Below are 115,176 nucleotides of genomic sequence, written 5' to 3'. Positions count from 1 at the left end.
CTTCCCGGAGGAATCCCTGCTGTAATTACTAGGGTTATCCATACAGATTCCTGATTGAAATCATTAAGAAATACTGAACGACAGTCAGTGCCGTAGCGTGCGGTTGGCCAGGTTGGCACCCGCCAAGGGCGCCAGCCTTAAGGGGGCGCCAACACGCGTGACACAAATGATAAAGTTTGAAAATACATATTGAATTCAAACACAATCTCTATGAATCACAATATGGATCCTGAAAGAAATTTTCATGAAATACTGAGCATGAATCTAACATAGTATTTGACTGGATTCAACCAAAAAATTGTCGAGATTCTCAAATAATCATGGTCTTCTATATAAACTATGTGTGGTTATGATAGAACGCTTTGCGGTTCACCGACACTTTTGAACTTTTTAAACCATCTTGATGACATATTCAATCCAGGGTGTGGTTTTCTAAGAATTTAACTCCGGCCAAATCCGCACAGCATTCTGCGAATTATTCTTCCCAAATCAGTGGTACATTTTTAATAACACTTAAAAATATTGTACGCTAGCTGATAGCCATTTGATTTTACAAAAAAATGGAATCAGTAGGATTGATATACTCATTTTTGGTTTTCAGAAAGCTATAGATGACGTATCCCATTCCTTGAAAATTCATTTAAAATTACTTTTTTAAATGATACTTTATGAAAATGTCTTGGCCAAGACAACGTGAATTGAAAAAAAAATTTTTTAGCACTAATTTTTTTTTTATGAAAAATGATTTTTTTTATTTACGTTTTTAACACTTCAGTAGTCGTGCTGTTGTATTTTGTACAACACTGTTAAGAAAAGCTCGCAAGCCTTATACGGCAGCAGTGTGGTGAAAAGTGTAACACATAAGCGTATGGCTTTGGTTTTTTTTCAAGGTTGTACTATTAGTGTCATATGATATAAATATCGGATAAAGAAGCTTTTATTTTTTTTAATCAATATTTTTAAAATGTTTAGAAGAATTTTTCTTCAAATAAACATTTTACTAAAATTGGCACCAAAAAATTGTTAGAACACCGATTTTTCATATTTGTTTTTTATTATATAAATTGTAATATTCTTGGGAATTTTTCAAATAACATTTAGGATAAATAGCAAAATATAGCATAGACTAAAAACACTCCAATTATTGCACATCCATAAGGAATACACGGGTTGTTCAATAATTGGCACGTTTTTAGTCTGTGCAATAGTTGGCAATCTGCCCTAATAGATAAAAGAATTTGCGTTTTGTCCTGCAGGAATTAACTCAATAATCAAATATGTTCTAAATTTCTAGCATCCTACGATTCTTTTCTAATGAATTCTAATGATATAGTTCACGTTAACTCTCACCATGTTAAATGGATGTGTACAGTTTTGATTGAGAGGCGCTTAAATGGAAGTTCGCCAAGGGCGCCATGAACCCACGCTACGGCTCTGACGACAGTTTGATGGAATCCTAAGAAATCAATGGAAGTATCTCTGTAGAAATTACTTCTTTAATTCTTTAACATGTCTTCAACGGTAACCTCGATCAAAATCCCAACGATGATAAAATCACTAAATGAACTGTTGGTGGATTTTCTTGAATAAATTTATAAAGAATCTTTTGATGAATGGAATGGAATGGAATTTTTATGAACTCATGAAAGTATCTTGAACGAAATTCACAGATAAATTCCTTAAGATGATTATAATACGAGAGAACCTAACAGCGCTCCGTGATAAAAATTTTATCGATTGGTCACCACCAGCAAGCAAGCAATAGATCAAAAGTTCAAGACTTTTCAAACCTTAAGATGGTCGTTAAAGAATCAATAAAGGTTTAGAAAGCGCACAGCTCCAAAACCGATACTTTTACTTACAAACCATTCGTTTGCCTCACAAAAAAGGCGATTGTAGTCTTATTATCCATAATATGTCAATAACACAGCACTTTTGAAAGATAAATTGTTACCAATGAGATTAAAAAATGTGGGAAATTCAAAACATAGTGTAAACAACTCGGGAGTTTCACCTGTTAACATCTATCTATTTATTTATTTATTAATTTTATATTATAATTGAATAAGTTCAAATATTGCATGGACACATAAGTTCTGACCCATGATATGAGTCGATTTGATCCATAATAAGGATCATCATCTATGGGACGGACAACGTTTCGGATTTCTATAGAATGCATTATCGAAAATAACTGTATTCAGCAGTGCCAAGGACGTAATTTTATTTTATACAGCGACAATATGTCTTTTATTAAAAATTTATTCTGACGTCGGGCACATTATGTGCATACCATGACCAAAAAAAATCGATGAATAAGTTGACAGTATTTCCGAAGCATGTGTGATTCATTCTTGCTCATCTGAATTTGCCTATCATCTGTTGGATCAATTGCTCACTTTGGCGCTTTGGTGATGATGGTGCTAACTTACTGTTTGTTTTCAAGTGAATACTTGAATCATCGTTATCGATCTGCAGTAAGTGTAAGTGGATGGGAAAGGAAAAGATGAACAATGCTGTTGATTTCTATCCAAACATGGATCAGTAGATTTTTATGCAATTGACTCTCTTATATGAAAGATTGATGTTTCGTAATTCTGATCTGTAAATAAATACGAACCTTTTCTTTGCCTAAATTGCCATTTTCGCATTCGTAGATCGTGTGGTAGGTACGATGATACTCTATGCCCAGGGAAGTCAAGGAAATTTCAATTATGAAAAGATCCTGGACCGACCGGCAATCGAACCCAGACAACTTCAGCATGGCTTTGTTTTGTAGCCGCGGACTCTAACCACTAGGCTAAGGAAGGCTCCTTATAAGATTACGTTTCTCTAATTGTGGAAGTAAAGGGCATTGCAATACCAAAATGTGAAGTAAAATTCGAATTCCGACAGGATCAGCAAAAAGAAATTAAAAAACCTTTTTCTCAATTAGGAAACAAAAAAAAATGATAACCTTTTTTTTTCAATTGGACCCTGACTCTAAGCCCTTTTGAAAACTATCAAAAGTTATCAATAAAAACCTCAGAAGCAAATTCTCGCCTTGAAAGAGATAAACAAATTATTACTAACTAATTGCAAAAAAGCTTAAAAACTTGCTATGCAGTTTAAAAACGCTCTCAATTTTCATTTGGGACTTATTAGTCTAATTGAAAATCAAGTTACTCAGGATTTCGAAAGCATTCTAAAGCAAGAGAAAGTTATCGAAAATTCCTAGGAGACTGATTTGGAAGAAGTGAGAACTATTATTAAAAAATCAAAAATATGAAAGCCCCTGGCGATGATGGAATTTTCTACATCCTCATCAAGAAACTTCAAAGAACAGTTCGAATTCCGACATGGACATTCGACCATTCATCAACTTTTACGTGTAACAAATTTGATTTGATTTGATTGAAAAAAGCTTTAATTGTCCAACATACATTCACAGACAAACAGACGTAACACTTAGAACAACTCTCGAACAAGATCATAGTCACAAGCACATGTACGCCCAATGCTAAAATCGGTATGTTTGGCCGTTGGGCCAACAGATGGCGGTAGTGTATAAACGTCAAATACGAACAAAAACGATGCGAGCGCTGCGGGTGGTGGATTGACTACCTACTATGTTTCTGAATCGACCGTTATGAAGGTGGTCGATGGAAAATGATGAGAGTGTGACGTCTGTTTGTCTGTGATACATTGTTAGAATAATCCAAAGTTATCTGTCAATTCGTACATTTCAGGGTAATTATCAGAACGCCAAGTCTGAAAGACTTCCTGTAACAGCTGGTGTTCCTCAAGGCAGCATTTTGTGTCCAATATTGTACAATATTTTCACATCTGACTTACCCGAGTCGAAAATCTTTGTTTGTGGATGACATAGGCCTCTCCGCCAAAGGACGAAGCCTGCGTGTCATTTGTAGTAGATTGCAAAAAAGTTTAGATATTTTTTCTCATACTTGCGAATCACATTGAGGATATTCAAGCCAAATGTAACAAATATATAAGATGTCTATCCACTTATTAACAGAAAATCAAAACTTTGTCTTGAGAACAAGCTTTTTGTTTGAATATCAAATTTTCAGGCCAGCCATGTTGTATGCTGTACAGTTCTGGATTAGCTGCTCTAATACCAGAAAGAAAGCTCCGTAGAGGATTCAAAATAATATTTTGAAAATTATTCTGAAGCTTTCTTCCTTTCTTCATTGTATAATACTAATAAGTAACATAGAATATCAAATGTTGAAACTTTGGAACAAATGTCGATTAAAATTATTAATAATTTTATACAAAAACCGTTGCAACCTTCTATTGTCACGATTAATGCATTATATATTTAGGTTAAGTTTACGGAAAATGAAATGTTGTATGATGTTAACAAATGTTAGTAAAAGCTTTATTTATTTTTTTACAAAATTAGGATGACAGTATTGTCATACACAGAACACCTAGATATACGAAATGTAATATTTGAAATAATACTAACAAAGAAATACAAAATAGAAAGTTTTGATTTTTGATGTCGGCACCCAGTACTGTAAAGACTAATGTATAATATCTATCGATTGCCAAGACTCCCCTACACCTTTTCATCTGCACACGAACATGATCCTCTGCCTGGAGACACGTGAGTAATTAAGGGTATAAAGACAAAGAAGACGAACATAAAGTATTTTCTTCTGCTTTCAAACGTTCTCGCTGGAGATCATGATCATGAACGGCATGCTTGTGGCGTTGCTCAGATTCAGCTAACGGCGTGATTGGAGCACTTTATTTCATTGAACCGGTTGTGAATGACTTAGGCGCAGATATAATGTTGAAGGGAAATACACAAGAAATGAGTGAGAAAAGAGTGATATCAAACGAGCATTAATGTAAATGGTATTCAAACATCCTTTCTTTTGTCGAAAATATGATTGACCTTTTTTGTTTAGCTCAAAGCACACTTTTTACGAAATTATGAATAACCGCAAAGTAAAAATAACAGCGGACATTTAGAATACACCTAAGTTTCATAATTAATTCGTAGAAATCCAATGTCCTGTTGAATAAACAGTTGTATTTCGAGGTAAAGATGCATAACCTTTTCGGGACGAAGCAGCACAAAATTTAACCAAAAAGGTGGAAAATCATTCGTCCCGAAAGGGATAAGCGCCAAAACTAGACCGCTGAGCTTAGCTTATTACAAGCATTCAATTCATCTCTTATTTTGAATTTTAACACTTCACTAAAGAAAATACTAAAAATCACTGGTAAGGCGAGCATATACCGTTAAACTCTAATATGTTGTTAATGAAAAAAAAAAACTTATTCACTCATTAAGAGCCAGTTCGCAAGAGCCGCCCATCTTGTATCGATGTTCTTCGATCAGGCTGGAATTTTCAGGAATCGTTCTTCTATGTAAAAGAAGATGTTTTGTAAAATATTAGATTTTTATATTAGGGGGAAGTGGGACAAAATGACCCCCAATGATTTCATGTCACTAAACAAGCAAAATCACAATAACTGATATAACTTTAGTAAAAGTGCACGGATTATTTTGAAATTTGGCATGAAAAGTCTACGCTAAATAATCTTTAAGATAAGCATGGTATGCGAATTTTGAAACTACTTCAAATCGAGAAAAACAAGTTTTTCATAAAAATTTTAGTGATTTTCAAATCGATTTTTTTCTAGCCAACCGAACTAGGTCAAAAAACTAAATATGATTTTTTGTAGGGCAACTCATGGGCTTTCATTTGAGGTATAATCCAGATATGCCATTTCACAAATTTTTGAAAAAAAAAAAAAATTTCGGGGTGGTTTTTGAACTTGAACCATTTTGTGAGTACCGCAACCCTTTTGCCCAGAGAGGTTGTATTGATGGTTTCCGATCGAGCTCAAATTTACAGGAGTTGTTTTCTTATGTAAAAGAAGATATTTCGCAAAATTTCAGATTTTTATATTAGGGGGAAGTGGTACAAAATAAACACTAATAGTTTATTTATTTTTATATACAAAATCAATTAAACTGCTTATAGCTATAGTAAAAAAGGACGAATTTGTATAAAATTTGGCAAATAAACACGTACTATAAACTTCAAAATGAACAAGGCATTTTGATTTAAAAATATCAAATTTATAGAAATATTTAAAAATATATTTTATAAATCGAAAAAACAACTTTTTTTTTTAATTTGACTGAACTAGGTCAGAAAACTAAATATGAAGTTTTGTAGGGCAACTCAAGAGCTTTCATTCGTGGTGTACCGTGGTGAATCAAAGTTCAGACGGTATTGCTGTTTGCATTTGAGGTTCAAATATTGACTAAATGTCTTCCAAATGCGGTAACACGAACCAATCAAAGGACTCCTAGCAACAGTTATCTAAATCACCGCTGACCTAGAAAAACCTATCTTTGACATCGCATTTCGCGTGGAAAATCTTAGCGCGTTTGGTGTTCCCGCATTTGATATTTGCGTTTCAAACGCACACAGCAATACCAATAACCGGACACTTTGATAATATATACCAATAAAATGCATAGTTGAAGGTTAATATGTTTATTTTAATTATTTCCTTGTAATAAACATGATTGATCATTTTACACGCATTTATAATTCAGTTATCATTAACAATTAATTGAAAAAAAAAAACACAAAAAAGTAGTGACTTCTTTTCTCCGTGGTGAACTTATATTAGTGATAGTGTCGACGAATACAACCACAACGTTTATACAACTGTATTGAATGAACAATATGATTTATATATAGTTATTGTAACATAATAATATACAAAGTTATAGTTTAAAAGTTTAGTGACACTATATTGCAAAAATATATTGTAAATACAGTTCGAAATAGTAAAAAGAGGCTGTCTGGAATTGGAGCCAAATGTTTTCAAATCCGGACATTGTATTGGAATCGTATGTTTCGATGGCGTGAGTGCACACTTTTCAAAAAAACTGAAATAATACTTTGAACTTCATCAACATATGAGTAATATGTAATAAGAACAATACGGATTTATTGAACCAATCAGTGATGATTGCAGTTTAAATCACAAACAAACACTTTTGTATTTTTAAACGAATACAGAACACAAGCATTCTACTAGTTATTCGAGGCGTGATATAATTAGTTGATTTTGAAAAGCTTTGCATGGTTCAATTTTACAATTTCATGTTAAAACATAGTTGTTCGGATTTTGATTCATAAGTGTCCGGATTTATGATTTGCTACATTTTGCGTTGAATTGTTTGCACTTAATCAGGTAACGAAGTTACAACGAGCACAATTTAAAGCTTGTCAACTATCTCATAATAATCTATAGTTTTTCAAGATGTGTTCATTACTATTCAAAAGGAAGCCCATTTGGCAGAACTATACTTTTCATAAGGGAAAAGTGAGTCAAAATGACCTCCTTCAAGAGTGGCGGCGCCAAGCTGCTCTTCGGTTGGTAGGGCCACTTCCAACAGCTGCGCGTATTCTTGGGCTACTTCTGAGTCCCGTAACCGCTCGATGTTAAGGCTTAGTAGGCCGTCATTCGTTTTGGCAACAATGATGACTTTTCAGCTTGCATTTCAAAGTGATAATACTCAGTCTTGATAGTTTATATTGACTTGAAAAAGTATCACTATACGCGCTAACATGCAGAAAGTATGCTGAAACTTTTTCATCAGTGTCAGTGCAAAACCAACTGATTTTCTTTGATTCCAAATCGTGAGATGAATTGGCAACAATCATCAACGACGGTAACAATTTTCAATGACGGCCTACTTCGCCTTAAGGCGAAGTAGCCCGTCATTCGTTTTGGCATCAATGATGACTTTGCTGCGTGCACTTTCAAAGTGATAAATCTAATTCTTTATAGTTTATATTGACTTGAAAAAATATCACTTTACGCGCCAACATACATAAAGTATGCTAATAGTTTTTCAGATGTGTCAGTGCAAAACCAACAAATTTTCTTTGATTCGAAATCGTGAGATAAATTAGCAACAAACATCAACGGTGCGTACAAATTTCAATGACGGCCTACTTCGCCTTAAGCCGCGGCGTTCGGCTTCGACGCGAGTTTGTCACTGTCGAAAGTACAGCAACTAGGTAGTGATCCGAATCTATATTCGCACTGCGGTATGTGCGAACATTGGTAATGTCAGAGAAGAATTTTCCGTCGATTAGAACGTGGTCGATTTGGTTCTCGGGTGATCTCCAGGTGGTCTTATGGATATCTTTGCGGGGGAAGAAGGTGCTTCGGACTACCATACTTTTATATCCTGTAAATAAAGAATAAAATAATATGTTAATCAGTCCACAGTCCGGGAAGTCTCTTTTCTGTCCCAACTGCAGCCAGTACTTATAGCTCAGAAATACCGTAGGTACGAACAGATGAAATGTACCAAGTCAAAAGGTAGATCAATTAATATCACTTGAGATAGGTAGATGTGACACATACCACGAGAGGCTGCAAACTTGACGCATCGTTGGCCGCTGTCGTTAGATACAGCGTGCAGACTGTTCCACCCGATCACCGGTCTGTACATCTCCTCTCGGCCTTCGTCATAGATTATCTTTTCGCAACCTGCGAAACCAAGTGAATTGCAGTTCCATGTTCCAAGTTTCCAATCGTAATCCTTATTTCGTCGCGTGGGTCTTTGCCGATTGTTCCAGGTCGTATTATCTCCTATGTTATTCATAATAAGGTTTTTTACGGGTGGCTTATTGGGCCTATGCCAACACTCCTGTCTTGCCGGAGCGCCATCGTGCCAGCTCTGTTTAACGTCCCAACTAAACACTAGGACGATCGCGCTGATGGAGCTACCACCTTGGATTTAGCTGTGCGCGATTCAGCATTTCTTGCTCAGCCGCTGGATACCAGAACAGACGCTGTTTGAGCCGCACCTCCTGGTGAACAGACGCTCGAGACGTACCTCCTCAATCTAGCTGATGTCAGAAGGACAACAGTGCCCAGGCTGCACTACCAGCTAAGTACGCAACCCTTAGCTGGCGTTTGACCCGTGGAAGCGTGAAGTAGGAACTTGTGAGGACCAGAGCTGTGTTGAACGCTCCTTCCTAGTTGTCGACTCACCGTTTTGCAGCCCTTTTTTAACCTAGTTCGGTTGACAAAAAATAAGTTGATTTTTTTAAATTTACAAAAACACAGTTTTTTTCCAATTTGAAACATTTTTTTATCCAAATACCATGTTTATTTTGAAGTTCATATAACGTAAAGTAAACATGACAAATTTCATACAAACTCGTACATTTTTACTATAGCTATAAGCAGTTTAATTGATTTTGTATTAAAAAATAAATAAGTTTTTATTTTGTACCACTTCCCTCTAATATGAAAATCTGAAATTTTGCGAAGTAACTTCCTTTATATAGGAAAACAACTCCTATAAATTTCAACTCGATCGGAGAACAGCAATACAACCTCTCTAGGCAAGGGGGTTGTGGTACTCGTAAAATGGTTCAAGTTCAAGCACTAGGGTACCAGTACCAATGGTTGTAATGTACCAGTAGATTGGACTATGGAATAAAACGTACATTTTTGGATAAAAACGACATGTGCTATTTTTGGTGGATAGTCGATTTACCAAATTTCAGTTTCAATATAATAAAATATCAAAAAGTCATATAAATAATTAGGTTTATGCAAAAAATGTGCTCCCTTACATCAGTAGTTGCCATCGTGTTCCAGTAGTAGATGGAAGCAGTTTTTAAAATGGATGTATAAAAATGAAGAACAGTTCCAGAGATGATCTTTACGCTTCATTCGAAAGATATTGCCGTTCCGAGTGAAAAATGTTAAATCTGTGCAAAAAATTACCATTTGAAAATAAAAATAGTTTTATCACTCTTTTTATATTTTTCGCATATAGTAGAGGTTGAAATCTTTCTGTTGACGCCAAAAGGTCTCTGTTAAGGATTTTCGTTATTTTGTTATGATTTTTTATAGCTTAGGTGGTCCACTAATGGCACAGGCTCCCTACCCCGAAAAAACATTTTTTTTTCGAAAATTTGTGAAACGGCATATTTGGATTACACTCCAAATGAAAGCCCATGATATGCCCTACAAAACGTCATTTTTAGTTTTTTGACCTAGTTCTGTTGGCTAGAAAATAATCGATTTGAAAATCACTAAAATTTTTATGAAAAACTTGTTTTTCTCGATTTGAAGTAGTTTCAAAATTCGCATACCATGCTTATCTTAAAGATTATATAGCGTAGAGTTTTCATGCCGAATTTCAACATAATACGTTTTACTAAAGTTATATAAGTTTTTGTGATTTTTCTTGTTTAGTGACATGAAATCACTGGGGGTCATTTTGTCCCACTTCCCCCTAATATAAAAATCTAATATTTTGCAAAACATCTTCTTTGAGCTTTGGCTTCAATTCATCTTCACCTTAACCCTTCTACCGGCAGCTTCATTGTTTACCACTACAAAAATATTCAAATCGCCATAACTTTTTGGTTTCTTGATATTTTTGCACCATTTTTCCACAAGACCTCAAAAAACTCTTCTAGTTTAAGAATCCGTGTCGATATTAATCTTTAGTGATCTAGTTTTGAAGATATTCCGATGTTCCTTGGGGGACCGACATTCTCCATATGAAATGTCTTTGACGGTCATTTTGTTTTTGGTCAATTTATCAAAAATATGTAATGTGTACTATACAATGCCAGGTAATAAGGAGCTACTCTGAGAGAATCATACAAATCGGTTCAGTATTCTTGTAGAAATCTGAAAATTAAGATATGAGGTTTATTAGAGTTTTCAAGATCTTTATTTGTCCTGCGTGGTACCAGAAACATAAATGCTTATTACTCAAAGAAAGCTGCACCAAATTGCTTCAATTTTTCACAACATTCTCGCATTAATGTATCATTTCGAGGAGTGAATATCCGAATACGATAAAAATTCTGTAGCCTGAGAAAATTACATGGGTTATGGCTACGCGTACCCCAAGGAATTTTGGAATATCTTCGAATCCAGCTGTCCAATGATCGATATCGACACATATTTTAAAACAAGACAAGTTTTTTGAAAGCTTGTGAAAAAATGGTGCAAATATATCAAGAAACTATAAAGTTATCGCGATTTGATTATTTTTTTAGCGGTAAAAACTGAAACTGCCTGTAAAGGGGTTAAGTATCATCAGTGCACTAGATTCCGCTCATTTAAGGGAAGTTATGTGTTCAAATGTTTATTATAAAATAACTATTGTGTCGATCAATACTATTTCTTGTCACAATGTAGCTCCAAATATAGGTAATCAGCGGCAAAACTTTCATAAAATATTATTTAATTGCATTTGTTACTGCATCTAAGTGTTCCTATTTCCGCTCACGGTAAACAGGTGACGAACTTACTAAAAAATGCATTATTTTGAATTTAGTTATTTATCCTGATATTTTTTATGGTCAAACCATAATAACTACTGCAATAAAGAAGACTGTATACTAAAATCAACATTTCTTTAAAATTCTGTTCAATTTTTTGCATGAGCGGTTATTGGAACACACAAAAATACCTAGTGATCCAATAACCGCTCATGAGGTCTTGTGTTTTCAATATAAAGAATTATTTTATCAAATGAAAATAATGTCAGACGACTTCATTTGAAAGTTGTTAATATTGCTAGAGTATATCCGTGCGAAAAATGTTGGTTAAAAATCAATTTTTACACTTATGATCGGAAATAGGGGCATGAGCGGATACTGGTGCACTGATGGTAATCTATTGAGAAACCCTAAACCATTTCTACAACTTTGAATATTTTAAAAACCTTTTGAATTTTGTTTACCTCAAGTTTTCAATCAGTAGTTTTAAGCTTATGTACTTACTTAATATTCATTAAAACACCATATTTAGGTTCTTTAACAATATGTACGCTTAACAACTTGTTAACGAACTGCTCCAACATGAGCCCTGTATTTGTCTGGCAGCAGGCTCAACACCTCATATCCAAGAGAGAAGATCCGGCATCGCATTGCATCGCTGGAAACGAGAGAATGAGGAAAAATATACGTCAAACATTAATGCAGGGCTGCCCAACGCACAAACCGCGGCTTCAATTTGTGTGGCCTGCGAAAAGTATCAGGCCCTTTGGTTCAACTTTAAACTTATATATCAGCTTGAGGATTCTCTAAATTATTTAATCGAGCCTTCTAAATTTACAACACATAACTAAGAATTCAAAAATCTAACTTCAATATTTGAAAACATTAAATAAGCACTCTATTTCTGAGTGATAAAACTTTCTCCTATGACTTTCCTTACAATTTGATAGATAAGACTGAAATTATACCAAGTTTAAACAAAAGATGTTGTGAAAAGGTCGATTTGATCAGAAACAATCCCATTGAAGCATGGAATTTTTATCCAACGCTGAGCGTGCAATTTTCATAATTATTGGAGGGATTTGTGCAAAGCTCTGGGGAGAATTCTCATAAAATCTTGGGAAGCATTTTTACAGATTCTTGAACATGAATTACACGAAAAACTTGGGCAGTATTTACACAATATGTTGAAAATGAGTTTGTGATTTTTTTAGCAGAATTTCCTAGAATTCATTTATGCTCATGCTCATGCTCATGCTCATTTTTAGCAGAATTTCCTAGAATCCAATGCGATTTTTTTTTCAGTATATTAAAAAAGAAATTTGTCGAATCCTGGATAACAATCTCATAATTTCAATTCTAACTCGCAAAACATTTTTAATGGAATCCAAGGCATAAAATTCTTCACAGGTTTTGAAACAATCCTGGAAAGGAATTTCAAAACAATTTGGACACGATTCTCATAGAATCTTGGGTAAGCTTTTAAGATAATACTAGGTGGGATTGTGACACAATCCTATGCAGACGTTTGACAGAACTCTAAGCAGGATTCTCACAGAATTAAGGGGGGATTCATAAAAAAAACATGACTGAATTCTGACAAAGTAACAACACAGATACCTGATAAGCACAGAATGCTGGGATAAGTTTTTTACAGAATCTTATGCAGGATGCACAGCATTTTTTTTCTTTTCTCCAAAATATACATTTTTACTGACCTAGTTTCATTTGATTTCACAAAAACTTTGAAATTTGACCTCCGATATTCTTTTCTCAGGGATTTGATCCGCGGTTCAAAACGGTTGGGCTTGCCTGCATTAAAGCTACCAGCAGAGGCGCGAGCGTGAGTAGCTAGCACTTCCACTCGGCCAACTCTGGAAGAAACCTCGCACCCGCGCATCTTCATTTCTCGGTACGCCAACGAGCGCTGCGGTTGCCCTGGGCTGTTCGACGTCTCTTCTCGGCCGACGGCCTTTCTTCTTTGGAGCTCTGTCCGCGCGTGTGGTAGGTGTTCCAACTTTTACCAGTTATGCTACTGGTGCCGTTACGATCAAGTCGCAGGAAAATGTCGCGCTAATGTTCCGTTTTCCCCGAGTGATGTAACTGTGGTTTTTAGAGTTGGCAAAAAGTTTGTTAAAAACTTCTGCAAAGTGCTTGTGCAAACCATTGATAAGTGATTAAGAAAATCATTGTTCTGAAATCCGGTTTTGTCTACTTTCTTGAAGCGTATTAAGTAAGTGCAAGTGTGCTTCCTGCTTTCAATCATCGATAAGGTTGTAAATCGTGAATGATATCATCATCACTGTGTCATTAGCGGTGGAATCCTTTGAAGAAAATGTCATTTGTGAAATCAAAATGTCGAAACATGCAAAAGTGAAACGAGAAGATATCAACAACACTGGATCTAAGAAATGAGGTTGATAACGGTTTTTTCGTCATCGGTGTTAAGTTGAAAGAGAAACGTTGAAATAGCGTGACTAGAGCAGCTTTTGAATCGATCTGCTCCTATATCGGGAACGTGTGTAAGAACAACGAAAAAAATGGAATATTTCGATAGCGTAGGCCATGAATGGATTGTGCTCCGAACAGTGAAAAGCAGGCCATGAATGTATTCTAACCAGAGAGAAGATTCGGATTATCGTGGAGTGCTGTATGCAAATGATCACTCGATCTTCATTCAACAGATGGAAAGTGGATCAGCCCCGTGGTGGTTGTGCTAAACTGGCTTGCTTAGATGAACATGCAGATGTGGCGACGTGGCCGTTCATGACCTTGACTTTGAAAGTTACGCTTCCAGCACCGTTTCTGGATGAGTTTGGAGAAAATATGGCTACCAACCGGTTTTTTATCAGTGGAATCGCATTATGGGTGTAGGGATCCTCAACAAAAACGAATAAAACCACGATCAATTATGTAAAGTGGCATACATTCTCCTATCTTCTGCAACCCATTGATCGTGGATATTAGTTTTTAATGTCACCAATCGGCGTTTTGGAACTCGTTTTGAATCTTGACCATCTTTTGCAATACGTCGTTGGAACGATGTATCATTTTGATGTTGAAATAATTTATTCAAATCGCGACACGATAATGAGACCATTGATACATCTTTGGCCTGGTTACTGCTGTAGTTAAATCGCTGTAAGAGTTTAAGTTCTATTAATCAAGCTGAATATCCTAGTACCTAGTCAATTTAAAATAATTATATACAAAAGTTTTGTGTGAATCAATAGGAAGAAAAATGTATTAGTTTGCAAACACGTAAAATAAAATATAATTTTGTTTTTTTTTTTTTTATGAAAATGGAATACATGTGTTCAAAAAAGATTGTCAAAACTTGTCATCCGCAAATAAAGGTTTTTGACATTCCAGAGATAACTCAGACAAATCAGATATTTTCATATCATGTTGAACAATATTGGTCGCAGAATGTTGCCTTAAGGAATACCAGCTCTTACAGGCACTCTTCCAGAGTTTTGATGATTAACCTGAAGTGTACGATTTGACAGATAACTTCGAATTATTCTGACAATGTCGGAAAATTAAAGTTTTGAAATTTATAATAAAAGCCATATCTATAGAATGCTTCTTCTATGCAAGAATAGTTAAATAACTTTTAGGTTTGTTCAAACGCATAAAATTTGTTACACGTAAAAGTTGTTCAGTGGTCGAATGTCCATGTCAGAATCCGAACTGATCAGTGGCAACAAATGAATTTTCGTTGAGGTGGACCAACATTCTTTTCAAAAACAATAGGCCTATCTGTCAAGATAAGCATCATATAAGAGTTTAAACGTATTTGCTCGCCTTACTAGCGATTTTTAGTATTTTAATTTTTCTTTTGCGAAAGGGAAGTGAAGTGTTAAAGTTCAATTAGTAGTTTCTTGCTTACTCTCTGGAAGTTTCTTGGTGAAGATGTAAAACATTCCTTCATCGCCAGGGGCTTTCATATTTTTTATTTCTTTTTATAAAAGTTCTCGCTTCTTCCAAATCAGTCCTTCAGGAATTTTCAAAAACGTTCTCTTGATTGAGAATACTTTCGTAGTCCTAAGTAACTTGTGTTCAATTGGACTAGTGAATTAAATTGATTTAATTGATGAATTTTTGTCAAATTTTACATTGTGCTAAAATGTACTTCTTTTCCTCAAGATGTCTGAGAAGAAGTTCGCGATCTTTGATAGTTTCCGTCAAAACGCGTCAGTCTTGTTTCTTTGCTATTTGGAAGGAAACCTTGATTCCCATAATGGGGTTCAAGATCTCTTGTCTAAATTCTCCAACCTTAATTGATTTATATGAATCGCTCCTGATTTATTAATTCATGAGACGTGGGGTTAGTGTGTACGAACCCTGCATGTATTGTTCTACAGAACAATGTTGCGGAATGCAGGAACACAAAGCAACACTAAACCTGTGCTAGATAGATAAATAACCTTTGCGTTTAATACCTCACCAAAGTGCCGCTTTAATGACTAAACGTACCCATCTATGACTAAGTAGCGGAGGCATCGTCGTCCTTGAGCATACCTTAATAACATGGTGCGTTGTTGTAGTCGAAGTCGCGAGCGTTAGATACAAATAGCAACGATAACGCATGTCTCGTTCCGCAAGTTTCGTTATCAATGATCGCTCATTTTGCATCTATAGAAGCATCACGGAAATCGATATGCAAGCAGCCACATGAAGCTAATGAAATGTTTTAGCAACAATAAAACATAGTCTATGGGGCTATCTATTAATTACGTAAGATAATTTTGGCGTTTATTCGACTACCCTCATCCCAAGATTTTTTGTATGAAAATTAAAAATAATTTATATGGTGCGTAAGAAATCTCAAACCCTTCCCCCTATATGCAATTAAAGGAAACAAATCTATGGGATATAGTTTACTTTATGAGAATAAACGTTCATGAAAAGCAGCAAATGTTGACCTCCAAAATTCTCAAAAACGACATGATAAAGCTCTTACACTGATGAGGCTTGTGGAAGAAGGCATGCGAAATCTTTCAGATCTATTTCAAAGGTAGATTGTCTGAATAACCGAAGGTTCTCGAAGATTTTCAAAGAATTGTAAATAAAACTACTGTTTATATGGCCCGAGACGAATTTGCATAGACTACTGGATTAATTGTCCAGAACGTCGCGTCTTGGATGTGCCTCTTTTAAAGTTTCAATGAAATGCATACCCCTGAAAAGATTATAGTAGCATTCCCAAGTAACAATGATAGCGGAATAAAAGCTTATTCAGCTAAAATGTTGTTTGTATAGCCTCTTTTCAGCTGAATAAACTGTTTTTCAGCTACCAATGTTACCTGGATTGCTGATTCATTTATTTCTTCATAAGTTTTTAAAACATTTGTCCAATATTTCAAAGGAAATGTTCAATCAATCTCGTTAATGGTATTTATTAGTCATATTTGGTTGACTTAAAAACGAGGGGCAATAGCAAAGTATATGAAAAAAAAACATTGATAATCAAGAATTTATCGATTATTTTTGCCTTTAATCACCCCGAAACCCGGACGCCATTACCCCGAATGCAAAACGTATTAAACGAGTTTGGCTTAACGATGTATTTTCAAATCTAAGGAGATTAACTTTCACGTTACCGACCTCCGACAAGGCATTTTCAAATAGTTGCCATTTCGTCTATTTCCATCCAATTTTTTTGAAACCACCGTCAGTTTATTTTAAAAAGCTTTCAGTAATCTGTCATAAATGGACAATGCTGCATTCGGAACCATACCGGAGATATCCCGTGTTGTACTGGGTCACGAGGGTGCCAAATTTGGGAAACGGAAAATCAATTCATTATGAACTGATTTGGCTACTCCAGGGCAATATAATTTAAATTGGGTCCTAAAATGTTAGATAAAATCTTGTTTTTATTCAACAACACGAAAGAGCATGTTACTTCAACTACTTTAGCAATTTTTCCCGCTCAAATAACGGCTATATCAATATAGTATATCATGTTTAAACATTAATTTTAAAATTGGGTCCATAAATGAACCTTGACACTTGAGATCATGTTTGACGTTCGCTTAGTCGACAAAAACACCACAGGGGTTTTAGTTTTAACACTGGGGTTGTTCCTATCTGACATTTCGGAAGGGACACTGAAAACAAAATTCACCCAAAATTTGAGTTAAAGCCAAGGGGTGTGACAAAATCTAAAAAAACATAAAAAAATGTTTTTCGGACTTAAACCAACGGAAAACATTGGAAAATTGAGTAAACATGTGTTTTTGGCCTAAACTTAAGCGTTTGGCACTAAAATCGGGACAGGGCTTTAGGACCCTATTGAGGCGTAACAGAGTCTTGGTAACATTCTAGCCAAACAAAGTTCTTGTGGATTCCTTGTTAGTTTTAACTAGTTTCACAGTGCATTCCTGGCGTATTCATGAAGATCTGTATGACAGATTTTCCAAAAATCGTAGAAAACATCAGTTTGGAAAGATCCTGCCTATGACTGCATCAGTGAAGAAAACCACATCAGTTTGTATGCTTTTTATTTATTTCAATACTTCACAGAATTTTAATTATTCTTTACCCGTAACACATCATGTCTTGTGCATATAACGGCAAAGTTTCAAAATAGTTTTCGGAGAAACCTGTTCCTTGTGCTCTCGAGTGGCCAGATCTGTTGGTAGCGAGGTCATTCTTCATTTATTGACATTTTTTTTCCTTCAAATAACGAAAATGTCATAAAACAGGCCTTCCTGGAACCTGTACGTGATGCTCAGGAGAGGCAACGCAGGGTGTATTCTTCATTTATTGACATGTTCTGTCGAATTAATGGAGATTGAGACGTTGTACAATAGGTTTTGGACATGAAACTGAAATGTCCCCTAAGAGGCCTAGGCGGAACCAGAACCAGGTGCTTAGGAGTGACCCAATTAGTAGATACCTAATTCATTCTTCATTAATTGACATATTCTTTTGAATTCACGAAGATTGACACGTTACACGGTTTGTTTTGGATATAAAACAGAAATATCCCCAAGGAGGTCCTGGCGGAACCTGTGCTTGGAGCTATGGAGTTGCCGCATTAGATGTTGATAAGTTGATTCTTCTTTTATTGACATGTTTTTTTTACAATTCACAAAGATTGAGACGTCGCGCGGTATGTTTTGGTCAAAAAGCAGAAATACCCCCAAAGAAGCCCTCGTGGAACCTGTGTCAGAAGCTCAGGAGTGGCCAAATCTTTTATTACCGTGTTATTATTCATTCATTGACAAGTTCTTTGAAATTCATGAAGATTAAGATGGCAATCGATCATTATCTCACGCTTTTACAAAGAAAAATTCAGTGTTGTAACTTAAATAAATAAAAAAATAATCACATTTTCCGAATTTGGCACCCTCGTGACCCCAGTACAACCCAGAATATCTCCGGCATAATTCCGAATTTAGCACTGCCAATTTATGACAAATAACTGATACCTTTTTAAAGTAAACTGATGGGTGGTTTCAAAAAATCGAATGCCTTGTCGGGGGTCGGTAACGTAAATGTTTAAAAGGAGCTTACTTTTCAGCAAACAACTTTGGCATACTAAGTTTTGTTTGGATTTGTCCTCTAATTTTGGTAAGAATCACACAGTCACACTGCAATGCGCTGAAAGAACAGACTATTTTGAAAAGGGAGAATTTATTATGATAAGCATAGCAATAATATGCGTAAAATTCGGATGTTGTAAAATCTCCGTTTGGACGTTGCTACACACTTCCTTCACTAATATTTTTTCGATTTCGGACTACTAGCATTAGGATCAGGGTTGGGAAAAAATCTGAAACTCACTCTACAGTAGCCAAACAAAACCAATTACAGTCAGCGAAGCCAGTGAAACTCACGCCCATCGCTGCTATTCTATTCTATTCTATTCTAAGCGCTTGCACAGCCAATATTGAAGAGCATCCTGGAAATACTGGAATTTCTTCTAGTATTTTCTTGTCAGCATTAATATTTGCAGCATATCGATGATATGATACAAATATTAAAATGGCCAGGCCCACTGTGCAGACTTGGGTTTGAAGATAACTCAAATGTTCACAACTATCAGATTATCCACTTATGAATAATATGATGGACGTAAGTATTTGAATTGTTTTAAGGAAGAAACGGGGACAACCGTACCAACCGTCTCATTTCAGGGAAAAAGTTTAAATCGTTGGGAGTGGCGTTGCTAAGAATGTTAATGCACACTCCATTGGGTGCTCTTCTTTCAGGGATGGGACACAGGTATTTCTCCCTTATGTCCTGGCTCGGAAGCCTAGGTTAAAGCGCCATTACTCGCTCTCTGAAACGAGAAGAAATTATTAAGGTTAATTCCCTTACCCCCTTTTTATTTTACAAACCGTATCGTATCAAAGCACATAGTTATTCACAAATCGTAATAGAATTCAGATTAGTACTCCGTCATAATATGTTATGACTAAATCAACTGATTGACTCTGAGTCAGCATGGACCATGCTTGTTGATGACTTCAGAAAAATATGCAACAGTTGATATTATTATTATTATATTTGACATGATTATATTTGCTCAAGCATCTGAATTGAAATTGATGTAAAAAATCAGAGTTCATACAACCCTTTGCATGTCATTACGAGACTTGAAAACACTGACTATTTATCAGCGAGCAAACCTTTTATTAGAGTACAAATATGAAAGATCTCACCGAATCCAAAGCAATAAAATGGCTGCGTTCGATCTAGCATCACAAACATCAGGTATTCGGGGGACCAATCGACTTGATGTTTTCAATAGTTACTTCCAGGTTTACATTAGTTTTTCACTTTTGAATCTTGATGATTTCACATGGCAATGAGCGACGTTCGAGCGTTCAAATAACAAAAGCGTCGACGATTCGAAGCACGAGCATAAAATTCTGTTTAACATATTACGTTTTTCTTTGATGTAGATTACCAACACGCACTTCACAACAAAACATACAATTTCAGCTTTGTAATTCATAATTTTCAATGAGATTTCAATAATTCCATGCACAGCGTAAAAAAAAAATCTGCAAACTCACGACGGTCCTGAGTCGTAGTTCACTCTGCACTTTTAATCAACTCGCGACATAAAACAAATACGGCTAGATTAGTAAAGTTATACACCTGTACCAGCCATTTCGCGTTTGCACCAGCCATAATGAAAATTTACACGAAGCGAAAAAATTGCGACCGAAAACTTCAAACACGTCAGCTCGCGCCGAAGCCATCTATTAATTTAATTTTCTCAAAAATAAAACACTTTTATCACTTTACAAAGAATATTTACAATCGGAATGACACCATCAGCCGAATATATTTTTCACCAGCTGAATCAAAAATTTGAGAAACCGAAATAAACGTGACAGAAAATTCGAAACTCACGCCCATCGCTGCTGTAGGCAAAAAGCCTTGAAAATTGCAAAACTCCCGTTGCTAAGGGCACCCAAAATTACTGTAGAAAAATGTTCTATTTCCCGCTGCATTTCCCGCATTCAGAGCCTTCAATGACACTAACAATTTAGAAAATTCATTCACCCAGCATAGACTACTTGATGAGATTCACGTTTTTGTTCTACTGTAGTGGAAAGAGCCACGTGATTTTCGCGAAATTCAAGCCTACTACTATTACCGTTCCCAGCACTGATTAGGATCTTCCAAAAGATTTTGTTTTTTTTAACGATGGCAATAGAAGATCTTCCTGATATTATCGCTGTAAGTATTGTTCTATGGAACCCGCTCTTTACCATTCAAAGAACAAGCATTCCAATTTAAAATATTTAAATTATTATTTATTGGATTCATTAGAGAAACATAACCCGACCAGACGGAAGAACCAAGATTATAACAGAATGTGTTCCCCTGATATGATTTTTTTATATCACCAGTTGTTATAAAACATGTACCGTTAGTAGTTAAAATAACAAAAAATCTAACAAAATTTGCACCAAATTAAACTAAAATATAACAAACCCTGTTACAATTATATCAAAATTATTACAGAATGTGTTGCAAGGATGTTACAAAATAACAAAATTATTGCAAACTGTGTTACTGTTTATGACATCGGATGTTATTTGCAACAAACTTATAAATGCGATGTCAAAAATATAACAAATTTTGTTATACATTTTTTCCTAAAATTATAACAAGTTGAGAACAAAGCCATCTTGATAACACCATTTTTTCAACTTCTGTTATTTTTAACAGCTGCTGATAGAAATGTGTTATGATCTTGTTATTTGGTTCTGGTCGGGAATCCAATAAAAATTTGATTAGTCAATTTTACACCAACTTGGTCTGCTTCAGTCATAGTGGTGGCTTTGAACATTGCATCAATCATTAGATTCAATTGTTCAGTTAGAAAATTAAAATCAGAGGCAGACATATCACTTGAAGTGGGAACATTTGATGATTTTCCGTTAGAACTTTCGGGTAGATGAAGAGGCGGAATAGATGTTACCTGTGGCGGCAGGGTTTTTTCCATTTGATTTGAAACAAGTGGAATGGGTACTCATAGTACGAATAGGGGAGGAGTTCAAATTACCTGCTACGATATCTGCAAAGGATTTTCCGTGGGTAGATACATTCGAAATTAAAAAACTTTGAACGGCTACCCGACGGATTGAAATTAGTTTGTGAATGAACATGATTATGATCTTCCTGATGGGTATGATTTTTAATCAAGCGATCGTTAACTGAAAAATGAGCAATGTTCGATACTCTACCAGGCAAATTCCGGAAACGACCGTTATCGTAACGGATATTATCTTTCATCTGCCTGGCACGAGCTTCGACGACTCTCCTTCGCGAAGGGCAAGCCAAAAAATTGGACTTATGATTACCCCCGCAATTCGAGCATATAAACTTGGTGGTATCTTCCTTCACTGGACAGACGTCCTTAGCGTGAGAAGTACCTCCGCAAATCATGCATTTAGCATCCATGCGGCAATTTTTTGTACCATGACCATGACTTTTGGCAGCGAAGGCACTGAGTGGGGTTTTGGTAATTTCCTCCAGGTTTCTGGAAATGTTCCCATGTCACACGGACGACGAACATAAGCCTTGCTTTTTCTAAAGCTTAAATATTATTTAGATATTTTTTTTTGTTAAAGTGAACTAAATAATATTCTTGAGAAAGCCCTTTCCGAACAAAGCCAGATTGGGTTCTCTTTTTCATAATGATTACTTGGACTGGGGAAAATCCAAGTAAATCATTAATTCCATTTTTTATCTCTTCACTGACTCATAGTCATCCTGAGAGACCTTTCAAGACGACTTTGAACAAACCTTCAGTTTTGTCGTCATAAGTAAAAAAAAAATGTGCTTCTTCTCTTCAAGATGTTTGAGAAGAAGTTCCCGATCTTTAAGAGTTTCCGGCAAAACGCGACAGTCTCCTTTCTTCGCGATTTGGAAGGAGACCTTGATTTCCCTAATAGAGTTCAAGATCTCCTGCCTAAATCCCTCAAATTCGGAAAACCATGATAGGCGGTACTCTTTGCTTCCTCACTTGAATCAAAGATCCTGGGCTAGAGACTGCTTCGATTTGGTGTTCGGAAAATTTGTCTAGAGCATCGAACTGATTGCTCATTTCGATACAATTATCAACATTATTCATTTCATCCTTGGAGAAAGTTCGCATTCCGGAGAAAGGTCCTTTCTACCATTCTTCCCACGTTTAGTGACAGTTTCAAATCCCTCGTTTTTGGAAGTAAGTTGTGAATTCAGAGATTCACCATTCCTTTTGTTTGTAGTTGCAATCATGTTTAGTGAATAAACGAAAGAAGAACGCCAGGTCCAACGAAAAATCGAAGGCACGGGTCCAAACTAGGATCGTTAAGGGATCAATAGTAGAAAAGATAGTACTGAAAAGTACCGTTTTTAATTTTAGCACTGAAAAGTACTGTTTTATTGCTTTAGGTAGTTTTTAAAGAAAAACTTCCAAGAGCAGAGAGAATTCGTGTACGCACAGCACGAAGGTACGATGCGCACTGTTGTTGTGGTTGATTCAAGACAATGAAGAAATGACGAAGGCATAAAAGTGGTGAGCAGTTCCATGAGAAACCTGACTGTTCTAATATAAGAAGATAAAAGAAGGGAAATTTCAGATTAAATTAATAGCAGAATTAACTTCAATGAATGTCTTAAGGATATCCTGCTTTAAAAACATAGCTGTTCCATATGAAACTATTAGTGACTCCAATCCAACGAAATCTTGAAAGAACAGCTTATTTAATAGAAAATGGCAAATTTCTGGTAAAATGCTTACAGCTATGACGCGAATAATTACTGTAACAAAATGATGCTTTGGCTCAACCTATATTCATAATAAATATTTTTGTCAAAGATGTAGAATAACAAATAAATAAGAAAGAGAGATATTTGTTAACACTCCGGCGGCTGTGACCCAAAATCAGTAGGAACGGTATATTCAACTCGCTATATCTCAGTGAGTTTTCATTCGATTTCTAATCTTTTTTCACGTATCAATTTTCCCAGGTATCAAGATTACTGCAAAATGTTGAGAACTCAAATTTGTACAGTATTATAATCTTGAGAACTGAAAAACCCGAGGCAAGTCTTAAAAAAATGCTGTTTTTTGATAATAACTTTCTTTTTATCGCGAAAATCTATACATATTTTTTGCTTAAAATGAGCACAATCTCATAAGACATTAAAAATTGAAAACTTTTTGGTAATATATTTTAAAAAGAACCACACAATCTTCACAAATTTACGTATAATACAGATAAAATGCTTATTTTGTTTGAAACTTGAAATTTATCGCGATGACCAATACATATTATCACCTTTAAATGTACATATGTATATAGTGAACAACTTTCCAGAACAATGTTGTAAATTTAACATTCAAGAAACTACAAAATTTTCACTAAAATGCGTATAATACAGAAAAAATACTTATTTTGTTTGTAACTTGAAATTTCTCGAGATGACCAATACACATTAACACTTTCAAATGTACATATGTATATAAAGAACCACTTTGCAGAACAATGTTGTAAGTTTAACATTTAAGAAACTACAAAATTTTCCCAAAACTACGTATAATACAGAGAAAATACTCATTTTTGTTTGTAACTTGAAATTTCTCGAGATGACCAATACATATTATCACCTTCAAATGTACATATGTATTTAGTGAACAACATTTCAGAACAATGTTGTAAGTTAAATTTCCAAGAAACTACAAAATTTTCACTAAAATACGTATAATACAAAGAAAATACTTATTTTGTTTGTAACTTGGAATTTCTCGAGATGACCAATACACATTAACACTTTCAAATGTACATATGTATATGAAGAACCACTTTGCAGAACAATGTTGTAAATTTAACATTTAAGAAACTACAAAATTTTCCCAAAACTACGTATAATACAGAGAAAATACTCATTTTTGTTAGTAACTTGAAATTTCTCGAGATGACCAATACATATTATCACCTTCAAATGTACATATGTATTTAGTGAACAACATTTCAGAACAATGTTGTAAGTTAAATTTCCAAGAAACTACAAAATTTTCACTAAAATACGTATAATACAGAGAAAATACTTATTTTGTTTGTAACTTGGAATTTCTCGAGATGACCAATACACATTAACACTTTCAAATGTACATATGTATATGAAGAACCACTTTGCAGAACAATGTTGTAAATTTAACATTTAAGAAACTACAAAATTTTCCCAAAACTACGTATAATACAGAGAAAATACTCATTTTTGTTAGTAACTTGAAATTTCTCGAGATGACCAGTACATATCATCACCTTCAAATGTACATATGGTTTTAGTGAGCAACTTTCCAGGACAATGTTGTAAATTTAACATTCAAGCAACCACAAAATTTTCACTAAAATACGTATAATACAAAGAAAATACTCATTTTTGTTTGTAACTTGAAATTTCTCGAGATGACCAATACATATTATCACCTTCAAATGTACATATGTATTTAGTGAACAACATTTCAGAACAATGTTGTAAGTTAAATTTCCAAGAAACTACAAAATTTTCACTAAAATACGTATAATACAGAGAAAATACTTATTTTGTTTGTAACTTGGAATTTCTCGAGATGACCAATACACATTAACACTTTCAAATGTACATATGTATATGAAGAACCACTTTGCAGAACAATGTTGTAAATTTAACATTTAAGAAACTACAAAATTTTCCCAAAACTACGTATAATACAGAGAAAATACTCATTTTTGTTAGTAACTTGAAATTTCTCGAGATGACCAATACATATTATCACCTTCAAATGTACATATGTATTTAGTGAACAACATTTCAGAACAATGTTGTAAGTTAAATTTCCAAGAAACTACAAAATTTTCACTAAAATACGTATAATACAGAGAAAATACTTATTTTGTTTGTAACTTGGAATTTCTCGAGATGACCAATACACATTAACACTTTCAAATGTACATATGTATATGAAGAACCACTTTGCAGAACAATGTTGTAAATTTAACATTTAAGAAACTACAAAATTTTCCCAAAACTACGTATAATACAGAGAAAATACTCATTTTTGTTAGTAACTTGAAATTTCTCGAGATGACCAGTACATATCATCACCTTCAAATGTACATATGGTTTTAGTGAGCAACTTTCCAGGACAATGTTGTAAATTTAACATTCAAGCAACCACAAAATTTTCACTAAAATACGTATAATACAAAGAAAATACTCATTTTTGTTTGTAACTTGAAATTTCTCGAGATGACCAATACATATTATCACCTTCAAATGTACATATGTATTTAGTGAACAACATTTCAGAACAATGTTGTAAGTTAAATTTCCAAGAAACTACAAAATTTTCACTAAAATACTTATAATACAGAGAAAATACTTATTTTGTTTGTAACTTGGAATTTCTCGAGATGACCAATACACATTAACACTTTCAAATGTACATATGTATATGAAGAACCACTTTGCAGAACAATGTTGTAAATTTAACATTTAAGAAACTACAAAATTTTCCCAAAACTACGTATAATACAGAGAAAATACTCATTTTTGTTAGTAACTTGAAATTTCTCGAGATGACCAATACATATTATCACCTTCAAATGTACATATGTATTTAGTGAACAACATTTCAGAACAATGTTGTAAGTTAAATTTCCAAGAAACTACAAAATTTTCACTAAAATACGTATAATACAGAGAAAATACTTATTTTGTTTGTAACTTGGAATTTCTCGAGATGACCAATACACATTAACACTTTCAAATGTACATATGTATATGAAGAACCACTTTGCAGAACAATGTTGTAAATTTAACATTTAAGAAACTACAAAATTTTCCCAAAACTACGTATAATACAGAGAAAATACTCATTTTTGTTAGTAACTTGAAATTTCTCGAGATGACCAGTACATATCATCACCTTCAAATGTACATATGGTTTTAGTGAGCAACTTTCCAGGACAATGTTGTAAATTTAACATTCAAGCAACCACAAAATTTTCACTAAAATACGTATAATACAAAGAAAATACTCATTTTTGTTTGTAACTTGAAATTTCTCGAGATGACCAATACATATTATCACCTTCAAATGTACATATGTATTTAGTGAGCAACTTTCCAGGACAATGTTGTAAATTTAACATTCAAGAAGTTACAAAATTTTCACTAAAATACGTATAATACAGAAAAAATACTTATTTTGTTTGTAACTTGAAATTTCTCGGGATGACCAATAGATATTATGACTTTCAAATGTACATATGTATTTAATGAACAATATTCAAGAACAATTATGTAAGTTTGAAACTCAAGAAACTACAAAATTTTCCCAAAACTACGTATAATACAGAGAAAATACTTATTTTTGTTTGTAACTTGAAATTTCTCGAGATGACCAATACATATTATCACCTTCAAATGTACATATGTATTTAGTGAACAACTTTTCAGAACAATGTTGTAAGTTGAATTTCCAAGAAACTACAAAATTTTCACTAAAATACGTATAATACAGAGAAAATACTTATATTGTTTGTAACTTGAAATTTCTCGAGATGACCAATACACATTAACACTTTGAAATGTACATATGTATATGAAGAACCACTTTGCAGAACAATGTTGTAAATTTAACATTTAAGAAACTACAAAATTTTCCCAAAACTACGTATAATACAGAGAAAATACTCATTTTTGTTAGTAACTTGAAATTTCTCGAGATGACCCATACATATTATCACCTTCAAATGTACATATGTATTTAGTGAGCAACTTTCCAGGACAATGTTGTAAATTTAACATTCAAGAAACTACAAAATTTTCACTAAAATACGTATAATACAGAAAAAATACTTATTTTGTTTGTAACTTGAAATTTCTCGGGATGACCAATACATACTATCACCTTCAAATGTACATATGTATTTAATGAACAACATTCAAGAACAATAATGTAAGTTTGAAACTCAAGAAACTACACAATTTTCCCAAAACTACGTATAATACAGAGAAAATACTCATTTTTGTTTGTAACTTGAAATTTCTCGAGATGACCAATACATATTATCACCTTCAAATGTACATATGGTTTTGGTGAGATACTTTCCAGCACAATGTTGTAAGTTTAGCATTCAAGATACTTCATTTTTTTTCTCAAAAATTCGTACAATACAAAAAAAACATACTCAGTTTTGTTTGTTAACATGCCTCATTTTTGTTTTGTTTACATGAAATTTCTCGCAATGACCTCCACATATTATCAAATTTTAATGTACATATGTAATAAGTGTATGTATTTAGCGTCATCAAGTTACTAAATATTGAGCAAGGGAGTAATGACTTGAATTTGTATTGATCATCGCGAGAAATTACAAGTTATAAACAAAACAATTTTTTTTTCTCTGTATAATACGTAGTCTTGAAAAAATATTGTATGTTTTTGAAAGTTATACACACAACATATGTATCGGTCTCCAAAAAAAAAATGTTTCGTTCCAGAGTATATTTTTCTGTATTTTACGTATGGATGTTGCAGTTTCTTGGAAGTTAAAATAATACCAATGTTATTTAAAGTCTTTTACTACATACCAGTGTATTTTTGGAAAGTTTTTATCACACGCCAATATATATTTGAAGGTGATATTATGTATTGATTATCGCAAGATATTTTAAATTAAAATTAAAATTCAAAATTTTAAGTCATAAGGAAGAAAAGTATATTTATATTATAGGTAGATATTAATGATAATATTGTAGTTTTATGATAGGTAAATTGACAACATTGTTTGAACAATTGTTCACTAAATACATATGGAGTTAATTATATGTATTGGTTATCGCGATAAATTTCAAGTTACTGTAAAGAAGAGTATTTTTCCTGTTTCGTACGTATTTATGAAAAAATATAGTAGTTTCTTGAGAATTAAACTAACAACATTGCTCTAGAAAGGTTTTCTCTACCCAGACAACCTGGAATCGCATGAAAGTTCACGTTACAACTCGTTTATTCATACTTATTACGTCAAACTCGCAAAACACCGTGGATAAACTCGTCAATTTGATGAGCTTCCTCGCATAAAACACTTCTTTTCTGAGTTCATTTGTACATTTTGTTTCGTCCCGTACACTCGTACAAAATAAGTCGAATCAATCCGTAGCAGCTGTCAAATCAAGATTTGTTATCATAAGTTAAGTCGCATAAGATCACAGGTTTGTTCGGTAGAATATTTCTATACTTGCATTGTATGTTATTATTTATCACATAATATATGCACGCATATCGCCTTCACTTTTGTACGTAGAAGGCCTTTTCGCGACATCTTATAAGTGAAATTTTGCACAAAAAGCCTTCAGGTGATTTCATTATACGTACATTTTGGTTGTCTGGGTAAAAACATTTGAAAATATAAAGTTGATGATATGTATTGGTTAGTGTGAGAAATTTCAAGTTACAAGCCAGGGAGAGTTTTTTTTCTGTATTATACGTATTCCTGAAAAAAAATCTTCAGGGTTTAACTTGCAGCATTATTTATAAAAGTTCACTAAATGCGTAAGACCTTTCTCTATAAATTTCTCTATAAATTATGATCTCGCTTTGAAAGCCATTGGTAACCAAATGAGTAGCTTGCAATTACTGAGCAATCAAATAGATTTACACGCTATTCAATAATGTTACGATGAAGAGAAGATCATCCTCTATCTCTCAGTAGTAATAGTTGCTCATTCATTTGCTTAGAAACAAGGAGCTACACACTCGATTACCATTGATTTTTGGGGCGAGATCACAAGTCTACGAGATTTTAAGGTTATAACATGCATTGGTCAAGAAATTGGGCTAGAAATTTGAAGCTACAAATAAAAAGGAGATTTTTTCGATATAAAACGTATTTTCTAAGGAAATAAACTAAAAACATTGTTCAGAAAAGATGTTCACTAAAAGCATATACACATTTAAATGTGATTGTTATTGTGAAAAATACAAGTAATAAACAATATGAGTACTTTTTTTCTGTATATCACGTATTTTTGAAAAACACATTGTATTTTCTTGATAATTACACTCAGAACATTGTTTTGGAAAGATTCAAATCGAGAAATTTCAAGTTACAAACAAAACAAATATTTTTTGTAATATTAAACGTACATGTACATATGAAAGTGATAATATGTATTGGTCATCGCGAGAAATTTCAAGTTACAATAAAAAAAATATCTTCTGTATTATACATAGTTTTGGGAAAATTTTGTAGTTTTTTCGAATGTTAAACTTACAACATTGTTTTGCGAAAGTTGTTCACTTAAAACATATGTACATTTGAAGTTGATAACATGATTGATCGTCACGAGAAATTTCAAACAATATTAGTATTTTTTTGTTTTATTCCTATTTTTATGATTTTTTTAGTTTCTTGAAAGTTAAACTTACAACAATTTTTTGGAAAGTTGTTCGCTAAATAAATATGCACATTTGAAAGTGATAATATGTAAAGGTCATCTCGGACATTTTCAAGTTACAAAAAAAATGAGTATTTTTTCTGTATTATACATGTTTTTGGGAAAATTTTGTAGTTTCTTGAATGTTAAATTTACAACATTGTTCTGGAAAGCTGCTCACTAAATATAAATATACGTTTAAAAGTGACATCGCGGAAAATTCCAAGTTACAAACAAAATAAGAATTTTTTCTCTATTATACGTATTTTTGGGAAAATTTTGTAGTTTCTTGAATGTTCAACTTACAACATTGTTCTGGAAAGTTAATCACTTAATATAAATGTACATTTAAATAATGATGATGATGGTGATAATATTTATAGGAAATAGCGGGAAATTTCAAGTTACAAACAATATCAGTATCTTTTCTGTGTTATACGCATTTTTGGGAAAATTTTGTAGTTTCTTGAATGTTAAATTTACATTATTGTCCTGGAAAGTTGTTCACTAAATACATGTTTACATTTGAAAGTAATAATATTTATAGGAAATAGCGGGAAATTTCAAGTAACAAACAAAATCAGTATTTTTTCTGTGTTATACGTATTTGTGGGAAAATTTTGTAGTTTCTTGAAAATTAAATTTACAACATTGTTCTGAAAATTTGTTCACAAAACACATATGAACATTCAAATTTGAAAATATGTACTGGTCATCGCGAGAAATTTCAAGTTACAACCAATATTAGTATTTTTTTTTAATTGTATGCATTTTAGTGAAAATGTTGTAGTTTCTTGAATGTTAAATTTACAACATTGTTCTGGAAAGTTACTCATAAAACACATATGTACATTTGAAGGTGATAATACCGTATGGCCCATAAAAAATGCGAAAACCGTCATATCATGTTTTATGGTAGTTTTTACATGGAAAATGTGAATAAACATAAATATTATTCATTACGTGTATTACTCAATCTATTTAGACTCAATTTTTCGCTTTAGACCTGATTTTTATTTGTTACTTTCACCTTACCAGAGAGGAATTGGAAACATCCCTTTAAATTTTATCATGCGGACGTCGAGTTCAATATCTGTGTGGTGAAAGCTTCTAAAACATCAACGATGGTGTGAGATATTTCACAGGCCTTGTCTCCAGCATACGCCCATATCAAATGATAGAATTGGTTCATACATGGGTCAATGGAGATTTGAACATATTTTCGAAAAAAACGGCTCATTTTGAAGAGTTTTAGTTGAATTTTCATATAAGTGTGATAAGCGGCTTGCTCAAAAACTATGAGCTAGTATTGATATGAGTTGTCTCTAACCGAAGGAACAAGTTTCATCCTCAAAAATCTGTTAAAGGCCTCCTTATTTATTTTTTATTCAACTTTAACAAAAAATAAAGGCATATCAAACCTATAAGACGCAAATGCCCTCAAAACTATGACTCTAGCAAAATATTTTATTGTGATCATGAATAACACGTTCTCTAAGAACTCCTCCATGCTCTGAAACCAAATAAACTCAAATTTTCAACAATTAAGTGTGATTTTCGAAGGTATAAAGTTTATCACCAGAGTATACGACAATCAGACGCTGTTTCTAGCTTTAGGCGGACAAAACCTTTGAACTTCTTTGTTTTATTACATTATTTAAAACAGGAAGAAAAATATGACAACAATTGTCCTGGATAGCGGAGTTATGTCAGAATAAACTACAATAATCAGATATTACAATCACTAGCAAAAACAATGAAAATAACGCTTGTGGATACTAAATTCACGTTCAAACAATTTTCGCATTTTTTTATGGGCCATACTGTATGTATTGGTCATCTCGATAAATTTCAAGTTACAAACAAAAATGAGTATTTTCTCTGTATTATACGAAATTTTGGGAAAATTGAGTAGTTTCTTGAGTTTTAAACTTACATAATTGTTCTTGAATGTTCTTCATTGAGTACATATGTACATTTGAAGGTGATAATATGTATTATACGTTTTTAAGTGAAAATGTTGTGGTTTCTTGAATGTTAAATTTAAAACATTGTTCTGGAAAGCTGCTCACTAAATAAAAATGTACGTTTAAAGGTGACATCGCGGAAAATTCCAAGTTACAAACAAAATAAGAATTTTTTCTCTATTATACGTATTTTTGGGAAAATTTTGTAGTTTCTTGAAACTTCAACTTACAACATTGTTCTGGAAAGTTGATCACTTAATAAAAATGTACATTTAAAGGTGATATTTGTTTAGGAAATAGCGGGAAATTTCAAGTATCAAACTATATCAGTACTTTTTCTGTGTTATACGTATTTTTGGGAAAGTTTTGTAGTTTCTTGAATGTTAAATTTACAACATTTTTCTGGAAAGTTGTTCACTATATACATATGTACATTTGAATGCGATAATTTGTATTGTTCATCTCTAGAAATTTCAAGTTACAAACAAAAATGTGTATTTTCTTTGTATTATACGTATTTTTGAGAAAATTTTGTAGTTTCTTGAAAGTTAAATTTACAATATTGTTCTGGAAAGTTGTTCACTAACTACATATGAACATTTGAAGGTGAAAATATGTATTGGTCATCGCGATAAATTTCAAGTTACAACCAATATTAGTATTTTTTCAGTATTATACGTATTTTATTGAAAATGTCGTGGTTTCTTGAATGTTAAATTTAAAACATTGTTCTGAAAAACTGCTCACTAAATAAAAATGTACGTTTAAAGGAAACATAGCGGGAAATTTCAAGTTACAAATAAAATAAGTATTTTTTTCTGTAAGGACTGTTCATTTTATAAAGTGGACACCTTGTGCATGCTGTATCTATTTAATTTATCAATGAAATTTCAATCGGTTTTCTGCACATTTTTCGACTAGTATTGTACAATGTTGTGATAATAAAAAAATTTCAAAGTAATTAAATTTCACACGAGTATAGAACAACGATCAGAACGGTCGATTTTTGGAGGTTGTCAAAATCAATGATTGTTAGAAATTAGCTGGAAAATTCGACAATTTATATTTTTTATTTTCAAAAAAGGCTTGTCCTTCGAAAGCATCATCAATGAGAAACCTGATGGAAAAAATCAAGTAATTTTTGGAGCAACAATTTAACAGATATAATAAAACCATTTTCCCCTTATATTTTTTAGAGAAAAATATTTTAAATTTGAAGAGAATTGATTTGAGTAGAATTTTTTAGTTAAAAGTACGTTCTGACGGAAGCGCTAATATAGTATTAATATGAAAAATAACTTACGCCTTCATAAAGTTACTTATTTAGTCCCCACGTCATATTTAAAGCACAATAGAAACACAATTGCTTTATTCTTAGAATACATTTAAAATTACATTGACAATCATCAAAATTGGCAACACTGCTGTAATAAAATTGATTTTATTTTCCACATATTATTTGCATAACATGTTATTCTGAGATTATCAATTAAAATATACTGAGAAAACCGTTTACAATTTGCTGTAGATCAATAAATATGCGCACATGATTTTAAAAGTATGAGACATTTTCGTAAAACTACCATAAACAGTCAAATTTATACTTAAGACTGTGGTTTAAAATCACGATTTAGCTCTCGTTTTTACAAATAAAGTGTCCTTAGTAATCCAAACTAGTTTTTAATACGCTTTTTACTTTTCTCTTTTGCTAGGAATGACAGGATGGTGTATCAGCAAATTTGGTCATAAATGGTTAAATCACTAAAGTAACCTTATGTCAGAGAATGGTGGAATATAATTGATTTTTTTAAAGTTATACCTTCAGTAGAATAGTAAAGGATACAAACATATAATTTGTTCATAAAAATTAGGATTTTTGTTTTGCGAAATATAATGTTAAACTTTGACGAACAGCTTTTCTTAGAAGTTTTTGGAAAAACTATTTAGCTCTTCAACCAAAAGCATTTTCTCAGATCTTATATTTTCATAGCATTGTAGAATAATAGCTGACCGATGTACCGAAAACTGATTACGATTTTATCAATAAATAAAAAAGATAAAGCATAAAAAAAAGTTACCACTTTATAAATGAACAGTCCTTATTATACGTAGTTTTGGGAAAATTTTGTAGTTCCTTGAAAGTTAAACTTTCAACATTGTTCTGGAAAGTTGTTCACCAAAAACATTTTTACATTTGAAAGTGGTAATATGTATAGATCATCGCGAGAAATTTCAAGTTACAAACAAAATAAGATTTTTTTCTGTATTATACGTATTTTTGGGAAAATTTTGTAGCTTCTTGAATGTTAAGTTTACAACATTGCTCTGGAAAGTTGTTCACTAAATACATATGTACATTTGAAGGTGATAATATGTATTGATCGTCTCGAGATATTTCAAGTTACAAACAAAAATGAGTATTTTCTTTGTATTATACGTATTTTAGTGAAAATTTTGTAGTTTCTTGAATGTTAAATTTACAACATTGTTCTGGAAAGTTGTTCACTAAATACATACGTACATTTGAAGGTGATAGTATGTATTGGTCATCTCGAGAAATTTCAAGTTACAAACCAGAATGAGTATTTTCTCTGTATTATACGTAGTTTTGGGAAAATTTTGTTGTTCCTTGAAAGTTAAACTTTCAACGTTGTTCTGGAAAGTTGTTCACCAAAAACATTTTTACATTTTAAGGTAGTAATATGTATAGATCATCGCGAGAAATTTCGAGTTACAAACAAAATAAGATTTTTTTCTGTATTATACGTATTTTTGGGAAAATTTTGTAGCTTCTTGAATGTTAAGTTTACAACATTGCTCTGGAAAGTTGTTCACTAAATACATACGTACATTTGAAGGTGATAGTATGTATTGGTCATCCCGAGATATTTCAAGTTACAAACCAGAATGTGTATTTTCTCTGTATTATACGTAGTTTTGGGAAAATTTTGTAGTTCCTTGAAAGTTAAACTTTCAACATTGTTCTGGAAAGTTGTTCACCAAAAACATTTTTACATTTTAAGGTAGTAATATGTATAGATCATCGCGAGAAATTTCGAGTTACAAACAAAATAAGATTTTTTTCTGTATTATACGTATTTTTGGGAAAATTTTGTAGCTTCTTGAATGTTAAGTTTACAACATTGCTCTGGAAAGTTGTTCACTAAATACATATGTACATTTGAAGGTGATAATATGTATTGGTCGTCTCGAGATATTTCAAGTTACAAACAAAAATGAGTATTTTCTTTGTATTATACGTATTTTAGTGAAAATTTTGTAGTTTCTTGAATGTTAAATTTACAACATTGTTCTGGAAAGTTGTTCACTAAATACATACGTACATTTGAAGGTGATAGTATGTATTGGTCATCTCGAGAAATTTCAAGTTACAAACCAGAATGAGTATTTTCTCTGTATTATACGTAGTTTTGGGAAAATTTTGTAGTTCCTTGAAAGTTAAACTGTCAACATTGTTCTGGAAAGTTGTTCACCAAAACCATGTTTACATTTGAAGGTCGTAATATGTATAGATCATCTCTAGAAATTTCAAGATACAAACAAAAATGAGTATTTTCTCTGTATTATACGTATTTTAGTGAAAATTTTGTAGCTTCTTGAATGTTAAATTTACAAGATTGTTCTGAAAAGTTGCTCACTAAATACATATGTACATTTGAAGGTGATAATATGTATGGATCATCGCGAGAAATTTCAAGTTACAATAAGAATGAGTATTTTTTCTGTATTATACGTATTTTAGTGAAAATTTTGTAGTTTCTTAAATGTTAAATTTACAACCTTGCTCTGGAAAATTGTTCACTAAATACATATATACATTTGAAGGTGATAATATGTATTGGTCATCTCTAGAAATTTCAAGTTACAAACAAAAATGAGTATTTTCTCTGTATTATACGTATTTTAGTGAAAATTTTGTAGTTTCTTGAATGTTAAATTTACAAGATTGTTCTAGAAAGTTGTTCACTAAATACATACGTACATTTGAAGGTGATAGTATGTATTGGTCATCTCGAGAAATTTCAAGTTACAAACCAGAATGAGTATTTTCTCTGTATTATACGTAGTTTTGGGAAAATTTTGTAGTTCCTTGAAAGTTAAACTTTCAACGTTGTTCTGGAAAGTTGTTCACCAAAAACATTTTTACATTTTAAGGTAGTAATATGTATAGATCATCGCGAGAAATTTCGAGTTACAAACAAAATAAGATTTTTTTCTGTATTATACGTATTTTTGGGAAAATTTTGTAGCTTCTTGAATGTTAAGTTTACAACATTGTTCTGGAAAGTTGTTCACTAAATACATATGTACATTTGAAGGTGATAATATGTATTGGTCGTCTCGAGATATTTCAAGTTACAAACAAAAATGAGTATTTTCTTTGTATTATACGTATTTTAGTGAAAATTTTGTAGTTTCTTGAATGTTAAATTTACAACATTGTTCTGGAAAGTTGTTCACTAAATACATACGTACATTTGAAGGTGATAGTATGTATTGGTCATCTCGAGAAATTTCAAGTTACAAACCAGAATGAGTATTTTCTCTGTATTATACGTAGTTTTGGGAAAATTTTGTAGTTCCTTGAAAGTTAAACTGTCAACATTGTTCTGGAAAGTTGTTCACCAAAACCATGTTTACATTTGAAGGTCGTAATATGTATAGATCATCTCTAGAAATTTCAAGTTACAAACAAAAATGAGTATTTTCTCTGTATTATACGTATTTTAGTGAAAATTTTGTAGTTTCTTGAATGTTAAATTTACAAGATTGTTCTGAAAAGTTGCTCACTAAATACATATGTACATTTGAAGGTGATAATATGTATGGATCATCGCGAGAAATTTCAAGTTACAATAAGAATGAGTATTTTTTCTGTATTATACGTATTTTAGTGAAAATTTTGTAGTTTCTTAAATGTTAAATTTTCAACTTTGCTCTGGAAAATTGTTCACTAAATACATATGTACATTTGAAGGTGATAATATGTATTGGTCATCTCTAGAAATTTCAAGTTACAAACAAAAATGAGTATTTTCTCTGTATTATACGTAGTTTTGGGAAAATTTTGTAGTTCCTTGAAAGTTAAACTGTCAACATTGTTCTGGAAAGTTGTTCACCAAAACCATGTTTACATTTGAAGGTCGTAATATGTATAGATCATCGCGAGAAATTTCAAGTTACAAACAATATAAGTATTTTTTCTGTATTATACGTATTTTTGGAAAAATTTTGTAGTTTCTTGAATGTTAAGTTTACAACATTGTTCTGAAAAGTTGCTCACTAAATACATATGTACATTTGAAGGTGATAATATGTATGGATCATCGCGAGAAATTTCAAGTTACAATAAGAATGAGTATTTTTTCTGTATTATACGTATTTTAGTGAAAAATTTGTAGTTTCTTAAATGTTAAATTTACAACCTTGCTCTGGAAAATTGTTCACTAAATACATATGTACATTTGAAGGTGATAATATGTATTGGTCATCTCTAGAAATTTCAAGTTACAAACAAAAATGAGTATTTTCTCTGTATTATACGTATTTTAGTGAAAATTTTGTAGTTTCTTGAATGTTAAATTTACAACATTGTTCTGGAAAGTTGTTCACTAAATACATACGTACATTTGAAGGTGATAGTATGTATTGGTCATCTCGAGAAATTTCAAGTTACAAACCAGAATGAGTATTTTCTCTGTATTATACGTAGTTTTGGGAAAATTTTGTAGTTCCTTGAAAGTTAAACTGTCAACATTGTTCTGGAAAGTTGTTCACCAAAACCATGTTTACATTTGAAGGTCGTAATATGTATAGATCATCTCTAGAAATTTCAAGTTACAAACAAAAATGAGTATTTTCTCTGTATTATACGTATTATACGTTAATTTGTGAAGATTCTGTGGTTCTTTTTAAGATATATTACCAAAAAGTTTTCAGTTTTTAATGTCTTATGAGATTGTGCTCATTTTAAGTAAAAAATATGTTTAGATCTTCGCGATAAAAAGATAGTTATTATCAAAAAACAGCATTTTTTTAAGACTTGCCTCGGGTTTTTCAGTTCTCAAGATTATAATATTGTACAAATTTGAGTTCTCAACATTTTGCAGTAATCTTGATACCTGGGAAAATTGATACGTGAAAAAAGATTAGAAATCGAATGAAAACTCACTGAGATATAGCGAGTTGAAAATACCGTTCCTACTAATTTTGGGTCACAGCACTTCGTGTAAGTGAAAGTAGTCATAGCTGTCGGAGTGTTAAAAACAAAATTAAAGTATAAACACCACCAAGGAGTCCAAATGCCGGTGAGCATGCAGCTGTTCAGCCAGACTATGTATATTGAGGGTTATGGGTTCGAATTCACCCGGTGGCGGAGGACATTTCATTGATAATTTCCTTGACTTCCCTGGGCACAGAGGCACATGTACAAGAATGGTAAATTGTCAAGAAAAGCTCTCAGTCAATGAGAGGCTTATTTTATTAAAAGCCTATTCACAAATTTCATAACGCCAAACGGGATGGGTGATTGTCTTCAAAATGTAACATTTCATACAAAATTTGTAGAATTTAAATACAAAAAGTGTTACGGGCGCAGGTCGTTAGGCCGTATGCCGTTAGGCCGAAAGGGTCGTGAGACCAAAATAAAATTTGATCATTTACTACTTTTTTACGTGCAAATCTTGCTCGAATGCGATCCAAATGCGGTAACACAAACTAATCAAAGGACACTTAGCAACCACGATCCATATCACCGCCAACCTAGCAAAGAAAAACAATTTTTGACTTCGCCTTCCTTGTTGAAAATCTTACCGCATTCGGTGTTCCCGCATTTGATATTTGCATTTCAAACGCACACAACAATAGCGCTAAAAGTGCAGCTATTCAGCAAGACCAAGCTGAGGGTTGTTGTTTCGCATCCCACCGTTTGAGAAACTCACAGAGTATCTTCGTGCTTTCCACAAGATATACGAATGGAAAAAATAGTCCATTGGCCAAGAAAGCTCTCAGTTTATAACTATGGAAGCGATCATAAGAACACTAAGCTGAAAAGTTGGCTTTGCCCTATTTGGGATGTAACGTAACAACAAAAAAGAAAAACGGGGGTTCAAAATAAGGGCTTTGGTGTCCACGTGGCCCATAGGAAATTGTAACTAACAGCGAAAAAATCACCTTGATTTCGCCAGGTGCGTCCCACTTGGGTTCAAATTGGGTACCACTTCTAGTACTGCCTTTGCTGCCCATAACTGCATATTTGTCACATTCGACATTTTTGACAATTTCGAGTTAACACCGGGGAGAGTCATCAAATGATAAACACTTTCGATCAGCTTACTGAAATCTGTGAGATTGTACTAGAAAATTCGAAAAAAATGCCAAGCTGTTTTGTCACATTGGTAGGTAATTGGGTCTTAAAATGTCAAATGAATTATTGTTTTTATCTTATAATACGAAAGAGCATGTTCTTGCAACTACTTTAGCAATTTTTACAGCTCAAATAACGGCTATAACATATTTAAACAATAATTTAAAAAACGGTTCCAATTATGAACCTTGACACTTTTGATCATGTTTGGTATTCACTTTGTCGACAAAAATGCCACAGGGCTTTTAATTTTAACATTGGGGTTGTTCCAATCTGACATTTCGGAAGGGACACGGAAAACAAAATATACCCATAAATTTGAGTTTAAGAGTTTAATCTCAAAAATCGAAAAAAATGTGCTTTGGACTTAAACCAACGAAAATTATTTAAAAATTGAGTTAACATGTATTTCTGGCCTACACTTAAGCTTTTGGTACTAAAATTGGGACAGGGATTTACTGCCCATAACTGCATATTTGTAACATTCGACAAAAGTAGGCATTGAGTAAATGAAACACCAAGTGTGCATTTTATGGCAGTACGGGAAGAAACTAATATTTCGAAAAAATACCAGGAACTCAAAAGTGCTTATTTGAGGCTGAAAATGTGTACAGCTCATGTCGTACAGTAGGTGAATAGTCAGAAAATAATTCTGATGGAAATTTCCTTGCTACTACATTACGAGGCTCATGCATAATGTCAATGTGACTGTTATGCGGTTACAATTACCAATGTGACAAAACAACTTGGTATTTTTTTCGAATTTTCTAGAACAAAATCACAGATTTCAATAAGTTGTTCGAAAGTATACATCATTTGATGACTCTCCAAGGTATTAACTCGAAATTGTCAAAAATGTCGAATGTGACTGATATGCAGTTATGGGCAGTTTAGGACCCTATTGTAACCGCATAACAGTCACATTGAGATTATACATGAGCCTCGTAATGTAGTAGTAATGAAATTTCTATCAGAATTATTTTCTGACTATTTAACCAATATGCTATATATGCTGTATACAATTTCAGCTTGAAATAGTCTCTCTTGAGCTCGTGGTAATTTTTAGAAGTTTTAGTTTCTTCCCATACTGCCATTAAATGCACACTTAATGTTCCATTTACTCAATGCCTACTTTTGTCGAATGTTACAAATATGCAGTTATGGTCAGTTTGGTCCCTTGATACTGCAAAAGGTACCCAAGTTTGACAGATCGCAGTATACTTTTCACGGCATTCTAGATATTGCTCTAGTACCTTATGTGCCATAAAGTTTTGGACAACTGCAAGCGACATGAAAGTCATTATTTCGTCTTTGATTTCGCTGTTCATTGGCATAGATACTTCGCTTACCCACCATAAGTATGGAATCGCATCACCTAGTATTGCAACACCCCAGTTGAATATTGCAGCACCCCCCAAAAAGCTTAGCATCACCTAAACACTATTATTTTTATGATGTAATATCTCGGTATCCTGACTTTCTACAAAGTTGCGGAAGCCTTATGGTGTTCATTAGTTTAAATTTCTTCTGTAATTTTGCCACTACGTGTAATTTGGTCATGTTTAAGAAGGCTCTAGCTCATGATCCCGACTACCTACGGCAAAGTTGTTCAGAAACTAGAGAGGAATATCCAGCGCTGGCTCAAATTCCTCTCTAGCTTCTGAACAACTTTGCCGTAGACACGAACTTCCTAAGTGGTCGGTATCATGAGCTAGAGCCTTCTTAAACATGGCCAAATTACACGCCACGTAGCGGCACGTGGCGCTAGTGTGCATGCAAGTTGGTCATATTCTACCAGTTTCTTGCTCATGATCCTGGCCACCTAGAAAGTTCGTGTCTTCAGCAAAGTTGTTTAGAAGCTTGAAAGGAATTTGAAGCAGCTCTGTTTGGTTAGCTATTTTGCCGCTGCATGGCGCTAGTGTGCACGTAAATTTATTCATATTCTAGAAGGCTCTAGCTAATGATCCTGACCACCTAGAGAGTTCTTGTGTTTAGCAAAGATGTTTAAAAGATTGGAAACAATTTGAGCAGCTTTGTTTGGTTCGTGTCTTCAGCAAAATTGTTCTGATTAATTTTGCTGACTAAACGAACTAATTTATGTGATCAGAACCATAAGCTAGAGTTTTTTAGAATATGGCCAATTGCAATGCACACTAGGGGAAAAATTGTTAACTGAAAATATGTCCAAAATTGATTTCAAGTTTTCAAACTATTTTGCTGAAGATACGAACTTTATAGGTGGCAAGGTTCATGGGCTAAAGCCTTTTAGAATATGACTAGCACCACGTAGCGGCAGAACTGTTAGTTAAACAGTGATGTCTAAAATTACTTTCAAGTTTCTGATCAACTTTGCTGAAGACACGAACTTTCTATCTGGACAGGATTATGAAATAGACTCTACTGGAATATGACCAAATTTACATGCACACTAGCTCCATGTAGTGGCAAAATTGCCAACCAAACAATGTTGCCTCAAATATCTTCCAAGCTTCTGAACAACTATGCTTAAGACACGAACTTTCTAGATGGCCGGGATCATGAGCTATAGCCTTCTAGAATATGTCCAAATTTACATGCACAATAGCGCCACGTAGCGACAAAATTGCTTACTAAGCAGTATTACCGCAAACTGCTTTCAAGCTTCTGAATAACTTTGCTGAAGACACAAACCTTCTAGCTGACCAGGATCAAAAGCTAGAGCCTTCTAAAACATATTTACATGCACGCTAGCGCCATGTAGCGGCGAAATTGCTAACCAAACAGTGGCGCTTCAAATTGCTTTCAAGCTTCTTAACAACTTTGCTGAATACACAAACTTTCTACACGGAGACGGAATTCAACTCAATTTTGGGTTGTTTCGACGCAATTTCATTGTTGAGCCCAATAACTCAATTTTGGCTAAATTTCCAAGGTCCCCACTAGGTAGTTTGGCTTTAATTCCATTAGAAAAATATACTCAATTTTGGGTTGATTTAACGCAAAATTGAGTTCTTTCGACCCAAACATAAGAAAAGTTGCATTTACCCAAATTTGGCTTATTGGGCCAAAGTACCCCCATTGGGTAGATGCAGCTCTCTCTATTTTTGACAACATTCGTGTGGGAGAAAGAGAAAACCGAGAGATTTTGGGTTGAAAGTATAATCGATATACTTAATTTTGGGTAAAGTAAACTCAAAAATTAGGTACAGTGGGATTCCGTTTTTGGCATGCTCCGTTTTTGGCATGCTCCGATTTTGGCACCCCCCGATTTTGGCAACAAAATGGATCCGTTTTTGGCAACATTTTTCAATACCATTAAAATTTGTAATGTTTTGTAAATATTATCGTGCCTGTTGCTTTAATCATTTGAATAGCATGTCAAACTCCACACCAATTACATTCCAGAGCTCCATTTTCGTCGATATTTTCCCAAATCTCACCAACTACTAAGGACTCGGGTACGCGCTTATTTACTTCAGAATGGTCATTGGTCGTACATTGACAACGTTTCATGAGACCAATAATCTCCACCAGTATCTCAACTAAAGACCAATCTTTTTTCTTAGGCATTCATATCGAGTGACCAGCCCACTTCAGTCTGCCAGTAGGTGATACAATAAAAAACAATTTTCTTCAGATTTGAAACAGCTTGTTTGAACAAAGCACCAGCACCGATATAAGAGCAACAAAAAATCTATGACTCACACAGAATTATAATCATAAATCTTGTCTCATCTTCTTGGCTCACTGTCTTAATTATTATGCATTTACATACATTGCGCATTTAAAAACACACCGCAATAATAGATACAAATATGTACTGCAAAATGTCGTGTATCATAACTTTTAATAAATTTCTTTAAATAACATGACAAATGCGAATGCGGTGCAAACTACAATTTATTCATAATAATATCATTGAAGCGTGCGATAACTACGGTGGTATTGTTGTATATATTGATCTTTCTGTGTCAACTATTTAAAGCTACGTTTCCTCTTTTCTATAAGCTCTGTAAGGCGTTAGATTTGTTGAGAGACGATCCAGAATTCTGTACAAGATTGTTAACACTGCGGAACACGTTTTTGTCTCAAGCACCAAAATACCGCTATTTCACTTTTATTTAGGGTTGCTGAATCCATTACCGTTATCAAAAATATCATAGCACGTCTAGTTTTTGAGATATTGGTTGTTGTAAATGCAAAAAATGACTATTTTAGTCAACTTGCATGAAAGTTTGCCAGCTTGTAAGGCAATTTATTTGCTTAATGTTTCACAGAATTCAAACTTTGTGTGAGTAATAATATTTATCGGCAAAGTTTAAAATATTTTCGATGCGGAAAATTTATTTTTTGATGGCTTATAAAAGTATTGTCTTTTTCCATATAAGAGAAGCGAAGAATTTTGTATGAAGACAGCAAACATGTCGAAAAAATCGGTTTAATCGAAATTTAATCGCGCAATTCTATCCAAATTTAATCTAAAATGAAAATTCAAGTGCAAAATAGCATGCTTAGTGGATTAGATCACAACAAATTTTGACAAATTATACTTTAAATTTTATGTGAACATCGATAAAATCAGTGTTTTATACAACTTTGGCGACCTGTAGCTAAAAATTGTTACGTGCTGGAACATATCATAAAATGGCATCAGATTCAGCAACCCCAAATCTACTCGAGACACATAATTTGATCCTTGAAACACGCAAAAATGTCATTTTTGTTACGCTGTGTAATCAAAGATACGGGTCTCAACAACATCAAAATGTTCCTTACGAGCTGAGTCTATAAGTTTCCTAACTGTACCCTGGAGAATCCTTAAGGAATTCTTGGTTCTTGTGGGACTTTTCAGAAATTTTATCGAAATCATGAGGATATCTGCAGATTCCAAGTGGACACTGAGTGCTTCTTGAGGGATCCAAGAATTTATCTAAAATCTGGTAATTCCTAACAAACTCTAGGGCGTCCTGTAAATTTTAAGCGGGATAATGTGAATTTCTAGTAGTATTTTTAAAATTTATGTCAAAAGCTTGGGGAGTTCGAAAGGTTCCCAGGGGAATTTGAGGTGCGCTTGTAGTATTATAATAAACTTTAAATGTTTTTTTCATCGGAGACTTGAGAATTTTCAGCAACATCGCAGCGGAATTCCAAGATGTTAACTCCTTGCAAAATCCTTAGCAAGATCCTGAGAACTCTATGTGAGATCCTACGGATGCTTGGCAAGATGCTTTAGAGCTTAAGCGTTTTTGTTTCTGTAGAACTCTCATGAGAACCTGAAGATTCCTATAAGGTTCTTGAGGTTTCATAACAGGATCCTGTAAATTTCGGTTGATTTCATAAGGTAGGTGTCAAACATATATCAAGCTCAATTTAAAATTATTTCAAGTAAAAACTAAATTCTACAAAATTACAAGTCTCGTTTATGCATCATCTCATGTTTATATTTGCTCTTTTGGTTGCAGTTCACCCTTCATTATAAAATGCTTTACTTTAACATAAACATAAATTGAAGGAGCAATTCTAAACCGTCGAATTTTTAAAATTTTACGCTTAAGTGCAAAAGTTAAACTGATTTTAATTGTTCATACAATTAGAAAAAAGCTAATGCCGCTTTGCAATACTAATTGATTCGTAAATACGTCTTTATAAGAAAACAAAAACATTTTTTTGTGTTTTCTCTCATAGTTTAAAGAAAATGTTCAGTTCTAGAATAAACTTCACTTACGCGAATATTGGTTTTACAAGGCCCTCTAATACAAAAATTATACCTAAAGCTTCTAAAAAAATAATTGAATACGTTGAGGCGTAATAACGCCATCAGAAAAACGTTTGCCAGATTTAACATTACGTGGCTATAGATTCATAGCATAGTATAACCCTTCGGAAAAATGCTTCGAAGTGAACCTTTTCGAAGTCTCAACGCCTTATGATTCCATAAAAATGATGTATTAACATTGTAATGATGTTTTCAAAACCAATACTTGAAAAATAAAATTTGAAATATGGGTTCCGATTTTGGCACGGTTCCGTTTTTGGCAACTGAAAATTTCAACTTTGTTGCCAAAAATGGAATCCCACTGTAAAAATATTTCTCCGTGTAGGTGGTCGGGATCATGAGCTAGAACCTGCTAGAATATGACCAAATTACATGCGCACTAGCGCCACGTAGTGCCAAAATTTCGCATAATTTTTTTTTTTTTTTTTAATTTCTTTATTAGTATCATTCCAAACATTACATTCATTTCTTATATCTAGGTGTTCTGTGTTATTTGACAACACTATCATCCTAATTTGGTAAAACAAATTTAAGATTTAATTAACATTTTGTTAACAACATATTACATTTCATTTGCCGTAGCAGTTCAGTTTTTTTTTTACAGGTGAGTTGATTTCACCTGCTTATAAGAGAAAAAAAATGTTTTTAATATACTTAACCTAACTTAACCTAAACATATAACGCATTAATCGTGGCAATAGAAGATTGTAACGATTTTTGCCTGAAATTATTAATTATTTTATTTGACATTTGTTCCAATGTTTCAACATTGGATATTCTATGTAACTCATTGGTACTATACCAGGGAGGAAGCCTCAGAATCATTTTCAAAATTTTATTTTGAATTCTCTGCAGAGCTTTCTTCCTGGTATTACAACAGCTAGTCCATATTGGTACAGCATACAACATGGCTGGCCTGAAAATTTGTTTGAATATCAACAGCTTGTTCTTAAGACAAAGTTTTGATTTTCTATTAATAAGGGGATAGAGACATTTTACATATTTATTACATTTGGCTTGAATGCCCTCAATGTGATTTTTGAAAGTTAAATTCTTATCTAGCATGAGCCCTAGATACTTAACTTCATCTGACCAATTTATTGGAACCCCTCTCATCGTGACAACATGTCTACTTGAAGGTTTCAAATAAAGAGCTTTTGGTTTATGTGGGAATATTATTAGTTGAGTTTTGGAAGCATTAGGAGAAAACTTCCATTTTTGCAAGTATGAAGAAAAAATATCCAAACTTTTTTGCAATCGACTACAGATGACACGCAGGCTTCGTCCTTTGGCGGAGAGGCCTGTGTCATCCGCAAACAAAGATTTTTGACATCCCTGAGGTAACTCAGGTAAGTCAGATGTGAAAATATTGTATAATATTGGTCCCAAAATGCTGCCTTGAGGAACACCAGCTCTTACAGGAAGTCTTTCAGATCTGGAGTTCTGATAATTAACCTGAAGTGTACGATTTGACAGATAACTTTGAATTATTCTAACAATGTATGTTGGAAAATTAAAGTTTTTTAATTTTACAATCAAACCTTCATGCCAAACACTGTCGAATGCTTTTTCTATGTCTAGAAGAGCAAGACCAGTAGAATAGCCTTCAGATTTGTTGGAACGGATCAAATTTGTTACACGTAAAAGTTGATGAGTGGTCGAATGTCCATGGCGGAATCCGAACTGTTCATTGGCAAAAATTGAATTTTCGTTGATGTGGACCATCATTCTGTTCAAAATAACCTTTTCAAAAAGTTTACTGATGGAGGAAAGCAAACTGATTGGACGATAGCTAGAAGCTTCTGCAGGATTTTTGTCTGGTTTTAAAATTGGAACAACCTTAGCATTTTGCCATTTGTCTGGAAAATATGCTAATTGAAAACATTTGTTGAATATATCAACTAAAAATGATAAGCTACTTTCTGGAAGTTTCTTGATGAGGATGTAGAAAATTCCATCATCGCCAGGAGCTTTCATGTTTTTGATTTTTTTAATAATAGTTCTCAGTTCTTCCAAATCAGTCTCCCAGGCATTTTCGAAAACGTTCTCTTGATTGAGAATATTTTCGAACTCCTGAGTAACTTCATTTTCAATTGGACTAGTAAGTCCTAAATTAAAATTGTGCGCACTTTCAAACTGCATAGCAAGTTTTTGAGCTTTTTCGCAATTAGTTAGTAATAATTTGTTTTCCTCTTTCAATGCCGGTATTGGCTTCTGAGGTTTTTTTTAAGATTTTCGATAATTTCCAAAAGGGCTTAGAGCCAGGGTCCAATTGAGAAATTTTATTTTCAAAATTTTTGTTTCTTAATTGAGCAAAACGTTTCTTGATTTCTTTCTGCAAATCCTGCCATATAATTTTCATAGCAGGATCGCGAGTGCGTTGAAATTGCCTTCTCCTCACGTTTTTAAGACGGATCAAGAGTTTAAGATCATCGTATATAATCACGGATTCAAATTTTACTTCACATTTTGGAATTGCAATGCTCCGGGCTTCAACAATGGAATTTGTTAAAGTTTCAAGAGCATTGTCAATATCAAGTTTAGTTTCTAAAGAAATGTTAACATCAAGATTGGAGTCAACATACGTTTTATATATATTCCAGTCGGCTCGTAAATAATTGAAAGTGGAGCTGATAGGATTGAGAATCGCTTCTTGGGATATTTGAAATGTAACAGGGACATGATCAGAATCAAAATCAGCATGAGTAATCAGTTGGCTACCAAATCAATCGTAGATGGATTTCTAGAAGAGGAAAAACATGTGGGGCTATCAGGGTATTGAATTGAGAAATATCCTGAAGAGCACTCATCAAATAAAATTCTGCCGTTGGAATTACTTTGAGAATTATTCCATGACCGATGTTTGGCATTAAAGTCACCAATGACAAAAATTTTTGACTTATTGCGAGTCAATTTTCGCAAGTCAGTTTGGAGCAAATTAACTTGCTGTCCAGTGCATTGAAAAGGCAAATAGGCAGCTATGAAAGTATATTTACCAAACTGTGTTTCAACAGAAACACCTAAAGTTTCAAAAACTTTAGTTTCAAATGATGAAAACAGTTGATGTTTTATACGCCTATGAATGATGATTGCAACTCCCCCACATGCCCCATCAAGTCGATCATTACGATAAACAAAAAAGTTAGGATCTCTTTTGAGTTTAGATCCAGGTTTTAAATACGTTTCGGTAATAACTGCTATATGCACGTTATTAACCGTAAGAAAATTAAACAGCTCGTCCTCTTTACCATTCAGAGAACGAGCATTCCAATTTAAAATATTTAAATTATTATTTGGATCCATTAGAAAAACGTAATCCAATAACAATTTGATTTGTAAATTTAACACCTACTTGGACTGCTTCAGTCATAGTGGTGGCTTTGAACATTGCATCAATCATTAGATTCAATTGTTCAGTTAGAAAATTAAAATCAGAGGCAGACATGTCATGTGATTTCCCATTGGAATTTCCGGTAGACGAAGAAGCAGAGTTACCTGTGGCGGTAGGGTTTTTTCCATTTGATTTGAAACAAGTAGAATGGGTACCCATGGATCGAACAGGGGAGGAGTTCGAATTTCCTGCTACGATATCGGCAAAGGATTTACCGTGGGTAGATACATTCGAAATAGAAAGATTCGAACGGCTACCCGACGGATTAAAATTAGTTTGTGAATGAGCATGATTATGATCTTCCTGATGGGTATGATTCATGATCAAGCGATCGTTAACTGAAAAATGAGCATTGTTCGATACTCTACCAGGCAAATTCCGGAAACGACCGTTATCGTAACGGATATTATCTTTCATCTGCCTGGCACGAGCCTCAATGACCTTTTTGCGTGAAGGACAATTCCAAAAATTGGACTTATGGTTAGCCCCGCAATTACAGCATATGAATTTGGTGGTATCTTCCTTTACTGGACAAACGTCTTTGGCGTGAGAAAAACCTCCGCAAATCATGCATTTAGCATCCATGCGACAATTTTTTGTACCATGACCCCACTTTTGGCACCGACGGCACTGAGTGGGGTTCTGGTAATTTCCTCCAGGTTTCTGGAAATGTTCCCATGTCACACGGACATCAAACAAAAGTTTTGCTTTTTCTAAAGCTTTAATATTATTTAGTTCTTTTTTGTTAAAGTGAACTAAATAAAATTCTTGAGAAAGCCCTTTCCGAACAATGCCAGATTGGGTTCTCTTTTTCATAATGATTACTTGGACTGGGGAAAATCCAAGTAAATCATTTATTCCATTTTTGATCTCTTCAGGTGATTTATAGTCACTTGAGAGACCTTTCAAGACAACTTTGAACAAACGTTCAGTTTTGTCGTCATAAGTAAAAAATTTGTGCTTCTTCTCTTCAAGATGTTTGAGAAGAAGCTCACGATCTTTAAGAGTTTCCGGCAAAACGCGACAGTCTCCTTTCTTTGCGATTTGGAAGGAAACCTTGATTCCCCTAATGGAGTTCAAGATCTCCTGCCTAAATCCCCCAAATTCGGAACAACTGACCACGATAGGCGGCACTCTTTGCTTCCTCACTTGAATCAAAGAGCCTGGGCTAGAGGCTGCTTCGATTTGGTGTTCGGAAAATTTGTCTAGAGCATCGAACTGATTGCTCATTTCGATAAATTATTCATTTCACCCTTGGAAGAAAGTTCGCATTCCGGGGAAGCGTCCTTTCTTCCATTCTTGCCACGTGTAGTGACAGTTTTAAAACCCACTTTTTTGGAAGGAAGTAGTGAATTCAGAGATTCACCCTTCCTTTTGTTTGTTGTTGATACCATGTTTAATTAATAAACGAAAGAAGACGTGACCTTCGAAAGGTTTTTTCCCAAGACGGTGTCCAAGTAGGATTACCACCGCTAGCTTTCGCCAACGGGTCCAACGAAAAATCGAAGGCACGGGTCCAAACAAGGATCGTAAAGGGATCAATAGTAGAAAAAATAGTACTGAAAAGTACTGTTTTAGTAGCACTGAAAAGTACCGTTTTTAATTTTAGCACTGAAAAGTACTGTTTTTGTAGCACTGAAAAGTACTGTTTTATTGCTTTAGGTAGTTTTTAAGAAAACTTCCAAGAGCAGAGAGAATTCGTGTACGCACAGCACGAAGGTACGATGCGCACTGATTTCGCATAATTAATTCCACCCAATGAACGCCGTAAGGCTGCTGAACAACTTTGCTTAATACCGCAGTCTTGTGGAAAGTAAGGATTCCGAGATACTGCATCATAAATATGATAGTGTTTGGGTGATGCTAAACTTTTTTGGGTGCTGCAATATTCAACTGGGGTGTTGCAATACTATTTAGGTGATGCGATTCCATACTTATGGTGGGTAGTTATGCAGGGTATCTATTCAAAATCAGTTTTTCAATTCCTAGATTTTTCCAGCTTACCTAAAAATTTTAATACGGATGACAAAATGATGTTGCGACTTAATATTTTCAAAACGCTTTATAGGAAAATTTGATATTTGATTTGACTTTCAAAATATTTGTTTCCAGAACTCGATCTATTCATAAAATACCTTGCGGCAGACAAGGCCTGTGGATATCTAATTGATAAATTCCTGATCTGGCTAAACTCTTGATGGATACGAGAAGACATCTTTTTATCAGAAACGATATAACGCAACTACACTAGCTTTTAGTTGTTCTCCTATAGAGCTGCCTCATTAGACTGATGCAAATTATGAAGTTTTTGCTCCCCTATGCTTAAACGGTGACAATTATGATGAAACTCATTCTCCCAAAATTTGAAATGATTTAGAAGAGATTCGGTTGTGCACACGCCATTTGAAGTTTATATGGGAATTACTATGGAAAAGACAAACTTTTTGTGTTCAGTCCTCTAACTGCTAGTCATAATAATCTATGCATGCAAAGTGAACCTACTCTTCTCATGTGAAATGTTCCCAGCTACAACTTTGCTGAAGACCACATTTTGATGGAACGTAAGGATAATTTGTAATTATTGATAAAGTCTAAATCATAATGAGATGATCATTCCATTACTTTCAGAGTAACACTGCCTTTTTGCTGTAGAACATAGTAGCCTGGATTACTTTGATCTATTCTACCCGCCAGGAGCTCCACTGTTGCCTGCCGAACAGTTGGTGAAGCATGTAAAATGCAAACCCACTTTATGATGATGAATAACAATTTATCCAGACGTCCAATCAAAATGTGGTCTTCGGCAAAGTTTTTAATTTATTTTATTTTATTTTATTTTATTTTATTTTATTTTATTTTATTTTATTTTTTTTATTTTATTGATGTACAAGGGGGTTGGGGGCCAAGTCTCCAGCATAAGTTTGAAAACTCACACCGTCCATAATACACCGAGGGGGTTTTGGAGTTTGAGAAGTAGGCAACGCAACATCTTTGACCAGAAGGTTCTTTAAGTTTTGCTTCTACTCTTGACTTCCAATACCGTAAGGCGGGTGACATTGGTCCATAAGGGTGACTTTGGGCCAATATTTTTACAGCAAGCTAATGTCAGAACAATGAAAATATTGTGTCAAACTTAAAGAATACTTTATAAATAGCCAATAGATGGTCATAGATTAGATTTTTGACGTTCCTACTAATTATGAGATGCATCGAAAGAGGCGGTCAATGTTACCCCCTAGGCCCAATGTCACCCCGCACGGCGGTACACGTATAAATGATGCAAGGCCAAAAGAACATGAATCAGTCATACATATAGCGGTAGTGAAGTGTTTTGCCTAAGGATATGGAAAAGGAGGGATTTTGTGTGTTTTTTTGTAAATAGCTCTGTGGAACAAGTTTGTTATTAGTTAAAAATTTAGTTGATCTTATTCACCTTGCAATCAGTAATAAGAATATTTACAGAAACATAATACTTATCTTATCTTGGCCAATACGCTGCCATGTCTTTCCTCTCGGATGATTTTTTCCTCGTTGTAATGGCGGGTTAGATATGAAAACAAGGATAAAGAGAAAAGAAATGTTAGTGATTGTAACATGCTTTATTGCTGTATTGACCTACAATGAAATCATACAAAATTTGCTCTTTGAATTCCCATGATAACAATCCCCATCAGGCGTTGCAAAATTCGCTCTCATTTGAGAATGAAGCACGATCAAAGCAAGCAAAGAAAAACATCCCATCTGTTGCGGTCCACGATCGTCATTGTATCGCAAGGTGTAACAAGTCTGATAAATGGAAGCAGCGAGCGAGAGCCCCAACGAGAGAGCGATGATAAAATCCATTTTTCTCGGTTGTTTACCGTTGGGGATAGGTGTTTTTCTTTACTGGCACGATAAACAATCCACGAACTTCCAATAACAACAGTGTCCCCCAGACTTGGAGCATGTTTAGAGGGGTTTTATCATGCACTACTATCCCCCCTATCTGATCAAACTTGTAGCAGTATACGATAAACAGTCTCTCATAATGTGCAGCATGTTATGATAGTTACAGAGAGCGATACGTGAGAGATTCTCTCAATTTTCTCAGGATTCAATCCCTGATCCCCATGCATCTTCCGAGAAACTCCATGGCAATGATCACTGTACGCCATGTGCGGCATTCAGGACATCTCAACACTACTCATGACGAACAACAAAAAATGAATCCAAAAGAGCAAAAACCTTAATGTTCAAATGTAGGACAATCCAGCTTTATTGCATGTGAGAAGTTTTTAGTGATATTCTCACAACGGCCATTTAGAATGGTTCGACGGATGTAGATAAAAGATCATTATAATTAAATTAACGCGACGACATGTTAGTAAGCTCAAAACGATTATTGTAGTTGCAACTTTGAATTTAAATAGTTAAGCTAAGGGTCAGTTATTGTATATAACTTTATAGATAAGCAGAAGTATAGCACGAACGCGAAGTAATGACCTTCCATCCCATATTCAAGTGCTCCCCACAAGCACAACACTTCATTCTGGCACTTTAGAACGTCCATGTTGTAACTTGTTCACACAAGAAATCTGCCTCGACCGAGTTGGCAGAACGCGCCCGTACCCCTTTCTGAACCAAATGACAGGGGAAAATGTGGTCTTCGGCAAAGTTGTAGCTAAAAGGATTTCATATAAGGAAAGTTTGTTCACTTTTTCATAAAATATTATGATAAAGAGATAGAGGGCTGAACACAAAATGTTGGCACTTTCCAAATTGATCTCCATGTAAACTTCAAATGGCTTGTGCACAGTCAAATTTATTCCAAATCATTTCAAACTTTGGCAGAATGCTATTTACCATAACAGAAATCGTTTAAGCATAGGGGAGCCAAAATTTCAAAATTTGCATCACTCTACTGCCTCATATTTTTGACACATCTGAAACACAAGGAATCCGTCAAATATTTTGCCAAGAATCTAGAGCTAAACAAAAATCTGTCCAAAATATCTAACACTTCAGTAATTACGCTGTTGTACAACACAGGTGAAAAACAAACTCGCTTATCGTACACAGCATCAGCGCAGTGCTACTGGCGGTGGCCAACCTCGCGACGATTGAAAGGCTACATGACCTCTCCGTTCAATCAATGATTTTGCCATTAATTCATAAATGATCTAGTAATCCAGACAATGCTTCAACAAGACTCACTATCAACAATAACTTTAGAAAGCCGTCAAACGAAATTCCCAATAAATCTCTCCCGGATTTCAGTAGGAAACCATGTAGGCAGATCTTCCAAGAAATTTTCCAAATAACTTCTTGCCTAGGCTTTGGATTCGTTTTGGTAAACGATAAATATATAATTTGAAATGAATACCGGATTCGCGATATTACTCGATAAACGCATTGAACGCCGAACAAGTGTTCGTCGATCGCCCCACAGGAACAAGCGACAAGATCAAAGGATCAAACACTACTCAGTCACTAGCGTATTTGAAATTCGACACAAATTTGCATCATCCGACTCGCTTATGTGACGTAAAAGACGTAAATACACATGAATTTTCAAGAGTGTGTTTTACTAATTGCCTTATAAGTGATCTTTCAAAGAACTTAACCCTCTAATACCCAACCCCGCCTTTAGACGGGGTACACTTTGCAATTTTGTGTATTTTTTCGTAGCTCGGAATTCGGCTTAAACACGCTATAAGGAAATTTTTTTATGGCTTTTGAAACTATTTTGTATTTTTTAAAATGTTTGAAAATTTGTATTTTTATATAACCTACAAATGCCTTAGGTTAATGTAATTATAGAATATATGAAAATCAAAAACCGAAATACACAATTTTGCAAATAAAAATAAATCATTGTCCAAAACGTGTTTAGAACGATTTTAGACAAAAAATGATATTTAGATCGAAAATTTTTAAATTGGGTATTAGAGAATCAAGTTTTTAATTGTCGCCTAAAAAGATCTCATGAAAAATTCGTTATGAATCTTAATGAAAATCTATCAAGTAACTCAACAAGAACCTAGATGCTCTTCCAGAATTTTTTCAAGAATCCTAATTATGTTCCTTAAGATCTTGTTTGAATTTTTTTAATATCTTGCCGCAAGAAATCTACAACCATTATACAAGTAAGGTACCGTGGGGTAAGTGGATACAGAAAAATCAATAGTTAACTTCATTAATATGTACAGCTAACGTGAATAATGTAACTCAAACTTTTTTCTGTGGATAACAAATAAGGGACTATTATACTTCAAATCGTCATTTATTTCGATTTTTCTGATTGTTATGTATTGAGTATGAGACACTTAAAAATTTGCGCCAAATGATCTACTTGCCCCACCATGGTGGGGTAAGTGGATCACCTTTAAAAAAATCTGTTCTCGAAACAAATGTAGTGTGATTATGTTTATTAAGAATGATATTACCCTCGCTCTTGTTATTAGTGCTACTTAAGTTACATTTTAATACTTTAAAATTAAAAAGTATTTTCATTAAATCAAAACATTATAAAAAGTATGTATATATTTATTCATACTAATTTGAACAAAGAAAAAATATTGTAACTAGAAAAATTTGGAGAAAATTCTTCCTTTTATACGCATAAGTTAAACAGAAGTATTGTAGGATTATTCTTAAAGATGTTTTCGAAAAACACTCATGGTTTAAAAACATTAGTTACATTTACTTTTGAATAACAAACCGAAATCCTTCTATTTTATTTATAAATATATGTGTATCATCTGTCTAGAACAATTTATATGGTCAAATAAGGTACGATACTATGCTTTCGATTGGAAAATAAGTATATTTTGCTATTTTACAACTCAGCTTAGATAAACCACGAAAAGTTTCGTGTGAATTTTGAAATTATTATTCTTTTAATATTTTTTTTATACAAGAAAGGTTAAAAAAAACTTTTAGATGGATTCATTCAAATTTTCTATGGCCAATTTGACAAATTCAAGAGGGAATGGAACAAAATAAAGGAAAACAACATTTGCGGATATTAAAGCTTATTAAATTTCTCGTAAGCAGTCTGCCAATGAATGATGATTATTCTTGATCCACTTACCCCACCCCATTAAAAAGTAGGGGTAAGTGTACCATGTCCAATATATTTGTATTTATTTATAAAAATGACATATTTTTCATTGTGATTCATTCAATTAGAACTGAAATGCTCACCATGTGTCGAAAAAAATAATAGAATTCGATTTTAGACAGAGATACAATGAATTTTTGATTGATGGAAAACAATTTTCAAATTAATTACTTTTTGCAGCTAACAAGTTTGCTTGTGTTAGTGTACGTGTAGTACCAGTTTTGCAATAGTTTCAGTGTGGGCGTAAGAATATAACCTAAAACGAAGCAATGGTGTGAAAACATTCAACATATTCAAGTATTTATGCTTTATATTGACAAATGATCCACTTACCCCACTGCTACACTTCCCCCACTGTACCTTAATCGGTAAAAAATGTTAGGAAAATCTAACTGACAATTTACTGTTCTTCTACCAACAAATAAAAAAGTAAATCATGATCCGAAATATGAACTGTCAGGCAGTCATTCACCTCTAGGAAAAAAATTCTAATTTCTACCACAGTGCATAGGATTGAAACAAACCGGTAATGTTAGGTTTGAAATACACATTTTCCTGTATGTTTTACGTTTTCTCAGGTATTTACCGGTTATTTATAATTAATTGGTGCAAAATTTTTCAAAAGCAAAAAAGCAGCCAAGATTGTAAATAAAATTTGGTTGGGAATCACAGGCTTATTATTGTTTCATAAATTCGAAATTTTGTCCAAAATAAGTTTTGCAAAAATATGGAGAAAATGTTTTTACGTATTTACTTACACTCATTTTTTTTTGTTCTAGATCACATCCTAGACCAACATGACTGGCGAACAACGGGGCACCGTACTGGTAACCGGTGGGGCTGGCTACATCGGCTCGCACACGGTCGTATCCTTACTCGAAGCCGGTTACAGCGTTGTCGCCCTCGACAACTTCACAAACTCGGTCAACTCGGCTAAAAACGAGTCTATTGCGCTGAAACGCGTGGAGGAAATCACCGGAAAGAAAATTACATTCTACAGATGTGACCTGCTGGACAAGGACGCGGTGGAGACAATTTTCAAGCAGCACAAGATCGATTCAGTGATACATTTCGCTGCCCTGAAAGCCGTGGGGGAATCCATGACCAATCCACTGCTATACTACAAGAACAACATGATTGGGATGATCAATCTTTTGGAGGTGATGGATAGTCACGGTGTGTACAAGATGGTATTTTCAAGTTCGTGTACGGTCTATGGTGAGCCGAGTACGTTGCCAATTACGGAAGAGAACCCCACCGGAAACGTGACCAACGTCTACGGTCGAACAAAGTACTTCATCGAAGAGATGCTCAAGGATGCTGTACACGCCGATCCCAAGTGGAACATTATTGCACTACGTTACTTCAATCCCGTAGGAGCACACAAGTCCGGAAAGATTGGAGAAGATCCAACCAAGCAGTTTACCAATTTGATGCCCTACATCAGCCAGGTGGCGATAGGCAAGAAAGATGTGCTTACAATTTTTGGGAATGACTATAACACACCCGATGGAACGGGTAAGTCAAATATTTCATGTATAGGTACAGTAAAACGGGGTAGCTTCGATAATGCGAGTAACTTTGAAAGTGCGAGACACCACATACTAGAGAAATAACACAATTTCTGTTAATCAGTTAAGCAAAACAAATTCAGTTTTTCCGTTGCAATCGAGAACATTTGATGTTTTGAGGCTAACAAACAATCTTTTCTACGATCACAATTTGCTGAAGTTTTGAAAGGTTTCGTCACTCATCCTTGAGAGCCTAGTAATAATAGAACTTGAATTGGGTCTCAAATCTCTTACCGAAAAGCATTTATACTAATTAGAGACATTTTTATAATCCAACACACTTAAATTATTTTACGGATTCCTGTGAAATCTCCACAGCTGAACGGTTCGGTGAAATAAATTAACGGAGTACGGTAAATTTTCACAGTATTCGGTAAAAATTCACCGGAATCCGTAAAATTCCGACGAAATTACGGTGTTTTATTTCGCCGAACTGTTCAGCTGTTGAGATTACGGTGAAATTCAACGTAAGAGCTTAGTGTGAAGTCAGAGACTTCCATACATTGTTAAACCCATAAAGGAATGCAACGCCCTATATACGTTAGGTAATTCATTCCATTATGTTCGAAACATACTAATGTATATTTATGTATTTACTTATACGTAAGAATCAATCTATATCTATCCAGAATTCTAGTTATATACAAAGTTTATAATGGTGTTTGTCACGATTGCTTCAATTAAAACGCGTAAGTAGGTATCTTTTCTATAAATTATGTACTTTGATGCATAAAATCTAATCAATGATTCTCTATTAACTATCTTCAATCCATTTCCAACTGCAATGATGTCAAACAGTTGATTTACTGTTGGTTTCCGTTTACATATCCATTATCGAAGGTACCCCAATACTAAAAACCGATTTAAAATTATATAAAAAATATAAAGAAAAAACTACTAGGGGGAGATCCCCCAGTGGCGGACAGCACCCAATACCGGACAAAGTCGAAAAATTGAGAAATCATGGTCCAATCAAGATGGTGTATAAGAAGAAAAGAAAGCTATTATGGAGACTAATGTTAACGTAGAATAACACATCCTTGAAATATACATGCCTTTTTAAAAAAGTAGAAAAGTTTGAAAATCTTAAAAAATTTGACGTAATTAATTAATTATTGCACCAGTGTCTCAAAATACATTAATTTTTCATGTATTCCGTCGATCATGGTATCAAACATGCAATAAAATGAAGAAGAATGAACATTCAGAACAACATTGTAAAATGTGCTATTTTTTCATCATATATGAAAGAGGTTTTTGATGGACATCTTGCAAACCAAGAAAATCTCAAATTGTTCTTGTAAATGTTGCAAATGCATTGAATTAACAATTTTATACTATTTCTATAGTAAACACATTCGATGATGTTCAAATTTACAGAATACGAGGCATTTCCAGATCGTGTCCGGTATTGGGTGCCACCTTTCAAGATCGATCAATTTGGTACTAAAATATATCATCAAAATGCAATGTCAAAATTCATATTTATATTTTCAAATTTATTTTTGTACACTTTAAAAATGATAATATTTATCATAAATGGGTAACACGAGCACAAAAACCCAATATTTTTAGAATTATGAATTTAGTGGCTTAAGTGTCCGGTACTGGGGGATCTCCCCCTAATTGAACTTTAACACTTCACTTCACTTTTGCAAAAGAAAAAAAAAATCCTCGACAAAAATAAAAAGTGTACATAAAAAGCACTGAAAACGATAATTAAAATACCAGTACTTGTTTTTTTTAATATAGAATACAAATCCTCAAAACAGAATGCAGAAATAATCAGGGTTTCTTTCAAAAAACTATCAATGTGTATCGTTTTACGGAAAACCAGTTATTATTTTTTTTTAATTTGTATTGCTAGGTGTGAGAGATTACGTCCACGTTATGGATCTTGCCACAGGACACGTTGCTGCTCTGAACAAACTGGACCAACAGCATTTGGGATTGAAGGTAAGTCAGTACGCAGCACATGTCATATGGTCTAGTCTAGCAGCTAACTGTCTTAAATTCTCCGTAGATGTACAACCTGGGTACGGGCCAAGGAATCTCCGTGATGGAGTTGATCAATACCTTTGAGCGAGTGAATAAAGTCAAAATTCCGTACGTCATTCAGGAGCGGCGTGCCGGTGATATCTCCGCAATGTATGCCAATGCGAAGCTGGCCGAAACCGAGCTAGGATGGAAAGCTGTTCATACCGTGGATGAGATGTGTAAGTATCAAACTAAGTTTGGGATAGCTGTAATTAATTGTGTTAACACCTTTACAGTACTGGGTGCCGACATCAAAGTTTCAACATTCTGTAACATCGTGATCGTTCGATCGATTTTGATGACATTTTCAGGGAAAATCACAAATGAGTTATATTTTTGGTTCGTGCATTGAACATTTTGGATTTGGTGATGAGTTTGAAATTTGCTGGGGTACCTAGGATATTTTGAAATAAAGATGGGGAAATTCAAGAAATTTTATAAAATTTGTATAAAATTGATCTGTTTGCCAGAATGTATCAACTGCCTGGAAAATACGATAAATGATTAATTCACACAGAAAGCTCTAAGACCATTAATGTGAAGTGAAAGAGCTTGTAAAACACAGTTGAGAAGAAGTCTCTATTCCGGTTGAGTCGTAAGGCCAAATAGAACACTTTCATGATTCAATTTGGCATGGGGGTTTTTCACGGCCGAGTTGTCTGAAAATTTGCAATTAGAAGTATTGTAATGCGACGTTTATTATAGCCTAGCTGCGGAATTGAACCAAAAGTGACAAGAATAGAAACCGGTTTCCTATGAGAAGATTTATATTCAATCCTGTGCAAAATCATCTTATTCAAACCTTCAAAGGACAACTGCAAAAGAGGTCATAAGAGTGACCACCGTACTGGAACCTGTCACCGAATGTCGGAAAATGATCATTACCACTTCATAATTCATGACATGGCATTGATTCACTTCTGGGTAGAAAATCATAAATTTCGAGCCGTCGAGAGGTATAAGTGTATGATATTTTGGAAATGTCCCTTTGGGAATCCTATCCTACCGATATGCGGTGACCATGTTCCCGAAACGACCACAATAGTCTCCAAATTGAAACAGGTGATACATTGTCAAATAAATCAGTGTTACATTGTTTTTTTAAAGTTTTTTTTGCATTATTCCATAATGAAAATTATAGAGGAAAGTAAGCTTGATGCCCTTGATATCCCAACAAATTTGGACTTAATTCCAGAACCACCACCGAGTCCAAAATTTTTAATACCTGAATCAAATTTTTATTTGTGTTTTTCCCTGAAAATTTCATCAAAAACGATCGAACGATGACGAAATTACAGAATTTTGAAACTTCTATGTCGACACGTAGTACTGTAAAGGTTAATATTCTTAAAGTGAAGGTGAATTTGGGCCACTTTCTGCATATATCATTTTCTCTCGCGTGTTCACGAGCAAAGATCGATCTGATCAACGTTTCGAGTTGTTTGTATGCTACCCAAAATTTTTGTAGTGAATGCATTATAACGTGTAGCATTTTCAACTTTGTAGTTCTTCTGGATGACGAGATTCCTGCTTTAAAATAACAGTAGAAAGCAAGGCGACCGGTTGTATTTTTGCAACTTTTGTATTACATATTCAAAAATCAAACTTTATGTAGGAAGTAGGCAAAATGGGCTTTTTTAGTCATCGAATTCCTCTAGATGATTTTAAGTAAAAAACATTGGTTTGGATTTTGGCAATTAGCAGCGAGTATCCTTAGATATATAAAAAAAATAATATTTAGAACGAAATGGAAGAAAATTGGCTGTTCAAGTCATTAAGGTGAAGATGAATCGAAGCCAATCCTCAAATCTTCGAAAGCACAGGTCTGAAGAACCAGATGACCGATTGAGTTGAAAACTTGATCAAATTATCGCTAAACTTCCCATTTTTAGAGTGATTTCAAGTTCAGTTCAGGACCATTATTAGTATTATTATTATTATTATTTTTATTATCTTTATTAACGAGATTTACAGCCCGAAGCATCTCGGAGGATCATAATTTACGATATTTGTCTCTAAATGATTGTTTAAAAGTCTTAAAAAGTACTTGGATCTTTTCATCTATTTGGCAATTGAGTGCCCTATAACTTTGGCAAAGATTACAAGTTAATTGAGCTAACGCAGCGTTGGTAGCATGCTTTCTTTTAATACTTGGTTACTCTTATATTTATTGCATCATTTTTAAATTTAGTTCTTTTGGCTAAATTCAAAAATTGTGCAAGCTTTTCCAACTAATGGACTATACAGTCTTTTAAAAAGCTAAATGTTCTCTAAAGTAACTTTTCGAAATTTCTCCTTGAAACTATTTTTTGATGTTCGGAAGGTAAAATAAACTTGATAGCATTTTCACAAATTCAATGTAGTCAACGTCAAATAATTTTCGGAAGAATGACTAGATTTCTGCTCAATTTGTTTGGGAATCCATTCACAAGTTCTTTGAAAAAGCGTATCAGGATTCAGGGTTTCGACTCAATTTTGAGAATGACATTCCTTGACTTTACCTGACCTTCCAGACGATTTTCAGAAAAAATCCAGACCACTGAATTTATCGTTTTGAACCGAGTATGACTTTTACAAGATAGAAAACATGCATTATGTATCAATAATATTACAGTTATATTTAATATATAGTATACGTCGATAGCTCTCTAATTCGAAGATATCTATTTCATTTTCTTGTTCAAGTTTACTTCTTTAAATCGATATTTTCATGAAATGTTACAAATATCCTCCGAAGGGTAAACAAATTGAATATTATGATTATGTTAATAGTTATATGAAGGCTTACTCATTTGAGGGCGATAAAATTTTGAAATTTTGAGGGTTTACGATTTTCATTTAATTGGAGTATATTTTATCAAAATATGTGTTCTGTATTTCGATACCTCCATTATTCGATTGGTTTCTTCAATTAGAATTATCGTTAGAAAACATTGTGGAAACGGTAAGTTTTACAAATGAAAATTTTCTACAGAATCGACAAAAATCTTCAGGAAATACTGTGAAGTGCCCTAATTCTGCGCATTATCTAATTCTGCGTTGCGCATCGTCCATTCCTAAATGTCATCCAAAATTTTATGAACTTGAAAACAAATCGAAGTCCATTTTGCTATCTACCTTCTTCTAGATTTCCTGTTTTCCAAATAGATGAGCCAGCCTCGAGCTGAAAATCTCTTAAATAAAGATATCTATCTATCTATCTAAAGAACATAACTGAAATCTCTAGAACAGGGGTTTTCAGCCTTTTTGGTTCGCAAGCACTTTTCAAAATAAATTTGTTGCGTGGAGCACTTGTTCGTTTGGATCTGGAATTTTTTATGCGCTTAAATTGTCCCTATAATTCCTATGAAAGTCGTGATGTAAGATTAATGTTGATCAATCTTCATTAATATTGATTGTATTTTGAAATCCTAATAAAAAGATTTGTTTATTATTGAGCGAACATTTTTATTGAAAGGTTAAGCTGTGACAATTAGGCGTCCAAATAAAACTATACATGGTTATCCTTCAAATATTTCAAAATTCGTGGCTTAAAAGTAGCAAAATAACATTGGTTGGGAAATGTTTCTCTTTCAATGTATCTGAACACATTCTCAACACTTGCGAAAATATTCATAATTTAGATGAAACTTGTGAAATATTCCTAATTTTGTATCACGTTGTCATGCTGCTTCGAACTGCCGGACGGTCCGAAAGCTGGACACTGGCTTTTTAACGGTATTTTTGGATTTATCAATGATGACGGCTTTTTTGTGAATAAAGGTGGTCCGAGATTTTAAGCGTCCGGGAAATCCGTATCAACACGGTACTTCATATTTTTTCGACTCAAAAATAATAACAAAATGATGAGAAATCTTGTCACCTGGTTATTATCTGGTTATTATTAGTTGATAACTGATTTTGTTATTATCTTGGCTTAATCAACAGTCAATATAGCAAAAATGAGAACTCAAATTCGTTCACCGAAGAACAAAGTAACAGTAAATTCTGTTATTAATGAGTTTGAGATTGTAACTAAATGTGTATCATTATTTTTTTTAATATTATGGTCCTTAACCCTCTCTTTCCCATGGTAGCACAGGTGATCCACCGATTTTCGACGAAAGCTGGCCAAATCGTGGTGGTACGATTAGCTCTATACTGATTGGAATAAGTTTATACGTTTATTAGGCTCATCAAACATTGATGTGTGACCTAAGCGTCAAACTATTGAAAAACAATCATTTTTACTGATTTATACTGATTTTGGATAATTTAGCTGATTTTCAACAAATTTTGTTCAAGCACTTTTTTTAGAAACGCCATTTTGACAGTCAAATTATTGAACAAAGCTGTGGGAAAGAAAGGGTCGATAAAGAAAAAAAAATTGGGAGATTATTTTTCTGGCTTAAACTTACGCTCCAAACAATTGAAAAAAATGTATGATGAAAAGTCTAATTTACTTGAAAAGTCTAATTATGCTTAAAAAAAATGTTATGGAAAAAAGAAACAACGACAACTAACACTTATTCGAATTTGCTCGGGATCCTAACATAACATTCACTCGAAGAACAATCAAAACAATCTGTCGGGAAAAGTTGGATTGCTTTAACTTTAAAGGTTGATTCCACGTTCAATTCAATAAACCCTATTTTTCAGCAAAAACTGTCCCAACTGTACAGAAAAATGTTTACCGACTTTTTATTTTAAACCTTCCAAATACTAACCTTTAGCCCAGAAGCTTATTATTTTTCGTAAAAATATCCCAGGTACATGAAAGTTTAGTAATGATCAAGATTTTGACACCATATCTATTATAAAACTCGTAAAAAGTGTTACGATTTTTCAGCATGATCGGTTTGTTTGTTTCTTAAATTTATATGCTTGAAATTTTTTTGTGGCTTGGTTTGAAATAATTTAAAGCGTATCTTAAAGCAAAACGTTGAGAAAAAAAGAAATTGATACAAGTTTTCAAAACTGTCGCGGAGCATGATATGAAAACCTCTGGTCTAGAAACAGGAAGTGCAGCATACAAGTTTTACTATCAATTGGTGTGGTCCAATACAATAATTTTCCTTAATATTTTTCTACTTATAATTTTTCACAGTTTCTTCTTGATATTTTGAGCAAATATTTAAAAAAATGGGTATGAACAGAAAAAAATCGAAAAAAATGAGTTTTAAGAAAAATGCGGTTTTTTTTCCAAAAAAGTGTGATTGATTTTTCGTCAAAAAATCTAGGAATCTGAATCGATAAAAACATTATGAGTTCATGAATATTTTAAGTTTTAAAACTCATTGAAAACTATGTCCAACTAAAAATAATCAAGTTTGTAAACTATATATTTCGAATGTAAATCGATAGATCCTATTATACTGCTGAATTGACCTTACAAATCACTCTGTAGACAGTTAACTAAATAAATTTTCAGCTAAATTAATATATTTTACCCTGACCACAAGCAAATTTCCCTGATTTTTCAGGTCATGAAAGAAATTCCTAGGCATTCCTGGACATACCAGGTTTTTCTAGGTAGTCGACACCCTCCAGGAATTCTTCCATTCCTTCAGAAATATATTCAAGGACTTTCCAAAAAATCCTTTAGCGATTCTTTCAATAATTTTTCAAGGGATACGTTCAGACTTTCCTCCAGTAAGCTCTCAAAGGAATGGTTCCAGAATTTTCTCTAATAAATATTTTAGCAGTCTATTTCTAAAGAACCGCTCCAACAGTTGCTCTATAGGTTCTCTCAAGAATTCTCTAAGAAAATCATCTAATTATTCTTCCGATTTCTCTCCAATTATCTCAAAAACTCATACAAAAATTTATTCTGAATACGCCACCAGGCTAAAAAGATTTGTTTAGTGATTTTCAAATAAATTTTCCATTTTTAATATTTTGAGTAATTAACAGTAAATTCACAGATTATTCCTATGCATTTTTTTCCTTCGAGGGTTTTATTACATACCTTCAGAAAATCCTGCAGGATTTTAGGATTCCTCTATTAATTTTTGTATTATTCCAGTAATTTATTTAGAGGGCACTTCAAGACATCATTGCTAGATTTCTCATCTATAGGAGCTCATCAGGTGATTCTCATAAAATTTCACCTCGAATTTATAGTAGGAGTCCTGAGGAAATAATTGATTCCTTGCAGACTTCCTTGAAAAAAAAAGTCTAAAAAAACTCTTGAGAAATTCCAGAACAATTTTCAAGAAATCTAGGCAAAAATTTTGGGGAAATCATATGGAAGAAGAAGAGAAAAAAAATCCAGAGAAACAGGTCCTAGAAAAATTAACCAGGAAATTTCTTGAGAAATATTTGGAATAATCTGTGGCAAAAAAAATCTCTAAAGTAATTTAATTTATTTATAGTTAAATTTTTGAAGGTGTCCAAAAATCAAATGAAATGAAAGTTCCTAGGGAAATCTAAAAAAACACTGTATGAATTCCTGAAGAAACAGTCGGAGTATAACCAGAAGGAAAATTTCCCGATTCCCGGTCGGTCCAGGATCTTTTCGTAATGGAAATTTCCATTTTTTTTGGGCATAGCGTATACTGCCCATAAATGCATGTCAGTCCCATCTTTGCTGGGTTTCCTATGCACATGGGACAATTATGCGTTTATGGGCAGTATAATCGTACCTGCCACACGATATACGAATGCAAAAATGGCAACTTTGGCAAATAATGCTCTCAGTGAATAACTGTGGAAGTGCTCTTAGAATACTACGCTGAGTAGCCGGCTTTGTCCCAGTGGGGATGTTAATGCCAAGAAGAAGAAGTTTCTAGTCATTAGAAACTCAGCCGCTACAAGCCTTTTGTAGCAAAACATATTTAAGCATTATTGGTTTTCCTGATATTCAGAAAAGTATACGCTGGATGTGATAAACTGTACTACAATTAAACAGAGTTTCATCGTTTTTTCAAGCACATTTTTAAATAATACCTTCTTCATATCTTTGTTCCAGGTGAAGACTTTTGGCGATGGCAGCAAATGAACCCGAATGGCTACAAAACTGATCAAGTAAATGGACATCACTAACGGAAGGCAGCAAAGGCATTTTATGATACATAGAAATAAGGACAAGTTTGGACAGTATTTTTTTTATTTATTGTACCTCGTGTTTCGAAGATAGCTGAAATAGCCGAGTGTTCTGCAGTTTTAAAACTTCCGTTCCAATCGAGGTAAAGTTCGGATATACATTTCTAGCAAACAGTTCAAGGCACTTTGGACGCTCAGGAAAGAAATCAGTGAACAATTCTGTAATAAAGCACAGTAAATTATTGAGAATAGTGACTTGTTTCTTTCATTTCGTATCGTACATTACCTAAAAGCGGTGGTTTATTCGAATGAATTGCACATGGAACGCTAAAGATGTACTTCTCGCTAGGAATATCTTTGATTGAGCTATCGGTAGTCACAGCAATGAATAGTCTTTCATAGGGTTGCTTCTTGTTAGTCTCATTGAAGGCACAAACCGGTGATCCATGCTTTGTAATCTTGATCCAATACCACGAACCCACCAGCTTGAGATTCCATTTAGCGCATAATTGCTGTTCGATTGCGTCAATGTGACTTGGCGAATTGGTACACCAAATTGCTACGATTGTCCTGTCATGAACGTGGTTTTCCAAGGGAATGCCTTTCAAGCTTTCGTTGTCCAGCATGCGGTATCCGGATTTTTCATTGACGGCTTTCACCCGGCGGATGTATTTGTTCCACCATGGTGGATCCAGGACAATGAAATCAAATTTATCCTCATGGGTCAGGAAGTTATTCAAATTCCTTACATCTGAATTGAAAAACCGACAATTGGGTGGAATGATATAGTCTTCGTCGTGCATAGTTGTTTTAACAATAAACTGAGAATCATTGCCACCATTGAACACTTTGTCTACGTTGTAATGAGCATTTCTATTGAACTCGTATATGAATTCAAGAGCAATTTTATTATTGTCTTCTGTAAGAGTTTCAACATTTTTATTGAAACTTACATATTCGTCATGTTTATCTTTAACCTGTAAGAAGGGAAATTTAATTAACTTATTAGTATTTTTAGCAGAAGTTAATTAAATACAATACAAGGTGAACGCGAGAAAACTCTTTTTCATAATTTCCGTACAAACGCTTCTTATTAGCTTAGAATATGTACAGGTACTTATGTGCAAACGTTTGGGTTCATCCCCTAAAACATACAAGTGTTTTGTCCATTGCTCGTCAAATATTATGAGATTACGGTTTTAGAACCGTAATCTATTACGGTATTAGTACCGTACTGGTTTAAAATTCTGGTCGATCCAATGCAGAGAAAATTAACCATGTTTTTCAGTGTGGTTTTTGAAAAATGTCACAATTTCAAGTAAAAATTTAGTAAACAAAATTCAACGTCTTTTATAAAAGTACATTCGAAGTAAGATTAACTAATTGCCTTTCAAATGAGTCATAGAGTGTTGCAATTGGATGTGTGTACACAGAGATATGAACAAAACGCTTTTGTATGTTTCTTAGGGGGTGAACCCAAACTTTCGCACGGGAGTGTAAATTTATACATTTGAATGGCTTTTCGGCCTCATGAAAAATTTGTGTAGATTGCGATAATTTTCCGTCGAAAACTATTATAAACGACAAGTATTCCTGCTGAATGCAAAAGGTTGGGTTTAACAATAATTCCCATACAAAATTTGAATGCATGCTGAAGCCAAAGCCAAGGGAGGGTGATTTTGACCATAATTTGACATCATTTGAGCATAGGTGAGTATTTCTTTTATCAATCAAGTATGAAGCAATATATTAAGGACTGTGGGTTCTACTGAAAGAATTGACGTGTTGGTTATTTTTTTATTAAATATAGGTAAAATTAACGAAATATTTTCTAGGAGACAGTTGCAATACTTTTGTGCAGTAGATTAAGACAGACTTTACAAAGAAATTTTTAACTACATGGCTAAGATTTCTTTAATTTTTCTTCTTCTTCTAGTTATGATTTATGTTAATTTTGAAACGCCATGTGTGAGTTATACTTATAAGGCATAAAAAATCATGCTCTATAATTGCTACAATAACAAGTCGCGGTATTTGGTGCCTCGGAACAGGATGGTTCACTAGAGAAGAAGGAAGAACCAGATGCGCGATCGAGAACTCTTGATTTTAGCGTGTGTCGTCCCGTTTTGGTGAAGTTACAGATATATTATACAGAACATGTGTCAGGCCTTGGCCAGCGGAGATTACGTGCCCACGAATGGACTCCCGGTTGGAATCGAAAGCTGGGAGAACAAGCTCTTTGTGTCGATCCCAAGATGGAAGGACGGTATCCCGTCCACCCTGAACTACATCGACATGAATCAGACCCCGTCCGGGTCGCCACCACTGATTCCGTACCCAAGCTGGGCCAACAACGTGGCCGGAGACTGTCAGAATGGCCTGTCGACCGTGTACCGTATCAAGGCAGACAAGTGCGGACGCCTCTGGGTTCTGGACACCAGTACCGTCGGAATCGGAAACACCACCCAGCAGCTTTGCCCGTACGCGTTGAATATCTTTGACCTCAAGACCAACACCCGTCTGCGTCGGTATGAACCGCGTGCTGAAGACACCAACCAGAACACCTTCATCGCCAACATTGCCATCGACATGGGACGCAGCTGCGAGGACACCTTTGCCTACATGCCCAATGAACTGGACTACGGACTGATTGCCTACTCTTTCGAGAAGTCCTGGCGGTTCGAGCATAGCTTCTTCTTCTCAGATCCTCTGCGCGGAGATTTTAACGTCGCCGGTCTGAACTTCCAATGGGGTGAGGAAGGTATCTTCGGAATGCCACTGTCCCCACTGCAATCCGACGTCTTCCGCACCATGTACTTCTCCCCATTGGCCAGTCACCGTGAATTTATGGTCTCCACACAGGTCCTGCGCGACGAAGAAGGTGCTGGAAAGAGCTTCCACAAATTCACCAACTTGAAGGAACGAGGACCCAACAGCCAACATCCCGAGTCATGAGCGAAACCGACAGAAGCTGTTCAACTTAATTGACCAAATCGCCGTCGGATTCTGGCATTCGTCGCTGCCTTACAGCCCCGAAAACCATGGAATCATCGACCATGATGATGTGGAACTGGTCTTCCCCGCTGACGTCAAGATCGATGCCGAAGAGAACATGTGGGTAATCTCCGTCCGTATGCCGGTGTTCCTCATCGCCGAGCTGGACTACAGTGATGTCAACTTCCACATCTTCAGCGCTCCTTTCTTTATTATTCACGGTGTCTCTGGTAGAACAACATTAATATAAAAAAATCAGTATCGCTAAAACATCCACCAAATGAAAGCTTAGGCTTTCCCCTTTCATTTGAGACCTGTTTGGAAATGTTCTATCGGGGGGTCCTGAACATTTTTTTCAAAACAGTACAATGCCGTTTTTTCAGTACTGATTTCTTAATTATGGTTCACACAGTCATTTTCTTTCATGCTTATCTAGGTAGCCATGAGAAATTGTACTACGAATAGTTAACCAATTAATAAAAAGGATTTAGATTTAGCATTACCTATACCATTCTATTTAAACCAATTATATACACGACATATCGATAAAGTAAATACGGATAATACGGCTTACAAATGCTCACTATTGTACATTACTACAGCTCAAAGAAGCTGTCGATCATATGCTTCAGAGTTCTCCGGAACCTTAACATGATTCCAAGCAACTTGAAAATCGAAATGCACGGTTTCACTATTTGCGTATTTGCTCAAACCACTTCCTGTGATTTCACAAAACTCCGGGATATGTTAGCGGAAATATGGAACTTCGAGCAATTGGGTAAGCAATCCACGTTTTTGAAAAGTTCTCAACTTTTCTGCAAAATCATCATCCAGACTCGTTTGAAAACAACTTTTATGTACCTGATCAGAATGATCAAGCGCCTGAAATACATTTTTTCATTTAAAAGAGATAATTTACAGAACAGTACGATAAATTACAATTGCTAGCAACCTTAGATCCCATTACACTTCCAAAACATGCCAATTTTTCAAAAGCTTCTGACAGTTTCGTCTGGTGAATCCACTGGCGTTGGCAACTGATGATCCTCACCTGTGATAAAAGAATGATTTTAAGGTCATCTTTATTAATCACACAATCAAACTGCTGATGCTTACCCATTCTTCGACATTATTTGGATCAATTTGGAGCAGTGGATAGTTCTTATGAGCACTTCCACAGTTATTAACTGAGAGCTTTCTTTGCCAATGTTGCCATTTTCGCATTCGTATCTCGTGTGGCAGGTACGATGATACTCTATGCCCAGGGAAGTCAAGTAACTTTCCTTTACGAAAAGATCCTGGACCGACCGGGAATCGAACCCAGACACCTTCAGCATGCTTTGCTTTGTAGCCGCGGACTCTAACCACTCGGCTAAGGAAGGCCCTTGAACGCATTTATATGCATTTACATTTACGTTATTACAGTTTCTGCATTATCGTTCAAATCAAAGTGCAAATGTGTTACCACTAAAAACCCCTGAACTGATTGGTTAGGTCTGCTGATTTTGAAAGCGATGTTTGGGGCGATTGCAACATCCAAACCCCTTAGACAGCTGCTCAACTGCAACGCTCATCTGGTGCTCAAATCAATTTTTTTTAATAAAAAACAAGTCATCAGCGAACAAAAAGGTTTTTTATAGGTTGCACAGATGTTGAATAAGATTCTCAGTTGGGTGGTAAACCGAGTAGATTCGACAACCAACCAATTCAATTGGCTCTTACTTTTTGCATTACTGTGTCTACCACGTTTTCCTTTTAGTTTTGGTGAGATTGTTGTTCTCACATCATTACATGATTCGAGTGGTAGGTTTTAAATTGTATTTATATTTATACAGTGCTATATTCAAAAGATTGAACTGGTTACTGAATAAATAAACGTGCAAGCTCGACATATTTTTGTAGGACAAGACCAGACTGTAAACCTGATGTCGTGAAGAATGTGCTGTTCAATAATATCAACCACTTTTGCTGATTACGGTTGCAGACACAAATTCTTTAAACACAATACGCAAATCTTCGAACGATTGTCTTCATGGCTTTTCGCTTTCATGTTTCAGGTCTCCTGAAAGAGTGTAGTGTAAATATATATATTTATTATTAGGTGTGAAATTGGGATATATTTATTGTAATTATTAACAGACATACCTCTAATCAGCAAACCAAAATGTTGACCCAAAACAATGAATTTATAAACTTATCACGCGACACAAGCACCATTTTTTCGCTATACCACCTTAGAACGCGACAACTTAAGCAATGAAGCGTTATAACGCAGCGCCGATTTCCCTACCATTGATGCCAATTTAGTTGTTTTTTGCAATCTGTTAAACCATTGGTAATGTAATGATCCATGAGCAAATGTTTTCAAACGCTTTGGTTATTGCTAATCGAAAAAAGCAATATCTTATGAAAGTATATTTGAATTTTAAGACGGTAGCATACAACTGAATCTAAATAATGGTTATTTATTGGAAATCTTACAAATCTCTAAACATTTTTTTTTATTCCAAATTTTAAATAATATTTACCACCATTTTAGTTGTGTATAAATGAATAAATTTTGATAAAAGATATGCAATTTTACTATTTACTGAATTTATAATCAACTGAACAGCAACACTGCCAAAACAAAAACAAGCTTGTTTTATGGAAATCTGAACAAACATTTAAAAAGGGCACATCGACATAGGTAAACAATGTCTTTGTAAGACGCTGTTGAGCCCAATTCAACTCGATCATGCTTACCAATACTGCTATCAGGAAGAGCTAACACTAATCTTTCTGATAGTGGTGTTAGTTTGCATGGACGAGCTAAAAAGGGCTCAACAGCAATGTTTCTGAAAAAAGGCTCAAGACCTCTCCAGCCAAATGTTTGTCCAGAAATATTTGTCATGGCCTTCTACGGTTCTATTGAGTTGTCATCATATGGTATAAGCGATTCATTGTATCATACTATTGGTGGAAGAAGATCACCTATGGTACGTATCTCTTACTAAAATAAAAAAAAATGTTCAGGACCCCCCCATAGAACATTTTCAAACCGGTCTTAAATGAAAGGGGAAAGCCTAAGCTTTCATTTGGTGGGTGTTTCATCGATACTGATTTTTTTATATTAATGTTTTCTACCAGAGACACCGTGAGCTACTGCGATCTTCAATTTGTTTACGTCATCTTCGATCGTCTGCGGAGTTGTGGTTTTGGATGAGTTACCGTTCTTCGTGCACATGTAGTCATCCATACAGCACTCGCACATCCAGAGAACATTTCGTGATAGATCGTTTATGGTCTTCCACTGCATGCCTCGTAGACCAACACAGCGGCAATGGAATGAGCCTGAACAGTTTCCTTTACACACGATGAAACATTCGTCGTCAGCGTCGATCCTCTGAGAGCATTTTTGGCACATATTTATACTCTCCATAGCAGAAACGAGAATGGCTACCACGAAACTTATCAAAAGTTACTGCTATGACACAAGATAACTACTTTTCTGTCACGATATTCTTGTTTGCTGCGTTTCGATTGATCGCAAAACTACACCGATTAAATACACATACAAGAAACAATTTTAAGCAACGTATCAAACACTTAAAATTTGCATTTATAGACAGAGCAAAAACAACGTCGGTAAACAACGGATAAGCTACTCAAACATCTCCTCTGAACACTCTGGTCGCTTGAACCGTCTGTGACATTAGGCCTTCGCTCCGACCAGGTGCCATCCAGTCTAAATTCGGTGGATCCGATCTGGACACCTATCCAGGCATCACTCTTCTCCCAGTCGGGTACACCCAACCCATCAGCTATACCCCGTCCTCGTACGCCCCAACCGTTGCACCTGTCACCAAGTACACAGCCGCTCCAGCGTACGACCATCCCACATCCCACATGTACACGACCCAGGAATATCCGACGACCGTCAAGGCGTACCACTTCAACAAGTACCACAACGTAGAGTACCAATCGCATGGAAATGGTCAAGTAGACTACCACTTCGGACACGGTGGACACTACCACGATCACGACCACGCCCATGACTACGGTCACGATCACGGATACTACGGCGATGGCCAACGCCGACACTGGGGAGCAGGCGCCAAGAAGCCCGAAGCCTGGAAGCAGCTGTACTAGAATCGAGAGAATGCACCATACTAAAGATGTAACCAGGTCCGTCCCACTCGGGCTCAGATTGGGTACCACTTCTAGTACTGCATTTGGTCCCTCGGTAGGGCAAAAGGTACCAAAGTTTGACAGATCGCAGTACACTTTTCACGGTATCCTAGATTACCTTATGAGCCATAACATTTTGGGCAACTGCAAGGGACATGGAGGTTTTTAATGTGTCTTTTATGTAACCGCACAATTTTCGTTTTAGAGAAATTTAGGTAAATTAATAATCCATACGACCGGAATATGACAGTTGGAAGTGGCATTACTAAGAATGGTTAGTAATAGTTATCCAATGGTCCAGGGGTAGGAACAACGGATTTTCTCCCTCGAGTTCTAGTTCTTACTAAACCCAAGGCTTAAGCGCCACATACTCGCTCTCTGGAAAGGGATAGTCTTATATAAAATTGTAACCTATTATACTTATTACCATTTAACATCCTTCCGGTAGTTTATATGCGATATTAGAATATAATACTTTAGGTATTATCGTACATTACGAAGATAAAAAAAAAAGATTGTTCTATAATATCAACTCAGCAAGAGATCAGTGACTCACTGACATTAATATGTATATCAGAACGTAGGGTGAGTGAGGAGGTATTGACTAGTATGCGTTATTATTGAGTGATACTTTTAGATCATAATCTTCGATGGTGATGTTCTTAAAACAAGTTATTTCTGCTTAATGATTGTTTGGTGATACTTGATCAAATCATTTTTCAGGAATCAACTAAGAACTAGTTCCATAATTCTGAATTAGCCAGGAACTTCTAGGGAGTGTGCTGTGGGAGGTCTATAGCAATTGTTTTGAAAATCGTCAAGTGATTCAGCAATGCTTGGGTAGATTATATCAAGAGTGATCGCTCGTTTTAAAATTGCTGGCACCACCACACTCATGGCGTGTATACCACGATGCAACTGGTCTTAGATTAGTCCATTACTTATTCTAATCTTCGGATAATTCTTTATGGATGTTCCAGAAATTTATCAAGAATTATTTCCTGAGAATTCCTTTAAATTTATTGCAAATAATTCCAGAACATATACAGGGTAGGCCGTAGATATTGTTTAGAAACCATACATTGATTCATTCAGAAATACCATAGAGGATTACTTCAATGGTTTTTTCTAACGGTTAAAGAAGTTTCTTGTAACAATTTTTACAGTTAGTTTCCCAGGATTTTCACTATAGATATTGTCAAGCGTTCTTCAAACGAGTCAGGACTTTAGGGGTCATGCACAAACCATGCCACGTTTCACTAGGCATGAAAAAGCTTATCGTGTCTTCCATTCTCCATAAGAGTAATACGAGTTTGTAAGTATATTGAACAGATGATAAATAGTTTCTGATGATCTTTGTTTTTTATTTGTGAATCATGGGTAGGACCTGGGAGGGAGGCACCGATACTACACACGAAATATAGAGCAATGTTTGTTTGAACTGCAAGATAACTCCAGCTTGCCAACAACAATCAAGGCAGGCTTGGGAAAAATCGCTAGTTTTCTATTGTTGTGTACTTTCGATTTTTCCTGACAAACATGGAAAAAGGGCCACAGTTTTCTATGCACTAAATATTCAATTTTATTGGAAAAAGTAAAACGATGCGTTTTTCAATGCTTTATATTAAATCCGATTGAAAGGTGCTCACGGGACATTACTTGCATTGTGTGCATGAATTGATTTTCATTCGATTTTTGTCACTTTTGATGAAATGCGAAAATGTGTTTTAATCAGTTACGCGCTTTTTCCATGTTAGTCCAATGTTTGAAATCTGGGCTCACAGTGACAGTTCGTGACAGCGGAATCCCGGCTCACTATGACGTACAGAAATTTTGTATTGGTTTCTCCCTCCCAGGGTAGGACAATCCTTTAACTGTCCCACCCACGTGTTGTTGTGCGCAGTACATGTCCTACCCACTTCCGGTGCCACTGGTATGTACCGTGTGGTCTTTGACTAGAAAACACTCCCTCCCTAAATGACCACATGGTTCATGAACGACCCCATATGAAATTAAAAAGGCCGATACTAAATATTGTTTCCCTAATCTAGCTAAAATATTGCTGAACATTGACGAATTCAATTTCAATACCTACTTGCTTACCTTCAGTGTGATTTCATCGAATGAGGCAGCAGCACGTTTGAGTTTCTTTGCTTTTGGAGCTCCTTCGGTTTCATCCCTGGTCGATTTAGCATCATACGGCACCACAACGTGAAACAGTTCAGATCTCAAAGCGGCACTTTCCAACGCAGAATCATGAAACTGATACGAGCTATATATGCCGTCCACAAATGATTTATGATTAAGGAACACTATATTTTCTGTTAAATTACTGCAAGTCATATTTTTTAGCACAATTTTATTGAAGTTTTTTTAATTCAAAATTCCTACGATAAGAAAATTGTAAACAAAACAAACGACGGCGCCTTATGTCGACTGCCTATTTTCTCTCTTCGCTCTCTCGGGAGCGATACTTACACGCACACCAAGTTGGCTGGTTGAATCGATTCATTCATATATCATGTCGATATCCCAAAAAAGTACCGTAATCACGCAAACAACCGTACAGCTACGGTCAATCAGCTGTCAAAATTCATTCATCGATGGCTCGCCACAGTCGGAAAGGACCTGTTGTGCGGCGGTGACACGGATTGGAGGAACAGTGAAATTTCTCATTGTCTTCTTTCGAATGAGAAAGTAATTCAATTAGAATCACCGCTATCACTGTTTCCATATTCGTTTACATAACATTCAACGATAGTGCTTTGTGAAACCTTTCTGGGCCAATTAAGAAGAACAAACGCATCACATTAATCCGATCCCGTTCCAAGTGAATCGATAGTTTTGTCCAACAAGATGCTCAGCAGCAAAGTAGGAGGGATATGGGATGGCGTGATTGAGAGCCGATCGTCTCGATTGGCTCGCCGTGTCGTTACGTTTCGCCGAGCCGTGCTGATACGTGAGTAGCAATGTTTGTTTTTATTTCTTTAGATAGGTACCTGTCTCTTATAGTGATTAATGCTAATGAAAGTGGAAGTTTACATTTTTGTTGTATCTTGATACTGTACATGGATGTCAAGTAGAATGATGAATTTATTTTTTATCCTTATGGCTTAGACAATTCTATAGGTATGTTAACTTTTCTTCTTATTAAATTCAATGTGCATCAAATATACAGTTATGCACATAACTTTAAGACTACCACAGCGAAACAAGTTAAATGCACCGATTTTTTTTGTAAGCCATAGATTGCTATTAATTTTATAACTTCCCAATTGTTTTTCAGTTGTTATACCGGTAGTTTACCTGAAAACACCTAAAAATAATGTCTAAAGTAATCTCAATGTAATGGCTACAAAATGTAATAAGTATTCTTGATGACTGACGCTCATTATCCAGCGAAAAAAATAGCAACAAGCTAAGGATGTGACGATTCGGCTATGAAATCCATAGTAAGTATAATAAAAGTTCTCACCAAAGTTAGTATGACTATGGCCGTAGTTCTGATTTTCATATAAAATCCAACGAACTCAATATTATTTACACTTGACCTGAAAATATTTTGCCTGGTGAACGACGGCATACATAGTAGGTACTAAATTCGGTTTCCACTTATTGCTGTTTGCGTTTGACGTGCAAATCTTGTTCATATATGTTCCAAATGCGGTAACACAAACTAATCAAAAGACACCTAGCACCTGTGATCCATATCACCGCAAACCTAGCAAAGAAAAGCCATCTTTGGCTTTGCTGTCCTTGTGAAAAATCTTAGCGCGTTTGGTGTTCCCGCATTTGATGTCATCAATGTGCATTTCAAATGCACACAGCAATACTTATAGGTATTCCACTACACATAATTGAATAACTCTTTTAGGCGCTTTCAAATACACTACCAGTATACATGGAAAATATTTCAGGAGCTTTAAAATTGATATCATTCTATGCATCCTAGTATCAAAGCTCTTTTTAATACTCATGATCAACTGAAATAAAGACAGACCTGGTGTAGGGGTTAGAAAACACGCCTCTGATGCCGAGGACCGGCGATCGAATCCCATCCCCGAGGAAGTCACTTATGACGTGAAAGCTATAGTGACGACTTCCTTCGGAAGCCGAAGTAAAGCCGTTGGTCCAGAGATGAACTAAGCCAGGGCTAAAAATCTCGTTAATAAAGATAGAAAAAAAATCGATCCCGCACTACACAACAATTTGTTTGTCGAGTCGCGATCCTGCTATGTATATTATATGGCAGGATTTGCAGAAATAAATCAAGAAACGTTTTGCACAATTAAGAAACAAAAAAATTGAAAATAAAATTTCTCAAATCAGGGTCCAATTTTAAGCCCTTTGGAAATTATCTAAAATTTTGAAACAACCTCAGAAGCCAATACCGGCATTGAAAGAGGAAAACAAATTATTACCAACTAATTGCGAAAAAGCTCAAAAACTTACTATGCAGTTTGAAAGCGCACACAATTTTAATTTAGGACTTACTAGTCCAATTGAAAATCAGATTACTCAGGATTTCGAAAATATTCTCCATCAAGAGAACTTTTGCGAAAATGCCTGTGAGACTGATTTGGAAGAAGTGAGAACTATTATTAAAAAAAATCAAAAATATGAAAGCTCCTGGCGATGATGGAATTTTCTACATCCTCATCAAGAAACTTCCAGAAAGTAGCTTATCATATTTAGTTGATATATTTAACAAATGTTTTCAATTAGCATATTTTCCTGACAAATGGCAAAATGCTAAGGTTGTTCCAATTTTAAAACCAGACAAAAATCCTGCAGAAGCTTCTAGCTATCGTCCAATCAGTTTGCTTTCCTCCATCAGTAAACTGTTTGAAAATGTTATTTTGAACAGAATGATGGCCCACATCAACGAAAATTCAATTTTTGCCAATGAACAGTTCGGATTCCGCCATGGATATTCGACCACTCATCAACTTTTACGTGTAACAAATTTGATCCCCTCCAACAAATCTGAAGGCTATTCTACTAGTCTTGCTCTTCTAGACATAGAAAAAGCATTCGACAGTGTTTGGCATGAAGGTTTGATCGTAAAATTAAAAAACTTTAATTTTCCAACATACATTGTTATAATAATTCAAAGTTATCTGTCAAATCGTACACTTCAGGTTAATTATCAGAACTCCAGATCTGAAAGACTTCCCGGAAGAGCTGGTGTTCCCCAAGGCAGCATTCTGATACCAATATTATACAATATTTTAACTCTGACTTACCTGAGTTATCTCAGGGATGTCAAAAATCCTGTGTCATCCAGGCCTCTCCGCCAGAGGACGAAGCCTGCGTGTCATCTGTAGTCGATTGCAAAAAAGTTTGGATATTTTTTTCTTCATACTTGCAAAAATAGAAGATTTCTCCTAATGCTTCCAAAACTGGTTCCGGGTCATTTGGCCGAACACCATTTGGGCGATAGGGTCATTTGGCCGAATGCCATTTGGCCGAATGCCGTTTGGCCGAATGCTGTTTGGCCGAAATTGAAAACAATAGTGAACTACAGTTAGCATGCTGTCAATGCTGAAAGAAGAAAATCTTAAGTGCTTTTATTCTACTTCTCTGCTAGCGGTCATAGCTGCCAGCAGAGGTTATCGCATTGCAATTGTAGTCTGCTTCTGACAGTAACTGAAATGGTTTACGACTTATTCATTCTTCTGTAGCATTGGTTTACTTTGATGCTTTGAATCGTACTAAGTAAATTAATGCATAGTTCTAGTTACAAGTAGTTTAACCTTCTTCTTTTCACAACGGAAAAACAGTGAGAGTTAATCTTGGAGAAGAATAACATCCCAGCTAAGTTAACCCTTACGTTAAAAAATATGTTTCATGAGCGTCCAATAAACTACGAAAAATATTCAAATATGAAAGAATTGCCTATGATCAAAAGAAGGAAAAATCTCTTATAAAAATGTAAGCGAGTGTAATGCAAATAATTATTATATCAGCATAACTACAAAGAATTGCCGATAATTTAAAGAAGGTAAAATTCCCAATTAAAAACAATCTTAATTATTGCCAATATTTATGGAACCAGTACACATCGAAAGAATAGCCTATGTTCAAAAGAAGGAAAAATGTCTGATGAAAATCATTTTAAAACCTAGCAGCATAAGCATAGCAAAGATAAGCAATCAGGGCGGAATTAAAAGGTACAAGATACTCCAATCTACTTTTTTTGTTCCCCTAGAATACCGTTGGTAACCCAGAGACTAACGAACGAATCAAGTCTTGACGCGAGTTCACAACTTCGTCCTGTATTAACGGATCGTTTTAATTATTCTATTGGAGCACTTATAAAGCGACAAACATGACGTTCGGCCACATCATAAAAATCATTTTTTTTGGTTCTTAATTCGGCCAAATGGCATTCGGTCAAACGACCCGTTCGGCCAAATGGCCGGACACCTCCAAAACTTAACTAATAATATTCCCACATAAACCAAAAGCTCTTTATTTGAAACCGTCAAGTAGACATGTTGTCACGATAAGAGGGGTTCCAATAAATTGATCAGATGAAGTTAAGTATCTAGGACTCATGCTAGATAAGAATTTAACTTTCAAAAATCACATTGAGGGCATTCAAACCAAACGTAATAAATATGTAAAATGTCTCTATCCCCTTATTAATAGAAAATCAAAACTTTGTCTTAAGAACAAGCTTTTGACATTCATACAAATTTTCAGGCCAGCCATGTTGTGTTGATTTTTGAAAGTTAAATTCTTATCTAGCATGAGCCCTAGATACTTAACTTCATCTGAACCCCTCTCATCGTGACAACATGTCTACTTGAAGGTTTCAAATAAAGAGTTTTTGGTTTATGTGGGAATATTATTAGTTGAGTTTTGGAAGCATTAGGAGAAATCTTCCATTTTTGCAACTATGAAGAAAAAATATCCAAACTTTTTTGCAATCGACTACCGATGACACGCAGGCTCCGTCCTTTGGCGGAGAGGCCTGTGTCATCCGCAAACAAAGATTTTTGACATCCCTGAGGTAACTCAGGTAAGTCAGATGTGAAAATATTGTATAATATTGGTCCCAAAATGCTGCCTTGAGGAACACCAGCTCTTACAGGAAGTCTTTCAGATCTGGAGTTCTGATAATTAACCTGAAGTGTACTATTTGACAGATAACTTTGAATTATTATAACAATGTATGTTGGAAAATTAAAGTTTTTTAATTTTACGATCAAACCTTCATGCCAAACACTGTCGAATGCTTTTTCTATGTCTAGAAGAGCAAGACCAGTAGAATAGCCTTCAGATTTGTTGGAACGGATCAAATTTGTTACACGTAAAAGTTGATGAGTGGTCGAATATCCATGGCGGAATCCGAACTGTTCATTGGCAAAAATTGAATTTTCGTTGATGTGGACCATCATTCTGTTCAAAATAACCTTTTCAAAAAGTTTACTGATGGAGGAAAGCAAACTGATTGGACGATAGCTAGAAGCTTCTGCAGGATTTTTGTCTGGTTTTAAAATTGGAACAACCTTAGCATTTTGCCATTTGTCAGGAAAATATGCTAATTGAAAACATTTGTTGAATATATCAACTAAAAATGAGAAGCTACTTTCTGGAAGTTTCTTGATGAGGATGTAGAAAATTCATCGCCAGGAGCTTTCATATTTTTGAATTTTTTTAATAATAGTTCTCACTTCTTCCTTGGTTGGTTATTTGGTTGGTGGTTCTTTCGAGTTCCACAGATCTCGACATTTTTTGCAAAATGTGTTTAGTCGAAAATGACCAAATATCTTATTATTTTGATTGCTTATTGTTCTTTCTTGTTTATTACACTTACATTGAATTCGGGGTACAGACATTCAGAGTTATGACATTCGTAGAAAAATAGCACAATCAATCAGAATCAAAGCAAAATGTAGATCTATTGAGGTTCCAAAGATGGACGTTACAATGGCGAATAGTGTCCCTACTCTAAATCACCAAGGCACTCCTAGTTTTCGTCTTGATTTTTTTAGTTTTCCCCAAACCATAAAGCTGACATGAGAATTAAACTGTTGTATGTTGCTTCCCTCGCAAGATAATTGTTTTTTTTTTCAATTTTGATACAATATTGAAAATGGATTCTGATCTATTTCAACGTAAGGGAATAAGAAAACCATCAAAACGCCAAACATTTTTAAATGCTGGGATGTTCCATTTACTCAAATGCAACCTACCTTATTTGTTAGGCTTTTTTTTTATTTCGATTTATAATTATGGTACCTTCCAAGTGGTCTCAGACATAAAAGAATCTTTTCATTCTTTCTGTCCTTGCCTATAATGTTTAGTTTTCTAGCCTAAACTTGAAGACATGGTTTTCCGATCTATATCAGGCGATTCTTTTCTAATTAGGTCGCCAACAAAATTAGATGGTCAATCAAATTTTGGTATCGTGATATTCGTTAATAGTTTAAGGCATACGTTGACGCAAAGTGAAGTTATTCAGAAAGATCAAGCTGAGGTTGGTAGAATTGAATACCGGTTCAAAATTATTTCTGGTTGACATATTCACTCAGGCAAATAGACTATCGAAATACATAAGAACCCCTTATGAAAATTCGCCACAAGGAATCGGGTTGAAATTCATAAATTTGCCTTATGAAACGAAAATTTGAAAACAAAAAACGTTTACGCGGCAACCTTGAACCTTGCGATCGGTAGGCCCGTGCGTATACCACGCGCCTATCGACGCCTTGATGTGGTATGATGCTAGAACGATACATAAAGCGCTCGCATTGCAATAATCGTTCCACCTTTCATAAGGCAAAATGTATGAATTTCGATAGTCCAGTTCGCTGCGTGTTTGACAACGTTTCAGAGCTAGAGCTAACATACTTGTCAAACTATGAACGAATGCAAAAATGGTCGGTAGACATAGGCTCTTAGCTAATAACTGTAGAATTGCTCCTAGAATAGCGGAGAAGCAGGTTTTGACCCAGTTGAGTCGTAACGCCGACAAGAAGAAAAATATATTTGGTCCATAGCTGTTTGGAAATTATATTGAAATAGTGTTTTTGAAACCGAGGGAGTCGAGAATGTCCATGGTTACCTTGACATAATTTGTACTGCATCAATGAAAGGTCGTCGAAAATGGAAGATTTGGCTTTCCTGGTAATGGTGCATTCCGGTAAATGGTACATCCGGTTAAATAGTTTTCCGGTAATGGTACATTCCGGTAAATGGTCTTCCGGTAAATTGCATTGACCGATAATAATGTGATCAGTGTGTGCTTTATTTCTCCTACTCAAGCACTAGGGGGAGATCCCCCTGTACCGGACACTTAAGCCACTAAATTCATAATTCGAAAAATATTGATTTTATTGGCTCGTGTTACCCATTTATGATAAATATTATCATTTTTATAGTGTACAAAAATCAATTCGAAAATATAAATATGAATTTTGACATTGCATTTTGATGATGTATTTTAGTACCAAATTGGCCGATCTTGAAAGATTGCACCCAATACCGGACACCATCTGTAAATGCCTCGAATTCTGTAAATTTGAACATCATTGAATGTGTACACTATAGGAATAGTTTATAATTATCAATTAAATGCATTTGCAACATTTACAAGAATAATTTGAGTTTTTCTTAGTTTGCAAGATGCCTATCAAAAACCTCTTTCATATATGATGAAAAATAGCACATTTTACGATGTTGTTCTGAATGTTCATTCTTCTTAATTTTATTGCATGTTTGATACCATGATCGACGGAACCCATGAATAATGAAAGTATTTTGAGACACTGATGCAATAATTACAAAGATATCATATAAAAAATCAAGCTGTCCGAACTGAGGGACAGGAGGTGCTTAACCAAAATTGTAGTTTGGCCCTATTTAGTTCAATTATGGTATAAAATACATTCCTACTATCAAATTAGGATTATGTTCGATCATGCTTGCAGAATCCAAAGTATTTTTTTCATATTCAAAATAATTACTGAATAGGCTCAAAATTAAGGGGATACGTAATTTTTTTTTATGATTTTCAAACTTTTCTACTTTTTTAAAAAAGCATGCATTTTTCCAGGATGTGTTATTCTACACAAACATTAGTCTACATAATAGCTTTTTTTTCTACTAATACACCATCTTGATTGGACCATGATTTCTCAATGTTTCGACTTTGTCCGGTATTGGGTGCTGTCCGGCACTGGGGGATCTCCCCCTACATTTCAGTTGAAATATTTATAACACGGCTGACAACTTTAGGTTTCAGCTACTTACCGTACTCCGGATCCTTTTGTTAGAATTTTGGAGCCAAATCTTTTGCTAGATTACAAATTTCTTGCTGAAAAACTTGGTTGGCATAATATAGATGCAAATCTATAAACTTGCTTTTATTCTGGGCGATTTCACCTGGTGCATAACTTTTTAACCGGTGAACCGCGGTGCTTTGAATAATTTCAAATTTCATGATGATGAAATTGAGCATATTTATAGTTCTATGACAAAATTTCATGCTAATTGCTCATAGAAAAACAAAGTTAGAGAATGTCAAGTTTGAGAATTTTATATGAAAACCGGCATTCACTATTATAATTCTGAACACATCTGTAGGTAAGTGATGAGCACCAGAAAAGGGTCTCGGTCGTAGAACTTAGTCCACTTGCGATGCACGACATGGACCGCAGAATGGTTTAGAATTTTGCACAGTAGAGCTAGGTCTGACGCAGCGCATAGCCTTTGTTCTATACACGGAGAAAACGGAAAACCCTTATTCGAGTATTTTTTATCTTATTTTTGAGTTAGTTATCTCTCCCTATTTCATTTGCCCCTTCTATTGTTGTCAGAGAGCGAATGCAACCCAAAAAACCGAACCTTAGTGCGTTACCTCAAATTTGAGTAAGTGGCATAGTACTGGAAGTTGAGTTATTTGATCTGCCGGTTGAGTGAAAAGAACTTAGCCAATACTTCTACTCCATCAACGTAGGGTGCAGAGCTACTTGGGCACTTCCATGATTCACTTTGGCATGGAGGGTTTTTCTCGGCCGAAACAATGCAATAAGAAGCACTTCAATACGACGCATATTGTGGCCAAATATGAGCTCAGTAGTTTTCAAAAAAACCCACTGCCGAAGTGAATCAAAAGTGCCAAGAATAGGATCCGGCTCCCTACGAACCCCCAGAATTGAGTGGAACGAACTCACTTTTGAGTATCGTAAAACGGGGTACCGTAATCCGGGGTAACATTGATCATTTTTTTGAATGTTTCTTAAACATTTGATTTGAAAATGCAAGTGTTGGTAATTTTATATTTTTAAAACAAGTACTGGCACCCATTGCTCGTGTCTATGTACTTTTTTTGTTTTCTGAAAATTTAAAGCATGTTTAAAAAAATGTTTTAAGTGATTTTTTCATTTAGCTGATATGGGGTAACATTGATCACCCATGAAAACATCGTTCGGTACTATTGAAAATGTCATTTCTTACTAAAATCATGGTCCCTGAAGCCGAATATGAAAGCCAAACTCTTACAAGTCATTTACTTTTTGAGTTATTTTAAAATTAAAAACACCTTGGATTGTGGAATACGCATAAAGGTAGACAATTTCCCAAGAAAATTTTGCACGCTTTATAGTAATTTGTGAATTATGCTTTTTTGAACATATTTATGAAAGTTTTGACAACGGAATCGTTTTCGGCTATGTCATTTTTAGTAACAACCGCATTTCTCTTGCTCAGATCGTATTCAGAACTTATGTGAGACGTGATTGTTTGATGGTGTCATGCATAATCATGAAAATCATTGTTTCCAAAAGTTGACAAATTTACGCATGAACACAACTTAATTTTCGCAAAAACATTATTATTTATTGAATAGAAGAAAGAGAATCACCATTCATGCATTGAAAATATTTAATCAATAAATGTTGATTCAAGCTTTTTACAAAGAGGGTCATTGCGATCAATTTTACCCCGCTGATCAATGTTACCCCGGATTACGGTATCTTTGATAATGCGGGTAACTTTGATAGTGCGTTACCCACCACATACAAAACCGAAATATCATAATTTCTGTTAATCGGTTAAGCAAAACGAATGCAAAACTAAAGGATATTAGTATGACACTTCAGTTAAGAGCTGTTTTCATTTGAATCGAGAACATTTGAGGCTTTATATACGAATATTAAAAAATTGTTACTATTTTACCATTTTCGAAACGAAACAATCTGTTCTACGATCACTATTTGACGTAGTTTTTAATAGTTGGTCACTTATCTTTGACAGCTGAGTTATCATAGAACTTGAATATGGTCTCAAATCTCTTAGCATTTTCACAAACTGGGATCATTTTTTTAATGTAAGTCAGAAATTTCTATATAACGTTAAACGCCTAGAGGTATGCAATGCCCTACAAATATTACGTAATTCATTCAAAATTGTTCGATTTATGCTCCGTTATCGAAGTTACCACAACACAGAAAACCGACTTTCGATTATATGAAAAATTATATATCCATTCAAAATAAATCTTTCGGCAATCTATCAACTGTTATCGATAGCTAGGATGCCAGTACTTTTTTTAAAAACATAAATTATAATTCTTTGAAACAGCATGCATAAATATTCAAGTTTTCTTCGAAAAAGCCTATCAAAGTTACCCCGTTTTACGGTACATCATTTTATCCGTATAAGTTTTCGATCATTAAATCGTTCGTTCAAATTGCGGCCTATGGGTCAGGGAATAGGGGCCCAGATAGCCGAAGCGGTAAACGCGCAGCTATTCAGCATGACCATGCTGAGGGTCGTGGGTTCGAATCCCGCTGGTCGAGGATCTTTTCGTAAAGGAAATTTTCTCGATTCCCAGGGCATAGAGTATCTTCGTACCTGCCACACGATATACACATGCAAAAATGGTCAATCGGCAAAGAAAGCTCTCAGTTAATAACTGTGGAAGTGCTCATAAGAACACTAATCTGAGAAGCAGGCTCTGTCCCAGTTGGGACGTAACGCCAGAAAGAAGAAGAAGAAGAAGAAGAAGAAGAAGGGTCAGGGAATAGCTTCATTCGTTCGATCTTGAGAATGAGAATTCTCGAACATGTATCATCGCGATGCACTCCAAAAGCGAGCGTTTAGGTCAGGCGATAAGTTTAGATCCGCGCTCTCTGGCGTACGACAGGAATAGAAAGAGAACCCGAGAGATTATGAGCATATTACAGTTCATTCTGATAGGACGCACCGAGACAAGAATCATAAAAAACGGTATATAACGTAACATATTTGATAAGACCAATTATCATTTTGAAAATCCCTTTTAAAAAAGAAAAAAAAAGACAATTTACACCGTCTTCAGCCAAAGGCTGCACAGACTGAAATGAGTAGGTAAGTGTAATCAGATTTTTCCCATATAAAATAACCGTTAGAAATAAATCATGCTTTCTAACGTTTTGAACTAGTGACTCTACCTCAAATGCAATTATCCTAAGTTTAAATTCTCATAATGTACCAAAATCCCCACTGCTTTAGTTATAAATTCAAGAAATATGAAGAAAGCCAGAAGACTGTAGACAAGAAGATGACTCACGTCTTTACAAAGAATCATACACACTTAGAAAATATCTCTGATTCTGGTTATTTTTTTTTACCGAAATCTGTACCGCTGAGCGATCGGTGAAGTTAAGAAAAACCGAACAGTCTGATAATTAAATTGATGCTTAGCTGTCAAAATATTACAAAACGATCGTGATAAGAAACCAAACGGTTTGTCAAATCATTTTCGGAACGGCGAACACTTCGTTCATATTGGAAGGCTGACAGATTTGACAGGAATAGTAAGAAAGCATAACATAATTAAAATTCATTGTGATATTGATTCCAGTTTATTTTGGGTTCTTTTTTTTCGTTAAAACATGTTTAGTTTACGGGGGCCAAGAGTGGATTAATCACCAAACGATAAGCACACTTTTCTAAGGTGCTTGCTTTAGAGTTAGGCGATAAGGGCTCATTCGCAAATGTTATGATGGTTGTAAAACTTCTTTTTTTTTTAAACATTCACCCACACTTTTGGGCATTATGAATGTTGTGAGTAGACCCTAATGTGTACGAATATGAAGAAGATCATGCTTACGTAGGCTGGGTTGGAATCGCAGTCCGCTCAATGTTCATTGCGGATTTTCTCTAGAGCACTGTGGGGTATTGAAAACTTATCTTCAAAATTTGTCGCACGATAAACGAACTCAACAATGGCAACGAAGATATTAGTGCATAACTGAGGGAGTACTATTCTGAGAAACAACTACCGTCCAAGTTGGAGTATACAGGGCTGGTAGTGGCACCAAACATAAATATTTTAATGATCAGATTTGAGAAAATAGTTACTGAAGGTTCTCAAAAAAGGGACTTGAGAATCAAAACCTAATAAGTGTAATTCTAGTTCAATTCGGAATTGTTTATTTTATTAAGTGGACACCTCGTTGAGTAGTTAGAGTCCGCGGCGACAAACCAAAGCCTTGCTGAATGTTTCTGGGTTCGACTCCCGGTTGATCTAGGATTTTTTCGTGGTGAAATTTTTTTTGACTTTCCTGGGCATAGAGTATCATCGTGCTTGCCACATGATATGCGAATGCGAAATGGAAACTTTGGCGAACGTATATATTAAAATTATTGTACATCTAGTGCAAAGAAAAAAAATGGGTTGGACCCATTAAAATAGATTAAGGAATCCAGCCTTTGAGCACAATTCCACGGCAATTGATCAATTATACTTAACATCGTTTGTAACATCCTTAATTACCATTTGGAAGTCCAGCCTCCAATTATTTTGACAAAGTAAAATTGTGGATCACCCTTGCGCAATGACTAGCGCAAGAGAGGATTAATCACCAACGATAAGAACGCCTTCCTATAGTTTCTATCTTAGATATGGCTGATAAGAGCTCATTCACAAATCTCATGACGTGAAACGTGAAGATATTTTACAACCGCCCTCCCGATCGTAAAATTGTTCTTTCTAAAGAACGACTAACCACACCCTCTAACGTAAAAAAAATGTTAAGAATGGACCCTATAACGTGTACAAATATAGAGCAAGACTATGCTGACGCAGGCTGGGTTGAAATCGCTGTTGGGTCAATGTTCATTGCGGATTGAACATAGACAATAAGTCACTATTTTCAATTGCGTTGAGTAATAATTCTGCGAAAAAAATTAGGTCATCCCCAGAACAACTTCATGGCAGCATCAAAATTTTAGATAGATAGACAAAACTAAAGCTCGGGATACTCTTCTTAAATTGGAATTTGGAGATATGAGATATTTATCTACTACAGTATGGCCCATAAAAAAAAATGCGAAAATCGTCATATCATGTTTTATGGTAGTTTTTACATAGAAAATGTAAATGAAACATAAATATAATTCATTATTTGTATTGTTTAATCTATTTAGACTCAGTTTAATGCTTTGGACATGATTTTTATTTGTTACTGTCACCTTATCAGAGAGGAATTGGAAGCATACCTTCAAATTTGATCATGCGGACGTCGAGTTTAATACCTGTGTGATGAAAGATTCTAAAACATCAACAATGGCGTAAGATTCTTCACAGGCCTTGTCGCCAGCATACGCCCATATCAAATGATAGAATTGGTTCATACCTGGGTAATTGGAGACTTAAACATATTTTCGACAAAACGGCTCATTTTGGAGAGCTTTGATTGAACCTTCATATAAGTGTGATAAGCGGCTCCGTTTGCTCAAAACTTATGAGTTAATATTGTCTCTAACCGAAGGAACATATTTCATCCTCATAAATCTGTTATAGGCCTCCGTATTTATTTTGTATTCAACTTTAACAAAAAATAAAGGCATATCAAACCTATAAACCGCAAATGCCCTCAAAACTATGACCCTGGCAAAATATTTTATTGTGATCATGAAAAACACGTTCTCTAAGAACTCCTCCATCCTCTGATACCAAACAAACTGAAATTTTCAACAATAAAGTGTGATTTTTGAAGGTGGAAAGTTTATCACCAGAGTATACGACAATCAAACGCTGTTTCTAGCTTTGGGCGGGCCAAACCTTTGAACTTATTTGTTTTATTATATTATTTAGGACAGCTTAGCTTAGACTGACTACACATATCAATGGTTGCTATTCCGTGATTGACCGAAGTCAGTGAAAATGCACAAAGAATCAACTAGAAGTTCGGCTGTGATTGGCCATAATCTTCTTCAGTGTGCATAATTCAGTGCCTCTATTTATACATGGTCAATAACGGCGCCGGCCACGTCCTTGCAGTCAGGTGGGATTGAGGGAAGGAATGTTAGTGTGTAACCTTTGCTATTTGGAGACCGTGTTTTCCTCTGCATCTCCACAAAGGTTACTGGGAGGGATGTTTGTCAATGGGAAGGATCGTTGGGTCACAGGATTCACTTTGATAAGCGATTAGACCATGATAAATAATTATTTGTGAGATATAAACATGCTTGTATGTAAATATGTTATTTTCATTTGATATGAGCAATTTCTATGTAGAGGAACATTATGCCGACACTTGAGGTGACGAACCATTCAAACTTTTTTGAACAAATACCTAAATGTAACATTCCCAACACTCTTATTCTTATGCCGTCACTTACAGTGGTGAACCATCCAAAGCTTGTTGAATAAAGTGGACCTTTCGCATGTCTACACTTGTAGTGTCGAACCATTCAAATATTTTTTAATTACAAAAATAAAGGTAAAAAGAAAGGGATGTTTTGAAAAAAAAAAGTTAAACATACATAATTTATGAATCAGAATTTACGTCGACACTCACAGTGACGAACCATTCATAGTTTGTTGAAAAAATATATTTACATCCCACCATTGTAACGAATGAATGTGCAGTCATACATATTTTATAGATTAGAAATATTACCATGAAACGAGCTCACCAATTGATCCGCCATCCTTGACTGAGCAGCAACAATCCACTTTCAGATTCACTCGTTTGCTCGGCTAAAGCTCAAACACTACTAACGGACTGCGCACTTTTTCACTTCTAACAAACGACGCGACATGTTCGATCCTGCCCTCGCAGGAGCAAGCGTCAAGGTCGAAAGATCAAACACTACTCCACTTTGTTTTCGATTGTTTTCTTCCGAAAAACCGCGAACCGGACACAATTAATCCGGATTCCGTCGCTTCCCCTAAAAGGAGAATGCAACAGATTCAATGGATCAAACACTACTGACGCGTCGATTCTTTTTTTTTCACCCGCACACTGTTTTCATTTTTTTTTCTTCCGAAAAACTGCGAACCGGACACAATTGATCCGGATTCAGCCGCTCGCCCTCAGAGGAGCATGCAACAGATTCAACGGATCAAACACTACTCTTTTATTATATTATTTAGGACAGTTAGAAAAATATGACAAAAATTGTCCTGGATAGCGAAGTTGTGTCAGAAAATACTACAATAATCAGAAATTACATTCACTATCAAAAACAATGAAAATAACGCTTGTCTGATATTCACGTTCAAACAATTTTCGCATTTCTTATGGGCCATATTGTATTTGTTAAACAATACCTTCTAAAATACATAAGGTACATTAAATTATCCATACGATACTAGTATGAAGCACATCAACTCATAACATCTTCACTGAACACTATAATATAGTTTTGATGGAATTAAAATGTAAAGCCATAATATGATGTTTTATTTTAGAATAAGAATATAATACAATGGCTTTATTGTATTAGATAAATTGTTTGAATGTTTTATAGAAAAGCCTTCAATTGCGAAACTGCTGTTAATTTTCGAAATTGGGCAGATGGTCCTCTATAATAAAGACTGGAACGCGCAAAAATTGGTCGACGAAAAAATCGGATCTTTCAGTCAAAATTCATAATACATAATAAATTTTTGGTAGCTCGATTAATGTATTTAAAGAATAAAATATTTGTTTATTCTTTTGGTTTGCCAAATCCGAGCTGTCGTGCCTTCAAGTTAACCCCTTCAATAAAATTTTGCACAGTGGTCGATCTTATTCGTCGCTAAACGCCAGTTGGATTTAAAGTTTTTTTTTAAATTCCATCTGACCAAAATCCAATACCGTTCGATAGGGCGGAGTTCTAGGCTGTTGGAAGGGTTGTGGTCTTTGGGTACCAAAACTACGTTGTTCGCACCGTACCACTCGATTGCCTTTTTCCCATAGTGGCAGCTCGCCAAATCTGGCCAGAACAGCACAGGTCAATTATGTTGCTTCAGGAATGATAGAAGCCGTGTATCGAGGCACTCCTAGACATAGATCTCTTGATTGATGGTTCCCGTAGTTATGAAAATGTCACTATTTAGACCACAAGTGCATATGACATCCCGAACGAGGTATTGTTCCGGGAATGTCGATAGTTTGATAGTTTTGAACATTTCAGCCACCTTTCCCTTTTCCTGATGCGATATAAAACTCCTGTCCAGGAAGCTGCTTAAAATCCGCCCTCACGTAAGTTTCGTCCGAAAACTTCGGATTCTCTTGCTGCCCGAGCAAAATTTTGACACGCTGCTCCTCTTACGTGAACGTCATTTTGAAAACTGGAGAGCAAAAATTGATAACTCATCATAGCAACCATTACCATACAGTCAAGGCACCATTCATCGTGCATTTTAGAAAAATCTGCACTTCAAATAATTACATTTTTTTCCAATACATTAAAAGCGAACTAGAATACCACTACGAAACGTGAAATTATACCGTAATTCAGGAAAAAATCTAAAATAATAATGTATAACAAAAAATGTCTCAAAACCTATGTTCACAAATGTCATGTTAAGGTCGCCTCATACCGTTCTATGTGACCATTTACCGTGCGTATAGTTTCATCATGATTTAATTTGTACTCGGAAAAACGTTGTTGGTGGAGCAACTATGTTGCTAGTAGTGTGTATATCCATTTTAAAGAGTATTCAAATCTTATTTTATTTTTATTTTTGGCCTGTAGCTCTGGTTCTCAATAGCTTCAAGTTCTATTGGACATGCTATTACAGGGTGTAAGCAAATTATCCGTACATATTTTGAAGGCATGGCTCTGTGCAATCAAGCAGAATAAATTCAGTATTCTTGTATGGTTTAAAACATTCATCTATTATATTATTGAACAGTAAGTTTGACACATTTTCGATTTCAAATATTTGTGAAACCAAGCCTAATGTTTGAGGTGTCTTAAAGGGAGCTGTTTTTCGAGCTTTATGACGGCAGAGAAATGTCCATAGAACTCATTGAATTTGAACCGTATAATTTTCTATATCCCGTCTAACTTGAAGCCACTAAACTGTAAGTTACTTCAAATAATAATAGCATATTTAAATTCATCTCTTTTAGATTTTAGGGACAAAACATCTCTAGTATGACTAGCGGCCCTCAGGAAAAACGCCTCCAAATTTGCCTACCTCAGTAAGAAACAACAATTTCAAAATTATTTAAAGTTGTATTTTGTACTAACTTATAGATGTATTTAAAAAGATACATGGATATTGATTTTTTATTGTTTTTAATACGAGATCATCTTTCTCATATTTTGCTGTTTGGATAATTTTCGGACACTCTGTATGGTGAGCCGTCATGTGCTAGCGCTATTCAGATAATGTCAACATGTTTTTCCGGCGAAACTAATAAGGCTGATCCGTGATACACTGGATGGTTCGAAATCAATTGTACGATTGCAGACGAGGTGTCAACCTGTGACCTTGTGACGTTAGACGTTTGATGAGGGAGACGAATTTTCGAATTTTATGTTCAACATTGCACTCGCGGGTGATATTAGGAGATTTGGCGCGCAAAGAAACGACACTTCCATCACACGGTTGCACATGCTCCTTGGTTTTGCGGATGATATTGGAATCGATCGCAGGTCAATGGAGGAGGCATGATTGTAGGTAGGGGCAGAGGTAGGCCTAGTGGTGTCGGTGCTGAAGTAGTGTTTGATGGGGTTATGTTTAAAGTTGTTGAAAAGTTCGTTTATCATGGTACAATGACGTTTCCTGCGAAGTGAAAAGATATGTAGCGGCTGCGAATAGGGCATTTTACAGACTTCATAACCAGCTTAGGTCCCGCAACTTGCGAGCGGAAACAAAATTCGCCCTGTACAAAACTGATTCATATTTTTAATCTATGGCTTAAGTCAGCCGTTCGTTCAGCCATAGCTAGCAGTTTAAAACAACCCCCGTTGGTTTGACCACATTTAATCTGAACACTTTTTAATCTGTACCCCGCTAATTTGCACATCGTTCAGATTAAAAATGGTTCAAACATCATTTAGCTAATGGACCAGAGTGAAGTGAGATGGAACGCTGTGGAACGGAACGCAGAGTCAAAACAAAACAGTGAAAGAGGTAACCACCCCAGCAACACACATGTTATAATTGTGTATTATCAAATGATATATGACCAAAACTAGTCATATATGAGTTGATAATACACAATTATAACATGTGTGTTGCTCGGGCAGAAACACGTTTCTAGGGTGACTAGATGTTCAAATTAAAAATGAACCCCGATGGTTTGCATGAGGTACCGTTCAAATTAGCGGGGGTACACGGTATTTTTAAAGCGAATCTTTTGAATGTTTTGTTCTTTTCTTTAAATACAAGTTTTCATTCATCTTCCTATAACGTCGAATTTACATTGTAATGCCTATAATTATACTATACTAACTCATAAACTCTTATCAATTTGAATTCATAAATAGTTATGGGGCGCCTGAAATTTACAATATCAATGTTTTTAGGAAATGTTTCACTACAGATCGAAAAATAATGTCCTTGGCTAACGTTTTATACAAAAAAAAAACGAAACAGAAGATGTTAATGTGGCATAGCTATTGATTAAACAGAAAGTAAACAAAAAGAACCTCTCAATTTAATACATGTCCTTTTGAAAAGATACGCGAGAATTCTTCTAAAACTTTGAAAATATTGTGAATTGGTTAAAAATTAGTTATTCATAAATGTTTTTACTTATACAGCAAACAAGTTTGCAGGCAATATCATGACATTTTGGGAGTACATTAAAGCAAAAATTTCCAATATTGGTTTTCAACAGTACTACTGAACTGAAATTAAATTGATTGTTTTGATTTTCCTGCCACTATTTTCTCAAATTTGGTCACTAAACTGACTTTTTAGTATGTACTACTTTTCGCTTTCAGTCCTGGTATTGACTTAACTCCAAACTAGTCGCACAATATACGAACTCAAAAATGGCAACGAAGCTATCAGTTAACAACTGTGGGCTTCGTGGTCCTGCGATTAGTGTTACTAAACATTTAGCCGCATCGAGTCAGGGGAGTGGGTTCGATTCCCGCTTCAGTCCGGAAAGCTTTGCGTCAGGAAGGTTTTTCAACTGTGCCACTAGGCGTTGCATGCTAGTCCGTTGTCTAGTGTGGTGCTTCCTTCAAAGGGCAAATTGTCCACTGGAAGCATTAACGTGTCGGTGTATTTTTAAAAACTAAGTGAGTACTATACTGAGAAATAATTACCGTCTTAGTTGGGATGTAATACTAGGAATAAAGGAAGATGCTCATTTCAAAGTTCTGCGAGAATTTATAACACCGGTGAAGTGTAAATAATGCCAACTCATTATGATTCATTTTGCAATTAGAGCCTGTTTAGCTTATCGCACCCAACCCTCTTGTGGCCTATTCGAGTGTCGCAGGAGATAGCTAGCTGACTAGTAAAGGAGAGTGAACATCTTCTGGAGCGGCTCAGTATAAATTTCCATTGCGAGCCAACCGGTCGACAGGCGAGAGAAGGTGTACTTAGTCGTTGTAGACTTGCATTAGCTAGTGCATAACTTTTCGAAATATACGTTCGGTCTGTCAACAGCGAGTGCCCATGCTGCTAGGAACAAAGTGTCGGTTCTGCTTGTTAGCCATGTGCGTTTCTTTTTGAGGAGGGATTAAGTTGCATAAGCATTCATAGCAAGAATGCTATAGTTGTTTTGCCGCCGTGCTAAAGTGTTGAGCAGTCAGTAGCAAATATAGTTTGCTCTGGACAATCGGTGAACATTTTTTAGCAGTTTATGTGCAGAAATGGGTTGTGAAGTGATACAGATGGTTTAATTTAAAATTCCAATTTCTTCTGAATCTACATATTTTATGCGACTAAGAAAATAGTTGATCATAAATCGCGGGTGTTTGCTGATACGCGTTTTGTTTTACGGTGTTGGTTTGAAAAAGATCAAAAATGGATACAGAATCGTTGAAAATTTTCTCCAAATCCAAGCCGACATTCTATTGGACAGGATTCTTTGACACCATAGTCACGATTGCAGGTAATTGTTGTGGTTTTGTTATTTAGATTAGGTGTAATGAACCGCATATATTGGTTTTGACTGATTAAGCCTTATCTAAAGTAACTCGCAAGCTGAAGTATTACGCATTATATATAAATAGTAAACAGAGTAAGGCGTGGTAAAAGTTCGAGCTTAGTGGAATATTCAATATTTCCGAAAAAAAAACTATAACAGTCTAATCTTGTAAAAATGTGTACCGGGTACACTGTACCCATTTAAAATTCGTATTCCATGGAAAACGTCGTGGAATCGAATAGTGACAGTTTCATTCACCGAAGTCGTGTGAAAGTTACAGCCCCATTTTGCTCTAAAAATGCAATTTTTCTGTAATAAATAACAGTTGTAACTGATTGCGAGTCAAATAAAAAAATCAAATTTAAGGAAAATATGGTGGCTGTTCCTACCATTAGCAGTAAACGAAGTGTATTCCATCATATTACCCAGAATATTCTACACCAGGAAAAATATGTTTTGTTAGTCGCAATCAAGTTTCAAGTTTTTCCGTGAGATAATATACGACACGAACTTTTGTTATGCTGTTCCAACTTTTGCCCACTATTATTTCCACACATTTATGCAAAAACTAATACAATTGAAAGTATCATAACGAAAGGCCCGACTACGCTTTTACATATAGACCCGTATAAGTTTCGAAAGATGATGCATTTTGAACTGAACGTGAACGTGATCAGAGCTCTCATTTGGGAAATAAATGAATGAATCGCCGTAAACTTTTATGAAGGGAAAAAACATACAGCTTTTGATATTATGCATATCAAAAACATAGGTTTGGCATACATTTTCATCGTCAAAATTTGTAAGGTTTAATTTTCGGCTAGTACGCGTTTATATTTTTGAACTGCACAATGTTCAAGCCTACTTGCTCGCTGCGTTCAATAAATTGAACTGGAACGCAAACTGACCGCGTTCAAGTGCATCACTGGAAGGAAGTTTGATTGAAAACTAAAAAATTTTCGAGGAAAAAATAACGAATGACCATACTTTTCCAAATCTTAATCGATTTCAATAGTTTTTTTGCAGTGAAAGTCTTTTACTTGAATAGCGCCTGAACTACCATCAAACCTATAACATTATCTGTATAAAAATTAAATAAAAAAAATCAGATCTTTTTCAGTTCAGACAAAACGTCGAAAGACAAAACGTCGAATGCCAAAACTTCAAATTTTAAAACGTCGAAAGGAAAAAAAAGTCCTACATTTTTTTACTTTTCGACGTTCTGTATATTCGACGTTTTGGCATTCGGCATTTTGGGATTTGGCGTTATGTTTTTCGACGTTTTGTCATCCAACCCCATGGGAATCTAAAAAAATTCCATTTCGAAAAGATCCTCGACCAGCGGGGTTCGAACTCACGACCCTCAGTATGGCGGTATCTTCGTACCTGTCAAACGACATACCCAAAAATGGTCGATTGGCAAAGAAAGATCTCAGTTTGTTAACCTTTGCGTCTCTATCCTATTTTTACAACCAACTTTTCGTGATCTTTTGGCTCAAATTTCCATAGTTTCAAGCCGATTTCAATAAAATGTTGACACAACACCTCAACACTATTCAAGTTTCGTGACCTGTACTGGGAATCACAATTGGACGGTCAGTTCCAGATTTATACGGATGTTTTGTAAAACACTATGTCATTTGTCACCCCAATGTCATTTGAGACATTTCCATAATTATTTTGAACGGATCAAATAAAACTACACTGATAATAAATCTTCGAGCTGTTTAGTGGAATACCTATAAGTAGATGAAAAAACCGAATTTAGTACTTTACCATTTAATTCCACTAGAGTTTGTATCCTTTGACAGATACGCGTATTTCGACCTCAACTGTAAGGCCGTCTTCAGTGTCGTGTACTAGACTCGACTAGAAGTCGAGTCTAGTACACGACACTGAAGACGGCCTTACAGTTGAGGTCGAAATACGCGTATCTGTCAAAGGATACAAACTCTAGTGGAATTAAATGGTAAAGTACTAAATTCGGTTTTTTCATCTACTTAAAACTACACTGTTTATAACTGAAACATAAACTATTAGTATGTTCCAACCCTGGCCGCCTATCTGCACCGGCTGATTGTCAGAATCTGGGAAACGGAACAGCTGCCGGAGGAGTGGAAGCAAGGGGTCATATGCCCCATCTACAAGAAGGGCGACAAACTGGAATGTGAAAACTATCGTGCGATCACTATCCTGAATGCCGCCTTATATTATCTTCCGTCGTCTAATACCAATAGTAAATGAGTTTGTGGGAAGTTATCAAGCTGGTTTCATCAACGGCCGCTCGACGACGGACCAAATCTTCACTGTACGGCAAACCCTCCAGAAATGCCGTGAATACCAAGTCCCAACGCATCACCTGTTCATCGATTTTAAAGCGGCTTATGATAGCATCGACCGCCAAGAGCTATGGAAAAACATGGACGAGTACAGCTTTCCCGGTAAGCTCACAAGACTAATAAGAGCAACGATGGACGGTGTGCAGAATAGCGTGAAGATTTCGGGCGAACATTTCAGTTCGTTCGAAACCCGCCGGGGACTTCGACAGGGTGATGGACTTTCGTGCCTGCTGTTCAACATGGCGCTAAAAGGTGTCATGTGGAGAGCCGGGTTTAACAACCAAGGTACGATTTTCACAAGATCTAGTCAATTTGTTTGCTTCGCGGATGATATGGATATTGTCGGCAGAACATTTGGAACGGCGGTGGACCTGTACAACCGCCTGAAACGTGAAGCGACAAAAGTGGCGAATGCGTCAAAAACAAAGTACATGCTGATAGGCGGAACGGAGCGCGACAGAGCCCTCCTGGGTCCTGGGAAGCAGTGTTACGATAGACGGGGATACTTTTGAGGTGGTTGAACTCATCAGCTCGGATCCTTGTTAACGGCTGAGAACAACGTTAGTCGTGACATACGGAGACGTATCATTAGTGGAAGTCGCGCCTACTATGGGCTCCAGAAGATGCTGCGGTCGAGAAAGATTCACCCCCGCACCAAATGTACCATGTACAAAACGCTAATAAGACCGGTGGTCCTCTATGAACATGAAGCATGGACCATGCTGGAAGAGGACCTGCAAGCACATGGAGTGTTCGAACGAAGGGTGCTTAGGACCATCTTTGGCGGAGTGTGTGGCGGCGGAGAATGAACCACGAGCTTGCTAGGCTCTACGGCGAACCCAGTATCCAGAAGGTTGCGAAAGCCAGAAGGGTGCGCTGGGCAGGGCATGTTGCAAGATTACCGGACAACAATCCTGCAAAGATGGTGTTCGCGTCGAATCCGGTTGCCACAAGAAGACGGGGAGCACAGCGAGCGAGGAGGCTTGATCAGGTGCAACAAGATCTGGAGAGCGTGGGCCAAAATAGAAGTTGGAGGGACACAGCCATGGACCGAGTACATTGGCGTAACATCGTTAATGAAGTTTTTTAAGTTAATGGATGTAACACCAACTAAATAAATAATAATGTTCCAACCGTTTCAACTCATTCGAAACCATTCTGACCAGTTCCAGATTCGTTGGAACCGGTTCTTGGGGCATCAGTTGGGGACCAAAATTTGATCAGCAGTATCAGAAGTAAAATACAATGCATATTGAGCAATTGTATGCAACATAGAGTCATCTACAAGTACTTCCGGAATATCCTAGAGCCGATTTCGGAACCCTGGAAATGGACATCAACCCGATGATTGCAAACCATATCATACGACACATCAATTTTCAAGATTTTTCTCCAGGAGTATAATATGATGCCAAATGAGTAATGTCTAGCAACTTAGGGTCATTCACAAGTACTTCCAGAATGTTTTGGAGCCGATTCAGGGCCCCTAATGAAATCAATCCGATGATTGTTTTTTTTCCCTCTGGAAGAAAATTGAGAAGTTTCTTATAACCCTTTGCTGTATGCAAATTGAAAGATTGTGTCGCATGATATGGATTGCGATAATCGGATTGATGTTCCAGGGTCCCGGAATCGACTCCAGAACATTGCGTAAGTTCTTGTTATTGATTCCATGGTACAATGAATTATTTCGTATGCATTGTATATCGAAGTACACATTTTAACAGATCTCATATTATTCATCAACAGCGGCGCCGGCCAAGTTCTTACAGTCAGTTGGGATAAGGAAAATGTTTTAATATGTAATGATAGTTGTTTCTAGAGACCGAGAATACCTCTGCATCTCTACAATCATCAGGGGAAAAAGTTCTGGGAGTCACCTTAGGTCGGTGATGCGATCCATGGATAAGAAGGAAAAAACTTATTTGACACTTGAAAAATGTCAGTTCATATGCCTATGCCAATCTCTTCTTATGAGGAAATTTGGAAAAAAAAAATTCTATGAAACGCTGTGATGGAATGCTATTTCGAAAAAACGCCCAATAAGGTAGTTGTACTATTAAAATATTTACATGGCGCTGTAGTGCTGTTTTTGCTGATAACGCAAAATTTATTATATACTTTATTTGCACCTTGCTGATAACCTTCAGCACTAGTTTACTGCAGTAAATACCAGAACAACCAAACAATAAAACAAGTAGTTTTTCTAAGTAACCATATAAACAGAGCAATCATCTGGTTTTTATTAGTCTAAAATATTTCCGGTTTCTCTTATCATTCCGTAAAATAGATACTGGATATATCCGATACAAGCGTTCTGTTGTTCGGCGCTTCTGCTGTCGTTTTTTTTTTTGTTGTTAATTGTAAATGTTCTATGATAAGTAATTAAAAAACTCTTGAATCGACGAAAAGTTGGTTTAAGCAGCATAAGCATAAGCATTGATGGCCGTACAATTCGTAGTTGCTACTCCGTGATTGACCGAAATAATCAAAGTTGTACAGGGAACCAACAGATGCAGCTTGGGAGTAGCATATCATCTGCAATGTACAATTTCGAGAACTCCAATTATAGTAATGTCAATAACGACGCCGAGGAAGGGAAGGAATTGTAGTGTGGCATCCATTGCTACTAGAGACCGAGATCAACTCTGCATCTCCATGGTTTTCACAGGAAGGAGTTTTGTAAGTAGGAGGGTTCAAAAGCTACATGATCAGGATTCATCTTGGTAAGTGATGCGATGCATGTAGCCTCAATTCAAATAGTTATCTATCAGTGCGTCTACATTTTAATGTCAAACTATTCAAAGGTTATTTTTAGTAAATGCGATAAAACTATTAATTGAACGTGTATTATTATTGTATGTATGTGTATTGTGTATATCTACACACTTAGTTTTTTTTCTCGTTGTTCGGTAATTTTTTTTACCGGAAACGTACTGTAAATAAATTTTTTATCCGGAACTATTTAATATTCTGTTTTTGTGGGAATGAAGTTTTCAAAAAAAAAACTACAGAAGCGGGATTAGCGTCTAGTACTTGTTCTCCGTAAGTATGACCTTTGAGTTTCTTCAAAAACCGTATTTTTGAGATGAAATAAATTACAATTTACGTTTTCGGATTGCAGCATCATAATAACCAGCATGACCACCCATGCCGGGATCGGTGGCACCGGTTCTCTTCATGAGGAGTGAACAGCCAGGATTGTTCTTCAATGTCCCACCAGAGACCGTTGATGGTATTTAATCTCTTACCTTCATCAACAGAAAGCAACAGAAATACAAAATAAATCGATTTATTACATTGAATATCAATATGAACTTCATTGTTTTTTTTATGATGACCTCATTCTATTCCGACTGCTTGCTGTTATGAACAATGTGTTCGGTAATTTATTTGACAATTTGTTCGGTAATAGTTCACGAACATATTGTAATTTTTTGACAGCTGTGTGTCGATTTACGCGAAAACGAATTATTAGGTTTGGGACTTCGCAAATCACTGCCCAGCAAAATGTGGAACCGAGAAAAAATGAGGCAGTTAAAAACACGAACCCACTTGCTCGAGTTTTACCAAACGCACTTTTTTATAATCTAACGCAAAATTTCAAAATCAATCCGTACACTCACGACGGTACAAAATTGATTCGCGGTGCTTTCCATTAGACTACGATTGACAAAAACAGCACTATTTGTAAAATGGAACTTTAAATGGTTGCACTTATCAAGAAATTTGATTAGTAAAACTCTACACTCACATCAGCCGTTTCGCGATTCCGCCAGCCAATATGAAAATTTACGCGAGAAAAAACGCGACACAAAATTTGAAACACGTCAGTTTGCACGCGTGGCTTGCTGCGATCTCTCTTGAATCGACGAAAAGTTGGTTCTGCTTGAAACTCACCAGTAGCTGATTAATTTCCAATGTAATTTTAATTCTCGAGAAAATTCATGGTTTCTTCTTCCTTTTGTTTATTCCGTTTACAGTTGTAACGTTTATTGCATTGAGCGAATTTGGGTTTTTCCCACAATTTGTCAAACGAGGATACTACTGTGACGATAGATCGATTCAACGTTCGTTCACGGGGGATACCGTAGCCACAACTGCGATTATGCTGAGTGGATTTGTACCTCTGTTCCTGGTAAGTATTTTAGATGAAAGAATTTGAAAAAAGCACTTCATTTCATAATAAATTATGAATTATAATACTACTCCATGTAAATATGTATGTAACCAGAAGATAGCATGGCCCATGGAAATATTTTCTAAATCAATTTCGTTAGTACAAACATTAACTTGTATTTCTCAAAAATGACTCCCGGCATTAATCCGCAGATATTTTAAAAAGCGTCATGGGAAATTTTTTATGGAGTTCTTAGAGATATGGCCAATCATATACAAGTTTAAATTTCTTTTTTGATACATTATATAAATTAGAAATTCTCTAAGTTTGCCTAAAACAGGCTGCAGAGATTTCTTCAGATATTAACTTAGCGATTTTCCTGAAAACCACTTCAATTTTCTCTATTAAGGCTCCTCTAAGGATTCAACCAAAAATTCTTGTATTCCTGTTATTTTTTGTACGTTTTTTTCACAAATCATTTAATCTTTGCTGAATATTTCTATAGTTATCCTTGAAAGAAATGTTCCGCATTTCTCCGTATAAATCTATAGGGAATCTTTGGAGTTTGTTAAAGGTTTAATGTTGAATTTTTCAGAATCATAGAAAATATACTTGGAGGGATCACTGGAAGAGCTTTTTTGAGCAATACAAACAAATTTGTCTACAAACGGTCTACAGTGGGCCAGTATAAGTGCAACATCATTTCCTCCCCCTTCCCCACATTGGTCTGCATTCTGACATGGCAGGCACCATTGTCGCCTAAAAATAGAAGATCACCAGCACTTATACTCTGAGGATCCCTGTTAGTCCCAAGCAGTCATTCGGTTGGTTCCTTGTGTAAGTGCAGCTGATCTGGCGATGCTGGAGTAGCATCCACGGGCGGCCAATCAAGCTCAAAGCTCAAGCTCAAGCTCCAGCACTCGGCATCCGCAGTCCGCACACATTCTCTCTATTATGTTGTCGGGAGACGTGTCGCCTCCGCATGTAATGAGCATGCGAGCTCTCACAATGATGAAACGCGGGCAATCGAACACGACATCTTCTTGGCATTGACGTCCTCACTGGGACAGAGCCTGCTTCTCAGCTTAGTGTTCTTATAAGCACTTCCACAGTTATTTTATTGATTGAGAGCTTTCTTTGCCAAATTGCCATTTTGTTTTCTTTCGTATATCGTGTGGCAGGTACGATTATACTCTATGCAAGTGGCGTAGCTAGGGGGTGCGGTCCGCGCCGAGTTTATAGGGGCCCCAAATTATGGTAAGAATTTCATTTAATATTATGATATTGATTTCTAGTAAACTGCACGTAAACAAGCAAATAAAAATTCAGTTTGAAGGTGAACTTGATCGGCAATGTGTAGGGGCCCCGTGATCAATGTTTTTAGTGATTAGAGTAGCGTTAATACTTATTCAAAATTCATTCTCGATAACTTGATTTAATTTTGTAATTCAGACAGAACTACCTAAATGTGCGGGGCCCATGATTGTATCTGGAACTGATTTGGAGGCAGGATCTTCAAATGAGAGTGAATTTCAATAAAAATGACATTTGAAATTTGTGAAATTGCCCTCTGAAAAATATAATGGGTTAGCCTGACTTTCTCTTCCTGATGTTTGATTACTAAATACTGTGTGAAAATCAATTTTCTTTTTTGACATTTTCTCAACATTTTCCGACTCTGTTTTAAGATATGTTACAGGCCATATTCTTAAACCAGTCGAATTTCATTTCAATTATAATTGAAAAAAAAAACAAATTAGTTACCACATTCAAGATTGGTAGTAAATCTCATTTCAGAAGATTAGTTTTTATTTTTAACTATAAGTCTTGAAAGTCTCTATTTTAGGCAAAATTGTCTTTGAAGCCACTTTTTTTAAATTCTGCTTGCAGTGAATCTTGCTTCAAGAGTTTCCAACGATACCTTCAGAGACTATTACGCGATTTTTTTACAGGTTCTTCAGGAATTTCTTTTCAGATTCCTCGAGGAGAAACTTAAATAATTCTTCTAGAGATTTATGCAAAGTTCTCTTCAGGTATACTTCTGGGATCTCCCTCAGAAATGTCTCTATTGATTCTACCACCAAGTCTCTCAGAAAATCTTCCTGCTTTGTCTCAAGGGATGGTTAGAGGATATGTCATAATTTGCTCCAGGAAATCCACTACAACGCTTTTCTTGACTAATTTGATTTCGTCAGTTGTAACTTCCAAAGTTTCCAAAGTTATCTTAGGAAAAAAAATCATTCTACAGTTCTTAAAGAAATTCATTTGGGGATTTTCCCAGGAAAACCTATGATAATTACTATGCCAGTTCCTCATGAAGATCATCAAGGAATTCAATTTGAATTCAGATATGAAAACAATAGAAGATTGGATGACAACGAAGACCAACTATGATGTTCCCTTCAAAGTGGTTAAACCAAGCCGCTATACTTGGGATTCTGGTGGGCCAAGTTTACGTGCAGGTTCTATTGTACTTTATACCGACGGGTCAAAGATGGGCGACAATACCGGAGCTGGATTTTTCGGCCCTGGTATCAGCAAGGTAATCGCTATGGGGCGCAGTCCCACTGTGTTCCAAGCTGAAATACAAGTCATCATTGACTGTACAAATATTTGTCTCAAAAGAAACTATAGGTTTGCAAAGATCTGTATTTTCTCGGACAGTCAAGCAGCTTTGAATGCTCTAAAGCAGTGATTCCCAAAGTGGGCGAATTCGCCCTCCTGGGGGCGATTTTCAGGTCCAGGGGGGCGAGAATTTGTCAAACTGAATTTGGGGGGCGAAAATGATAGAAAGGGGGCGAAAATGGGATCAACTGAAAAACAAAAATAGATTCAAAGTTTATAAGAGACATTCATGTTTTTAATGATAGCATTTTTTTAAGACACCGACACGTTAATGCTTCCAGTGGGCGATTTGCCCTTTGAAGGAAGTACCACACTAGACAAAGGACTAGCATGCAACGCCCAGTGGCACAGTCGAAATACATTCCTGACGAAAAGATTTCCGGGCTGAAGTGGGAATGAAACCCACACTCTTTGGATCGATGCGGCTAAATGCTTGATAACACTAACCGCACGGCCACGAAGCCCGCATCTGCGGAAGACTCTATATGAGAGCTAACTATTTCACCGCATCTTTGCTCCAAAGGCACTCATTTTTAAATTATAATAGACAAATTTGATGATTGTCATTAAGATCTTATTGTTTATTGCTAAGAATTAATGCATTTTGAAAGCAGAAACTATTGGCGATGTTTGAAATTTATTTCCAAGTCTAAAGTAAAGTTTGATAACTTTTTGATGGGTGATCTTTACAATAATACAGATTAAGTTTCTATTTTTTCTAACGCATTTATTAAACTATTCATTTTGATATTTTGTCGACACGCACACTAACCAGTATTTATAGCACAAATCATTCTATAAATAAGTTTATGTGACTTTGGTGGACAAAAATCGGGTTCCAATGATAAAACCACTGAATGCCATTTACGTAAATCACCCTACTTAAAAAAGGTTTGAGCGACATAAAATTGCATGGATCATAGCTTTAAAAAAAATCTGAATTGAATGTTATATCTTAGTTAATGAAAAGTTGAAAAAAAGTCTGGGTTTACTGACATTTTTTTTATATTTTATATATAGATTGGTCTGTTTCTAGAACAGCCAACAACTTAAGAAACATTATAAAAACAGAAAAGCAGAAAGTGAGCCGAGCATGTTTTGATGATCGCACATTAACCAGAATATAAGATTTGTTGATACACAAATAATTGATGCACATGATAGATATTGCATGATTCTATTATGGATATACAGGACACTCTTATTGTTTTTTTTTATTGAAGCATTATGGTTGACTGCTACACGCTTTAAATTTGACCAATTTTTTAGATATTGATATTAATCAATACTTCAACGCTTAATTCAAATGTTTCAATTTCATATCAGGGGGGCGATTTAAAAAAAATATTGGTCTCAAGGGGGCGAAAGTCAAAAAAGTTTGGGAAACACTGCTCTAAAGGCATTCACATGTAGATCAAAGTTAGTGTGGGAATGCATTCTTTCTCTGAAGCAATTGGCCAGTAGGAACGAAGTTACATTGTACTGGGTGCGCGGCCATTGTGGAATTGAGGGGAATGAAATCGCCGACAATCTAGCAAGACAGGGTGCAGCTTGGGAGCTTTGTCGGCCCTGAACCATTCTGTGTTGTTCCTGAGAGCACTCTCAAGATAAAACTGAAAAATTGGGAAATGTCAATGGTAGAATCCAACTGGAACGGATACACCCAAGCAAGCGAAAAGATTCATAAAACCCAGTCTAGCTAAAGCCCGGGCTAGATTCTACCCCATTACCCCGAATGCCATTTCCCCGATTGCCATCACCCCGAATTCCATTACCCCGAATGTACCATTACCCCGAATTCCATCACCCCGAATGCAATTTCCCCGAATTTACAATTATCATGACATGATGATATTGATGACATTTCCCCGCGATATTGGGATTCGGGGTAATGTCATTCGGGGTGATGGGACGTTCGGGGTTTTGGAATTCGGGGTAATGGCGTTCAGGTTAATGGCATTCGGGGTAATGGGATTCGGGGTAATGGGGTAGAATCATCATCTTAAAAAGATAGGAAAAATACAATCCTCTGAGTGTCGTTTTTGTCAAGCTGAAAACGAAACTGCTGAGCATTTATTCTGCAACTGCGGAGAATAGCTTGATCAAAGAATGTTTCCTAAATAATGGAAGCAGTGGTTAAAAGGCTCTTCAGATGAAAAAAAAAATGCCAGTTCCTCCAGTTATCCTTTCACGAATTATATGGATTTCTTCAAGCATTCACATTTTCCCTAGTAGTTGCTTCTTAAATTCCTCCTAGGATTATCCAAGGATATATAATTAATGCTCTTCCAGGAAATCCTCTTCAAATTTGACCTGGGATTCCTCATGGAGTTCCTTCAGAAATTTATCTAAAGATTTCTCCCACATTTCTCCTGCAGTTCTTCCAAACAATTTCTCGTGTATTTTTTCAAGTAAAATCTTCATGGCTTCTTCAAAAATTCATCTGAAATTCCACACTACAGTAAATATTCTAGTAATTCCAATCATCTTAGCAATTCACTAACGAAATCCTTCGAGACTTCCTCAAGAGCCCAAAAGTTCTTTTAGATTACTTTATGGGAGTTCAGCAAGGGGTTTGTATCAAACAAAATCCAGTTTCGTCAGATTTTTGAAAAAAAAAAATCTATTTTTTTCTGGAGATATTCCTGAGAAAATGAGTGAAGAAAATATTTGAAGATATCTAAGGCCAATTTCTTTATAATTTCTAGAATAATTCATTAAGGAATCTCAGCAACAATCACTGGAATAATTCCTGAAGGAACGATAATTTGATAAAAATACTAGAAAATCCCTGGAGAAAATATACCTAGTTGAAATCTCGAAGATGTCGTAAATCTTGATGGAAGTTTTAAGAAAATTATAGTTTTAAGGAAATGATGGTAAAATCATGAGATAAATTTCTTGAGCAATTATGATTTTCTTGAAAAAAATCTGAAATAATCTTTGAAGGAATTCATGATGAAATCTCTTAGGTAACTGCTATGGTTACCCTTAGAAAAATTCTACGTTCATTTGGTTATTTATTTTAAGCAAATCTTGGGCAAATTTATGGATATTAAAAGGATTTCTTTCATCAGAAATTCAAAAATCAATCCCGACTCAAAAACACTTGAGGAAATGCCCAAATTTTCTTTGAATACCTAATCTAATGAATCATTACTTTCCAGCGCTACTTCGCCAGCTAGATTCTACCCCATTACCCCGAATGCCATTTCCCCGATTGCCATCACCCCGAATTCCATTACCCCGAATGTACCATTACCCCGAATTCCATCACCCCGAATGCAATTTCCCCGAATTTACAATTATCATGACATGATGATATTGATGACATTTCCCCGCGATATTGGGATTCGGGGTAATGTCATTCGGGGTGATGGGACGTTCGGGGTTTTGGAATTCGGGGTAATGGCGTTCAGGTTAATGGCATTCGGGGTAATGGGATTCGGGGTAATGGGGTAGAATCCGCCAGCTAATATTACTCCTGCAGTTCTTCCAAACAATTTCTCGTGTATTTTTTCAAGTAAAATCTTCATGGCTTCTTCAAAAATTCATCTGAAATTCCACACTACAGTAAATATTCTAGTAATTCCAATCATCTTAGCAATTCACTAACGAAATCCTTCGAGACTTCCTCAAGAGCCCAAAAGTTCTTTTAGATTACTTTATGGGAGTTCAGCAAGGGGTTTGTATCAAACAAAATCAAGTTTCGTCAGATTTTTGAAAAAAAAAATCTATTTTTTTCTGGAGATATTCCTGAGAAAATGAGTGAAGAAAATATTTGAAGATATCTAAGGCCAATTTCTTTATAATTTCTAGAATAATTCATTAAGGAATCTCAGCAACAATCACTGGAATAATTCCTGAAGGAACGATAATTTGATAAAAATACTAGAAAATCCCTGGAGAAAATATACCTAGTTGAAATCTCGAAGATGTCGTAAATCTTGATGGAAGTTTTAAGAAAATTATAGTTTTAAGGAAATGATGGTAACATCATGAGATAAATTTCTTGAGCAATTATGATTTTCTTGAAAAAAATCTGAAATAATCTTTGAAGGAATTCATGATGAAATCTCTTAGGTAACTGCTATGGTTACCCTTAGAAAAATTCTACGTTCATTTGGTTATTTATTTTAAGCAAATCTTGGGCAAATTTATGGATATTAAAAGGATTTCTTTCATCAGAAATTCAAAAATCAATCCCGACTCAAAAACACTTGAGGAAATGCCCAAATTTTCTTCGAATACCTAATCTAATGAATCATTACTTTCCAGCGCTACTTCGCCAGCTAATATTTCCACTTACAATTCATTTCACCGGAAGTTCTTTCGATAATTTTCAGTGAACTAATGTGTTTCTGAACAATAATTTAGAAAAGAAGAACTGTAGGCTCATTAATGAACATGTTTGCCACTAAACTACTACAATATATCAATATACCAACATAAGTTCCATAGCTTTAGTCTTAATACTACAAAAGCTATTTGTTCAATGCTTAGCGTCTTATATTTAAACGGCGTTCACCTTAGTTTTGAGAACCCTTGAATCGAACTCCGCACCGGGCCTCATTAACTCTAGCTACGCCGCTGCTCTATGTCCAGGGAGGTCAAAGAAAATTTACATTACAAAAAGGAATCCGGGAATCGAATCCAGTTTTATTATTTAATAAAGAGGTTTTTGAGGTGCAACAGCCTGTGGCTGAAAGCCTCACTAATAGATATATAAAAAGAGTGGAGAATTGAATGATTTTACAGCATGGCTTTGCTTTGTAGCCGCAGAACACGATATGTTCCGCTGTTTCCTCCACACCAGCACACTTGGGGCACACAGGTGTCCTGGTGTGGAGGAAACAGTGCTGTGTTCTTATTATTAATTAACTAACTCTTTATTATGGGGAAATTCAGACATTGTATACCTAACAGAGTTTAAGTTGCGGTGTTCGTCGTTTCGCTGATTTTGTCAAATGATGTGCAAGTTCCGTATCGAGTTTAAGATCATAGCAGGGGTCGAAATGGTAGGGGATGTGATAATTTCGTATGCTTTTACAGGTTCAGGGTCTTAGCAGGGTGCTCCAGGGTAGGACAGTTTACCAGAAAATGTTCGATAGTATTTTGTGTCCCGAATGTTTTGCACAGGTGGTGAAAACTGCCCTCCCGGTGCTACCCATGTCGTGTGTCTGCCGTGTATGTCCCGTACGCAGCCGAAAGAGGACGACCTGTTCTCGGCGAGCAGGTTGGTCTTGCCATGTAGTCATGGTGTTTTTAATTTTGCTGAGGAACAACTCTCTGTTCCGGTGCCATTCTCCGGACCAGGCAGTCCGCAGTCGCTCCTTCAGCCAGGATTTTACGTCATCACGGGGGATCTTTCGTGATAGTGGTGGGCTGTTACGGCCAGCTCGCTCATTGCCAGAGATGCCGCAGTTTCCGGGGACCCACATGAATGTGGCTCTAGTGGATGGGCTATCCAAGGCTGTCTGGATTCTCTGTATGTAAGGATGTTGAGGTTGTCGGGGTGTCGGGGTTGCAATTGCAGGCAGGACACTGTCCGAGTCACTGACGACCAGCACCGGATAGTCGCAGGGCGTCGTGATGGCTACAAGTAAGTCGCAGCTTCAACCGAGAAAACGGAGCACTGACCAGGGAGGCTGTGATAAATTTCTGCAGTGCGACTATGAATGCCGAGACCGACCCGCTCTGCCAGCTTGGAGCCGTCGGTGTATCGGACCTCGTGCCAATTGAATTTTCTGTTCAGTGCCTCTCTGAAAGCGGTCTGTACTTCCGTGGGGTCTCTTGGTTGATAGACTCATACTCAAATCTCAATCAATACGCTCTCCCGTGAGAGAAAACTCATTAGAGATCTGCTTCTCAAATCTCACGCTTGAGATTTTGATTCAAAATCACTCAATCAACTCAACCCGTAAAAAATGATTCAGTCGCAAAACCCGTCAAAAACTCGTGAAACCCGAATGTTGTTGTTTACGCTAGAAAGGATTACTATAATTTTACCAGACTAACAAGAAATTATAGCCGTGTGTGAGTAAACTGTGGAAATACGAGACAATGAGTCAAAAAGGTGAGCCAACTCATCCATGATTTTTTGACTGCTGAGTTGCGTGATTGACAACTCACCCATGAAAAATATCAAGCGTGAGTTATGAGAAATTGAGATTTTCACAACACTGCTTGGCCGACCAGCGTCTTTGTCCGATTCGGTGGATCCCGGCCACCGAAGCAAGCTGGATGTTGGCCACAGCGGTGGCAAGAATGCAAGTTTGCATATCTTCCTTGATCCTTTCAATATAGCTGACGGTGCGTATTCCGAGGGTCAGAGCGGCCTTATACCGGAATATATATATATATAGTCGGTGTGTTACCTGACTTCTGCGCAAGCTGAGTCAGCAGGAGTGGAAAATAGCAGTCGAGAGATCGCCCGGATAGTGTTGTTGTAGGTTAGCGGCAATGTTATTCTCTGTGCTATGCATGTACTACCTATAGCAACCATGTCCTGACATAAACTGCGTCAGGTGGAAGTCCATTTTTATACCAATCTGACATATTTGGTATTAGCCGATGAGTCCATCTACCTCTGAGCGCTGTTTCTTTACAAGTGTTGCGGACTCATCTGGTACCTGATTGGTTGAAGCATTGAACATCTTCCTTGATGTTGAGCCCATCGATCAATGCGATATGCACACGGCATATCTAGAAATCACATTAGCACATAATCCTATACGTGCTTTCCAACCGATTTGAGTTTCTGCTCGTTGTGAACGCTTCTGACCAGATTGATCCTCCATACCTCAAAATGGACAGCGCCACGCTAACCAGGAGCTTGTGTTTGCTGGCAATTACAGCAGAGCTGTTAGACATCATTCTCAAAAGCGCCACTATACTGTCCATAACTGCATATTTGTCACATTCGACATTTTTGACAATTTCGAGTTAATACCGTGGAGAGTCATTAACAGATAAATACTTTCGATCAACTTACTAAAATCTGTAAGATTATTCTAGAAAATTTGAAAAAATGCCATGTTGTTTTGTCACATTGGCGATTGTAACCGCACAACAATCACATTGAGATTATACATGGGTCTCGTAATGTAGTAGCAATGAAATTTTTATTATTTTCTGACTATTCACCCAGTATGCGATATGAGTTGTAAAAAGTTTCAGCCTCAAAAAAGCACTTTGTAAATTTTAGTTTTCTCCCATGGACCAATGCACGCGTTCACTCGTTGAATTTTGGGCGGTGCCGTGCTATTTACGTAACTATGGGAACGAGTGAACTAGGTACCGCTTAAACGTCAAAATAGTGAACTCGTGCGCTGTTCCATGGACCAATGCATGAGTTTACTAATTTGACGTTTGAGCGGTGCCGAGTTCACTTGTTGCCATGGTCACGTAAATAACACGGCACTGCTCAAACGTCAAATAGTGAACTCGTGCATCGGTCCATACTGCCTTAAAATACACACTTGGTATTTAATTTACTCAATGCCTACTTTTGTCGAATGTTACAAATATGCAGTTATGGGTGTTGTCTGGTGTTATGATCAAGAAATGGCTCAGTAAATAATAGATACCCTATGTTAAATGAATCCATGGAAAACCTTAATCTGAATAGCAATGTTCATATTGTATTATACTCAGATCAAATAAATATCCGCTGATTCGGTAGACGAGTCAGAAGTTTACTCTAGCACATCAAGAAGTTCACATGTACTGTATTTATTTCTGCTGTTTCCCTCTTCGGGCAAATGGCTGGATATTACAATGGGCAGTATAGCTGTAGATGTCCTTTTACCGGCATATTCAACGTGACTAGCGAAGCCGAGCTTGTCATCGATCATTACCCCAAGATGCCTAAGGGATCGCTTGGACTCTACGGTGCAGTCACCTATCGAGATAAGCGCCCTTTGCTCGGAATTGCAGGTGTTCACCACCACTTTTCAGTCTTGCGATGTGCCAGTTCTAGTTTCATAGACCTCATCCATTCCTCCATCGATCCTAGGGTTATGTAGTCGGCGAAGCCAACAATCTTAACACCCGTCAGAAGGGGAAGCCTCAGTACGTCATCGTACATCGCATCCTATGATACCGGGCCCAGGCTTAAATCTTGGGGAACTCTCGCAGTAATTCGAACATCTTATTATGAGGCAAATGTATAGCCAACTACTCTTCGATAACCCCCATTTGGCAAACCTTATCACAATGTAATTTTTCTTTAACTTTCAGATCTGGTTAACTGAGATAATATTCTATTCATCCTCATCGTCGTTTATATGTAGCAGCTCTAGTGGTAAAAAAACTCGGTGCTCCAGCTCGTGGAGTCAAAGCTGGTATTGGTTCAAAAAGTACGGCAAAGGTCTCATACTAAAGCTTTTGATTGTGGATATAATAAAGGTAAAGTATAAGTTTGAATTTTGGATTTATTTTAACTATAAATTGCGTTTCTACTTTAGACCTTCGCTGGCGAACATAGACCTCACTTTATAGAAACTTGTCTACCGGATATCGTATGTGAAGGGAGCGAGTATGTTTTAACAATGCCTAAAATGTAGAATGGATTAGCACTTATCTTTTTTTTTTCGTTCTAGATACGTTTCTACATACACCTGTACAAACACCGAATATCGTCCTTACTTCATCCGAGATGCTAGCAAGTCGTTTCCTTCCGGGCACTCCTCGATGAGTGTCTACGGATCGCTTTTCATGATATGGTACTTGCAAAAACGTACACCGAAGATCGCTTCCGTTATAGCTCTTCCGTTGTGTCAGGTTGTGGTAGCCACGTGGGGAATATTTTGTCCATTATCACGCATAATCGATAATCGTCACCACTGGTGGGACGTTCTTGCCGGAGCGTTCATTGGGGTGGTGGCTGCCGTCTTGACGGTAAGTTTTGGAATTCATATTGAACGGTGAATTTTGATAACCCCTGTTCCATTTTGCAGTGCTATTTCAGTTGCCACAACTTCGACAAATTAAGACTGAGGGGAAAAGATCCGATTTACAAAGATCACGACATCAACCTTGTTTCCAATAACGTGCACCGTCAAACGGCGTCAATGGAACAATCAATTCCTAAACACATTACCACCGATTTAGAATCGTACTAGAAATTTAGAAACTTACAGGTATTAAAAACTGTATTACGTTGTCTACGAATTTACACACAAATCCATAGGATTGTAAATAGGAAAAGTTCAAAACGTGTGATGTATGTTTGCGAGGACGTATTGTGATATTAGGACTAGCCCAGTGAGATTGTTTGGTAATCATGCAAAAACGTACTGCGCTCATATGCTTCTACTACAAAACACAGAAAATGATACCGGAAACGCAGATCACTGCATGAAAAGAATAGCAAACAACATAATGTCGTTGAGTTGCGTTGCCCTGCAAAACGTGTACCGGTGAAACCTAAAACCAACTTGGTTGTTCAGGAGAAAAACCGTTTCATCAGTATTAGGCAAGTAGAACATTGTTTCGTACGTGGCGAAAAATTGTTTACTGTCCCGTTTGAGAAGCACTGTCATAGTAGAAGATAGAATGTAGAAGCACGCGAGTCAAATGTTAAGAAGAATAAGGGAATAGCTGGCGTATTAGGAAGCATGCGGTTGAACCAGTTGCACTTCGCAGATCGTGTAATTGTGACAAAAAACGAGTAGGCGAAAGTAAACCGTACCCACACACAAAAAAGTTTTAATATATTGATTTTACAACAACTTGAAAAGAACATAGGTAAATTATAGAAAAGCACGATGACAATGTTGAATAATTGTAAGATAAAAAGCTTTAATAAAAAGAAATAAAAAATATGATGTCAAAATTCTTGTTTTCTTTTCATTTTACTCACATTATCTTTTATATAAATAAACCCAAAAGTTTTACATTTTATATTGTCTAGGGTTAAAAATAAAAAAAAATATGGGCTTTCACTAAAAACTTAACTCTTTTGAACCCATTAACGCCCAAGCGTCTCACAATCGGTATTCAGTTTCATTTCAGTCCACTTGTTTCCATACAATACAGTCAACCCTCCCTTACTCGATATTCCGTATCTCGATATCGAGTTAGATAACCATA

General features: G+C 35.5%; 4 protein-coding genes across 6 annotated transcripts; 3 read left to right on the top strand and 1 right to left on the bottom strand.

Annotated features, from left to right (window-relative positions):
* Positions 1 to 13,173: 13,173 nt before the first annotated feature.
* On the top strand, positions 13,174 to 66,748 carry LOC5568649 (UDP-glucose 4-epimerase). 2 transcript variants are annotated; one of them, XM_021844631.1, is made up of 5 exons: positions 13,174 to 13,319; positions 56,648 to 57,386; positions 59,307 to 59,395; positions 59,463 to 59,655; positions 66,426 to 66,748. In XM_021844631.1, the coding sequence occupies exons 2-5, from the start codon at positions 56,666 to 56,668 to the stop codon at positions 66,497 to 66,499; spliced, it is 1,077 nt and encodes a 358-aa protein (XP_021700323.1). In that variant the 5' UTR covers positions 13,174 to 13,319; positions 56,648 to 56,665; the 3' UTR covers positions 66,500 to 66,748. The 2 variants fall into 2 exon arrangements, with proteins under 2 accessions (XP_021700323.1, XP_001652471.1); XM_001652421.2 differs by having other exon boundaries at positions 13,175 to 13,548.
* Positions 66,528 to 76,081, bottom strand: LOC5568631 (methyltransferase-like protein 4). The gene is made up of 3 exons (XM_021844632.1): positions 75,767 to 76,081; positions 66,786 to 67,476; positions 66,528 to 66,754 (listed from the first exon to the last, which is right to left on the bottom strand). The coding sequence occupies exons 1-3, from the start codon at positions 76,004 to 76,006 to the stop codon at positions 66,567 to 66,569; spliced, it is 1,119 nt and encodes a 372-aa protein (XP_021700324.1). The 5' UTR covers positions 76,007 to 76,081; the 3' UTR covers positions 66,528 to 66,566.
* Positions 68,482 to 73,624, top strand: LOC5568630 (protein yellow). The gene is given in 4 exon segments (XM_001652419.3): positions 68,482 to 69,434; positions 69,437 to 69,463; positions 69,466 to 69,723; positions 73,209 to 73,624. Coding segments are annotated over 4 exon segments (1,479 nt in total). The 5' UTR covers positions 68,482 to 68,656.
* Positions 76,082 to 76,252: 171 nt separating the features above from the next.
* On the top strand, positions 76,253 to 114,919 carry LOC5568636 (uncharacterized protein T28D9.3). Of its 2 annotated transcripts, none has more exons than XM_021844629.1 (6): positions 76,253 to 76,622; positions 102,320 to 102,474; positions 113,323 to 113,490; positions 113,550 to 113,620; positions 113,685 to 113,982; positions 114,042 to 114,919. In XM_021844629.1, the coding sequence occupies exons 1-6, from the start codon at positions 76,520 to 76,522 to the stop codon at positions 114,204 to 114,206; spliced, it is 960 nt and encodes a 319-aa protein (XP_021700321.1). In that variant the 5' UTR covers positions 76,253 to 76,519; the 3' UTR covers positions 114,207 to 114,919. The 2 variants fall into 2 exon arrangements, with proteins under 2 accessions (XP_021700321.1, XP_021700322.1); XM_021844630.1 differs by lacking the exon at positions 76,253 to 76,622 and adding an exon at positions 95,382 to 95,961.
* Positions 114,920 to 115,176: the final 257 nt, after the last annotated feature.

Source organism: Aedes aegypti, chromosome 2 (genome assembly GCF_002204515.2).
Source record: "Aedes aegypti strain LVP_AGWG chromosome 2, AaegL5.0 Primary Assembly, whole genome shotgun sequence".
NCBI lineage: Eukaryota > Metazoa > Arthropoda > Insecta > Diptera > Culicidae > Aedes > Aedes aegypti.
Note: the sequence above shows the minus strand (reverse complement) of the source record. Positions and strands in the feature narration are given on the sequence as shown.

Excerpts from the sequence above, each read along its gene's own strand:
- LOC5568631 (XM_021844632.1), bottom strand. The coding sequence starts at position 76,006 with ATGACTTGCAGTAATTTAACAGAAAATATAGTGTTCCTTAATCATAAA. Across the intron at positions 67,477-75,766 it reads TCGATGAAATCACACTGAAG|GTTAAAGATAAACATGACGA; the intron begins GTAAGCAAGTAG and ends CCCTTCTTACAG. Across the intron at positions 66,755-66,785 it reads GAATAAACCACCGCTTTTAG|TCACTATTCTCAATAATTTA; the intron begins GTAATGTACGAT and ends GAAAGAAACAAG.
- LOC5568636 (XM_021844629.1), top strand. The coding sequence starts at position 76,520 with ATGCTCAGCAGCAAAGTAGGAGGGATATGGGATGGCGTGATTGAGAGC. Across the intron at positions 113,621-113,684 it reads ATCGTATGTGAAGGGAGCGA|ATACGTTTCTACATACACCT; the intron begins GTATGTTTTAAC and ends TTTTCGTTCTAG. Across the intron at positions 113,983-114,041 it reads TGGTGGCTGCCGTCTTGACG|TGCTATTTCAGTTGCCACAA; the intron begins GTAAGTTTTGGA and ends TCCATTTTGCAG.
- LOC5568649 (XM_021844631.1), top strand. The coding sequence starts at position 56,666 with ATGACTGGCGAACAACGGGGCACCGTACTGGTAACCGGTGGGGCTGGC. Across the intron at positions 57,387-59,306 it reads TAACACACCCGATGGAACGG|GTGTGAGAGATTACGTCCAC; the intron begins GTAAGTCAAATA and ends TTGTATTGCTAG. Across the intron at positions 59,396-59,462 it reads AACAGCATTTGGGATTGAAG|ATGTACAACCTGGGTACGGG; the intron begins GTAAGTCAGTAC and ends AATTCTCCGTAG.